The following is a 144179-nucleotide window of genomic DNA, read 5'->3' as shown; positions in this document are numbered from 1 at the left end:
ATCTTGAAACCCGCCTGAAATAGTGCTCAGGATTCACAAGAATGAACATACTATGGTGTAGTAACCACTGTGTCCACTAGGGGGCGCTGTGTGGATGTCCAAAGAGAGAGGATGAGTGGCAGAATCCTGAAGGACGGCTATGTATCTCAAGGTGGGTGGCCTTGAGATGGAGACTTATGTGTTGTTCAGCAATGATATTGCTGAGGTGTTTCAATGTGTAAGGGAGAAGTCTCCAGGTAATTAGAGAGATGGGCGGTCCTGGTTACCTACAAACCCACCCAGGGGGTATGTTTAAAGCACTGTTGGAAAGAGTGTGTAAATGCTTGAAGGACCTGTGATGAGGTCAGAGTCATGTGACCCGGTGGGCGTGGTCACCTCATGGTTATATGATGTGGCCAGGGTAGGTCACAGGGGGTGAATGCTTGGATCCAGTTGGTCCAGTGTGGAAGGTCCCGCTGAGATGGGGCTTCCTGCCTGACAGCACGTGTGGACACTGTGAGTAATGGCTGCAGGTGCCTGAGAGTTCCCTGGAGGGAATGAATGTCTGCAGTATGGAGAAGCAGCCATGAGAGAACCCTGACGGGGTGAGATATAACTGTGAGGCTGAAAAGCCTGCGTATTGGACATTGCTAACAGAGTGAAGCTCTCTCATGGACGCTATGCCGTTTATATGAAGTTTTGTTGCTGCTGTGGGTTTATGATGTTTAATAAACCGCATGGACAATACTGGTTTATGGAAAACCTGTGCCGGATCTGATTTTGTGGCTGCCAAGCGAGTGATCCCCTACTCAAATGACAGCGCTACCTCACAATACGCATTTCTCTGTATTAAAGGGAATCTGTCACCCCATTTTAGCCCTATCAGCTGCGGCCACCGCCATCAGGGGCTTATCTACAGCATTCTGTAATGCTGTAGATAAGCCCCCGATGTAATGTGAAAGATAAGAAAAACAAGTTAGATTATACTCACACCGGCGTCCGGTCCGATGCGTGTCGCGGTCCGGTGCCTACCATCTTCTAGCGATGCCGTCCTCCTTATTTCTGCCGTGGCTCCGGCACAGGCGTACTTTATCAGCCCTGTTGAGGGCAGAGAAAAGTACTGCAGCGCGCAGGCGCCGGACCTCTCTGACCTTTCCCGGCGCCTGCACACTGCAGTACTCTGCTCTGCCCTCAACAGGGCAGAGAAAGTACACCTGCGCAGGAGCCGTGGCAGAAGTAAGAAGGACGTCACCTCTAGAAGATGGGAGGCGCCGGATCGGAGCGCGACACCGACCGCACTAGCCCCCGCGCCCCGGTGAGTATAATCTAACTTGTTTTTCTTATCTTTCAGGTTACATCGGGGGCTTATCTACAGCATTACAGAATGCTGTAGATAAGCCCCTGATGGCGGTATCGGCAGCTGATAGGCCGAAAATGGGGTGACAGATTCCCTTTAACTACTTGCTATTCATACGTTTAGTCTTTTGAGCATCTTTTTACTTTTAGGTTTCCAAAGAAGCCAATCAGTTAATAGAAGTGACCTCACCGTTCTTCAAGAGTTTTCCATTCTGAAGACACTCTGAACTTTACAATTCAAATCTAAAGGATGGCTTGGAAGATGCCAGGGGCATCTTCTTGAGCGTTTTTCTAGCGTTTAGAAACCACTAACAATTTCTTTATTGTTAAATGGAGAAGAAAAATAATAACCAGAAATTGCCAGTAAAAAAGACAAATTGAAAAACGATGAAAAAATTAGGTCAAAAACGACAAAGGAGGAGCTTAAGAAATGACCAAAAAGAATAAAAAAAGACACATCAGGGTAAAAAAATGGCTGATGTGTTCTGAATCGTCTATCATCTATAAAAATAAAGATAATTATTATTCTTATTACTATCTCTCCAAAACCTTAACGGCTTCACGGGTTCAGAGTTTAAAATATGTTGTGTGCGCATAAGTTCATGGTGGAATTTGACCATAATGCTACTGTGGCGCCCCCAGGAGTATGGTCGCCACAGTGGCATTACCTTCCTCCTAGGGAGTGTGATGTCATGCTTGGAAGCAATGAAGGATCTCTCTGTCAGGTAAATTCAACACACAGCACGGTTCCCACTCCTGGCCAGCAGAGGGAGCTCTGAACCAAAGCTGGGGGAGGAGCTTCTCTCTGGGGGCCGGGGAGGGGAAGTTAGGCAGTTCGTGTGAGGAGGGCGAAGTGTGTGGACGAGAGGAGAAGAGCTGGAGGATTGAACAGAGTTCAGGCTCACTTCTAGCATAGCGCATGGTCTGGAGTCAAGTCTCCGAGGTTGTATGGATACTGATGTTCCGGCAGCAGAAACCGGAGGAATAGGAAGATATAAATGCTCTGTTCCCATATAAGACTCGAGGCACAACAGCAACGTATGAGCCAGAAGAAGGAGGCTACAGCTGTCTGCTATACGAGGGGGTTCTAAAAGAGAACAAGCAAGAGGAACTTCAGTGTAACTCTGTACTGCATGTACCTCAGATAAGCACAAGAAAGGAGACTACACAGCCCATCTGCATAGAGAGATTCCTGAGTTGCTTCCAGGCTGGCCAATTCCTGTTCCATCTATAATTTGGATCATGGACTGCACTTGCAAAGCAAAGTAAAGGTAAAGGAAACTGCACCCTGTTGTGTCATTGCCTTCTTCCTGCAACCCATTCAGCATTGCTACATCTCTGTGCCTAACACTGCACCCTCTTCCTCAACACCTATTACTACTACCCTGGGACTACAGCTCTACCTGTGGGGAGCTATTACATCTTGCTGCCTGATACCATCTGTCCCAGAGGATCTGCCTGCAGTGTCGGCTTAACCCCTTTATTGCCGAGCACCACAGGTGGCGTCACGTATCATCCACTTATAAACTTTAATCAGCCACGCTTAACCCCTTTTACATGGATGCCCAGGGCCACGGACTAGGTCACCGCTACTGTGACACTTCCCTCTGAGATACCGGCCCGGTACCGAGTACCCCACTGCCCTGGCTGGTGACCCATTTTGGCGTCACGAACAGGATTTAAGAAGCCCAGTGTCCCCGGGTCCTGTGTGCCAGAGACTGTGTGTGTGTGCGCCATAGGCCTATTGCGCCATTGCCGCCATTACCTCGCCACTTGGCGCGTGCGGGAAGCCAAAGGGGCGGGCCGTCGTGGGTGGAGCCAGCCGGAGAGCGTGAAAAGTGAAGTGCTTCGCGGGAACAGACCAGCGCGCGGGAAGTGAGAAGCAGAGGCCTGCAGTCCCGGCGTCCCCGATCATCCAGCCTGCGGAGCGGCAACCGGTAAGCCAGCGCCACCCAGGGCCTGGCCAATGTTAACTAGGGGGAGGAGAATGTCTGAGGCAAGAGGAGATGCAGCGGTGAATGCTACCGCACCCCCCACAACGCCGTAAGATGCAGGGGCCAGCGCAGCTGCGGCCCCAATGGCACTGCAGAATCCAGCGGCCAGCGCTGCTTCCAGAGCTCAGCAGGAACAAGCGCCCATCACAGCAGTCCCCATAATGCCGCTGTCCATTCCCTATATACCGGGAGCAGCCTGGTTACCGCCGTGCTCAGGGGAGCCACATACTCTGAGTGAATTTAAAGAGAGACTGTGCAGTTTGTTTGAGGTGTATCCTATGTCTGAAAACCAAAAAGTGAACATTCTTATTGGGCAGCTAACTGGTGCAGCACAAAGGGAAGTAAAAGCCTGGCAGGACACTGATAAAGAGACTGTTAAAAAGATTCTGGCTAAGCTAAGAAGCACCTTTGACACACGCACTGCAGCTGAAATAAAAATGAGATTCTTTGGGTGTAAGCAGAGAGTGCAGGACAGTATACGGGACTATGCTCTTAACCTGCAGGAGGCACTGCGAGCCATAAAGCAGATTGACCCAGACAGTGTGAAAGATGGAGACAGACTGTTAAAGGAGCAATTTGAGGGACTCCTATCCAGTACCCACAGAGCACAGCTGCGCATCATAGCCCTACAAAACCCTGACCTAGACTTTGCAGACTTCAAAGACTGGGCTATCCGGGTGCTGCATGAACCAAATGTCAGCCGTCCAGCGCACCCCTAGGTGCCCAGCGGTCACATACCACCAGGAAGCAGCATCTTTCCCTCCCAGCTCTGTGGGGGCTGATGCACAGACTCTGGATGATGATCCATCTACAGAACTGCGCCTTCTGGTCCAAGAGCTGACCAAAGGTATGGCTGCACTTGCAAAAACTGTGCAGTCCATTCAGGTGTCCTCAAAGGAGAAGATCCAGCTGGCCTCCAGTCCAGAGGATGTCCCGTGGCTACGGAAGAAGAGCATCCCGCCACTCTGAGGGAGAAACAATGATCGCTATGACCAGGACGGACGTCCCATCTGTCGTCACTGCCACAAGTCAGGCCACATCACAAGATTCTGTTATTTAAACGAGCAACCCCTGGGGCAGAGGGCCAACCCCCAGGAGTAGGACCACAAGGCCCAAAGAACTGGCGAGCCAATTATGTTGGAGGGCGACCGGTCCTCCCAGTGGTGATTGACGACATCCCCATTAACCCTTTGCTGGACACTGGCTCTCTGGTGACAACTATGCCATATATCCTTTACAAGCGGTATTGGGCTGACTCTGAACTTACCCGTGGCCCAAGTGATGAACTGACAGTAGTTGCCAGCATTGGTCAGTCTTTGCCGCAAGTAGGATGCAAAGAGATTACCATTAAAGTGGGGCGAGTAGAGTTAAAATCTCAAGGTCTGATAGTTGTATACATTGATCGATGAGAATGTAACCCAATGATGACCCTAGGTACTAATGTGATTGAAAATTGTCTTGCCGAGGTTATTGTTTTGTTGCAACAGGTAGCCGAGACTGCTGGTTCCAGTGAACAACGAGTCCTGCAGAAGGAGAAGAAGGCCCTGATGCAAAGACAGCAGGTAGAACTGTCTGGCGGAGAAATTGGCAGCGTCAGAGTGAGTGATTCTTTCCCCATTGCGATACCCCCCAGATGTGAAATGTTAATTTGGTGTCGGGCAGCCATCTGCCTCAGAGGAAAAGATTACCAAGCATTGGTAGAGCCAGTGTACTCTGATAGCTGGCCCACTGTCTTGACAGCCAGAGGGGTGTCATGGTTTGAACAGGGTTCTTGCCCTGCACTCACAGGGTTAAGTGTTCGTGGCCTCTTTCTGGATCTGGCAGGGGTATTTATACTCACTCTTTACCAGGGTTCTCTGTCAGCTATACTGTTGTTCTGGTGTGTCTGACACCTGGTGTGTGAGTAGAGTTAAAATCTCAAGGTCTGATAGTTGTAGACATTGATCGACCCCTGGTCACTGTCATCCGGCACTGGCAGAAGCCCAGCAACCTACATGAGGTACGTCAATTCCTCGGGTTGGTAGGCTACTACCAAAGGTTCATCAAAGGCTTCACTGAGATAGCAACGCCTATGCAAAATCTTCTGGTGGGCCAGCCCAAGAAAGCCAGGAAGAAGACTCCTACATTTGAATGGAATGAGGAACTGGAGAAGTCCTTCACTCGAGTGAAGATGGCTCTCAGAGGGGATGAAGTTCTAGCCTACCCAGATTATGACCAACCATTTGTGTTGTATACTGATGCCAGCAACGTGGGACTGGGAGCAGTACTGTCACAGGTACAGAATGGCAAAGAAAGAGTGATCTCCTATGCCAGCAGGAAGCTTCATCCCACTGAAAGGAACTCTGACAACTACAGTTCCTTCAAACTGGAGTTCCTCGCCATAGTCTGGGCTGTGACTGAACGATTCAAGCATTACCTAGCTTCAGCCAAGTTTACCATCTTCACGGACAACAACCCATTGACTCACTTGGAAACTGCCAAACTAGGTGCACTGGAGCAGCGATGGATGGACCGGCTGTCTAACTATGAATTCACCATCAAGTACCGAGCGGGGCACAAGAATGCCAATGCTGATGCGCTGTCCAGAATGCCCAATCTGCCAGATGCAGGAGAAGACCCTGAGGCACTCGAAGAAATAGAGTTACCTGCCTTCCACAGGCCAATTGCGGCCTAACGTGCCCAAGGAGTGAGAATCAGACGGTCTATCGTGAAAGAGGCAACACTAAATCCATTGCCTCATCATGACTGGGCAGAAACGCAGGATAGCGACCCGGCAGTCCGCCTGGTAAAGGAGCTACTGTCACAAGCTGACTCACGCCCAGGTCCAGATGCTCCTGAAGAAACCCAGCAGTTGTGGAAGGAAAGAGGCAGGCTGTTCCTCTGAGGGAAAGCTGTGCCGGAGAAGTATCAATGCCCGCACTCATGAGTTGGTCTGGCAAGTGGTAGTCCCAAAGAGGGAGGCATCAATGGTCTTGGAAGCATATCACAATGCACACTTCGGATAGAAGAAGTTGGAGGCCTTGCTCCGGGAGAGATTCTATTGGGCTGGTATGAGGAAGGCCATTGAAAATTGGTGCCGGGAGTGTGGACAATGCAACCTGTGCAGGAAGGACCGTAACAGCCAGCGAGCTCATTTGCAGCCAATTTTAACCAAACAACCACTTGAGTTGGTCACCTGGACCATGTGAAGCTGGTCCCAAGCCATTCAGGCTACGTTTATGCTCTTACCATCGTTGACCACTGCTCAAGATTCCTGGTAGTCGTGCCTGTCAAGGATCAAACAGCCAGGACAGCAGCCAGAGCATTCCAACAGCACTTTTGTCGACCACACGGATATTCCGAGCAAGTGCTTACAGATCAAGGTCCAGCCTTTGAGGCAGAAGTGTTCCAGAAATTCTGTAACTTGTAAAGGTAAAGGAAACTGCACCCTGTTGTGTCATTGCCTTCTTCCTGCAACCCCTTCAGCACTGCTACATCTCTGTGCCTAACACTGCACCCTCTTCCTCAACACCTATTACTACTGCCCTAGGACTACAGCTCTACCTGTGGGGAGCTATTACATCTTGCTACCTTATACCATCTGTCCCAGAGGATCTGCCTGCAGCGTCGGCTTAACCCCTTCATTGCCGAGCACCACAGGTGGCGTCACGTATCATCCACTTATAAACTTTAATCAGCCATGCTTAACCCCTTTTACATGGGCGCCCAGGGTCACGGACCGGGTCACAGCTACTGTGACACTTCCCTCTGAGATATCGGCCCGATACCGAGTACCCCACTGCCCTGGCGGGTGGGTGACCCACTACCATATGGAAACTCAGCATAGAGCCCACATGTTGGGGTAGCCCTAAAAGGGACATGTGGTGGAAAGGCCCATTTATGTTCTCAAAGGATAGAAAGTTTGGGCCTCCACCTTTAGGTAGATCATTAGTTTTCTGCTGTTGTGATACAATTATGGAGAGCTATATCTTTTCTGACGATCAAACATGAACCGTAAGCAAAACGCTAAGTGCATTACCATAAATGTAACACGCTCTACAAACGAGTACATTGATCGGAAGTCCATCTTTGTAGCTAATTGGATCTCGTTAGTGCTTGTAATACTTCATGGATGGTAGTGAGTCTTGGATGAGAAGCATATGTTCCATTCTCTACCTCGTCAGATAACATCTGATGTGTCACCTCACAAGCGCTTTGTCATATTGTCATTAAAATCCAATAGCAACCTCTGGGGGGACTTTTTTTTTGTAACCGCTGCTGTATAAATCTAACATTAACACAGTAGCAGATGTAGATGGAGTATTGGAAGCGATGGAGATGCAGAGATGACTTTGTTAGCCCCCTCTTTCCTCCATTTTCTGTGAATGACTAATGAATTAGATTAATTTATGCATTACTCTGTTAACTGCACCATTCATAATAGATGAATTTTCGTGAAAGCCAAATGTTATAAATTTTAAGGTAGCTGCTTGCACAATGGTAAGAACAGAAACCCATAAAGAATCTCAGATTAAAATGTAAATGGCTTCCATTCCAAAGGAAAACATGAGATGCGTTGGGTTTGTGACTGATTCAGCAAAGTTTTTTCGTAACTGAGGGTGAGATGGAGTGTGTTGGAAGATGGAGGAGGATATTTGACCTCTAGACAATGACAAAGAAAGTTGTGTCCTGGTTGTTTTTTTAAGGTATAGGAATGGACTGGACAAGAATCAGAGAATGCTTGAGTTGAAAGGGACCTCAAGGGTCATCATGTCCAACCACAAGCTCAATGCAGGATTCACTAAACCATCTCAGACAGATGTCTGTCCAGCCTCTGTTTAAAGATTTCCATTAAAGGAGAACTCACCACCTCTCGTGGCAGCCTGTTCCACTCATTGATCACCCCCTCACTGTCAAAAAGTTTTTCTAATATCTGGTCCGTATTTTCTCCCTTTCACTTGCATTTCATTGCTTCTCGTTTTTCCATGAGCAAATGAGAATAAGGATGATCCCTCTACACTGTGACATCCCTTCAGATATTTGCTGGTAGCTATTAAGTCTCCTCTTAGCCTATTTTGCAAGCTAAACATTCCCAGATCCTTTAACTATTCCTTGTAGGACATACTTTGCAGTCTGCTCGCTCTCCTGGTAGCTCTTCTCTGAATTTGCTCCAGTTCTCAATGTCTTTTTTAAAATGTGGTGCCAAGAACTTGACACAGTATTCCAGATGAGACCTGACCACAGAGGAGTAGAGGGGGATACTTACTTCACATGATCTAGACTCCATGCTTATCTTAATACATCCTAGAACTGTTTGCCTTTTTGCTGCTGTATCACACTGTTGACTCATGAGCAGTGTGTGATCTATTACTATACACAAGTCTTTTTCACACGTGCTGTTGCTTAGTTCTATTCCTCCCATTCTGTAGATGTCATTTTCATTTTTCTTGCCAAAAGATGTAGAATCTTGCATTTCTCCATGTTAAATACCATTCTATTATTTGCTGCCCATTGTTCAAGCTTATCTAGCTCCTTCTGAATCCTTTCTCTGTCTTCTCTAGTGTTAGCTATCCCTCTTAGCTTTGCATTGTCTGCAAATTTGATTAGTTTACCTTCAGTTCCCTGAAGACATCTCTTGGTGACTTCCAATACACAGGACGAACCAATTGATTTCAGCAAAACTGCCAACTATCTAATATCTATGGAAGAGTCATCAGAAGAAAGCTCTCCTGCATCCTCATCATAATTTTCATCTTCAAAAGTATGCAAAAGAACATCTAAACAAGCCTGATACATTTTGGAAGTCTTGTGGATCGATGCAATTAAAATAGATCTCTTAGCCACAATGATCACAGGTATATGTGGAGAAAAAAGGGCACAGAATTTCAGGAGAAGAACATTTCGCTAACCATTAAGCATGGGGGTGGATCAATCATGCTTTGGGGCTGTGTTGCAGCCAATGGCACAGGGAACATTTCAAGGGGAGAGGGAAGAATGGATTCAATGAAATTTCAGCAAATTCTTGATGCAAACATAACACCAACTGAAAAAAGCTGAAGATGAAAAGAGGATGGCTTCTAGAAATGGATAATAATCATAAACACACATCAAAATCCACAATATACTGCCTCAAAAGGCGCAAACTGAAAATATTACAATGGCCCTCACAGCCCCTTGGTCTGAACATCATTAAAAATCTGTGGCTAGACATCAAAATAGTAGTGCATGCAAAACGAACCAGGAATCTCACAGAACCGGAAGAATTTTCCAAGGAAGAATCCCACAAACAAGAACTGAAAGACTCTTGTCTGGCTACAAAAAGCGTTTACAAGTTGTGATAGTTTCAAAAGGGGATGCTACTAGGTACTAACCATGCAGGGTGCATAAACCTTTACATCAGCCAATTTTCGTTTATGTTATTTTTAAAATGTGAAAGAAGAATATATATATATATATATATATTTGCCTAAAATACAAAGGAAATGTATCATCTTTAACTTTATCCCTTTTAGAGATCTTTTCATGTTAATCTTACTTAACTGTTCACAACAACAGTAGTTCTGGCCAGGGGTGCCCAAAATCGGCATGCATGGTCATCACTGTGGTTTCCATAGTTTTCATCATCATTTTCCTAAGGCATGGAGCTATGCAGCATAGAATTAAGGAAAATATGATCAAAGGACATAAAATAACTTTTGCAAACTTAATAGGTCAATAATTGTCTTTATGACATCCCCAGTATATTTTATAAACCGTTGCTGATTATTGTATAAATAGTTTATCCGCTTTGCATTCTTATTTACAGGGATGGTGGGTTTAAACACAACTATTGTCTCGTTCTCGACTTTGAATTTGTCAGGTACTCCCTGTGTGCCCCCACTGGTATCTATGCTTCTTAACCAAAATTCACCTTTTTTGTCACCATTTTCCCTCACAAGTTTAGTACTTGAGCCTAGTACATATAACCCTTGCTCATACTCTGAAGGGTTGTCAATAGTAAGGTACAGAACTATGCATCCCTCCTTGGGGCAGTGAGTGGCAGTGACAGGGAGTATTGAATCTGGAAGGCCACTCTGACCCTTAAAATGGGCTTTGGACAGGGTCATGCGGCTTAGTAGGCTTATTACCCATTTGTCCCTTCGCTGCAGGGCCTGGACATTCTTATTGTGAGACAGTAGTCAAATTGATATGTTACTCTTGGGGTGGAGACATTATACCAGAAAGTCAGTATGCCCTTCTCATGAGTGACTACCCCTTGGTGACTGACTACCCCTTGAGCTAGGAAAAGGATAAGTGCCAGATGGATGAAGGGTGGCAGCCGCTACTGGACTCTGGATCCGGCATCTCCTTGCAGTGGGAAGCGAGGACCCATGGACTGCTGCGATAGTTGACAGGACTTGGAACAGGCTGTCATCTATAGGTTCAAGGGTACGTCTGTTGAACCTCTTGGTGATGAGGACTCAGTCACCGGGCAGGATCTGGTGGGCTCCTATGTCCCCAGGATCTGGGATGGATGAAAAGACTCGAAAATGCATTTTAGTCACATGTTTTTAAACTTAGTCTACATATAGGCAATTATAAAGAACAAAATATAATCCTAAACTGTGAATATTTACAAGTAGGATCTTATAGGGCTGAGTTTTGTTGGACCTGCTATTATGTGTGTACTTGTGCATGTATGTGACCCAAGGGAAAGACTAAACTCTTATGCTATGACTTCCCTGTTTCCTGTATAGCATCAAGTATGTAGAGTTTTGTTCGAGGCCTTAAATTTTCCTTGTTCATCCTTAGGCGTATTTCATCCTGTATAACTTCATCTTAGGTCCATTTCTTCTTTTCTTCCTTGGATACTTGTTTCTGGAGTGTTATTCCTTTTCCTCTGTTTCCGTGTCAACCGGTATTACTGCTGCTTCTTTTGCTGTTACTTCAGCTAGCCTGTTGCCCACTGCTTCCCTTGAAGTGTCTCCAGTGTGTGTGCTTTTACTTTTACCACCGCAACTCTTCCTGGCATCAACAAGGACTCCATTAATTCTTGTATGGCTTTGTGGTGTCTGACCGGCGTTCTGTTAGCCGTGATGAAGTCTCTTTCCCTCCAGATTGATCTTGATAGCTTCATGTTGAGTGGACCTCTCGTATGCTTCTGTCAAGGCCCGCAGTCCTGCCTTTGGATGTAGGCAGTGGTTTTGCTGGCAGCAAGTTACTTCTGTGGCTACTGCTATACCAGTGTGCGAACGGCCTTCTTGGTCTGCATACCTTGGTCTATCCACAAAGAGCATCAGGTCAGGATCTTCCAGGTGTTCTCTTGCCTCATGACAGCAACACAATCGCGTTCAGCCATTTCAGAGTCGACTACCTCTTCCACTAATGTGTCAGAGATGTGGATTTCATCCTCCATCTTCCTCCCCCATTTGGCAGATGTAGAAGAGTAGCTGGATTATGGACAGCACATCTGGAGATGGTGACGTTGTCCGGGAGCAGAGTAGGGCATTGCAGACAGGTGCTTTGGGCCAGGATCTTCAACTGGTGACCCATAAAAATATCAGAAGCTTTGTCCAGCTATATCAGAAGCTTTGTCCAGCACAGATGGGTTGCAAACACGGTTCTCATGCAGGTTTGGACTTCACGAGTCACTTGGTCAAGTCCTGGAGAGGAGAAGCCAGGAGGGCATTGTCTTCCTCCGTGAAGCTGTGTTAGGACTCCATTTACATGGTCAGGCTTCTTCATGACAAACAGACAAAACAGTTCGGTATAGCCTGGCAGTCCTAGAGCTGTGAAAATGTGATTGCAATTTAGCATATAAAACGCATTGATGCCTTCTTTGGTTAACCTTAAAATAGTTATAAAAAGGTTGAATGTGTAGAAGAGCAGTATTGGCTTGGCTGTCTTCAGTCAGGGTCAGAGGTCATCCATATATATTGTAAAAAAAAAGTGGCTGTGGGATGTATCCTCTTCCAGGGCTCCAGGACCGTGGTCATGGCTCGGGTCAACATAGAAAGGCTATACTGTGCCCCTTGAGGCATCATAGTCCAAATATATTGCTGGCATCATACGTAAAAACAAACAGGTACTGGCTTGCAGCATGTAGAAATAAACTGAAGAAAGCATTGGCCAGGTCAATCACCATAAACCATAGAAAAATAAATAGAATTGTTTGGGTTTGGCACCATAGATGTGTTCAGTACTATAACTTCATTGACAGCACACAAATCATGTATCATCCATAACTTCATAGAAATAATTACAAATTATGATATGGAGGGTGAATATTGCAATTTCCTTGGCAGCAAAGCTACTAGCTTCAGCCACACCTTTACAAACTGGATTTTCAGCCTGCCAATATTGAGTCTGGGATCAGTGCCATTAGTTCAATGTCCACATGATCTACAGATGTGTCCTGTAAAAAAGAAAAGACTACATACTTCTTCAGCAAGTAGATCAATATCCCTGATTACTCTTCTGATTGCATCGGGACCCACCAGGAATTTGAGAGGAGTATCCTCAACCTCTGTCTGGGTGAGAGATGTTGTTTCTCTATTGTATTTTTGTGGGGGGGGTCTGCAAGAGTATACATACTTTCATGGGTTGTGGAATCAGTATGCCAATACCCTATTAAAATCTGGAGCTCGGTATTGGTGGGTGTCAAGCTTCTTCCAAATGGGGACTAATTTGCATTTCAAATCTGAGATCCAGAAACTTTTTGTTACATCAGTGGAAGAAACTATCCACAGTTTCTCCTTTTCCCTGCATGACATCCTGGATAATGGGGGGTCTGGCAAGCTGCTTACTAGGGTATCTGTCTCCTGGTATTTCCAGGAGTCCTTGCGTGGAGTAGATTGTGTACAAAAGTATGAGCTTTAAGGCTTAACAGATGATGATGATTATTATGTCCCCCCACCATATAATGATAAATAATATAGATTAGCAGTCTGAGCTATTTATTTCCTGTCTTCTCCTGTTCTGTTTAATTATATACCTCCATGTCATATTCATCTTTTTCTTCATTATTATTTTCATAAACTACATTAATTAATAAAACTATAATGGATGCTGGACAGGATGTAGCATAAGACGTGCCGTCTATATAAATAGTTGGAAAGAAGGTACGGCTCTTTGGGTTGGTCATCTGACAGTCAGAACAAGTCTCACGATATTCTGCATTCTGCGTTTGACAGCTGGCACTTGTCCAGTCATCGGGAATGTATATAAGAAGTATAAATGAATGTAATGCAGATATTGTAACTGACACATCTTCCTGTGTAAATATTTGTTTTGCATAAAATTCAGCAATCTTGTTATATTCCTCTCCTCATGCCTTTTTTTCTAACTTCCTCTGCCATCTTATAAAATACTTCAGGGTCCTGTAACACCTCATAATACCTGAGGCTGGGACGCTGCTCTCCACTCATTAACACATTCTTCCATCCCTTCTTATCTAATGCTCCTCCCCTCGTGATCAGAGGGTTTCTTAACGTACATTTTCTTCCTCACTCCACTATGGGTCATATCTGTCTTATAGATATCGACTGACTGCTCCCACCCATTCTATCATCTGAATTCTGAGTATATCTGAAAAACATATGTATGTGTGCGTCTTGAAACAAATTCTCACGGGGTTATGAACAGTTGGATATGTGACTGTAAAAGCTGTATGTACTCCTTATGTCCTAGTAAAGGGGTCTTCAGTGAACATAGTGATGTCTAGCTATCTTGAACACAGTAATATAGGGAATTAACCAACAACTAACACCAGAGTATTTTACAAATCTTGTGTATCCAGAAACTGCGTAGTATAAAAATACCTGATAAATTGTTAAAATTTCTGTTTCCTCAAAACTTTCGCTCTAAAACATTGCAACGAAAACATCTCACAGAGAAATGTAGTGACATTAGTAAAACAATAACTAAAGAGTAACAATAGACCTCGGATCTCACAGAGCTATCTGTACAAATCAAAGCAATTACCATTCAAGTAATTCTCTTTCTACCTGAACAAATTTTAACAACTAACCTTATAATTATAGTATGCAGAACAAAACTAGTTTAACCAATTCTCTAATTTCACAACATATATATATATATATATATATATATATATATATATATACACACATAGAATGCATTCAAAAATTTTAACCACATGCTAGTACGCCTCCTGCCTGGAAATCATACACACTACAAAAGACAATAAATTTAAAACTGGTACTGACATCAAATACTGCGAATCCTTGACACCAAAACAATTCACAATTTACCTATCCATATGCCAGCCTGATTTGTAGAGGTGAAAAATCTACACCTGGGCAAACCATACTTTTCAGGGAGAGAGCAATCACTCAGTCACATCAACATGGTAATTGAAATTAGTATAATTACCCTTCCACCCGTATAACTTTTGAACCTATGCTGCAGCTAAAACACCATCATCTTAGCCAGATGATGTCCGGTGGGAAACCCGCAAGAAGTCACCAACCACTTAGAGGTTGGAAAATCACTTAGAGTAATCAAGCCCCTACTCCCACTTGCCCACTGGGAGAGACACAGTTCAGACTTCTGCGATCATCGGTCAAGCCGAGAGCATGACCGGAACCAGAGTGACAGTGAATTTGCTCAGTACGTCTCCCTATCTATATTTTTTCCTTTTCAGGCTGGCTGAGGTCACAATCACGTATGCAAACAACCAAAACAGCAAAGCAGAGAGGCAAAGCAGATAAGGCAGACAATTAAGGAAATCGTGACCAGGGTGGGTTTTTGGTGCTAGGACTTGTAGTAAATAGTGGTAATCACCTCTAGATAGGTGGTTGATATTTCAGCAGAGGGGGAAGAATAGTAATCACCTCTTTCCTTAAAAATATATATATATGCCGTGTCATTCACGTCACCGGGCCCAGTTTATACCGTGGGCGTATGGCCGGACGTGAGCACCTATATGTGTATATATATATAATATATATATAACTTCTTCGACCATCTAAGGTCGGAACCAGGGTGATAACCCAGTGGAAACATCCCCTTTGTACTCTGCTCTGTATGCTTCTAGTAGCCCTAGTGCAGTATGAAATAGTTTTTAACAGATACTTGACAGATTCTAGATACACCCTCTGAATTGGTTAGACCGGACAATACACACAGACAATTAAGGAATTATATACCTGACCGGGTCCGTAGGCTCAGGACTTTCAAACATTGTCAGTTTAATGGTTCAGGGAAAACAGCCAACTATCTCCTCCCAGCCGGACGTGAATACAGAAGGGTAGGTAAGATGATATATTTTCTCACCAGGTCTCGAGCTGCAGCCTCGTCCTGCTTGAAAGACGTCCGTCCTGGGGGAGATTTTGTTGCGGCTGTGATCATCTGGTATCGTCCTGAGCCCCACGTTGGGCACCAACTGTTGATTTTGCCGCACTAGGGTGTGGCCCGTCTTAATTGTCTGTGGCCAAATTGGATCTTTGGTAGAGATTTTACGTGCACGGAGAAAAGAATACACAAGACAAGGTGTATCATGTCAATATGATTCTTCTCTGTCTTTAATCCAAAGTGAGCAGCTTTTATACAGATATTGTGCTATCTCATCGTGTTACATCATGGGTACATTTCTAAGTTACTATTTACTGTTCCCATGTCGCTACATATCACTATGTACGTTTCCAAGTTACTGTTTACTGTTCCCATATGCTACACAATCACCGTGTACATAAGTATTGTTCTTTAGCCCGATCCACCCTAGTCCACCCAGTATTGCGGTATTACATGAAGCCTTGGTGGGTCATACACAGAAACAATTCAGCAGAAAATCAGAAGTATCTTAAAGCAACATTATCCTAATATTCAGCAAAGCGTCTATATAGTGGTACAGTTTTGATTCTTGTATATATTCATGTGCCATATATTCTCCCCTTAACAACTGCACCATTCATAATAGATGAATTTTCGTGAAAGCCAAATGTTATAAATTTTAAGGCAGCTGCTTGCACAATGGTAAGAACAGAAACCCATAAAGAATCTCAGATTAAAATGTAAATGGCTTCCATTCCAAAGGAAAACATGAGATGCGTTGGGTTTGTGACTGATTCAGCAAAGTTTTTTCGTAACTGAGGGTGAGACGGAGTGTGTTGGAAGATGGAGGAGGATATTTGACCTCTAGACAATGACAAAGAAAGTTGTGTCGTGGTTGTTTTTTTAAGGTACAGGAATGGACTGGACAAGAATCAGAGAATGCTTGAGTTGAAAGGGACCTCAAGGGTCATCATGTCCAACCACAAGCTCAATGCAGGATTTACTAAACCATCTCAGACAGATGTCTGTCCAGCCTCTGTTTAAAGATTTCCATTAAAGGAGAACTCACCACCTCTCGTGGCAGCCTGTTCCACTCATTGATCACCCCCTCACTGTCAAAAAGTTTTTCTAATATCTGGTCCGTATTTTCTCCCTTTCACTTGCATTTCATTGCTTCTCGTTTTTCCATGAGCAAATGAGAATAAGGATGATCCCTCTACACTGTGACATCCCTTCAGATATTTGCTGGTAGCTATTAAGTCTCCTCTTAGCCTATTTTGCAAGCTAAACATTCCCAGATCCTTTAACTATTCCTTGTAGGACATACTTTGCAGTCTGCTCGCTCTCCTGGTAGCTCTTCTCTGAATTTGCTCCAGTTCTCAATGTCTTTTTTAAAATGTGGTGCCAAGAACTTGACACAGTATTCCAGATGAGACCTGACCACAGAGGAGTAGAGGGGGATACTTACTTCACATGATCTAGACTCCATGCTTATCTTAATACATCCTAGAACTGTTTGCCTTTTTGCTGCTGTATCACACTGTTGACTCATGAGCAGTGTGTGATCTATTACTATACACAAGTCTTTTTCACACGTGCTGTTGCTTAGTTCTATTCCTCCCATTCTGTAGATGTCATTTTCATTTTTCTTGCCAAAAGATGTAGAATCTTGCATTTCTCCATGTTAAATACCATTCTATTATTTGCTGCCCATTGTTCAAGCTTATCTAGCTCCTTCTGAATCCTTTCTCTGTCTTCTCTAGTGTTAGCTATCCCTCTTAGCTTTGCATTGTCTGCAAATTTGATTAGTTTACCTTCAGTTCCCTGAAGACATCTCTTGGTGACTTCCAATACACAGGACGAACCAATTGATTTCAGCAAAACTGCCAACTATCTAATATCTATGGAAGAGTCATCAGAAGAAAGCTCTCCTGCATCCTCATCATAATTTTCATCTTCAAAAGTATGCAAAAGAACATCTAAACAAGCCTGATACATTTTGGAAGTCTTGTGGATCGATGCAATTAAAATAGATCTCTTAGCCACAATGATCACAGGTATATGTGGAGAAAAAAGGGCACAGAATTTCAGGAGAAGAACATTTCGCTAACCATTAAGCATGGGGGTGGATCAATCATGCTTTGGGGCTGTGTTGCAGCCAATGGCACAGGGAACATTTCAAGGGGAGAGGGAAGAATGGATTCAATGAAATTTCAGCAAATTCTTGATGCAAACATAACACCAACTGAAAAAAGCTGAAGATGAAAAGAGGATGGCTTCTAGAAATGGATAATAATCATAAACACACATCAAAATCCACAATATACTGCCTCAAAAGGCGCAAACTGAAAATATTACAATGGCCCTCACAGCCCCTTGGTCTGAACATCATTAAAAATATGTGGCTAGACCTCAAAATAGTAGTGCATGCAAAACGAACCAGGAATCTCACAGAACCGGAAGAATTTTCCAAGGAAGAATCCCACAAAAACAAGAATTGAAAGACTCTTGTCTGGCTACAAAAAGCGTTTACAAGTTGTGATAGTTTCAAAAGGGGATGCTACTAGGTACTAACCATGCAGGGTGCATAAACCTTTACATCAGCCAATTTTCATTTATGTTATTTTTAAAATGTAAAAGAAGAATATATATATATATATATATATATATATATATATATATTTGCCTAAAATACAAAGGAAATGTATCATCTTTAACTTTAGCCCTTTTAGAGATCTTTTCATGTTAATCTTACTTAACTGTTCACAACAACAGTAGTTCTGGCCAGGGGTGCCCAAACTTTTACATGCCACTGTATATATATCTATATAGATTAGGAAATAGTGTTCAGCTATCTCTCTGATGAGCCTTTGTGATTTTGATGTACACATACCCCAGTGTTCATAAAACATTAAATCAAAGCATATAACATTAATAATCAAAAAGTGCAAGAAAACACTAGCAATGTTTGGAATTTTCTCAACTCATGGGACTCACTTACTAAACTCATGAATCAACAACTCCCCCCAACTCTAGATATCGACCCATAATAATATAAGTTCATAATATTATTGCATCTATCTAGCTGATGGCTAAAGTAAGAAGAATAAAAGAAACTCATTTCACATCGCCTGGACGGAAACTGTAAAACTCAGCCTTCTAGTTATGTAGCGTGGACCTCCAAGCCCCCTCCTCCTGTGAAAACTCCTGAAGAAATTTAATCTTGTTTCTTCTGCCCGCAGTCGGATTGATGAAGAATTTTAAGGCCTTTTCAGTAATTAAAAATGTTGGAGAAAAATCACTTAACCTATGCAGGAGAGGGGGGTATGGAACATCCTCTGTAACCTAAATCCACAGTTTTCCTTAAAGGGACAGCACACATTTAACTATTGGTCCTTAGCTTAGCAAAAATCAGCCCTCATCTATTGAGATCTAGGATATTTTGCTTCTTAGAGGGCAACCCTGACTTTTTGCTTATGAAAGGTGCAATATTCCAATGGTGAAAGTGTTAGAAACGGCGGAACGCACTAAATAAAAATAAATAATAAAGTGCGTTCGCCGCTCGGGGTCTACTGTGCAGTAGGTGTTACACCGCTTCTAGGTAATGACAGTGGAGCAAAATGGTGGTATGATGCGCACGGGTTCAACTTTACCCGGAGTGCGCAGAGCGGGCTCTGTTCACACACAGAGGCGCCGCAACAAAAACATACAAAACACTGAACCTGTTAGTGACACAGGCCTCAGGTAAATGCACAAACGGTATCTGGTCACAGGAGCAGGACCCAAGACAGAGGAGCTGCGTACCTACCGTGTGTGCGGCGTTGCTTCTGTGAGCGCCAAGAAGGGCTGCAACTGCAGCGCGGCGTAGGACACTGCCGCTCGTTGACAAAGCTAGAAAGCAAGCGCAATGTCGGACCCTAGCGCAGAGGTGCGGTGTGCACAGTGGCCTAAGGCTTGCCACTGACTGGCGCTGACTGCTGAACTAATTCCCTATCCACATGCGTAATATCAGAGGGAAGGGGTTTTATAATGAGTCAGTCACCAGAATCATACATCCATGCACCATTCACACATAGCAAGTATAGTCTATACTAGCGCATGGTAGAACGGCCATGCGCGCTTTTTGTAGCCGTGCGGGACCTTCCAGATCTCCGAGATGGACCAATGAGAAATGGAGCAGGACCTTGGCGCATGACTCCCGATCTCCAATGGGAGATCGTCTCGTGAGCATGCCCAGTAGGAGCACAGAGGAACTTAGTCTCTGGAGCGGTCTGCTGCAAAGTAATCTTCTCTGCAGTAGATAGACAGCAGGAGACCGCAGAACGTGAGGCTCTGGATTCCTGCAGAGCAGATGCAGAAACCTGACGCCTAACAGAAAGGATAATAATTCATATGATTCCTATTTTTGCACTTGGTACTTAAAGGGGACTCAACCCATTCACATTTTATGTTGGCTGTTTCTTTATCTTCTCCTTTCCATTATTCAGGGGTTTATTGGTCATTTAACCCCTTCACCACCAAGGGTGGTTTGCACGTTAACTACCGGGCCAATTTTTACAATTCTGACCACTGTACCTTTATGAGGTCATAACTCTGGAACGCTTTCATGGATCCCGGTGATTCTGACATTGTTTTCTCGTGACATATTGAACTTCATGTTAGTGGTAAAATTGCATTCAAATAACTTGCGTTTATTTGTGAAAAAAACGGAAATTTGGCGAAAATTTTGAAAATTTCACAATTTTCCAACTTTGAATTTTTATGCCCTTAAATCACAGCGATACGGCACACAAAAAACTTAATACATAACATTTCCCACATGTTTACTTTACATCAGCACAGTTTTGGAACCAAAATTTTTTTTTGTCAGGAAGTTATAAGGGTTAAAAATTGACCAGCGATTTCTCATTTTTGCAACACCATTTTATTTTTAGGGACCACTTCACATTTGAAGCCACTTTGAGGGGTCTATATGATAGAAAATACCCAAAAGTGACATCATTCTAAAAACTGCACCCCTTAAGGTGCTTAAAACCACATTCAAGAAGTTTATTAACCCTTTAGGTGCGTCACAGGAATTTTTTGAATATTAAAAAAAAATGAACATTTAACTTTTTTTCACAAAAAAAATACTTCAGGTTCAATTTTCTTTATTTTACCAAGGGTAACAGGAGAAATTGGACTGCAAGACTTATTGTGCAATTTGTCCTGAGTACGCTGATACCTGATATGTGGGGGGGAACCACTGTTTCGGCGCATGGCAGAGCTCAGAATGGAAGGAGCGCCGTTTGACTTTTTCAATGCAAAATTGGCTGGAATTCAGATCGGACGCCATGTCACGTTTGGCGAGCCCCTGATGTACCTAAACAGTGGAAACCCCCCCAAGTGACCCCATTTTGGAAACTAGACCCCCCAAGGAACTTATCTAGATATGTGGTGAGAACTTTGAACCCACAAAGGCTTCACAGAAGTTTATAACGTACAGCGGTACAATTAAAAAATCATATTTTTTCCACAAAAATGATCTTTTCACCCCCAATTTTTATTTTTCCAAGGGTAACAGGACCCTAAAAGTTATTGTGCAATTTGTCCTGAGTACGCTGATACCCCATATGTGGGTGTAAATGACTATTTGGGCGCATAGCAGAGCTCAGAAGGGAAGCAGCGCCATTTGACGTTTTTGGCTAGAATTGAGATCGGACACCATGTCGCGATTGGAAAACCCCTGATGTACCAAAACAGTGGAAACCCCCCACAAATGACACCATTTTGGAATCTAGACCCCCCAAGGAACTTATCTAGATGTGTGGTGAGAACTTTGAACCCCCAAGGGCTTCACAGAAGTTTATAACGTACAGCAGTACAATTAAAAAATCATATTTTTTCCACAAAAATGATCTTTTCACCCTCAATTCTTATTTTTCCAAAAGTAACAGGACCCTAAAAGATATTGTGCAATTTATCCTGAGTACGCTGATACCCCACATGTGGGGGTAAACCACTATTTGGGCGTATGGCAGAGCTCGGAAGGGAAGCAGCGCCATTTGACGTTTTTGGCTGGAATTGAGATCGGACACCATGTCGCGTTAGGAAAGCCCCTGATGTACCAAAACAGTAGAAACCCCCCACAAATGACACCATTTTGGAAACTAGACCCCCAAAGGAACTTATCTAGATGTGTGGTGAGCACTTTGAACCCCCCAGTGCTTCACTGAAGTTTATAACGTCCGGGCGTGAAAATAAAAAAATCGTATTTTTTCCACAAACATGATCTTTTAGTCCCCATTTTTTTATTTTCCCAAGGGTAACAGGAGAAATTGGACCCCAAAAGTTGTTGTCCAATTTGTCCTGAGTACGCTGATACCTCATATGTGGGAGAAAACTACTGTATGGGCACACGTCGGGGCTCGGAAGGGAAGTAGTGACGTTTTGGAATGCAGACTTTGATGGAATGGTCTGCGGGTGTCATGTTGCTTTTGGAGAGCCCCTGATGTACCTAAACAGTGGAAACCCCCCACAAGTGACCCCATTTTGGAAACTAGACCCCCTAATGAACTTATCTAGATGTGTGGTGAGCACTTTGAACCCCCCAGTGCTTCACAGAAGTTTATAACGTCCGGGCGTGAAAATAAAAAAATCATATTTTTTCCACAAACATGATCTTTTAGTCCCCATTTTTTTATTTTACCAAGGGTAACAGGAGAAATTGGACCCCAAAAGTTGTTGTCCAATTTGTCCTGAGTACGCTGATACCTCATATGTGGGAGAAAACTACTGTATGGGCACACGTCGGGGCTCGGAAGGGAAGTAGTGACGTTTTGGAATGCAGACTTTGATGGAATGGTCTGCGGGTGTCATGTTGCGTTTGGAGAGCCCCTGATGTACCTAAACAGTGGAAACCCCCCACAAGAGACCCCATTTTGGAAACTAGACCCCCTAATGAACTTATCTAGATGTGTGGTGAGCACTTTGAACCCCCCAGTGCTTCACAGAAGTTTATAACGACCGGGCGTGAAAATAAAAATATCGTATTTTTTCAACAAACATCATCTTTTAGTCCCCATTTTTTTATTTTCCCAAGGGTAACAGGAGAAATTGGACCCCAAAAGTTGTTGTCCAATTTGTCCTGAGTACGCTGATACCTCATATGTGGGAGAAAACTACTGTATGGGCACACGTCGGGGCTCGGAAGGGAAGTAGTGACGTTTTGGAATGCAGACTTTGATGGAATGGTCTGCGGGTGTCATGTTGTGTTTGGAGAGCCCCTGATGTACCTAAACAGTGGAAACCCCCCACAAGTGACCCCATTTTGGAAACTAGACCCCCTAATGAACTTATCTAGATGTGTGGTGAGCACTTTGAACCCCCCAGTGCTTCACAGAAGTTTATAACGACCGGGCGTGAAAATAAAAATATCGTATTTTTTCAACAAACATCATCTTTTAGTCCCCATTTTTTTTATTTTCCCAAGGGTAACAGGAGAAATTGGACCCCAAAAGTTGTTGTCCAATTTGTCCTGAGTACGCTGATACCTCATATGTGGGAGAAAACTACTGTATGGGCACACGTCGGGGCTCGGAAGGGAAGTAGTGACGTTTTGGAATGCAGACTTTGATGGATTGGTATGCGGGTGTCATATGCGTTTGGAGAGCCCCTGATGTACCTAAACTATTGAAACTCCCCACAAGTGACCCCATTTTGGAAACTAGACCCCCCACAGAGCTTATCTAGATGTGTGGAGAGCACTTTGAACCCCCAAGTGCTTCACAGAAGTTTATAACGCCTGGGCGTGAAAATAAAAAAAACATTTTTTTCCGCAAAATTATATTTTTGCCCCCAATTTTTTATTTTCCTAAGGGTAACAGGAGAAATTGGACCCCAAAAGTTGTTTTGTAATTTGTCCTGAGTAGGCTGATACCCTACATGTGGGGGTAAAACACTGTTTGGGCACATGGCAGAGCTTGGAAGGGAAGGAGCACCATTTGACTTTTTCAACGCAGAATTGGCTGGAATTGAGATCAGACGCCATGTTGCCTTTGGAGAGCACCTGATGTGCCCAAACAGTGGAAACCCCCAATTATAACTCCAACCCGAACCTCAACACACCCCTAACCCTAATCTGAGCCCTAGCCCTAACCCTAGCCCTAACCCTAGCCCTAACCCTAGCCCTAACCCTAACCCTAGCCCTAACCCTAGCCCTAACCCTAGCCCTAACCCTAACCCTAGCCCTAACCCTACCCTAACCCTAACCCTAGCGGGAAAATGGAAATAAATACATTTTCTTTTAGTTTTATTATTTTTCCCTAACTAAGGGGGTGATAACGGGGGGTTTGATTTACGATTTATGGCGGTTTTTATGTTTGGCGGCTGTCGCACGCTAAAAGACGCTTTTTATTGTAAAAATAGTTTTTGCATCACCACATATTGTGAGCTATAATTTTTCCGTATTTTGACCCACCGAGTCATGTGAGGTCTTATTTTTTGCGGGACGAGTTGACGTTTTTATTGGTACCATTTTCGGGCACGTGACTTTTTTGATCGCTTTTTATTCCGATTTTTGGGACGCAGAATGAACAAAAACCAGCGTTTCATGAATTTCTTTTGGGGGGTGCGTTTACACCGTTCCGCGTGCGGTAAAATTGATAACGCGTTTTTATTCTTCGGGTCAGTACGGTTACAGCGATACCTCATTTAGGTCGTTTTTTTATGTTTTGTCGGTTTTTTGCAATGAAAACTATTTTATATAAAAAATAATTATTTTTGTATCGCTTTATTCTGCGAGCTATAACTTTTTTATTTTTTTGCGGATGATGCTGTATGGTGGCTCGTTTTTTGCGGGACAAGATGATGTTTTCAGCGGTACCATGCATATTTATATGCGTCTTTTTGATCGCGCGTTATTGCACTTTTTGTTCGGTGGTATGATAATAAATCATTATTTTTTGCTTCGTTTTTTATTTTTATTTTTTAAGGGGTTCGCTAAAGGGGTTAACTAATGGGACAGTTTTATAGGGCAGGTCATTACGGACGCGGCGATACCAAATATGTGTACTTTTATTGTTTTTGTTTTTTTTTATTTTGAAAAAATGGATTTATTGGGGAATATTTTTTTTTTTTTTTACTGATTTATTTAGCGATTTTTTTTTAATTATTTTTACCACTTTTTTTTTTTTTTTTTTTACTTTATTACCTTGTCCCAGGTGGGACATCACTGTCCTGTGACAGATCGCTGATCTGTCACAGGCACTGCTGCAGACTTCCTCATGCCTGCGCTTTGCAGGCAGTGAGGAAGTCAGCTCCCTGCAGGCCCCCGTCGCCATCTTGGATCCGGGGGCCTGTAGGGAAAGAGCCCCCCGCAGCAGCGCTGCACATTGTGCTGCCGTGGGGGGCTCAGGGAAGCACGGAGGGAGCCCCCTCCCTGCCGATGCTTCCCTTTAACCCCCGGTACACCGCGATCGCGTTTGATCGCGGTGTGCAAGGGGTTAACGTGTCGGGGGCGGTCCGTGACCGCCCCTGACACATTGTGCCGGGTGTCAGCTATGATAATTAGCTGACACTCGGCCGCGATCAGCGGCGCTCACCACGTGGGCGCCGCTGATCGCGATGACGTAATATTCCGTCCATGGTAATTAGGTCCATGGTCACATGGACGGAATATTACGTCAATTGTAGGTAAGGGGTTAAGCTATTTTTGACCTTTTAAAGAAACACTGTGGGTTAAACGGTATTAAAATGATTGATACTGGACCCAAGAGGGTGGTGCATGACACAAAGTACCATGCAAAGCTCCGTCCCTGCAGTCCCTGCCCTAGTTATAATATAATGTATCAGGTTTACCCATGGACCATCCCTTTAAGGATGTTTTTTTTTATAAAGCCTTAGGTACAATCATGTGCCTGTAGAAAAAAAGCAAACAACCTTCTCCCTCAGTAATTGTCATTTTTAAAACAATATAAACCCATTTCATTATTGCATTTATATCTACCTTTTGGTGTGTTTTTTTTCCTTTTTCCTGATTTACCCTGAATTTTTTTTTTATTTTGCTCCTTTTTTTTCTTCTAGTTTTTGGTATTTTCTAGCCTGTTTTTGATTTAGCCCGAATTCTTGCTTTTTATTTTGCGCCTTTTTTTGTCTAGTTTTTGGTGTTTTTTTCCTATTTCTAATTTCTGGAGTTTTTAGCCTATTTTTTAATTTACCCTCAATTCTTATATTTTGTGCCTTTTTTGAAACCTATTTTATATATGTTCATCTGTTTTTTTTTTTTATGTTTGCCAATGTAGAGCAGTTTTTTCTTTCCAAGTCTTTGCAGACAATTTATCAACTGCAATTTTTTTTAAAAAATTGAGCAAATTTACACCAGACCGCTCTGAAGTTCTTTTAAGTACCGTATGAATGAACATTTTTCTCAAATTTTGTGACATTTAGCAAAATATGCAACTTTTTGCTCCAAAAAGGTGCAAAAAAGTAAAAAAAATATATAATTTTTTATTTTGCGCAATGCTTATGAACCACGTGCGCCATTGTGTTAATGGACACCTCAAGGCAAAACAAGAAAAGTGCCTTAAAATAGCCAATATTGAATTAGAACCTATATCTGTTGCAACGATGTAACAATTTGCTGTTAATTATGGTGCGTATTTCCATTGTATTAAATTCTGTTTCGTGATTTTTCCCTTGATGATTGATATTGGAGAGCCCAAGTGTTGGTCGGCTATGCCATAAATGAAAATGAGAATGGACTCTGGGTCAATAATAGAATCCTTGGAGCGAAAGTCGCACTCTTCAGGGTCTCCAGTGACTGTAAATTCTCCAGGACGACCGACCGTCCAGGCCGCCACTGAGTGGCAGTGTTAGTTCATATATAGGACCGTCCTTAAATAACCTCTATTGGCTTTCAAGCCTGAGCAGCAAAAGGGTTAAATAATCATCATTTTTATATCCTGAGCAGCTGTTAATGCCCAGTGCGAATTTTTTTTCAGGTAAAATAACACGCCGGCGCTAAATTATTGATAAGAGAGATTTTATGTCAGTTGTAAAGTAAGAATAAATGTTTCAGAAATGTGCAATTAATCAGAAGGAGCAAGCTTGACCAGAAAAAGAATAATGAAACCGTGCGTTAAAGAAACATTATCCTGAAAGCTGGATGTGTTACTCAGGACCAGTACAGGATAAGTAATGTGTGTACACAGTGACTGCACCAGCAGAATAGTGAGTGCAGCTCTGGAGTATAATACAGGATATAACACAATCAGTACAGGATAAGTAATGTATGTACACAGTGACTGCACCAGCAGAATAGTGAGTGCCGCTCTGGAGTATAATACAGGATATAACACAATCAGTACAGGATAAGTAATGTATGTACACAGTGACTGCACCAGCAGAATAGTGAGTGCAGCTCTGGAGTATAATACAGGATATAACACAATCAGTACAGGATAAGTAATGTATGTACACAGTGACTGCACCAGCAGAATAGTGAGTGCCGCTCTGGAGTATAATACAGGATGTAACTCAGGATCAGTACAGGATCAGTAATGTAATGTATGTACACAGTGACTGCACCAGCAGAATAGTGAGTGCAGCTCTGGAGTATAATACAGGATGTAAGTCAGGATCAGTGCAGGATAAGTAATGTAACGTATGTACACAGTGACTGCACCAGCAGAATAGTGAGTGCAGCTCTGGAGTATAATACAGGATGTAACTCAGGATCAGTACAGGATAAGTAATGTAATGTATGTACACAGTGACTGCACCAGCAGAATAGTGAGTGCAGTTCTGGAGTATAATACAGGATGTAACTCAGGATCAGTACAGGATAAGTAATGTAATGTATGTACACTGTGACTGCACCAGCAGAATAGTGAGTGCAGCTCTGGAGTATAATACAGGATGTAACTCAGGATCAGTACAGGATAAGTAATGTAACGTATGTACACAGTGACTGCACCAGCAGAATAGTGAGTGCAGCTCTGGGGTATAATACAGGATGTAACTCATGATCAGTACAGGATCAGTAATGTAATGTATGTACACAGTGACTGCAACAGCAGAATAGTGAGTGCAGCTCCGGAATATAATACAGGATATAACTCAGGATCAGTACAGGATAAGTAATGTAATGTACGTACACAGTGAGTGACTCCACCAGCAGACTACTGAGTGCAGCTCTGAATTGTAATAAAGGATAAGTAATGTAATGTATGTACACAGTGACTGCACCAGCAGAATAGTGAGTGCAGCTCTGGGGTATAATACAGGATGTAACTCATGATCAGTACAGGATCAGTAATGTAATGTACGTACACAGTGAGTGACTCCACCAGCAGACTACTGAGTGCAGCTCTGAATTGTAATAAAGGATAAGTAATGTAATGTATGTACACAGTGACTGCACCAGCAGAATAGTGAGTGCAGCTCTGGGGTATAATATAGGAGGTAACTCAGGATCAGTACAGGATAAGTAATGTAACGTATGTACACAGTGACTGCACCAGCAGAATAGTGAGTGCAGCTCTGGGGTATAATACAGGATGTAACTCATGATCAGTACAGGATCAGTAATGTAATGTATGTACACAGTGACTGCAACAGCAGAATAGTGAGTGCAGCTCCGGAATATAATACAGGATATAACTCAGGATCAGTACAGGATAAGTAATGTAATGTACGTACACAGTGAGTGACTCCACCAGCAGACTACTGAGTGCAGCTCTGAATTGTAATAAAGGATAAGTAATGTAATGTATGTACACAGTGACTGCACCAGCAGAATAGTGAGTGCAGCTCTGGGGTATAATACAGGATGTAACTCATGATCAGTACAGGATCAGTAATGTAATGTACGTACACAGTGAGTGACTCCACCAGCAGACTACTGAGTGCAGCTCTGAATTGTAATAAAGGATAAGTAATGTAATGTATGTACACAGTGACTGCACCAGCAGAATAGTGAGTGCAGCTCTGGGGTATAATACAGGAGGTAACTCAGGGTCAGTACAGGATAAGTAATGTAATGTATGTACACAGTGACTGCACCAGCAAAATAGTGAGTTCAGCTCTGGAGTATAATACAGGATGTAACTCAGGATCAGTACAGGATAAGTAATGTACTGTATGTACACAGTGACTCCACCAGCAGATTATCCATGATTACTTCAAATTGGAGTCCAATCCATTTTGATTATAATGATTATCGGGCTAGATGTTATTGAGGCAAATTATTGTCTTTGAGAAATATTTTATTAGAGTTTTATACTTCTAGAGGTGAAGATTTATTTCTACTTGTGGGTAGGAGAAAGTCACAATAATATGCTTAGGACTGATCCAAAAAATGCTACCCCAACCTTGCCCTCATTTGCTGCCCACTAATCGATCCATTCACTCAATAAATCAAAAGTTTACTAGTATTCTGATTCTTGTCTTTTAATTCCATGATTGTAGACTATTTTGGATAATAAATACCTTTCTTTGCATAATAACTATCCAAGACATGGAAAGGAAATTAAAGGGGAATTCTAACTAAAAGATATAATCTGAAATGTCAGGAAACAACATTGAACTGTAGGAATGTCGTGTAACCATTTAGTGAGAATCCCATATATTTGGCCACTTCTCTAAAGAAGCCAGGGACCAAAGCCTGCCCTTAGTAGTGACCGATAGCTGTCCCTTCAATATCTCACTTTCATGATGTGCTTAATCGCCATAGACAACTAAAAAGCAAAGTCAATTACCAACAAAAACGTAATCTAAAGCCGCAGATAAACACATATAAATATAATTTAGAGCAACTACAAAAGCTAATGAAAACCTACTTCTGCTCTAGTTGCAAATGTTCAATAATTATCATATTATCATAAATACAACCATCACTGTTCCAATGCTCCCTGATGAAGCAGCAGGTGAAACGTGTGTAGGGGTATTGGACATGGTGGTGCTTGGCAGACAAAGTTTATGGATGGTATGGGCTTTGACTTTTGAAGGTTAGTAGGCTAACGGGGTTTTTTTTATTCATCACCTTTCATATTATTTACTACCTCTAGTAACTTTGTGTAAGGCTCACTAGGTGAAGTGGATACTCTAAGCCTTAGGTCTGGGTGGGTACATGGACCCCGTGTGTAGGCAGCATGGCATGTGGACAGCGAGGACTTGGCACACTTGCAAAACCTGACATGGAGCACAAGAGAAGGCAGCAGCCCTGGGGAGGAAATGGCAACCAGGATAGCTGGGACAGCTGTGTAACTCATTATTGCAAAGATGGCATTAAGTCTATGTTCTCCAAACTGTTGACCACACTGTCCAATAATTTTTTTTGTGTAGTATTTTTATCCTTTTTCTAGTAATTTGTATTTTGTGTGTATTTCATGATCAATGAAATAATTAGATTTATACTTTTTTGACTGGTATTGTATGATTGAAACTGGAGAAGATGTAGGATTTGAAAATCAAAGTCAGCCCTGGCGATCAGCTGATTGTGAAGGTCTAAGAAACTATGCATTTTCCCAAGAGTGGCCTCTACAGGAGGAATGCAGTATTACATGCTGGCTATTCAAATGAAGGAATGACCATGTAAGGGATTGACCATGTAAGGGATGGACCAAGTCCAACCGGTAGGGAACAATGCTTACGCTTAAATATATGTGGTCATCTATGACCCTGTATGCGCTAAAGACATTTGGATAGGGATTGTCCTTATTGAAAAAACCTTTAAAACTGAGTCCGCCTATTAGTGGTTTTTATGAGGCATCTTTGAAGGGTTTGGTTGAGGTTGTAATCAGGTTTGGGAGTTGAGAATGAAATGGGATGTGAAAAGATGTCTTAGTTGAACCTGTCAATTTAGATAGCAAGGACACTTCCCTGCCTGGGGCTGATGTATGTGCTTGTGGATTATTGCTCTGGATGTCTGGAGAATTCTAGAACTTTATGTTACCATTTATCTTCCTTCTTCAAGATGGTTTCAGATAAATAACAACAAACATTGGGATGATTCTATGCGATCCATTTTCTTGCCCATAGGGGGCAGTATTATATTTCTGTTGGTTGGAAAGAGCTTTTCTATATCGAATGTCAGGTCAATGGCTGGATGAGCCTCAGAAGTGACAAACGCTCTGAGTACTTGTTTATCTACATGCTTAGGCTGCAATTCAGTATTGCTCAGCAGGGGGCAGCAACGAGCACCAAAATAGTTAATATGAAAGAAAAAAAATAATGTTAACTAGTATTGCTCTTTAGAGGGGTGGCCCAAAGTTAGAAAAACATGGTGGATTTGAAAAAAAAAAAAAATAAAATGTGACAATACAATCACTTATTAAAAGCGTTGTTCAGGATTCAAAAAAAATTATCACCAAAAAACTAATTTAACCCATAAGGTAAACATCATTAAAAAAAAGGTAACGTCATAAATATTTTTTTTTTTCTGCCACCCCCCAAAACAAAAGCAATCAAACATTTGATGTACATCAAAATGGTATCGATAAAAATTAGTTTGCTACACAAAGCAAAAAGCCCGTTCACAGCTGCAGCGACAGAAAAAAGACAAAAAGTTACGGGTCTCTGAATTTTTTAAACTATATATATATTATATATACATCTTATAATTTTAATATCGTATTAATCGTAGTGAGCTGGAGAATTCTGTCGCCAGACATTTATCCTGCATAATGAGAATCCTAAAAATGATATGGTAAGATGAATAATCTACCATATCATCCAAATCTACGACCTGTCCTGCAAAAAAAACAAACAAACCCTCATATGGCTTTGCCAATGAAAATATAAAAAAGCTAAGGCTACTGGAGCCAAAAATCGTGTAAAAGCGAAAACAAACTACTATATGAAAGAGATAAAGTAGGAGGAGATCTCGGAGGGAAGGCTCTAGTAGTTGAAGGGCTGCTCTCCTGATTGGTTAGGACTCGGTGTGGTGGTGTCAGAGAGCTGCTGAAAAGGCCCTTATTTTTGTCTTTGCAATGCTATGTATACCAGACGCATAGTCCTGCTGCACGCCGGTCCTCTACTTTGGTCTGGTCACTGGTGCCATCTTCAGGTTCTGACATCTTTGGTTCAGAGAAGACCACACTGGTGACCGGACTAAAGTGCACAACCAAACCAGAGCATGGCTGAGCGGCAAGACAGATGAGATCTCTTCGTGGCCCTTTTGATCCCAAAAACTGACAGGTTTTTTTGAGGGGGTGAAATTCAAGGCAAAATTGATTCTCCACAAAGAGATTTGTTCATCTCTAGATTTAATGGGTACTGCATCTCAGCTCCTATCACGGTGAATGTGAGCTGAGATGCAGTACCCGAGAATGGATATTACACTGGGGACGAAGCTCTGATGTCCCAGCTCCATACACCACTTACTTCTGTTGGTCGTGGCACCAGGTATCAGCTGATTGGTGGTGGTTCTCTTACGTGTTTTTAAAAGAGCATAGTGTGACTTCTTTGATGTGTTTTCCATGTAGAAATCATGGCAAAATGTGAGTTGCTTTTTTTTCAGAGGAAAAATGGCAAAAATCACACTATGTTGTTACACCGCATATTATAATTAAAAATGCATCAAAAGTCATGATAAAAAAAGTGTCAATGATAAAAAAAACGTGTTCATACAAAACCACGTCATAAATCATGTGTCTTTAAGAAATGGTTAAAATCCAAGGCAGAAACAAAATTATGAAATACGGTGCCTTGCCAAAGTATTCGGCCCTCTGGAAATTTTCAACCTTTTTCCACATATCATGCGTCAAACATAAAGATACCGAATGTAAATTTTTGGTGAAGAATCAACAAGTGGAACACAATTGTGAAGTTGAATGAAATTTATTGTTTTTTTATAAATTTTTGTGGAAATTCAAAAACTGAAAAGTGGGGCGTGCAATATTATTTGGCCCCTTTAACTTAATACTTTGTTGCTCCACCTTTTGTTGCGATTACAGCTGCAAGTCGCTTGGGGTATGTCTCTATCAGTTTTGTACATCGAGAGACTGAAATTCTTGCCCATTCTTCCTTGGCAAACAACTCGAGCTCAGTGAGGTTTGATGTAGATCATTTGTGAACAGCAGTTTTCAGCTCTTTCCACAGATTCTCGATTGGATTCAGGTTTGGACCATTCCATTGTAGATTTTGCTTTATGTTTGGGATCATTGTCTTGTTGGAAGACTGTGACATCCGTCTGTGAATCTGGGCTGCAGTAGGAACAGCGCCCCGAGTAACCCCGAGACCCTTAACCCCTATACAGGGATCTGGAATTGTAGCAAGGCCCAGGGAGTAGCTGTCTAGGGGAGCAGTGGACCAGAGCAGAGCAGTTGTCAAGGGGTTAAAACTAAAAACCCGTAATCGTGGTCTGGAGGCAGGAGTTGGAGGCCGGCGGGCAGCAGAGGTACAAAATCAACAGGCAGAAGACGGGTCTAAAGTCCGGGCCAAGGTCAGTAAAAAACCAGGAGGGCAGCAAAGGTACAAAATCAGCAGGCAGAAGAAGGGTCAGGAATCCAAGCTAAGGTCAGCGTCAAAAATCGGGAGAGAGGCAGAGGTACAAAAATGGCAGGCAATAGAATGCTCAGAAATCCAAGCTGAGGTCAGAGTTAACTATAGCAAATCACACAGTAGCATGCAGGGGAACCAAGAATATATCCGGCGGCTTGCAAGACCAGTCCCAAGGTATTTGAGGGATCAGATCATCCCTCACAGGTTCCCGGACTGATGATGTCATTAGGACCGCCCCCAGGACTAGGCCAGCTGGTGATGCAGTAACCCCCTGATGACTGACAGAGGGGCGGAGCCTGCACCCACCAGATGCCTGCGCAGGAGCCCCTTCTCTGTCACCACCATCACCCACGGGCGAACCACGGCGCCTCCCAGTGGCCGAGGCAGGAACAGCTGTCCCCGAGTCTGACGGCAAAGTGACGATCCGGCGCCTCCTAGTGGCCGAGGCCGGAACAGCAGGCCCCGAGTCTGACGGCGACGTGACAGACCGGCGCCTCCTGGAGGCCAAGGCCGGAACAGCAGGCCCCGAGTCTGGCAGCGACGTGCCAGTCTGGCGCCTCCTAGTGGCAGAAGCCAGAACAGCAGGCCCTGAGTCTGACAGCAATGTGACAGTACCCCCCCTCCAAGAGGGGCCTCCGGACCCTCAAAACCCGGTTTGTCAGGGTGAAGGAGGTGAAACCTTCTAATTAACCCGTTGGCATGGATGTCCCTAGCGGGGACCCAGGACCTCTCCTCTGGACCGTAGCCCTTCCAATGCACCAAATATTGCACGGACACTCTCACCAAATGGGAATCAAGGATACCCTGGACTTTGTACTCCAAGGCACCCTTGACCAAAACTGGAGGAGGAGGGGACTGGGCGGGTTGAATTGGGGAGCGGTACATCTTGAGGAGGGATTTGTGGAAAACATTGGGTACTTTAAAGGACTGAAGGAGCTTTAAACGAAAGGCTACCGGGTTAATTACCTCTAGTATCTCATAAGGACCAATAAACCTGGGACCCAGTTTGGCAGATGGCACCTTAAGCTTAATGTTCTTGGTAGACAGCCAAACTTTGTCCCCAACTTCTAGGTGCGGCCCCGTGGACCGCCGTCTATTTGCGGCCGAAGCCTGCCTGACCTGGGACCCTTTCAAGTTTGTGTTCACCTCCGACCAGATTGTCCTTAAGTGATGTATGGATTTCTCTACCCCCGGGAGCTCCGACATCTTGGCCGAAAATGAACCAAAACGTGGGTGCAAACCATGATTGCAGAAGAACGGGGTGGTTTTGATAGATTCCTGGTATTGATTATTTAGGGCGAATTCGGCTAACGGGAGATGTTCCACCCAACTGGACTGATGTTCTGAGACATAGCAGTGGAGATACTGCTCTAGAGCCTGGTTGGTGCGCTCAGTTTGACCATTGGTCTCAGGGTGGTAAGCGGAGAAGGATAATTCAACGCCATTGCGTTTGCAGAATGCCCTCCTGAATTTAGAAACAAACTGGGTACCTCGGTCGGACACGATATTCACCGGAGCGCCATGCAGTCATATTACATGAATAATGAGCAACTTACACAAAGTTTCTGAATTAGGTAGTCCAGACAGGGGAACAAAATGGCATTGCTTACTGAACCTGTCCACCACCACCCAGATACATGTCTTCCCTTCTGAGGGCGGCAGGTCAGTAATGAAGTGCATGGAGATGTGGGTCCATGGACTCTCTGGGGCGGGCAAGGACTGGAGCCAGCCGGCAGGCCGATTATGGGGGGACTTGGCTCGAGCACAGATTTCGCAAGTTAGTACGAAATCTTTACAGTCCTTAACTACCGTCAGCCACCAAAATTTCCTAGTCACTAGTCTGGCGGTATTATTGACACCAGGATGGCCTGCCAGGACAGAGTCATGCGACTTCTTCAGAACTTGTAGACGAAACGGGGCTGGAACGAACAATTTCTGGGGGGGCGTCGTGTCAGGGGCTGGTTCTGAGGGCCTATGGATCTCCTCCAGAAGGTCCAGAGACACTGCCGACACAACGATCCCATTGGCCAGTATTGGAACTGGTTCCGAGTCCTCGGCCTTTGAGGGGCAGAAACTTCGAGAGAGGGCATCAGCCCTTACATTTTTAGTCCCTGGATGAAACGTGATCACAAAGTTAAACCTTGAGAAGAATAAAGCCCACCTAGCCTGTCTAGGATTCAGTCGTTTAGCTGACTCCAAGTAGGTCAGGTTCTTGTGATCTGTGATCACTGTAATCTTGTGTTTAGCATCTTCGAGGAAGTGGCGCCATTCCTCGAAGGCAATTTTATTGCCAATGATTCCCGATTCCCTATATCATAATTTTTCTCAGTAGAAGAGAATTTTCGGGAAAAGAAGGCGCATGGACGGAGTTGAGTGAGGGACGCAGTGCCTTGGGAAAGCACTGCCCCTACTCCAATCTCAGAGGAATCGACCTCTACCACAAAGGGGCGGTCTAGATCAAGCTGTATTAATATCGGGTTGGCAGAAAAACAATCCTTTAAAACAGAAAATGCCTGAAGTGCCTCAGGCTTCCAATTAATCACGTCTGCCCCCCTTCCAGGTCAAATCCGTGAGTGGTTTGGCGATCTCCGAGAAGCCTTTGATAAATTTACAGTAGAAATTTGTAAACCCCAAGAATTGCTGCAGCGCTTTTAGAGTTTTTGGTTGCACCCATTCTCTAATGGGTCGGACCTTGGCAGGGTCCATGCGGAACCCCTTAGCAGAAATCATGTACCCCAAAAATTGCACCTCCTCAGCCATAAAAACACACTTTTCCAGCTTGGCAAATAGAGAATGTTCTCGAAGTCTCTGGAGCACAGAACAGACATGTTGCGTGTGTGTAAGAACATCAGCAGAGTAGATCAGGATGTCATCTAAATAAACCACTACATATACCCCACAGATATCCCTGAAGATATCATTCACGAAGTTTTGGAACACGGCAGGTGCGTTACTTAACCCAAACGGCATCACAAGATACTCAAAATGACCAAGGGGCGTGTTAAACGCAGTTTTCCACTCATCTCCCTCTCTTATGCGGATAAGATTGTAAGCTCCCCGGAGATCAAGCTTAGTAAACCAACGGGCTCCCAGTAGCTGATTAAAAAGATCAGGGATGAGTGGAAGCAGATACTGATTCTTTACAGTAATAGCGGTCAGCTCACGATAATCAATACAAGGTCTGAGTCCACCATCTTTTTTTGCTACAAAGAAAAACCCAGCCCCCGCAGGTGAGGTGGATGGTCTAATAAAGCCTTTTCGTAGGCTGTCTGCTATGTAGTCATTCATGACTACACACTCTGGACCAGAGAGATTAAATATTCTTCCCTTAGGGAGACGGGAACCTGGGACCAAGTCTATAGGACAGTCATACTCTCTGAGGAGGTAATTTCTCAGACTCCACTATGGAAAAGACATCCTCATAGTCCCTGAATGCATATGGTATAAAGGGTGTTTTAATTTTAATTTGGATCACTGACAGCGACATACAGTTATTCTGACACTGTGGACTCCAGCGCATGATATCACCTAGGTGCCAGTCAATAACAGGATTATGCTGGCGCAACCATGGCATACCTAAAACAACTGCATGTGATAAATTGTGAATAACAAAAAACGACATCTGTTCGGTGTGTAATGTCCACACTGACATAGCAATTTCTGTAGTGACAAATTCCACTACACCCTGGATAATAGATGTACCATTAATTGCAGTGGTTTTAACAGGGGCATTAAGCATTAGCAGAGGTACACCAAGATCCCTTGCAAGCAAAAAATCCATAAAGTTGCCTGCAGAATCACAATCCACATAAGCCTTTACACACAGAGATTTCTTAGAAAACGAGAGAGAGACGGGTAACAAAAGTTTAGCCGCATTTGCGGGCAATACCTGAGCCCCCGGGCAGGTTTGACCAGAGCTGCCCAGGGGCCAATGTCCCAGGAATGTGGATTTCTGATGCCCAGCATTTCCCTTAAAGTCTCCAGGCTGCAGCATGCTGGTATAGGAAGATGGGAGTGTTCCTTCAGGCTGTGCACTGAAGCAGGTGTTAGGCCAAGAAATCAGCTCAGGCAGGAGAAGAAGGAAAAAAAAAAGTTCAGGAGACTGCTTTTATATATGATGGACATACATACAAAAAGCAGTCTTTTTTCGGCCGGATATAATGTGACGTCCGTCTGCGAATCTGGACTGCAGTAGGAACAGCGCCCCGAGTAACCCCGAGACCCTTAACCCCTATACAGGGATCTGGAATTGTAACAAGGCCAAGGGGGTAGCTGTCCAGGGGACCAGTGGACCAGAGCAGAGCAGTTGTCAAGGGGTTAAAACTAAAACCTCGTAATCGTGGTCCGGAGGCAGGAGTCAGAGGCCGGCGGGCAGCAGAGGTACAAAATCAGCAGGCAGAAGAAGAGTCTAAAGTCCGGGCCAAGGTCAGTAAAAAACCAGGAGGGCAGCAAAGGTACAAAATCAGCAGGCAGAAGAAGGGACAGGAATCCAAGCTAAGGTCAGCATCAAAAATCGGGAGAGAGGCAGAGGTACAAAAACGGCAGGCAATAGAATGGTCAGAAATCCAGGCTGAGGTCAGACTTAACTATAGCAAATCACACAGTAGCACGCAGGGGAACCAAGAATATATCCGGCGGCTTGCAAGACCAGTCCCAAGGTATTTGAGGGATCAGGTCATCCCTCACAGGTTCCCGGACTGATGATGTCATTAGGACCGCCCCCAGGACTAGGCCAGCTGGTGATGCAGTAACCCCCTGATGACTGACAGAGGGGCGGAGCCTGCACCCACCAGAAGCCTGCGCAGGAGCCCCTTCTCTGTCACCACCATCACCCACAGGCGAACCACGACGCCTCCCAGTGGCTGAGGCAGGAACAGCCGTCCCCGAGTCTGACGGCGAATTGACAGTCCGGCGCCTCCTAGTGGCCGAGACCGGAACAGCAGGCCCCGAGTCTGACGGCGACCTGACAGACCGGCGCCTCCTGGTGGCCGAGGCCGGAATAGCAGGCCCCGAGTCTGGCGGCGACATGCCAGTCCGGTGCCTCCTAGTGGCAGAAGCCGGAACAGCAGGCCCTGAGTCTGACAGCGACGTGACAAAGACAAATCTCCGTCCCAGTCTCAGGTCTTTTGCAGACTCCAACAGGATTTCTTCAAGACTGATCCTGTATTTGGCTCCATCCATCTTCCCATCAATTTTAGCCATCTTCCCTGTCCCTACTGATGAAAAGCAGCCCCAAACCATGATGCTCCCACCACCATGTTTGACAGTGGGGATGGCGTGTTCAGGGTGATGAGCTGTGTTGCCTTTACGCCAAACATATCGTTTGGCATTGTTGCCAAAAAGATAGATTTTGGTTTCATCTGACCAGAGCACCTTCTTCCACATGTTTGGTGTGTCTCCCAGGTGGCTTGTTGCAAACTTTAAACAACACTTTTTATTGATATCTTTGAGAAATGGCTTTCTTCTTGCCACTCTTCCATAAAGGCCAGATTTGTGCAGTGTACGACTGATTGTTGTCCTATGGACAGACTGTCCCACCTCAGCTGTAGATCTCTGCAGTTCATCCAGAGTGATCATGGACCTCTTGGCTGCATCTCTGATCAGTCTTCTCCTTGTTTGAGATGAATGTTTAGAGGGACAGCCGGGTCTTGGTAGATTTGCAGTGGTATGATACTCCTTCCATTTCAATATGATCACTTGCACAGTGCTCCTTGGGATGTTTAAAGTTTTGGAAATCATTTTGTATCCAAAATTGGCTTTAAACTTCTCCACAATAGTATCACGGACCTGCCTGTTGTGTTCCTTGGCCTTCATGATACTATCTGTGCTTCAAACAGAACCCTGAGACTATCACAGAGCAGGTGCATTTATACGGAGACTTGATTACACACAGGTGGATTATATTTATCATTATTAGTCATTTAGGACAACATTGGATCATTCGGAGATCCACAATGAACTTCTGGAGTGAGTTTGCTGCACTGAAAGTAAAGGGGGCCGAATAATATTGCACGCCCCACTTTTCAGTTTTTGAATTTCCACAAAAATTTAAAATAACCAATAAATTTCGTTCAACTTCACAGTTGTGTTCCACTTGTTGTTGATTCTTCACCAAAAATGTACATTTGGTATCTTTATGTTTGAAGCATGATATGTGGGAAAAGGTTGAAAAGTTCCAGGGGGCTGAATACTTTTGCAAGGCACTGTACCCTGCTGTAAGCAAATAAGTAGCAGCAATAAGTGCACATAAATAAGTTGGGTACTTCGTAAACACCGTTTTTGATAAAAAAGAAGCTTAAAAGTCATCCCACCAGCGTCAAGGTGACCCAAATTCGGGATGGTCCCAGCCTCTAGTATTAAAACCTTACCATGCGTCGTTTTAGAAATGGTTTTAAGATAACAAATCTATGTGTGAACATACCCTAAGGGCTCATTTAGACATCAGTTTTTCACGCACAATATCTAGCCATGTTTTTCATTGAGAGCACTCGTACCTATGATAGTAAGAGTAGTTCATGTGTCCGATTTTTTTCCTTGCACCAAGCGGTGCGCAGAAAAGCACGGAGACTTGTCTGACATTGATCCGAGTGTTGGATCAAAATAGGCAATGCAATTCTATGGATCCGTGAAAAAAATGGACAGAACTTGGATGCCATCCATGTGCTTTCCTTTATTCATGGACTGTTTGATAGGATAAGGTGGAGAACATTTTTTTCCCATTTGAGAACAATTGATGAAACTCTGACCAAACTCTGATCAAAAACAATGTTGAAATTTGGACTTTTTTCTTCAAATGTTTGAGCCCTTAGGGCGTGTTCATACTGAGGGGTTTTTTTACTGTGTTTTTGGAGTTAAACAACAAGGAGTTAAACAAACTTGACTTTTGATTGCATAATAGGTGCAGCAAAAGTTCCCTATAAAAAAAGCATAATGCACAGCAATGTCAAAGTGACATTGCTGTGCACGTGCTCTATCTTACGTTAGGGTCTTTTACCCACTTCAGTATTCAGAAAACCCTGAAGCGGTTAGACATGCTTCTTCTTCAGCGGCTTATGCTTAACAGTACATAGTGAAAGTCAGCGAAACGACGGCAAAACCTCCTCCGGAAAACAGCTGTCGGCGTTTTCCTGAAGCTGCTTTCCTTGGGAAAACTCAACGGTGTGGACATAGCCTAAAGGAGTGTTCACACAGTCGTTTTGCTAAATTTTTGGAGCAGAAAATGGCTATATGCGCACGATGTCCAAAACCACATGAAAAGGAGACACAAACCACAGCAAAGAAGGAACATAATACACAGCAATGTCAAAACAATGATGTGCACATGTACAGTATTTTGTGACTTCTTTTAGTGGCTACAGGTTTGGGAAACCATGGAATGGTTAAAAGAACTAATGCCCATTCTGCAGGCGACTTCCGCTCGGAAACTGCCTCTCTCTTGATGAAAATAGATGGGAAAAGACGCCAGTGAAAATGCTGGGAAGACTGCCGGTGGAGCCGCCTCAGGAAAAGAGACGTTGGCATTGTCGGAGAAAGATGTGAGCAGGTAACGGGATGCAGTAACGGACAAGGGGCAGACCAAGGGTCAACAAAGGGTTTAATTCACAGGAGGATACTCCTCGCAGGGAGATATTTAAATGTGGGGAGAGTACTTCCCTAATACAAAGAACACTTCTAAGGGGTTTTAACAAATAGGGGAAGAAAATGGACACTATGGACTTATCACTTTGTGCTCCAGTCACAGATGTGCCCCCTCACTTTGACTGGGGCCACTTGTCATGAGCCACAACGGGGATCTGTTACAGTCTTGTGGAAAATGGGGGAAGCTTTTCTGGAGATGAGAATGTCCTCTTGTGGTCCTGATGGTGGTGTCTTTTCAATCCTATAGCTGGCGGTGATTGCCTGGGGTTCTAGCATAGGCACAGGCCCCATCGGATGCAGGGCAGAAGGAGGGGCAGATTCTTCCCTCAGCAGTGAGAATTCTTGTTCTATTGGGGCCTGGGAGACGGTCCTGAAACAGTTTACATTGGTCTGTTTGGTCTGCTGAGTTGTACCGTTGAGCATCGGTATCCCTCACACAGACCTTGCCTTACCCAGTCAGTACCGTCGTCTGGGGCAGTTGTGGCAGCGTCGTTGGCCGAGTTCACAGTCTTGTCAAGGACCTTGATGTAGGCGGGGACAGCGATGTTAGCGGGGACAGCAGGACATGCGGCCTGTCAGCGGGACCCCGTCTGTCAGCTCCTGTCAGCGTGTCCTCTCGTCTCCAGCACCCCTTAGCTCCGCCCCCTCGCCTCACATCAGAAATTACCTCACACCACTCACGTGTGCTCAGCGTTCCCGCCTCCACGATTTGAATTTCTGCGCACGCATTTTCTGTCTCCTTAGCCACTCCCCCTTTTTCTCGAGCACAGGGAACATTCGGTTACTCTAAGCACTCCCCCTGTAAGTGAGGTGACAGACCCCATGGTTCTGAGCCCGTTATGGATGAGACAAGCCTGGCTTGCTTCTTCTTACAAAGACACCATGTGCACATAACAGATGAGAGGAGCATCCTTCTTAAAAATTGAAAACTCCTAAAAAACTTGGGGTTTTTGTTCCGTTACTCTTCCAAAAACTCAGCAAAAAGACTTAGGACTTGATGCATTAAGAAAAATTCCAGTCTTGATGAAGGGGCATGTTGGAGTATGCCTCTTCATGAATATGGAGCTTCAGACGAGCGGCTTTCAGTTCTGTGTGTACCTCACCACAAATCCAACTCCAGGTCCGGAATTTGACGAGCGGCGGTTGCCATGCCCCATCTCATCTCAGCTTCGCCCATTTTGTCAGAGCTCGGAGAAACTGGAGTGAAAACGCCAAAAGTTGCAAAATTTTGCCACTTTTCAAAGCTTTTACTGCAGAATTCTGGTGTCAGGACCCTAAGGGTATGTTCACACGTTGCGGATTTACTGCGGAACCGCTGCGGATCCGCTGCAGATTTCCTAGTGATTTACAGTACAATGTTAATCTATGGGAAGTAAAAACCGCTGTGCACATGCTGCGGAAAAATCCACGCGGAAACGCGGATTCCGCAGCGTTTTTACACCCATTACATTATAAGAATCTGCAGGTGTAAAAATGCAGGCGAAATCCGCACTAAATCCGCAATAAATTCACAGGAAATCCGCAGGAAAAACGCGCTGATTTTGACCCGTGGATTCTGCCAAAATATGCAGATTCTGAGTGGAAAAATCCGCACATCAATCCGCAACGTGTGCACATACCCTAAGTGAGAACACACTTTTTGGCTATGTGCACACAAGATGTCTTATGCAGATGGGTTCCACTTTTTTTAAGTGTTTTTTTTTTAATGCGTTTTTCATTTTAATATAGGGTGTAACAGTATGGTGTATGTTTTTTGCTGAAAAAAAAGTCCCAAATCCCTTCTCAAAAGCAGCATGATAAAATTAAAAAAACTGACATTTTGCTTTTTTTTACGAGTTAAAAAGTGTGTAAGTTTTGTTATGCTGCACCAAAATCCACTTAAAAAAAAACTCCTTGTAACATACACTTAAGCCAGCCACACTGATTTTTCATTGCCCAATCAGGTACATTTGCCGATCAGATTAGTGCAAGTAGTTTTTTCACTCAGCTTTCCTAGAAGCAAATAAAAACGACTCGTCAGAAGAGACGTTTCTAGAGACCAGGGAGGGCAAAATTTTTTTCCAACGTAAAAAGTGAAATTAATTTTCCAGAATGTGATTTCTGTTTTGTGACTTGCTGCCGCGTACATCTGTCTAATGGTAATGTGCCTCTGACAGATATTTGTATAATGCAATCACACAGCCGTATTGTGTTCACAGCATCATTTGTCTTCTACCACTCAATCTGTTCCTACTCCGCACGTCCAGGTGAGACGTTCGGTGCCAATTACATCCTCATCACTTTGTACAAAAGGAACATCAGATAATAGCCCCACAAATTGCTCCATACAGCATTATAGGCCCCATTTAGTGTTCCATACAGTTAAATGGGCTGAATATAGTGCTCCATACTAGTATAATGGCCTCACATAGTACCTCATACAATATAAAGGGTCCCACATAATGCTCCATACAGTATAATGACCCGACATAGTGTTCTGTGGCACCCCAGGAGTTCGGTTGCCACACTGGCCTTGCCTCCCTTCAGGGGGGAGTGATGTCATGCCTGGAAGCAAAGAAGGAATTCCCTTATCAGGTTGTTCCAGCATACAACACAGTTCCTGCTCTAGGCCAGCAAGAGGGAGCTCTAAACTCGACTTCAGGTGAGCTGCTCTTTCTGGTCAGGAGGAGGAAGTTAGTGTGAGTTAGTGCCTGAACAGGGTAGAGACAGGATGTGTGGATGTGGTAATAGCAGGGAAGCAGGATGCAGTGACGAGACGCGAGACGGATTGAACTTTAGGTAGTAACTTTTATAGATTGATGCCGGTAGGGCTATCCTAAGCAACCAAACAAAATAACAGAAATCGTCCTCGCAGGGACCCAATACAAGCGAACACTGGTAATGAGAACACGACTACTCCGGCAACGGCCGGTCACTATAGGGCCACGGTATGGCCGACCACGGGTCCTTAGTTATATTATGTCACTTACCCATCCTGACGCCCCTCGGCGTCCTGGACATTGGTGCTTTGGCATCGCAGCCACTGGGCCTAGCAGCTGAGGATCTGGCGTAGTCTTCGGGCATTCCAGCGCCCAGGCGAAGCAGGGGCACAACAGGCCCTAGAAGAGATCTTTGGCGGAGTGTCCCCCCTGCAGAGGCAGCGGAGTACCGCCCGGGAGTGGGAGAGTCGAGGCCGCAGCCCCCGAACCGGGGTGGGCAATGGCGGTGCTGAGTGGCGGTTGGTAGGCCACCGGTGCAGCCAGCGGCTGCACTAGGGAGCCCACGGTGGACGACAGCCCAGCCCTTGCCATGGACTGGAGCGGGGCGGTGGCGGCTGCGGGCGGCAATGGACAAGCCGCAGCCGCGGTTGGGAGTGGAGTGGTAATGGCTGCAGGCAGCAGCGGGCAGGCCGCAGCCGCAAGCTGGAGTAAGGCGACAACGGCCGTGGATGGCCGCGAGCAGGCCGCAGTTGCGGGCTGGAGTGAGGCAGCAACGGCCACGAGTGGCTGCGGGCAGGCCGCAGCTGCGAGCTGGAGTGAGGCGGAGACGGCCGTGGGCTGGAGTGAGGTGGTGGTATTCTGTCAGTCGGCTCGGCGACGTCTCCCTGCAGTCCACTGTGAGTCTCCCTCCTGTCGCTGTCCTCTCCTCTGGTTACTGCTCGTGGTTCTGGCTCCCTGGCGCTCCCACTGTCTCCTGCTCCTTCTCTCCCGTTCTGCTGACTCACTCTGACTCGTGTCCTCTGCCCCTTTTATATAGGCTCCTCCCCCAACCGTCCTGTCAGTCTCAGCGGTCTATCTCCTAACTTTGCTCCCTGGAAACAAACCCCCTGGGAACCTAGTTGACGGTCCCCTTGGTTCTGGCCCAGACACTCGGCGGGGGCCCCTCCTCCTACACTCCCCCATCCTGTATGCTTGCCAGTCCTCGGGTGAGGGCCTTAGTAGGCTTGGGTTAGCCTTTGGAGATGGTATGCGGGACCAATGGTCAAATAGTCCACTGTCAAAAGCTCGAGGGGTGCTGATATCACTATTGTTTGCATCGGGGCCCGTTGTGCGGGCGGTTTAGCTAGATCGCATAGGCGGCAGGCCCGGCAAGTTTCATCCACAGCAGCGTGCAAGCGCGGATGGTAAACTATCTGCTGCAACCATTGCAAGGTCTTTTGAGTTCCAAAGTGAGCCCCCTTTTCATGGGCTTCCCGAGTCAATTCACTAAGTTGGGTTCCGAGCACGACTACCTGCCAAGTTGTTGCAGACGTCGCCCGCGATACTGTCTTACGATACAATAGTCCTTTTTTGATTACTAGTTTCTCCCACTGGCGTAACATCAGCAACATATCCTGAGTCAAGGTCTGTCTCTGAGAGTCGGTGGGTAGTCTGCCGGTGGTGACCCATCGGCGTAGGAGCCCAATTTCTTCATCTTCTTTCTGTTGTTGGATCCATTGGTCCCGGGATTGTTCCAGCATACCCCTTGGGGGTCCTAGATGGGATTCTTCCTGTGTGGCAGCCGTGAGCACGGCGGCGGTGAGTGCGAACGGCGTCTCTTCCCCTTCCAATTTGTTGTCTCGACTTTTCCCTGGGGTTGTATGCCGACCCCTGGAGAGGGGGTCTGCGTATACATTTTCTGCTCCTCTTTTATAGATGATCTTATAGTTGAACTTGGATATCCAGGCCACCCATTGCTGCTCCAGGGCCCCTAGTTTGGCATTTTCCAAATGGGCCAGTGGGTTGTTGTCGGTCCGCACCACCACTTCGGAGCCCGCCAGGCACTCTGCGAACCGCTCCGTCACGGCCCACACTACCGCGAGGAGCTCGAGCTTAAAGGAGCTGTAATTGTCAGGGTTACGCTCGAAGTCATGAAGTGATCGACTACCATAAGCGATCACTCTCTCCCGGCCATCTTGAACTTGTGACAATACAGCCCCTAGCCCGTGGAGGCTCCCATCGGTGTGCAGTATGAACGATTGCGAGAAATCCGCATAAGCTAACACCGGGGCACCCGAGAGTGCAGCCTTAAGGTCTTGGAAAGCTTCCTCTTGTGGTTGTTGCCACTGGATCTTCCGCCCATTCGCCCAGGCAGGAGCCCCCTTTAGCAGGTCCTGCAGGGCTCGTGCTCGGCGTGCAAAATACTTTACGAAACGACGGTAGTATCCGGCCAACCCCAGGAAGGCCCGCACATCTTTTACCGTCTCGGGGGTAGGCCATCCCTGGATGGCGGCAACCTGTTCCAGGGACGGTCTAACGCCCTCGGCCGAGACGATATGGCCCAGATATTCGATCTGAGTGCGAAACAGGTGGCATTTCTGGGGTTTTACCTTCAACCCGTACTTCTGCAGCTGGTCGAGCACCTGCCCCAACCGCCGCAGGTGGTCCTCAAATGTGCAGCATAGATGATGATATCGTCCAGGTATATCAGCGTTGCTTCGAAGCTGAGGTCTCCCAGACACCGCTCCATCAGCCGTTGAAAGGTCCTCGGGGCGTTGGCCAGCCCAAACGGCATCCGATTGAACTCAAACAGTCCCATGGGGAGAATGAACGCTGTCTTGGCCCTGTCTTCCTCTGACATGGGCACCTGCCAGTACCCACTGGCCAGATCTAAAGTTGAAAAGTACGTCGCCTTCCCCAAGGCGGACAGGGACTCTTCTATGTGGGGCAGTGGGTACGAGTCTTTGATGGTACAGGCGTTCAGCTTCCGATAGTACACACAGAACCGCAGGGTGCCATCTTTTTTACAGACCAACACGATAGGGGCCGCCCAGGGGCTCTGTCTTTCTCGTATGACCCCCTTCCGTAGCATTTGGCCCAGTAAAGTTTTCACCTCCTGGTTCCCGGATGGGGGCCGTTCCTGCCGTGGGAATTCCATGCGTGATGGCTGTGGTGCATCCAAAATCATCCTCGTGGTTGGCGAATACCTAGTGGTATTGTCCGAGTAGTGTCTCCACCTGGAGAAGATGGGCTGGAGTCAGGCCGGAGAGTTCGGCCCGCATTCTTTCCAGGATGTTTCAGGCCTTTTCCTGGGTCGAGGACTCAGCAATCTGCAGTTCGAATAGTCACTGCCCAAGGGTCCTCGGGTTGCACCTTTAATTGGACCATAGGGGCTGGCAGCACCGCTTCCCAAGTCCTTACCAGCTCAGTCATTTCGGCCCGGGGCTTTAAGACGATGTTTTGGTCTTCTAAGTTGACGCAGCGCACCAGGACAGTCCCTCTCCGCACCATGGTCAGGGAGCGGGCCACCAGTATGCCAGGATGTAGGCGTTCCGAGTAGCATGGCTCCACCTGCATCTCCACGCCCTCCAAAGGTACCGGGGCCCAGATAGGCAGGGCCACCACGGTCTGCCTGGGGGGCAGCATGAGCGGTGGAGCAGCTGGCGCGATGAATTTGCCCAGTGCCTCGCCCTCCTGGCAATCCTGGAGAACTTGCGCCTCCTGCACCAACTGCTGGAAGACCTGCCCTTGGGCCGTGCGGGAACCCCACTGCTTCAGGGTCTCATTGAGGAGTAAATTGCCAAACTCCTGCAGTATGTTCATACCCAGGATGACTGGATGTTTGTTATTGGTTTCCCCTTGGGTGAGGATCACTCCCTGAGGGATTTGCCACACAGCGTCATCTGCATCCAAACCACTCCGGCAACAGGGACCGGTAGCTGATTGGCGGCTACCAGTCTGATCATGGACCCCCACAGGGGTCTCGCTGCCTCGGGAAAATGCTCCCAAAAATAAGTTGCAGGCATGGTCGTTACTTGCGACCCCATGTCCACTAGGCACTGCACGGCCCTCGACCTCTGCCCATACCACTGGACACTTCGCGACCAGATCTTCGGGACTTCCACCACCCCATGTCGTGGCTTCTGGCTCCGAGCGGCATCCCCCCCAGCCTGGAGCCCTCTAGTTTAATGGCCGCCGGGGGTGGGCATCTTCCACACCGCAGACACTCTTGTGCGAAGTGGCCCAGCTCCCCACACTCATTGCACCGGGGCTGTGAGGGTCAGCCTCTCCGGGCATTACCAGGCCCTCAGGGTCCAGGATTGAAACTAGGCCGACCAGTCGTGAACTCGGTCCTTCTTTTCACTTCGGCCAACTCACCCCTGATGTTCTTCAGCTCTTGTTTCATCTCTTCTATCCATTGTGGCTCCCCAACAGCGTTTACGGAGGCCTCCACATTCCGGACCTTTTCCATGGGGACCGCCATTCCCTGCTCCTGCTCTTGAGCGCGCACCTGACTCCCCACCTCAGAGAAGGCCATAAGTGGGTTCACTAGGACCTGCTCCCGTAATGCTTGCTTTATTAACGGGTCTCAGAGTCCAGTCACTAACAGGTCACATAGGGTAATGTCGATGGGTCCTACCCCTATGCCGCCCTTCCGCTCGATGGCCGTGTATAACTCCTGGAGGACATTCATATAATGGGTGATGGTCTCCCCCTCTCCCTGCATTCGACTGAACAACCGGGTCCTCAACTCTCCCACATTTGTTGGATCCCCATGGGTCTCTTCCAGAATCCACAAGACCCTAGGAAAGGTGTTGCGGTGTCCCGGGGGCCTCAACATTAATGAATCCCGGGCCTCCCCGTCTAACGCCATGAGAGCTACCTCGGCTTCCAGGTCAGGGGTCATCGGATGCATTCTGAAGAGCCCTCGCATTCGCTCTGTCCAGCTCCACAGCATGGTGTTGGAGCCGGAAAACCTTGGCAGGTTGCTTAGCATAGCCCCCAAAGAAGTGCTGGACCGGGGGCCCCCATTATTTGCGGAATCTACGGCCCCGCTCTGGTCTGGGGCGCTGATGTCCGTGCTTGGAGACTGCATCCTGCCGACTATGCCAAATGTGATATTACCAGGTACGCGGGATGCAGTGAGGAGATGCGAGACGGATTGAACTTTAGGTAATAACTTTTATAGATTGATGTCAGTAGGGCTATCCTAAGCAGCCAAACAAAATAACAGAAATCGTCCTTGCAGGGACCCAATACAAGTGAACACTGGTAATGAGAACACGACTACTCCGGCAGCAGCCGGTCACTATAGGGCCACGGTATGGCTGACTACGGGTCCATAGTTATATTATGCTGCTGAGGATATGGCGTAGTCTTCGGGCGTTCCGGCGCCCAGCCGAAGCAGGGGCACAACAGGCCCTAGAAGAGTTCTTTGGCGAAGTGTCCCCCTGCAGAGGCAGCGGAGTACCGCCCGGGAGTGGGAGAGTCGAGGCCGCAGCCCCTGAACCGGGGCGGGCAGCGGCGGTGCTGAGTGGCAGTTGGTAGGCCACCAGTGCAGCCAGCGGCTGCAATAGGGAGCCTGCGGTGGGCGACGGCCCGGCCCTTGCCACTGACTGGAGCGGGGCGGTGGCAGCTGCGGGTGGCAATGGACAAGCTGCAGCTGCGGTCGGGAGTGGAGCGGTAATGGCTGCGGGCAGCAGCAGGCAGGCCACGAGCTGGAGTGAGGCGGCAACGGCCGCAGATGGCCGCGAGCAGGCCGCAGTCGCGGGCAGGCCGCAGCCACGAGTTGGCGTGAGGCGGCGACAGCCGCGGGCTGGAGTGAAGCGATGGTCTTCTGTCGGTTGGCTCGGCAACGTCTCCCTGCAGTCCACCGTGAGCTGCGGGCTGGAGTGAGGCGGCAACGGGCGCAGGTGGCTTTGGGCAGGCCGCAGCCGCGAGCTGGAGTGAGGCGGTAACAGCCACGGATGGCCGCCAGCAGGCCGCAGTCACGGGCTGGAGTGAGGCGGCAACTACCGCAGGTGGCTGCGGGCAGGCCGCGGCTGCGAGCTGGAGTGAGGCAGCGATGGCCGCGGGCTGGAGTGAAGCGGTGGTCTTCTGTCGGTTGGCTAGGCAGCGTCTCCCTGCAGTCCACCGTGAGTCTCCCTCCTGTCGCTGTCTTCTCTGGTTACTGCTCATGGTTCTGGCTCCCTGGCGCTCCCACGGTCTCCTGCTCCTTCTCTCCCGTTCTACTGACTCACTCTGACTCGTGTCCTCCGCCCCTTTTATATAGGCTCCTTCCCCAACCGTCCTGTCAGTCTCAGCGGTCCATCTCCTAACTCTGCTCCCTGGAAACAAACCCCCTAGGAACCTAGATGACGGTCCCCTTGTTTCCTGCTCGGACACTTGGCGGGGGCCCCTCCTCCTACATGGATAGGAGCTAGGGACAGGAGCTATATCTGAGCTCACCCCCAGGCTTGAGCGCCAGAGACTGGACTCTGGAGTCCGAGGCTGTGTGGGTAATAAAGCCTCAGCAGCACAATCTGGAAGACAGAAGACTGCTGATCCTCTGTCCCAATTGATACTCGATGACACAGCAGCACGTGTGAGCCCAGACGCCAGATAGGAGCGAACCCTGAAACAGACTACAGCTGCCTGTACTGCAAGTGGAGGTCTACCTAATTAGCAGACAGAGATAGAGAAACTAGAATAGAGTATACAGCAGCAAGTACCTCAGAGAATAGCGCTAGAGAGAAAGCCTCACAACCCATCTGAATAAGGAGAGTCCCAAATTGCTTTCAGGCTGACCGACTCCAGAAGCATCTGTAACCTAAGCCCTGGACTGTACCTGCACAGCTCAGTAAAAGGTAAAGGAAACTGCACTCTGTTGTGTCCTCTAATTATTCCTGTGTCACCTATCCAACTCTGCTACATCTATCATCATCAATTATCCCAAGAAAAAGTGGAAGAATGAGGCGCATCACAAGGAGAATAAATACAAATGATTTTTATTAATGCCCATATGGCATAAGATTAAAACAGCAGACAAGGGGGGTAACGTGGTGGTGTGGCCCACCACGTTATATGAGAAAGAGGCAATGAGACAACTTAAGGATGGCATATGCTATCAGAGACTTTCCTTCAACCCCACATCTGTCTTTCAGGCGGAGTTGTGTGAAATTTTGGAGGATGCTTTCCAACTTGGTCTGATATCGAAAGAGGTGAAAGAAGGTCTGGTTCCAGCGTCCCCACGAACTCCATGCCTCTATCTACTCCCGAAGGTCCACAAGGATTCGATATCTCCTCCCGGTCGTCCGATAGTGTCGGGAAATGGTGGTCTCAATGAAATGACAGGTAATTTTCTGGATTTCCATTTGAGACCAAGTGTTGAGAACCTGCCATCATATTTAAAAGATACTGGAGATGTACTTAGAAAATTAGAACAAGTAAATTTGGAGGAGGATATGTGGCTTGTGACCTGGATATAGAAGCATTGTATACTTCCATTAGGCATCATGACGGGTTACAAGCAGTTAACACCTTCCTCTGTATGACAACTATGGATCATGGGTTCATCTCTTTCTTATTGACCCTGTTGGAATTTTCACTGACCCATAATTTTTTTATTTTTAAAGATACCCTCTACCTACAGCTCCAGGGCACTGCTATGGGGGCGGCCTTTGCCCCCTCATATGCTAATTTGTTCCTGGGGCTGTGGGAGAGGGATATCTTTTGTACCAACCCTACCTCTTTGAGCACTCAAATTATTTTTTGGGCCAGGTATATAGATGACGTTCTTGCCATTTGGCAGGGCAGTGAAGAAGATCTGATATCCTTTGTGCAAGAATTGAATAACAACGATATCAATCTTAAACTCAGGTACCACTGTAGTCGTACAACGGTCGACTTTTTAGATGTACGCATTTCCAAGGATGGGAAAGGAATGCTACACACCAAAGTATATAGGAAGGACACAGCGGTAAATTCTCTCTTGCATGCTTCCTCAGCACATCCCAGAGCTTTGAAGAATAGTATCCCGGTGGGACAATTTTTACGTACCAGAAGGGTGTGTTCAGATGAAGCATCTTTTACAACACAAGCACAAGATTTGGCGTTGCGCTTTGAGGAACGTGGTTATTCGGGACGTGTGATCCAACATGGTTGGCGGAAGGCATCACGCATGGCACGCAAAGATCTTCTATACTCTAAGAAGGAAAGACCCGGCTCTACACAGGTGAGATTTATTTCTACCTTTAATGAGCAACATACGCAGATAAGAAAGTCTTTGGAGAAATTTTGGCCCATACTCACCCATGATTCCACCTTGACAAAGTATACGAAAGATTATCCATCTATTACTTATAGACGGGCCAAAAACCTCAAAGACCTACTTGTACATAGTTGTTATAGAAAACCAATTCCTAACAGTTTTGGTACAAGGGGTCCGAAGTGTGGGTTCTTTCCTTGCAGAGATTGCGCAGCATGTGCCAACCTGGAGCGCTGTTCATCCTTCCTTTCTGGTGATGGTTCAAGAGAATACCAAATCACACAACATATTACCTGTGGCACCGAGGGTGTGATTTATCATGCATCCTGTCCCTGTGGCCTTGTCTACATTGGACTTACTTCACGCCAGTTGCGTGTTCGAGTACGTGAGCATGTCCGTGACATCATTAAGGTGGGGGATGTTGCGGACATGTCCACCTTGAAACCCATACCTCGGCACTTTAGGGGCATGCATGCATGTGATGCGAAACTTCTGAGAATTAAGGGTATCGATCGTGTTTTCATAGATGGACGGGGGGGGCAATTGGAAGAAAAATCTCTCCCAGCTGGAAGCCAAGTGGATAATGAGGGTGGATTGTGTGCGACCCAAAGGCCTCAATGAGGTCTTAAGTTTTGCTCCGTTTTTATAGTTATGTTTTTGGTCTGATTTTAATTCTTCTATTTCTTTTTCCTACTTAGATTTTTTTGGTCTAGTCCTGTTTGCCTTTCTGGCCCCTGGATATCTGGACAAAGTGATCTATTAGGCCTCTTTCACACATCAGGTTTTCGCCGTCAGGCGCGATCCGGCGCTTTTGACAGAAACCGGATCAGTCGAAATGCAATGCCGGATCCGGTTTCCCCCCCATTGACTTGCATTTGCGCCGTATCGCGCCGGATGGCCATGCGTTTCATCCAGTTTTCGCCGGATCCGGCAATGTGTCGTAATGTGTCGCGATCCGGCGTCTGGAAAAAACGTCTACTGTAACGTTTTTTGTCTCCGGCGAAAAAGCCGTACCCGCCGGATCCGGCGCGTCCGGCTTTTTCACACAATGAAAGCCTATGAGCGCCGCAATGCGCCGGATCCGGTTCTTTGGTCTGAGCATGCTCAGTAGCTCTGCCCACAAGACATATATAAAAGCAAGACAGTGGGACCCACAGCCACACCCAACATGCCACCCAAGAAAGCAACCAAGCGAAGCAGGAGAAGGCAGGAGACCACTGCAGCACCATCAGCACCACCACCACCCCAAATGGAGCAGCAAATAGAACATGCTGAGGAGGGGAGGCCAGCAGCAGATGAGAGACGGTAATTATCAAATCCCCCATTCCTCCAAACTAGGGCCATGGAATATCAAGATATTCATTGGCCCTTTGTTTCTCTTTATTCAACAGCCGCCAAAGAGATGCAGCAGCAGCAGCAGCAGAAATGGCATCACTGGCAGCAGCAATACCCACAGCCATGGAGTCTGGCCATCAACAGGACAGCACATCTTCTTCTGGGAGCCCTCCCTCGCATCATCAGCATTTGACGGTAAGTTTTTATTTCCAAAATCCATCATCTCTGTAATATATGTCTATTCATTGCCTTTTATTTCAAAACAGGAATCACAAGATCAAGAGGAGCTCCCAGAAGAAGAAGGAAGGGGTGGACAGACACCTGGAGTGGGCTCACAATTGGTAAGTTTTTTGCATCAAACGCAGAAACACAACATCACACTACACACAACACATAGAAAACAATGTTCTGCAGACCACACACAGCAAACAAATGCCTACATCCAAAGACATAACATTTTTTGTTTTCTTCTCTAGTCTTCCCAATCTGGTGCTCGGCCAAGAGGTCCTCGCAGTGCCTCCCAGGGTCGTCGGCGACAGCAACGCGGCGGTCACCAGCGTGTAAGTATAAATATTTTTGCTTTTTTTTTTGCACTTTTTATTTCATTTCTTTTGTGGAGGCTAATTATGTTATTTTTGTCTTTTTCTTTAACAGCCTTCACAGCGTGCTCCCGACTCTGACGGTGAGGATGGAGGACTCGATGTGGACCACCTCATCGATCTCGTCAGAGAAAGGGAGCCGCTCTGGAATATGGCTGACCGCCGCCACGCTGACCTTATCGTTACCCGACGACTCTGGGAGGAAATCTGTTCTCTCCTTGTGGGCCGCTGGGAGGACCTCGAAGCTCGGGCCCAGATTAAAGAGCGTAAGTATATACAGTACCGGTTGCTTGATGTAAACCAGTGTTTCCCGAACTCCAGTCCTCGTGGTCCCCACGGATCATGTGTTCAGGATTTCTATTTACTATGGAAATCCTGAAAACATGACCCCTGGGGACCATGAGGACTGGAGTTTGTGAAACACTGATGTTGTATACTAACCACTCCTTTCTCGTTTCAGGGAACAGAATTGTGAATCGGTGGCGGTCTGTGAGGGATCGTTTCAAGAAGGAGTTCAATAAAGAGATGCGGGCCCCGAGTGGATCTGGAGGACGCAGGAGCAAGTACAAGTACGCAGAAGCCCTGTCGTTTAGTATTTCACCTAAAAAGTTGTGTTTATTGTTGGTGTTAAAAGGTGAAATACTTTGCATAAAACACAACCAGGTACACACCTGTGGCCTAAAGGTAAAAATAGTAAGACCATGACAAGATAGCCAACTTTGGTTGGCAAAGGTATATACTGTTGGTCCAGAAGGTACACAAGTTTAGGGCACAAATCTTTCACACTCTGTCATCCCAGTGTACTCTGCCTTGAGGTGACATAAAGTATAGTGGAAAATTGTCCCTGAAACCGTCACAGAACTTCTAGTGGTAATATTTCCAATGACAACATCCATCTTCGCCAGTAACTTGCTCTTCTCTCCAACCTGCACTTTCTTCTCTACAACCTGTCAAAGAAGGGCTGTAGGAACATGCTATATCTAGTTTTCCAGTAGCCAATCCCGTTCGGAAGGCCACAAGGGTCAATTTTAAAAACCGGATCCGGCGTAATCCGTCGAAAAACGGATAGAAAAACGGATAGAAAAACGGATGAACCGGATAAGACGGATCCGGTTTTGTCTGTCAAGAACAAGACGGATCCGGCAGAAAACCGGATCCGGCACTTCAGGTTTTACAAAACATTTGCCGGATCCGGCATTCCGGCACGACGCCGGATCGCGCCTGACGCCGAAAACCTGATGTGTGAAAGTAGCCTTATGTCTCACATGCAACACTACATTGAAGCAAATTGATTTACGACGAATAGATTGAACAACGTTTGTTTAATTATGCATTGTATTTTTTACATATATGCCTTGTTTTTCGTCTTCTACTGCTCTATGAGTATTGCTGCTAGTGGGTCACATTTAGCTTGAGTTGTGAAAAATGGCAACTAACCTTTTTATCATTTTTTTGGGAAATAGATATAGATATTTTGTCTGCTTTATGTACATTCTATATGGATATGTTTTTTATAAAAAGCTCCTTTAAGGTGTCATGATATCTCTATTATGCTGTGGATTATGTTGATATATCCTCTGTTTATCTCCATATATATTAAATAAGTTACATTTTGTGCTAATTGTGAGGGGATATAATGGGGATGGTATCGATCTGGAAACCAGGTTCAATATACATTTCTCGATCCTTTTGATCCATGCATAAAATAATATATATGCTCATATTTCAAATTTTCCCTGACATAGCGCTACAATGTGGCGTATTAGATGTATGTATTTTTTTGGGTATTATTATGGTCCTCTATTTGGACACATGTCAGGTGTACTTTTATACTTTTCAATCGATCAAACAAGTATAATATACAGTGGGGAAAAAAAGTATTTAGTCAGTCAGCAATAGTGCAAGTTCCAGGCGTCTGTAATTTACATCATAGGTAGACCTCAACTATGGGAAACAAACTGAGAAAAAAAAATCCAGAAAATCACATTGTCTGTTTTTTTTTCATTTTATTTGCATATTATGGTGGAAAATAAGTATTTGGTCAGAAACAAGCAATCAAGATTTCTGGCTCTCACAGACCTGTAACTTCTTCTTTAAGAGTCTCCTCTTTCCTCCACTCATTACCTGTAGTAATGGCACCTGTTTAAACTTGTTATCAGTATAAAAAGACACCTGTGCACACCCTCAAACAGTCTGACTCCAAACTCCACTATGGTGAAGACCAAAGAGCTGTCAAAGGACACCATAAACAAAATTGTAGCCCTGCACCAGGCTGGGAAGACTGAATCTGCAATAGCCAACCAGCTTGGAGTGAAGAAATCAACTGTGGGAGCAATAATTAGAAAATGGAAGACATACAAGACCACTGATAATCTCCCTCGATCTGGTGCTCCACGCAAAATCCCACCCCGTGGGGTCAGAATGATCACAAGAACGGTGAGCAAAAATCCCAGAACCAAGCGGGGGGACCTAGTGAATGAAATGCAGAGAGCTGGGACCCATATAACAAGGCCTACCATAAGTAACACACTACGCCACCATGGACTCAGATCCTGCAGTGCCAGACGTGTCCCACTGCTTAAGCCTGTACATGTCCGGGCCCGTCTGAAGTTTGCTAGAGAGCATTTGGATGATCCAGAGGAGTTTTGGGAGAATGTCCTATGGTCTGATGAAACCAAACTGGAACTGTTTGGTAGAAACACAACTTGTCGTGTTTGGAGGAAAAAGAATACTGAGTTGCATCCATCAAACACCATACCTACTGTAAAGCATGGTGGTGGAAACATCATGCTTTGGGGCTGTTTCTCTGCAAAGGGGCCAGGACGACTGATCCGGGTACATGAAAGAATGAATGGGGCCATGTATCGTGAGATTTTGAGTGCAAACCTCCTTCCATCAGCAAGGGCATTGAAGATGAAACGTGGCTGGGTCTTTCAACATGACAATGATCCAAAGCACACCGCCAGGGCAACGAAGGAGTGGCTACGTAAGAAGCATTTCAAGGTCCTGGAGTGGCCTAGCCAGTCTCCAGATCTCAACCCTATAGAAAACCTTTGGAGGGAGTTGAAAGTCCGTGTTGCCAAGCGAAAAGCCAAAAACATCACTGCTCTAGAGGAGATCTGCATGGAGTAATGGGCCAACATACCAACAACAGTGTGTGGCAACCTTGTGAAGACTTACAGAAAACGTTTGACCTCTGTCATTGCCAACAAAGGATATATCACAAAGTATTGAGATGAAATTTTGTTTCTGACCAAATACTTATTTTCCACCATAATATGCAAATAAAATGAAAAAAAACCAGACAATGTGATTTTCTGGATTTTTTTTTCTCAGTTTGTCTCCCATAGTTGAGGTCTACCTATGATGTAAATTACAGACGCCTCTCATCTTTTTAAGTGGTGGAACTTGCACTATTGCTGACTGACTAAATACTTTTTTTCCCCACTGTATATGGAATGTCAATTTACAATACTCAAGCTGTTACTCTTTGTATGATCACTTCCTGCGGGGTGCGACTCCGGATGCTCGGCCGTTTGACTGTTGTCATGGACACGCGTCTCCCAGGCACCGCGGGTCCCGCCCCTCAGCTGATGCATCGCTGTCTGGCGGGTTCCTGTGACGTGAGACGCCGACTCCATGACTTCCGGTCTACGGTACTAACGCCGGAGCCGCCGCTACACCTGCATTATGATGGGGCCATGCATGGACTATTTAATGGCCATCTATCTTCCACTCTCTCAACCCCCCGAGGAAGCTGACGCGAAACGCGCGTCGGGGTTGTTCTCTCACCCCCAGGTATGCATCCAGCACTTTGCTGACATTTGTTTATATGAATTAGGGTCTGTATGTTCAGTGGGCATTGTGCAATTATTCTAGGCTGCTATTTTTCATGCGCCAGTATTTGGGCCATATATTAATACTTGGAATTTTTGTATACATCTTTGATCGGTATATGGTTTGTCTGATTTATGGGCATTAATATAATAGGCGGCACTCCAAGTATGTGCCTATACGTATATTTCCACATGGCTTATTTACATATTATGTCTGCCTATTTTTATCATCATGCTCATAATTATTCTGATATTTAACCTAGTAGAGGTCATTTTGATCCTTTGATAATTTATGGTTATTCATATCATATATAATCAGTCATCATTACCTTTTGGCCATTATCCTTTGTCAAGATTGGATGTACTGTGTACATTATACTTATACATGCACATAGCACTTTATCCTCTTCTGTTTCCTTTGTAGCACTTCTGTCTAGCGCACATGCGCCTATGTGTCATTACTGTTTATGTGCTACATTGTGTACATGTACAATTTCTTGTCATGCGACCCTTTTAATATGGATTTATGCATCACTGGTGTGGTGTTCACACCTGTATGTTTCTTCTCTTGTTCTTATGCCATATGGGCATTAATAAAATTCATTTGTATTTATTCTCCTTGTGATGCGCCTCATTCTTCCACTTTTTCTTGGGATACCTATTGTATTAGGAAGGGCGATATGTATTGAGACCTCTTTAGGACTCATCTATCATCATCAAATGCAACATCTTCTCTATCACAACTGCCCTGGGACAAAGCCCTGCCTCTGGAGAGCTGTACCAACTTGGCTGCATTACCACCAGTCCCAGAGGATTTGCCCTGCAGCGCTGGACACCACTGACCAGAAACCACAGGTGGCGTCAAAAACACTTTATAACAAACTTCATTATAAACTTTATCATCCCTTGTAAATATCCCCTTTTATTGGACGCCCAGGGCCACGGACCGGGTCACCGCTGCCGTGACACTGCCCCTTTAAGACGTGGCCCGGAACCGGAGTATTCCCACTGCCCTGGCGGGAGCTCCAGTTCCATAGAGTATAATGGGCTCCACATAGTGCCCCATACAGTATATTAGACCCTACATTAAAAAAAATACCTCTGCTCATTGCACCGCTGCTCCAGTCTTTTCATGGTGTGTTCAGATCCTCTGCATATCAGTGGGGGAATAATGGGAGAGGGAGCGCCAGCTGACACTCCGTCCTCCATCATTGCTTTCAACTGTACTGGTATCTTGGATGCCGACATAATTGAAAGTGTGATGCTGAGTGAAAATGCGGTGTTGGGAACTTCGCATGCCAGATGTACTCGGGGACCCGTCTGGCATCACAGGCCAAATATACTCACCTTGTGCACCATATTTGGCCTGTGAACCAGAGTTTGACATGTGTGATCTAGAGGATATGATCTGGGGTCTCAATTATCTAAGGGGGTCTGCATTCATTTAGGGTACTGGTCTGGGGTCTTGGACTGGTGTCTGTATAACCTTATGAGGGCGTGAATCTGTATTTATTTTTTTACAAAGTTTGTTACGTTGAAGATTTAGGGGTCAGATTTAATATGTATTTTACTAAAGGGGTCAAGTCTGGGGTCTGTTTATATTCAAAGGGATTCATTTCTGTATTATTTAAAGAAGACTGGTCTGGAGTCTATATTTATTCAGAGTTATGATTGGAGTCCTATTCTATAGGGGTCTAATCTGAGGTCTGTAGTAGTTTAGAGGGTTTGTTCTCTATTTGTTTATGGGGTCTGGCCTGAGGATTGTATCTATTTAGGCGTTGTGATCTAATGTCCGAATTTAGGGGTTCTGGTTTGTGGTCTAAGTTCTATATTAGTTTAGGGGATCTTGTCTTTTTTTTATATCTATTTAGAGGGCCTGTGTTTATTTTGGAGGGTCTGATCAGGAGTCATTATTTAGGGATCTAATCTAAGGTCTATACTAGTCTAGTCTAGCGGTCTGGAGTCTGCATTTCTTTTGGGGTCTGGTCTTAGGTCTGTATTTATTTAGAGAGTCTGGTGTGGGGTCTGCATTTATTTAGGGGGTCTGGTCTGCAATCTGTATTTGTTTTGGATGCCTGGTCAGGGGACCTGTTTTTAGGAGTTCTGGTTTATAGCCTGTATTTGTTTAGGGCATATTGGGTCTGTAGTCATTTTGGAGTAAAGGGGCCACATGTACTATTTGTTATTCACACGTGGTATTTTAGGGGTGTGTCTCATGTACAGTATATAGGAAGGGCATAATACAATATTTTCTACAATCTCCTGGATATTTGATGGACACAGATATGAACGTGCCCTCAGGACACCAGATGATGCTAAAGATCTGTTACAATAGTTACCCAGACTTGTCCTAACTAACTGCAGGCAATGATGGCTTTTTCACAATGTGATCATGCCTGCTACACTTGTATGGAGAGCTTTAAACTAGAACAACATGGGAAGGGAAGCAAAAGACCAGAAAAAGCCATACACCTGACAAATGCTATTGAGAACTCTGCTATTAGAAGTGGAAAGAAAGAACAAAGACAAAAGAATCTAATTAATAAAAATATTTGAGAAAGAGAAACCAATCACAAACTGAAATGTTTGTATACTAATGCACAAAGCATGGGAAACAAACAAGGAGAATTGGAACTACTAACACAGGAAAAGAAATATGATGTCATTGGAATCACTGAAACTTGGTGGGACAATACACATGATTGGAATACAAGACTAGAAGGATACAATTTATTTGCAAGAAACAGACTTGATAAACGAGGAGGAGGTGTCGCATTGTATGTTAGAAACGCGTATATCTGCACAGAGATTGAAGCTTCAGAGACTGGGAGTTCTGTGGAAACTGTTTGGGTAAGAATACAAGGACAGAACAATGGAAAGGACACCATTGTAGGCATTTACTACAGGCCGCCTGTGTAAGCTGAAGATATGGATGAACTCTTTATGCATCAAATGGCCAAGTTCTCCAAAAAATATGACATAGTTGTCATGGGAGATTTCAACTATCCAGACATTTGTTGGGAATCTCTCTCAGGCAAAACTAACAGGTCAAGGAAATTCTTATGCTCTCTTGCTGACAACTTTATCTTCCAAAAGGTAGGGGAGAAAACAAGGGGATCTGCTACCTTGGATCTAATCCTTGTAAACAGGGAGGAAATGGTTGAGGAGGTAAAAGTGGCTGGGACCCTAGGAGGTAGCGACCATGCTATTTTAGAATTTTGGATAACTAGAGGCGGAAGACCTGTGAAGACTCAGACGTCAAGGATAGATTTCAGAAAGGCAGATTTTAAGGGATTCAGAAAGAGAATTGGAGGGATCCAATGGCTGGATATCCTTAAAGACAAAAATGTCCAGGAAGGATGGGAAATATTGAAAAATGAAATTCTCAAAGCACAGTTGTTAACAATTCCGAAAAGAGGGAAGAATAGGAAGCATTTAAGGAGACCAGGATGGATGAACACAGAACTTAAGCACATGCTAAAAAGGAAGAAAAAAATGTTTATAAAATGGAAAGAGGGAGGGATATCTAAAGAAGAATATAATGCTGTCTGCAGAACCTGCAGGGCACAAATCAGATTAGCTAAAGCTGAAAATGAATTGAGGCTTGCAAGAGATGTCAAAAGCAATAATAAAGGATTTTGGGGATATGTCAAAAGTAAAAGAAAAGTCAAAGATGCTATAGGATTTTTACAGGATGAAAATGATGAAATGGTAAGACAGATTGTTGAGAAGACTGAACTTTTAAATTCCTATTTTGCATCTGTTTTCTATCAGAAAGGAAATGTAACATCAACTGTTCTTCACTGTCCTATTAAGGGAATAGAAGAACCCAGGATATCTCTCAACAGAAAGATAGTGAGGAAACACTTAGCTAACCTAAATGAATTCAAGTCTCCAGGTCCAGATGAATTACACCCCAGAGTACTGAAGGAGATAGCAGAAGAAATTTTTGAACCCCTCTCCATAATCTTTGAAAATTCTTGGAGAACAGGAGAAGTCCCAGAAGACTGGAGAAGAGCAAATGTTGTTCCTATCTTCAAAAAGGGGAGGAAGGTGGACCCAGGCAACTATAGGCCGGTGAGTCTGACTTCTATACCAGGAAAGATCTTTGAACAAATTATTAAACAACATGTATGTCAGTACCTGGATAAGAATGAAGTGATTAAACAGAGTCAGCATGGGTTTGTAACTAATAAGTCATGTCAGACTAACTTAATTTCCTTCTATGATGGAATCACTGATTGGGTGGATCAAGGAAATGCTGTAGATATAGTATATCTTGACTTCAGCAAAGCATTTGACAAAGTCTCTCATACAATCCTTATAGAAAAAATGACTAAGTATGGAATGGACAAGGCAACTGTTAGGTGGATTCATAACTGGCTTAGTGATCGGACCCAAAGAGTGGTCGTAAATGGCTGCACATCCAGTTGGAAGAATGTCTCAAGTGGGGTACCACAGGGCTCTGTCCTGGGCCCTGTATTGTTCAACATCTTTATCAACGATTTAGATGAAGGAATTGAGGGTAAACTGATTAAATTTGCTGATGACACAAAGCTAGGAGGGATAGCTCATACTAGAGAAGAGAGAGAGAGGATTCAAAAAGATATAAATAAACTGGAGAAGTGGGCAGCAACTAACAGAATGGTTTTTAGCAGGGAAAAATGCAAAGTACTACATCTGGGCAATAAAAATGAAAAAAGCATATACAGAATGGGAGGAATAGGGCTAAGCAACAGCACATGTGAAAAAGACTTGGGTATACTAATAGATCACAGACTGAATATGAGTCAACAGTGTGATGCAGCAGCAAAAAAGGCAAATGCAATTCTAGGCTGTATTAATAGAAGCATACAGACTAGATCACGTGAAGTCATTATTTCCCTCTTCTCCTCTTTGGTCAGACCTCATCTGGAATATTGTGTCCAGTTTTGGGCACCACATTTTAAAAAAGACATCAACAAACTGGAGCAAGTTCAGAAAAGAGCGACCAGAATGGTGACCGGTCTGCAAACCCTGTCTTATGAGGAAAGGTTACAGGATTTGGGAATGTTTAGTTTGCAAAAGAGAAGGCTGAGAGGAGACTTAATAGCTGTCTACAAATATCTAAAGGGCTGTCACATTGTAGAAGGATCAACATTATTCTCATTTGCACAAGGAAAGACTAGAAGCAATGGGATGAAACTGAATGGGAGGAGACACAGATTAGATATTAGAAAAACTTTTTGACAGAGTGATCAATGAGTGCAACAGGCTGCCACGAGAAGTAGTTCTCCTTCAATGGAAGTCTTCAAACAGAGGCTGGACAGACATCTGACTGGGATGATTTAGCGAATCCTGCTTTGAGCAGGGGGTTGGACCAGATGGCCCAGGAGGTCCCTTCCAACTCTACGATTCTATGATTCTATGACTTGACATATAATTACCAATATAACTAAGTACAAAAATTGGATTTTGGCAGAGGGCTCTGTTAGGCGTCAGGTTCCTGCCTCTGCACAGCAGGAATCCCGGAGCCTTGCCATCTGCAGTCTCCCATTCCTCTCCAGCTGCAGAGGAGCCTGCTCAGCAAAGACATTGTTCTCAGCGTCTTGCTCAGTCTACTACTGTTGGCTTGGTTACTGCTGATAATCAGGGTTCAGCTATAGTAAACTGCAATAGCCAGCAGCGAGCAGCTCCTGGGACTAAGTCCTTCTTTCGGTCCACTGAGCATGCCCTTGGGAAGTCCTCTCATTGGAGGTCTGAGGTCACATACTCAAGTCCTATTGCTGCTCCCATTAGACCACTAGGAAGGTCCTGGAAGGACGCTGCTATAAAAGAGTTGCATGGCCGTACTGCCATACGCTAGTATAGACTCTTATGTTTATTTGTGTGTCTGATGATGGATGCATGCATCTGGTGACTGACTCATTATAACTCCCCTCCCTTGGAAACACATGTTGGTTAGAGATTCAGAGTTAGAGTCAGCCCCAATGGGTGGCTATGCTCACACCACTGTGCTCCTAATACTCTGCACACACTAGCGTCCGATGGTGTCGCCCACTGCAGGGCACTATCATACCATGGCAAGTGCCAGCTACCGCCTGTACAGTGCCTTGCGCAACCTGTGCCCTTATCTGGCCCAACCCTGGGCAATTAGAGGCGTCTGCCTGAGCGGCTCTGTGCACCCCTGCACTCTTATCTGGGATTATTATCCCTTGCTGGCACCGCTGCAGCGGCGCCAAGCGCTAGTGGACTAGAAGGACTCTAATCCTGTGTCCTTGGGACAGAGTCCTGTGTCTGTATTCTAGCGCTCATCTGGCCGAGCCCTGTGAGCTTAACAGGCTTCGGCATTTACTTTGTGTGGCCCCGCGGTTCTGTGAAGTAACAGAACTCACTTCTGTATACACCGGGTGACGCTAACCCGCGTGTGTTCATTTATTGTCTACCAAATAACCTCCGCCATTACCGAGCAGCAGTTCTACATCTCTGCACGGAGGACCTCAGGCTGCGAACGCACCTCATTGTCATTTTAATTATTTGGTGCGTTCTGCCAGCCTAACAGGGCTATGTGAGTCACACTCATTGCCCATGGTAATACTGCAGTCTGCAACATAATTTTCTACTCAGACCTTATATTGTCCTGTCCAGTAGCGTAGCTACCAGGGGGGCAGTTGCTCCAGGCCCCACGCTCTAAAGGGGGCTGTTCTGCCCTCTGAATAGGGCAAATATGTTTGTATTATGTGCTGGTTTAGTTATAGCACCATCTAGTCGTGGATGAATTTATAGCTGTGTCTTAATAATAAATAATCTTTATATAGCACTATAGCACTAACATATTCCGCAGCGCTTTACAGTTTGCAAACATTATCATCTCTGTCCCTGATGGGGTTCACAATCTAAATTCCCTGTCAGTATGTTTTTGGAATGTGGGAGGAAACCCACACAAACACGGAGAGAACATACAAACTCTTTGCAGATGTTGTCCTTGGTGGGATTTGAACCTAGGACCCCAGCGCTGCAATGCTATCCACTGAGCCACCGTGCACCATGTCTTAAATAGCTTTACAGCCTGTGTCTTTAACAGAGTGTTGCATTGTGGGTTAAAGCAATGTATTCTGGGATGAGGCTGATGCCATTTTCTTCTGTGTATTTCATAAGGACACACGTGTTTATCTGTCCTACTGTAACTCCCCTACTTGAGTTTGTTATCTGGGTAAAGCATATCTGGTAAGATTAATATCTTTCTTGCAATGCAGTTTGTTCACAGATGTTATTAACTGTATGGCAGCCAGTGCACAGCAGATGTAATTAGACACATGTGTATTTCTATGTAAAGTTTGCATCACACTGTATACTTCCTGTAATTGTGTTAGCTGTGTGATCATCTGCCCAATACTTCCCCATGCCATTTGTATTCTTTATAGTTTTACCGCATGTTCTATGCTCTTCGCCAATAAACAAGTTAGACTACAGAGAACAGTCAACTTATTTTGGAAGATAGAAGGTGGTTTATGCTGTATGCTAGAGTGCACACCGTATCAACGTGTGTTATGAGTTCATTTTCCCCTTCACCATTGAGGTCTGATGAACTCCCTCTTCTGGTGAAGGAAGGTAGTGAGGCTGATTACCAAGCACCTGAGCTGGGAGAGGATGACTGGGCGACGGGGATCTCTGACTGGATATAAGGCAGCCAACGCCCTTCCTCCTCGCTGGTGATTTCTCTGTGGAATTCTAGGAGACCAGTCTGATTCCTGCTCCTCAAAAGCTAAGTTTTCTGCTTTGCCTTTTTGTATTTGTGTTTTGGTTTTAGTTTGCCTTGCTTTTCTGGATTCTGCCATTCCCTGCTGGGGTGAGCTGAATTTCTTTTTTGTCGGTTGCTCTGTCTTCAGAAAATACCTGAGTACTGACATAGTCTTTTTGAAGCCTAGCGTCTTCAGGGCCTTTTTTCCTGTCAGTCTGTTGGTTCTTATTTTCATAGGGTTTTTCGTGGATTGCAGACAGCAGCTTTCCTATCCTGTCCTATCTAGTTAGCTTGGGCCCCATCATTTGCTCAGTCTATCTTTCTATCTGTGTTAGTGTTTTTTCTTCTTGCTTCACCGTCATTATATGTTGGGGGCTGCCTATTGCTTTGGGGTCTGCTCTGGGGCAGTTTAGATTTCCCTTTCTGTCTTTAGGCTAGGCAGTTTTCCGGCTGTGATCGAGGGGTCTAGGGCATCGTAGGAACCCACCACGGCTACTGCTAGTTGTTGTTGATAGGTTCAGGGGTCTGCAATCCGATAGCTGCCAACTTCTCTGGTTTTCTGGACTTAGCTAGCATTTCTGTTTTTGCCTCCTACGGTGACTCATTCATAACAAACGTGTATGAAGGCAGAACAGTAAAACAGATGCTAAACGCCTGCGATAGTGAATACGACTTAAGGAGCCATTTGTACCCACACCACACTGCCTGCAGATACTGCAGCGGCCACCATACAGTCACAAGTACCGAGAGTGCAGCCCGCCATCAAGCGCTTCATCACGCCCACCACTTGGAAGCCCGCCGCACATAGACAGTTTCCCGCCAGTATACGCAGCAGTATGCAGCTAAACTCACAATGTCTCAAAACAGCACATCCTCACTCAAAACGAGGTCACGAGCAAGTTCTGGCAGGTCATCAATAGCAGAGCTCGCTGCTGTCGCTCATGCAGAGGCCAAAGCATCCAAAGCAAGATCCTCCTTCGCCGAGCGAGAGATGCATCTAATGCTGAGACAAGCAGATCAAGACACGGAAACTGTAAGTCTGCAAGCTGAAACCGCACGTTTGCAGGCAGAGAAAGAGGCAGAAACTGCACACCTGCAAGCGGAAACTGCACATTTACAGGCAGAGTGAGAGGCGGAAACTGCACGCCTGCAAGCCGAAACTGCATGTTTGCAAGCAGAGAGAGAAGCCGAAACTGCACTCCAGTAGGCAGAGCTAGAAAGACGTGTGGCAGATAAAGAAACAGCAGCTGCAATAGCTAAGGCAGAGTATTTAGAAGCTATGAAGCATCCTGATTCTAAGAGACGCAGCAACATTCTCGGACCAGATTAAGAGCAGTAAGATCCAGCGCAGCGTGTCGCAAGGTACGTCCGTCAACATTCCGGCGTGGATGATAGCCCTGACGCATCATATCGCTCAGCCCATGCCGATTACCAGCGATCCAACCTCGAGCTTCACTACCATAGGCGAGGAGATGTCCAGCACAGAGATGCCGACCACAGCTACCGTTCCACTGAGAAGGTACAGCTCCCATCCCGCCTTAAAGGGCCACCTTCTTCACCGAGAAGGTACTGCATAGACTATCCGAAGTCAGAAGCGTCTTACAGGTATGGTGATACACCACACACTAGACATGACTATAACACACCGGCTCGTACCAGCACTGACGGAGCCACCATGGACTTTGCAAAGTTCTTTGCCCACCGAGAACTGGTTACAAAAGGACTTGTAAAGTTCACTGACAAACCAGAGAACTATAGGTCATGGCGTGCCTCGTTCCAGAACGTCATTCGTGGTCTGGACCTTTCTTGTAGTGAGGAGTTAGATCTCCTAGTAAAGTGGCTCGGAAGTGAGTCGGTCCAACATGCCAAAAGACTGAGAGACATTAATGTAAAGCATCCCCGCACAGGTCTATGTAAAGTGTTGGAAAGACTTGATGAATGCTATGGGACAGTAGAAGTCATAGAGAATGCTTTATATAAAAAAATTGATGATTTTCCTAAGATAGGGCCTAAAGGTTATCAAAACCTTAGAGAACTGAGTGATTTATTGATTGAGTTACAGGTTGCCCAGGAGGAAGGAGACTTGCCCGGATTGGCATTCTTAGACACTGCTAACGGTGTCAATCCGATAGTACAGAAACTTCCTTACAACCTACAAGAAAAGTGGATTACATGTGGTTCAGAGTATAAACAAAATCATATTGTATCATTCCATTCTTTCACTGTATTTGTTGATTTTGTCACCAAGCAATCTAGGATTAGAAATGACCCTAGTTTTGACTTTACTCTGTCGTGTTCCACTGCCCCCGGTGTCAAACCTAGTAGGACTCCCGTGGCAGTCCACAAAACTAACATTGTTTCCACAGGCCCTCCTCACAACGTGAATAAACCTCCTCCGGATGAGAGCAAGCCTCAGGATGTCAGTAAACATTGTCCTCTACACAAGAAACCACATCCTCTACTAAAATGCAGAGCCTTCAGGGAGAAGTCTTCAGAGGATCGTAAAAGGTTTCCTCTAGAAGAACAACATCTGCTTCAAATGTTGTGCCACCACAACCTCTCACTTCACCAGGAACTGTGAAGCTAGCGTGAAATGTGCATAATGCAGCAGCACGGATCACAATACAGCCATACACCCTGGATCAACTCCACGAGTGTTGTCACAAGCAGGGGAGCACGATGAGAAGCAGAAAGACACCGACGAAGACACCCGTGAGGTCAGCTCTAAATGTATGAAGTTCTGCAAGGGACTCACAGGATGAAGGTCCTGTTCAAAAATCTGCCTTGTCCGAGTCTATCCTGCAGGCTGCAAGGACAAAGCCCTCAAGATATACACAATCCTGGACGACCAAAATAACAGGTCCCTAACCAGATCCATCTTCTTTGACAACTTCAGCATTGTAGGCCCTGGTTCTCCCTACACCCTGAGGATGTGTTCAGGTACCTTTGAGACGGCGGGGAGAAAAGCAACCGGATACAAGGTGGAATCCATAGATGGCCAAACCTGCCTATCGCTACCGACCATCCTGGAATGCAACCAGATTCCTGACAACAGGTCAGAAATACCTTCACAGGAGGTGGTGACACATCACCCCCATCTAAAGTGTATAGCCCACCTGATACCTGAGATGGATTCAGGAACCCCAATAGCTCTACTTCGGGGAAGAGATATACTACAAGTCCACAAGGCTAGAGAATGTATAAACGGCTCCAGGAACGCTTCGTACGCACAGAGGCACGACCTTGAATGGGTCATCATAGGAGACGTCTGCCTAGGAGGAGCACACAAGCCGGCCTTAGTTGACAGCATGCTTACCAATACTCTTGAAAATGGACGTCTGTCTCTCTTCCAGCCATGTAAGAGTAGCTTCCTGGTAAACGAGTTGCCACACAATGCTCCTCTACCTTGTCCGTTAGCTGATCCTTCCTGTGAAGACCACACATGTAACGGCAACCAAGATCACATAGAGTGCACAGTTTTCCACAGAACAAGAGAAGACAACAAGGTAGCAATGTCCATAGAAGACAGACTGTTTTTGGACATCATGGATCGAGAGATGGTAAGAGATGAGTCAAAGAGTTGGATGGCCCCTCTACCGTTTAAAGCCCATAGGCAACGCTTACCCAACAACAGAGAACCTGTCTGCGGTCAATTTGTCTCTGTTAAGCGTAAATGTCAGAAGGCACCGGAAATGAGAGAGCACTTCTTTGCCTTTATGGAGAAAATACTTCAGAATGACCATGCAGAAATTGCATCTGTACTCTTAAGATTCCGAGGAATGTTGGTATCTACCCATTTTTGGCATGTATCATCCTAAAAAACCTGGTCAGAGAAGAGTAGTATTTGAATCAAGCGCGAGATATGAAGGTGTCTCGCTAAACGATGTCTTTTTGTCCTGCCAAGACCTCAACAACAGACTTCTAGGAGTACTTCTTTGCTTCCGCAAAGATGCAGTGGCATTCATGGCTGACATACAACAGATGTTTCATTGCTTCCTTGTCAAAAAAGAACATAGAAACTATTTGAGGTTTTTCTGGTACCGTGATAATGACCCCTACAAAGACATCATGGAGTATCAGATGAAAGTACACATCTTCAGGAACGGCACTTCCCCTGCTGTCGCCATCTATGGTCTTAGACATTCAGCCAGAGAGGGCGAAGCAAAGTACGGGTCGGATGTTAGATCGTTTGTGGAGAAGGATTTCTACGTGGACGACTGCTTGAAATCCACACTCACAGATGAATCGCAAGTCAGTCACCTAAAGAGGACACAAGAAATGCTCGCTTTGTCCAATTTGAGGTTGCACAAAATTGCTTCCAACAGCCAAAAAATGATGGCAGCTTTTCCCTCTCAAGATTACTCAACTGATCTAAAAGACTTGGATTTAGACACAGACTCCCTTCCCATGCAGCGGAGCCTTGGTTTGCTCTGGGATTTGAAGAGAGATGCATTTACCTTTCGGACCAACGAAGAAGAAAAACCTTTCACATATATAGGCGTCCTGTCCGTGATAAACAGCCTGTACGATCCTCTAGCATTTGTAACCCCGTAACTCTCCAAGGTAAAATGATGTTGAGAGACTTCACCCAAGAGATGTCTGAATGGGATGATCTGCTTCCCATGGAAAAGAGAGATCTGTGGGTAAGATGGAAGAAATCTTTAGAAGCCTTGTCAGATCTTTACGTGGCATGACCATATGCTTCCGTGCCATCAACAGGAGTCAAGATGCAAAGGCTCTGTATCTTCTGCAATGCCTCAACTAAAGCAATTGCAGCAGTAGTATATCTGAAAACTACTGACATCAAGGAACAATGCCATGTAAGGCTTGTTATGAGCCAGGTAAAACTAGCTCCAGTCCAGTAGCACACAATACCCAGACTGGAACTCTGTGCGGCTCTGCTAGCAGTAGAGTTAGCTAAACTTATCTCAAAAGAAATTGACCTGGAAATCAAGGACATTGAGTTCTACTCAGACAGCAAGGTAGTGCTTGGGTTCATTTGCAATGAAACTCGATGCTTTTATGTTTACGACAGCAATCAAGTGCTAAGGATCAGGAGATCAGTGGCACTATGTGTCCACACACCACAATCCTGCAGACCACTCAACTAGTTCTGCTGAATCTAGACACCTTAAGGACGCGACCTGGTTTATGGGCCCTGCATTCTTATACCATTCAATGCCTTACAGTGACGAATCAGACACCTTTGAACTGGTAGATCCAGATGCAGATGAAGAAATCTGCCCATCTGCCCTCAGGTATCCACTCTACAGTAAGTACGGTGACTTCAGACAATCACCTGAAATCCCACCATTTCAGCAGGTTTTCAACCTGGAACTCGCTTGTTCGTGCCATTGCTTATTTAATTCATGTGGCTCAGTCTTACAAGTCAACATCAACCACCAGTCAGAAGTCTTCTAAAGATGGCACCACTGCAAGCACGCCTTTACTGCTCCAAACCTGGAAAATGAAGTGGCATCAGTTGATAACAAGCGGGGAGTGTTCTGCCCTCTGAATAAGGCAAATATGTTTGTATTATGTGCTGCTTTAGTCTTAAATAGCTTTACAGCTTGTGTCTTTAACAGAGTGTTGCATTGTGGGTTAAAGCAATGTATTCTGGGATGAGGAAGATGCCATTTTCTTCTGTGTATTTCATAAGGACTCACGTGTTTATCTGTCCTACTGTAACTCCCCTACTTGAGTTTGTTATCCGGGTAAAGCATATTTGGTAAGATTAATATCTTTCTTGCAATGCAGTTTGTTCAGAGATGTTATTAACTGTATGGCAGTCAGTGCACAGCAGATGTAATTAGACACCTGTGTATTTCTATGTAAAGTTTGCATCACACTGTATACTTCCTGTAATTGTGTTAGCTGTGTGATCATTTGCCCAATACTTACCCATGTCGTTTGTATTCTTTATAGTTTTACCACATGTCCTATACTCTTCACCAATAAACAAGATAGACTACAGAAAACAGAAGCTAGAAGGTGGTTTATGCTGTATGTAAGAGTGCACACCGTGTCAACATGTATGAAGACAGAACGGGGGCCCTCCCGGAGCTATGCTACTCTAGCTATATTGGCATGCGCAGCGCACCCATACAGTTATGCTCAAAGGCAGAGCAGGGAGACTCGATCTCCCTGCTCTGCCACCTGGCTGCTTTGGGGCCACTGAGCAGGAGGATGGCCCGGTGCCAGCAATGGCCCGCTGCCCACCATTGCAAGTTCAACTGTATCAGCTGGATCCCGATACAGTTAACTGCATTGATGAGAGTAGGAGCGTTACACTCCCTCTCCCATCATTCCCCTCTCAGCGTCTGACATCCCTGAAGCTGAGACTGACAGAGGATCTCGATGACGTCACTACTCAGCGCCCACTGTCCAGAGATGTGCGGGCTCTTACAGTGGAAGAAATAGGAGGAGAGGTGAGTATTATACTGTGGGGAGTGCATTATACTATAGAGTCTGCCTGTGGGGGGTTCATTATATTAGATACAGTCTGCCTATGGGGAGTGCATTATACACAGTCTGCCTATGGGGAGTGCATTATAAAATATAGAGTCTCCCTATGGGGGGTGCATTATACTATAGAGTCTGCGTATGAGGAGTACATTATACTATGGAGTCTACCTATGGAGAGTGCATACTATACTATATAGAGTATTCCTATGGGGGTGCTTTATACTATATAGAGTCTCCAAATAGGGGGTGCATAATACTCTATAGGGTCTGCCTTTGGGAGTGGATTATACTATATAGAGGCTGTCTGTGGGGGGTGCATTATACTATATAGAGCCTGCCTATGGGTAGTGCATTATGCAATATAGAGCCTGTATATTGGGGTGCATTATATTATATAGAGTCTGCCTGTGGGGGTGCTGTTATGAATGGGTCACCGAGGAGAAAAAGGCAAAACAAGCTAAGTCACAGAAAATCAGAGAGGTTGGTAACTATGCAGATTGCAGATCCCTGATCCTACCACACAACTAGCAGCAGCCATGGAGCGTACCTACGATGTTTCTAGACGCTTCTTCACAGCCGGAGGACTAAATAAGCCTGAAACATGAAAAGGGGAAAACTAACTGCCCCAGAGCAGACCCCAAAGGAATAGATAGCCCCCACACATGTATTGACGGTGAAACAAGATGAAGGCACAAACACAGGCAGGAAAATAGGCTGAGCAAATGATGGGGCCCAAACTAACTAGAGAGGAAAGGAAAAGAAAGACGCTGTCTGCAACCTGCAAAAAACCCTACAAAAATAATGTCCAACACTTCTGATAGCAAAATTAACCCTGAAGTCACTAGACTTCTCCCACTATATCAGCACTCTGAAATATTCTGAGACAGAACAAAAAGAGACCAAACTAGTAAGGGACAAAAAGCAAATTGGCAAAATACTGATAAATAAGAGTGGAAATTCAGCACAGCCCCAAGCCGGGGCTGGCTGACCACACAAAATCAAGTGTGAACATTAGCAGAAAAGCTTAGCTTTAGATGACTGGAACAGAGCTGAAAACTAAGAGCTGACAAGCCAGAAGGAATCACCAGCAACTGAATAGGGCGCCGGCTGTCTTAAATCCAATCTGAGCCTCCTGAGGTCCAATTGTCATCCTCATTCTCAGGTGGCAGATCTCCACCGATCAAATCAGCCTCACTACCTCCTGTTACCACCAGAGGGAGTCTGGATGGAGAACTCACAACTGCTGAACCAGAGAATGAACTCACAACAGGGTGCATTATACTATATAGAGTCCGCCTATGGAGAGTACATTGTACTAGATAGACTCTGCCTATGGGAGGTACATTATACTATAGAGTCTGCCTATGGGGATGCATAATACCATATAGAGTCTACCTATGGGTGTGCATTATATAATATACAGTATGCCTATGGGGAGTGCATTATACCTTAGAGTCGGCCTATGGGGGTACATTATACAGTATTATATAGAGTTTGCCTATAGGCAGTGCATTATACCATATAGAGTGTGCCTATGGGGAGTGCATTATACTATATAGAGTCTCCATATGGGGGGTGCAATATATTATATAAAATTTGCCTATGAGAAGTGCATTATACTATATAGAGTCTAAATATGGAGAAAGCATTATACTATATAGTGTCTTTATGCTATATTAAGGCTTATAGCAAGTACATTATACTATATAGGGGCCTATGGGGAGTGCATTATACTATATAGAGTCTGCATATGAGGGTACATTATAATATATAGAATGGCTATGAGGAGTGCATTATACTATAGAGTCTGCCTATGTGGATGCATTATACTATATACAGTCTGCCTATGGGAAGTGCATTATACTATATAGCATCTGCCTAGGGGGGTGCTTTATACTATATAAAGTCTGCCTATGGGGAGTGCATTATACTATGTAGAGTCTGCCTATGGAGAAAGCATGATACTATATAGAGTCTGTCTATGAGGAGTGCATTACACTACAGAGTCTGCCTATGGGGGTACATTATACTATATAGAGTCTGCCTCTGGGGGTGCATAATACTATATAAAATATTCCTATGGGGAGTGCATTATGCAATATAGAGTATGCCTATGGAGAAAGCATAATACTATATAGAGTCTGACTATGAGGAGTGCATTATATTATATGGAGGCTTATGGCAAATACATTATACTATATGGAGGCCTATGGGGGAGTGCATTATACTATATTGAGGACTATCTGACTTGTCCAGCTTTACTCTTCACTCCACTCTCCTTCACTAACTAGACTCCACATTGATCTTGAACTTGTAATTGTCCTAGACTCTCACAAAACTGCCTAACCCAGAAAAAACGTTTCTATAAAACCTGGTCTAACCCCTTCCAAACTGAGGGCTAATCCTAACTCTGTTAACTAACTAATCCCTAGTGTAGCAAAATATATTCCTGTACTAGTGTGGTTCTCCTAGTGGACAGACCTCACGCATTCCCAGCGACAACCTTAGGCAAAGCATATAGGAGAATCAAACACATGGGCAATAGGAATATATTAAAACCCTTTTTTATCACACATATAAATATTCACACATCAACATCAGTGCATCAAGCTACAAACAACATCATAACAACCCCCTGTTCCCACAGCGTCTTCATCAACCCTTCCTCCCCCTACATCCCAACACAGTATTAAGACCCTTCACAGTATGATGCCCCCCATACAGTACAATGCACATATAGTCAGCTCCACAAAGTATAATGCCAGCACCATAACCATCATAGTTTGGTCTCCACACACAGTATGATGCTCCCACAGCTTTCCGCACACAGCATGATTCCCCCATAGAGTATGATGCACCCAAAATCCCAACAATACAATATGATGGCCACAGTATCAGTATGATGTCCCTGAAGTCCCCTCCATACAACATGATGCCTCCACAATGCCTCCCCCCACATTGTATGAAGCCCCTAGAGTGCCTCCCCACAAACAGTGTGATTCCCTCCACACAGGATAATGCATGCACAGTCACCCCCACACAGTATGATGTCCCCACAGTCCTTTCTTCCACAAATGATGTCCCTGTGAACAGCTTACTGAGATGCAATGTACAGATAATGATGGGGGGGTAACCAACTAAATTTACTTATTCTTCTAACCCAGAAATGAAAGTGTTAATTATGAGGCAGTTGGTTACTCAGATACAGGGCAGCGAATCATATAATATTAACAGTAACGGAGCCAACAACAATATCTTCAATATCCTATTCCCAGTTCTATCCTTCAGTGGGAGCGCCACTTTAATTTTTTAAGGGTGCCACTCACGATAGACCCAGCACCTCCGATAATATTACTATCAAGGTCATCAGTATTTCCCGCTGGGCCACAAGTCCTTAGTAGTGAGTCACTTAATATCCTACGTTTGTTCCTCGCAATGGCCTGGCCACTTCTGCAGCAAAGTCACACACCCTGTACCATGCCGCCACGTTAGAAATAACGACCCGGTTCCATAGTGTCTTCTATTAACCACAGCAGATGTCCAGTCCCGTACAATGGTCCACGGTGCTTGTCCAGTGGTGTTCGGCTATCGGTTGTGACGGACGAAGCCTTAACATCAAGTCTTGACCAAAGGAGTCTGGGTCCCCAGTTTGGACCAGCATGGTCTTGACTTCAGAGCCTGACCAATGGTGTCCCGCCTTTCCCGGTCTCCAACCTCACTTCGGTTGCTCGGCCTCTGCGTCCCACTGCTCACACTTCCTCCTTGTTTCTCTAGTTAACACCAACTGATTTTCTGCCTTATTACGCCAGCTTTTTATATTTGATAACTGCGCCACAGCTACCGCCTAACCCGGTGCTTCCTTCAAACTCATCCCTCCAGAAATGATCCTTCATCTTCTGATTTCGCTTTACACAGTTCGCTCAGCAGATGGTGACATTTGGTCACAAGTGTCGTAGAGCATTGAAACACTTCTTCGGCTCCCCACCCCTTTACGTCCCAACAGTCCCCTTACACACAGCAATGGATCTTGATGATTTTCATACCCAAATACATTCAGCATGGCAGAACCTTCCTCAGGCACTATCAATAACCTCAATGTCAGCAGCCAATTCTGTCAGGCTAAGTGCACACGTACCGGAACTCTCGCGGAAATTACCGTGAGAATTCCGGAATTCCAGTCCGCGGGAAAACCGCATTTTAAATTCCCGCGGAAAAACTAGCATTTTGCAAGCGTATTTAGCTTGCAAAATGCTAGCGTTTTCCAAGCGATCTGTAGCATTGCTGGGAGAACTGATTGACAGATTGGTCACACTCGTCAAACATAGTGTTTGACAAGTGTGACCAACTTTTTACTACTGAGGCTGCCTATGCAGCATCAGTAGTAAAAGATAAAATGTAAAAAAAAATAAAAAATGGTGTTATTCTCACCCTCCGATGTCCCGCGCATCCGTTCCCAGTAATCCTTTGCGAAAATGCCCGCGATGACGTCCGTTCTCGCAGGATCGCGATGTCTCGCGGTAATTCGGATGACGTCGCACGAATGACCGCGAGACTTCGCGATCCCGCGAGAACGGACGCCATCGCGGGCATTTTCGCAAAGGACTACTGGGACCGGAGCGTGAAGAGAAGCGGAAAGACTGCGCGGGACGTCGGAGGGTGAGAATAACAATATTTTTTATTTTTAAATTCTATTTTTTACAGGGATATGGTACCCAAAGCCCGGAGGACAGTCTCCTCTCCTCCGGACCGTGGGTACCATCCGCCATTGTTCTGCTTACTTTCCGCATGGTGGGCACAGCCACATGTGGGAAGTAAGCGGAGCAATGCATTCCTATGGGTGCGGGATCGCCGCGATTCCGCAAATTAATGAGCATGCTGCGGTTTTTACCGCGAAGCGATTCCGCCGCGGTAAAAACCGCAGCATTAGCACAGCATTGCGGAATCCCATAGGAATGCATGGGATGCTTATTTTGGGATGGGATGCAAAATCGCGCGGTTAAAACAGCCGCGGAAACGCGAAAAAAACGCCACGTGTGAACGCAGCCTCAGTGTGGGGATTTCTGCCCATGGCACTCATGCTCCATACTAATTAAATCAATATGTTTAGAAAATTTTGTTTTTATCTCTTCATCATTTGTGGGTCAGGAACATGTCTCCAACCTGTGATTTCCATCATTCCACTACTTTTCCTTCTTGTTTTTTAAATTTCAATCTTGAGGAGTGCATCCGAAGATCAATACTATAAATCCTACGAGATAGTTGGGGAACTCTGTTTTTGCATTGGGGCCCAGGATAAAAGATGGAGCCTAAGATTCCCCCTAGTCCAGTCAAAATACGAAAAAAAAATCCTTTACCCTGAACAAATTCCAAGAAAGCGTTTTATTGTTTTTTTTTGGTAGTATTGCATGTAGGGAAAAACATACTAAAAGTTTACCAAGATAGGGTTACCACAAAGGGTCCAAATGTGACGTCAAAGAATATGGAGGCCAAAGCTGTAAAATGTTAAATGCGACTCGCCTTTCAGTGTCTATCATATTTCTTTTACAATTACTACTATTATTATATTTATTATTTAATGATTTATTTATCTTCTTTTACAGAGCTGAGAATGATGGAAAGTCAAGAAACTTGCCCCTTATGCAGCCATGAAGTAGAAGATGACGGAGAAAGAGTGGTGATTGGTGCGAAAGGAGCTGAAGGGGTCAATAAAGCCAGTATTGAGAGGGGCGTTAGCACTGTGGTAGCTGCTGGAGCAATGGTGCACAAGAGATGTCATATGAACTACATAAACAAGAAGCAAATAGACTTGCATAAGAAAGCTACTTCCGTTCATCATTCACCTGCCAAGAGAGGTACACGGGTGTCTACTGGATCCTATGATAGCACGACGCAGTGTTTGTTCTGTGGACATGAAGTGGTGAAGACAAGATCTAGTAGTGATTTCAATGACTATAGCTTTGTTAAAACGGATGGATTTGTAAGGTCCATCTTGTCCCATTGCAAACAGCGTAATGATGACTGGGCAATCACCATTCAAGGGAGAATCATGTACTTTGGGAAGGACTTACATGCTGCAGACTGTCGGTATCATCGTTCATGTGACATTAACTTTCGGACAAATTACGGAATTCCTATGCGTCATAGTGGTGGATCTACTACAAAGAAACCGCGGAAGGTAGGGAGGCCGATGAACATGGACCATGAGCAAGCGTTCTTGAGTATGTGTACATTTCTCGAGGACAACGATGAAGAGCAACTGACTGTCCCAGATCTTGCAAAGAAAATGACAGAGTATCTTGTAGAAGGAGACAGTGCTGCCTATAGTAATAAATGGCTGAGGTATAGGCTGGAGGAGAGGTATGGCGATTCGCTATTCATAGCAGGGTGAGAAGGGTTGCCTAACATTGTAACGTTCCGTGAAAAGACCAGAATATTCCTGAGGGACTATTTCCATAGTCAGGTAACGGATGAAGAAGCCCAGAAGAGAGCCATCATAGAGACTGCGGCCAAACTAATCAAGAGCGATATCAAGTCTAAGATCCCATCTTCAACCGATGAATATCCGAAGACTTCTTCGCTTGAATGTCAGTCTGCCTTAGATTATCTCCCCCTGAGTTTGCTTTGCTTGCTTGAAACCCTCTTCGTTGGAAAGGACATTCACAGGAAGGTCGCAAGCATTGGACAATCAGTTGTTCAGGCTGTATGTCCCAGGGCTGTAGTAGCTCCATTGCAGCTTGGGTTAGCAGACCAGCTCCATCATCATTTCAGGTCTCGATTTCTTGTAGACAGTCTCTCAGCAATGGGATATTGTTCATCATATTCGGAAGTTCAGCGATTCGAGGAAAATGCGGCTGCTTCTGTTGGCCAGGATGTACTCGGTGGTAACATAGACAGACTGGATACGGCACTGCTGTTCGCTGCGGACAACGTCGATCATAATATCATCACGTTAGATGGGAAGGGGACTTTCCACAGCATGGGGATGGTAGCTACTGTGACTCCAGGAAGGAAGGTCAGTCGCACTGTTCTCATATGGAAGACTGTGGACTTGGAGATAGTTGAACAAAGCAGAGTTGATGTAAGGGAATACCGTTTCGCAAAACACATTTGTCGAAACATAAAATTCAAGCCCTTGCCATTTCTCGACGCCATTGACCATCGTGTTGATGTATTGTGGGAGATGTCTTTACGCTTCAAACAGCCTGCACTGAGCTGGAATTGAATGATGCACATGCTACACAAAGACTGTGATCATCCGGGGTCGTCTTCGGTAATCTTCCTGCCCATCATTGACATGTGTTCTGGAGACAAGTCATGCATCTTCTCTACTCTTGAGTATCTGTGCAACCTTGCTGATAAACACCGATCTGCTGCAGTTGTTACATTCGATCAGCCACTCTGCTGGAAAGTGTCAGAAATCAAACATGAGGTGCCAAGTAATACAATCAGAGGGGGATGCAGATGTGGAGATTGCTAAGGCAGCAGTGTCAATGTCATCCAACAAAAGTACTAGTCTCATTGGCGAAGATACAGATCTTTTGGTGTTGTTACTTCATCACGCGTCAACCAGCGATGACAACAAGCTTTATTTTTACTCGGATAAAGGGAGTCCTGCAACAGTATACAACATTAAGGTTATGAAGAAGTTCCTGGGAAACCATGTCTGCAGCAGTCTTCTGTTCCTTCATGCATTCACGGGTTGCGATACCACTTCCGCGGTTTTTGGAATCTGGAAAAAAACTCGGTCTACACAAGGATTTGAAGGGACACTCGGTCTTAAATAGCTGTGCTAAAATCTTTTCCACACCTAACAAAAACAAAGCTGAGATTGAAGACGCTGGGTGTAAAGCGATGGTGGCATTGTTCAGGGGCAAACCTGGAGACAATCTGTCTGCAATGAGGTATTCTACTCTCTGCAAAAAAGTTGGTTCAGCCAAAATTTTTGTTACACCTGAACGACTGCCACCGACCTCCTCTGCAACGAAGTATCATGCCCTTCGGAGTTACTTCAAAGTGATGCTTTGGATGGACAATGGTGAGGCCATGGACACTACTGAATGGGGATGGGAATTGCAGAACAACAGTCTAGTTCCAGAGATGATAGATACTTTACCCGTGCCAGAAACACTTCTGAAAATAATTCACTGCAATTGTTCTCGTGGTTGTAGTACACTTCGGTACACTTGCAAAAGACACAGACTTACCTGTTCACGGGTATACGGACCATGTCAAGAAGGGCATTGTGACAATATGAGTGAGGAAGCAGTGTCTGATGATGAAAATAGTGACTATTGACCTGACACGCTTATTCAGTGATGAAGTAGGTCTTAAAATGCACTGTGTATTAATTCTATAATTTCTAGAAATGTACATATATGTCATGACGTCATTGATGACATCATGACCTCGCCTGTCCATGTAGTTAGTATAAAACTTTGTATAAAAATTGTTATATGAAAATATATAGTATACAAAATGCAAACTCTTCTGTAACCTAAAGCTACAGCTTTGAAATAGGGAAATATTCGTTATTTTTAGTGCGATGGCTGTCATCGCCTTATGACGTCATAGTTAGGACCTTTGTGGTGATCAATTTTTGGAAAACTTTTAATATGTTGTTCCCCACATATAATAGTAATAAAAAAAATCATAAAACAATTTCTTGGAATTTGTTCCGGGTCAAACCGTATTTTGACTGGACTTCCCTTCAGAAATTGCAGCATAAAGTTGAAGGCTAAAGTAACTATTTTCATGTTGAGGTAACAGAAAGCTTTGTAAATGCGGACAGAAGGGTTGGGAGTGCGGTTATGAGAAAATAATTAGTGCCGCCCTCCCTTTTCTCCCTTTCCTTGTGGAGATGATTTTATTTGGAATTCACAAATGAGAGGTTTAGTGCACAGGGTAGAGGTGCAATCCATCAGTCTGTCAGGCAGGAGATGGAATCTATGAGGGGAGGAGGTCTACATGCTCCCCATAGATTGCAGATACGTGTAAATGGGGGCTATACGGCACAATTTTATTATGTTAACATACTGTATGTGGAATCATGGGCGGCATTATTACCTTGGTGAAGTGGTACAATAATTAAGCGACAAGAAGCCTAAAAGAGTGAAATGCGTTTCTCTCTTGCGCGCAGTAAATATTGTTAGAGGGAGATGTATGACTGCTCATTGCAAAAAGATATATGACTGGAATTGCAGTATATGAGAAAAGCTATTACATAAAGGTTACCCTATAGGCAGGGGAGAGTTACGTCGTAATCCTGGGACTAGGTGCAGCAATCCAAAGCTTCTGTATGGTCCCCGCCTGAAACATCACAAAGCCTGAGAATGTCAGTAGGATCATGAAACATGTGGTTAAAATTCAGGCTGATCCCATCAACGCCCCCATAACAATAAGCACTTGGCAAAATTGGCAATATGTCAAGAACCAGTGGGTTTTGGGGAGTATAGTAATGTGATCCATGCTTGCTAAGCTGAGGATAGATTTTACAGAAAATTTCCCCCCATCCAATAGGTAAATTTGAACAGCTATACCAAAATAATCCTGACGTATAGTGGCAAAAGATACTGACATATATGAATAACATTAAAAATACTTCCTTAAAGAGCCCACATAATACCAAAATATTGTGTCAATATAATACTGTCATATGCGACACCTACAGAAAATGTTTTGCAATGTCTCTTAGAATGAATGAGCACTTATAGATCCCTTATAATGCCACTATATAGTGCCAAAACAATCGTACCATATAGAGCTCTGGCAAAAATTAAGAGACCACTTTCAAATTTTCAGTTTGTCTGATTTTTCTCTTTATAGGTATATTTTTGAGTAAAATGCAAATTGTTCTTTTAGTCTATAAACTTCTGACAACATGTCTCTGAATTTACAAGCAATAATTTTTTTTTTTTTCTGACAAAGAAAAATGGTCAAAATTAAAAAAAAACAAAAACCCAGTGCTTTCAGACCTCAACTAATGCAAATAAAACAAGTTCATAATCATTTTTTATTATTATTATACATTTATATAGCGCCATTTATTCCATGGCGCTTTACAGAGACAAGGGGAAATATAGACAAGTACAATAAACATGTGCAAGACAAGGGACACACAAGTACAGAAGGAGAGAGGACCCTGACCGTGAGGGCTCACAGTCTACAGGGATGGGTGAGGATACACTAGGAGAGGGTAGAACTGGTTGTGCAGTGGTTCAGTAGACCGAGGATCATTGCAGGCTGTAGGCTTGTCAGAACAGGTGGGTCTTCAGGTTCTTCTTGAAGGTTTCCATTGTTGGTGAGAGTCTGATGTGTTGCGGCAGAGAGTTCCAGAGTATGGGGGAAGCACGGGAGAAGTCTTGTATGCAGTTGTGGGAAGAAGAGATGAGGGGGGAGTAGAGAAGGAGATCTCGAGAGGATCGAAGGTTGCGTGAGGGTAGGTACCGGGAGACCATGTCACAGATGTATGGGGGAGACAGGTTGTGGATGGCTTTGTATGTCATGGTTAGGGTTTTGAACTGGAGCCTCTGGACAATAGGAAGCCAGTGAAGGGCCTCGCATAGGGGGGAGGCTGGGGAATAGCGGGGAGACAGGTGGATTAGTCGGGTAGCAGAGTGTAGGATAGACTGGAGTGGTGCCAGAGTGCTGGAGGGGAGGCCAGAGAGTAGGAGGTTGCAGTAGTCGAGGCGGGAGATGATAAGGGCGTGCACTAGTGTTTTTGTGGTTTCATGGTTGAGGAATGCGCGGATCTGGGAAATATTTTTGAATTTGAGGCAGCAGGAGGAGGCAAGGGCTTGGATATGGGGTTTGAAAGAGAGGGCAGAGTCGAGAATCACCCCAAGGCACCGAGCGTGCGGGACTGGGGAAATTGATGGATAGGTCTGTTGGAGGGGTAGAGTGAGATGGGGGAAAGATGATGAATTCTGTTTTGTCCATGTTCAGTTTGAGAAAGCGAGCAGAAAAGAAGGCTGAAATAGCAGATAGACATTGTGGGATTTTGGTCAGTAAGGAGGTGAGGTCAGGTCTAGCTAGGTAGATCTGCGTGTCATCGGCGTAGAGGTGGTACCGCAAGCCATGGGATTCTATGAGCTGTCCCAGGCTGAAGGTGTAGATGGAGAAGAGTAGGGGTCCGAGGACTGAGCCTTGAGGAACACCGACAGACAGGGGGCGAGGTGAGGAGGTGGTGTGTGAGAGGGAGACACTAAATGTACAGTCTGTTAGGTATGATGAGATCCAGGATAGGGCCAAGTCTGTGATGCCAAGAGATGAGAGAATCTGCAGCAGGAGGGAATGGTCCATGGTGTCGAAGGCAGAAGACAGGTCCAGGAGAAGGACGACAGAGTAGTGTTGCTTGCTCTTGGTGGTTAGTAGGTCGTTAGTAACTTTAGTTAGGGCAGTTTCAGTTGAGTGATGTGGTCGGAAGCCAGATTGTAACCGGTCAAAAAGGGAACAGGAGGAGAGAGATTTAGAAACAACAATACTAATGTTTTAACTCAGGAAGAGTTCTGAAATCAATATTTTGTGGAATAAACATGATTGTTAATCAGAGCTTTCATGCGTCTTGGCATGCTTTCCACCAGTCTTTCCCACTGCTTTTAGGTGGCCTTATGCCACTCCTGGTACAAAAATTTAAACAGTTCTTTGTTTGATGGCTTGTGACTATCCATCATCCTCTTGATTTCATTCCAGAGGTTTTCAATGGAGTTCAGGTCTGGAAAATGGGCTGCCCATGACAGGGTTTTGATGTGGCGGTCTCTTAATTTTTGCCAGAGCTGTATAAGGTCCACATAATTATGTCATATTTTGCCTAAATAATATGCAAATAATACTAATTTTTAGGAACCCTTGTATTACTGCCATATCATACCAAGACACTAATACATATACTAACACCCATATCTTGCAAATATAAATTGCCTGATTAATGTTCTTCATGGAAATATTACTCAGTTATTTAGCCTACATAATAATGCCATATAGTGATAAACTGCTACATGCACACACAGTACACCAAGATTTTACTGCCACGTAGTACAATGACAATACTGCCATATGCAAAGCCCATAAATATCAAAATATTTCTTGAATATTGTACATCATTGAAGTATTTAAAATGTAAAAGGCACACATAATACTGTGATAGAGTGCTAAGACAATACTGCTATATGCAGCACCCAAGTAATAGTCTTATACATTGTCCTAATAATATGACTCATTAAAAACCTCACTTCAAGAGTCCACACGATACTGCCATATACAGTGCCTACATTATACTATCATATACTGTATTGCCGAATACTACTCATTGAAATAGCAATCACTTAAAAAACCCACATAGTGCTGCCATATAATACAAATACAATACTGACATTTGAAGATCTTACAATATACTGCTATTAGAGTTGAGCGACTTTTGGTTTTTTAGGGTCGAGTTTCGTTTCGTGAAACCAGACTTTTCCAAAAGTCGGGTCAAGCAAGATCGGCCGATTATAGGGAAAAGTCGGGGTCGTCCCGAAACACGAAACCCAATGTAAGTCAATGGGGAATACAAGTCGGCAGTGAGAGGAGGACAGGAAACACACCTACAGTGCCCATTTGAATGCCAAAAGCATCAATTCTTCTTACTTAAGCTTGTCAACCTTAATTAACTTCATAATACAAGTTACGCACTGAAAAATGGGGGTTATTTGGCTAAAGTTGTGGGGGGGTAGGGCTGGCTCCAGGTTTTCATGTGCCCTGGGCGAAAGAGCGCCCCTTTAACACATAATACCACAACTCATCATGCTCCGATACGGCAGAGAAATAGCGGTATAGTACAATGAAAAATACTTCACTTTTTACATCTCATGACGAGGCCCATCTATTTCTCCATACAGAATCATTGGTCCCATATAATGTTTGAAACAGTATATGATGAGCTCCACATAATGCTACGGTATATGTTGGTCCCCATGGATGAAGCTCCACTGTGTTATGGGCCCAAATAATGCTCCAAACATAATGGTCCCCATTTCTAATGCTGTAGTGTATAATGGGCCCTGTAAATGCTGCTCCAGTGTCTGATGTCCACCTTTGGAATGTTCCAGTGTATGGTGGGCCCCATCTATCATTCTCCAGAGTATAGTGCTCCCCAAAAATTGCTGTGCCAACATTGAAAACAATCAAATAAGTCTCCTCGCTAGGGAATCCCTGTACTAGTCTGGACTCCTTGTCGTCCCCATCTTCCATCTCACTGCACAGTATTTCAACCTTGCAAGTTCTGTGATCCTGAGCAAGCAGGGGGGGCCCACTCGTTGGCGACGGCACTGGCACAGGGCCACTGATAGTACGGTGGTGTGTCTGATGGCGGGTGGGCCGAACCTGCACTTTCATCTGCAGCTTCCTCTTTGTCACCGTGTAAGATGGAACTGTATATGGGAAGGGTAACCTGAGTTTCATCAGGGTCAGATTCAGGCCGTGTAGCGTGCGAGGGGAATGTAGTGGTCTGGGTCAATGTACCAGCAGATTCATTGAGCAGTGGCTGGGCATCAGTGCACTTGTGTCGCCCCCCAGGAGTACGGTCGCCACAGTGTCATTACCTTCCTCCTAGGGAGTGTGATGTCATGCTTGGGAGCAACGAAGGATCTCTCTAGCAGGTTAACTGATTGGGCGGCGTTATTCCCACGAGTCATGACCCTCCAAACAGCGTTCATGAAGGCAAAGTGTTTGTTTTACGTGGGCAGTATGGTTGCAAAGCTGAACCTTAAAGGAATGTCCAGAAGGGCACCACCAGGAGTGGAGCCTACGGTTAAATTCGACTCCACCTGGGAAACCTCAACCATGCCAGCTACAGAAAAGATGCACACATTGCAAGCTTAATTCCGTTAACGAACAAGACTCCGTCATGCCCCGCGGTCCGAATCCGGCTTACTAGAGGGACACGTGAGGCTCTGGCACATGAGATTGGCCAATAACTGGTGTGTCATGCCCTTACATGTCCGTGGCTGCATGTGCGCTACACTGAAAAGGCCAGCGTTTGTCGCTTACAGGTGCAGATAACCCGCTGAACAACGTTAGTGATGGGGATCACTGATTACAATTATTACCCGCGAGCGATGATTTCCCAGTAAGTGCAGGTCAACCGCAGTTCCGGAATTAGGCCTAACCGTCATTCCTGAAAAAATGAAAAACTTACGTGTGCAAACCACAGGTGCTGTAGCTTGCTTAACAGCTCGCCAGCCGTTCTCACGCCCAGTATGGATTACACGTGATTGCACAAAGGTGAGAAAGGGTACCGTATCCCCGGATAACATGTATGGACAGCGTACACATTCAAAATATATGTCTATACATCAGGAGGCAGGCTCAGACGGTGTTAGGCCCAGTATGGCTTGCACGTGATTGCACAAAGGTGAGAAAGGGTACCGTATCCCCGGATAACATGTATGGATAGCGTACACATTCAAAATATATGTCTATACATCAGGAGGCAGGCTCAGACGGTGTTAGGCCCAGTATGGCTTGCACGTGATTGCACAAAGGTGAGAAAGGGTACCGTATCCCCGGATAACATGTATGGATAGCGTACACATTCAAAATATATGTCTATACATCAGGAGGCAGGCTCAGACGGTGTTAGGCCCAGTATGGATTGCACGTGATTGCACAAAGGTGAGAAAGGGTACCGTATCCCTGGATAACATGTATGGATAGCGTACACATTCAAAATATATGTCTATACATCAGGAGGCAGGCTCAGACGGTGTTAGGCCCAGTATGGATTGCACGTGATTGCACAAAGGTGAGAAAGGGTACCGTATCCCCGGATAACATGTATGGATAGCGTACACATTCAAAATATATGTCTATACATCAGGAGGCAGGCTCAGACGGTGTCAGGCACAGTATGGATTTGACGGCCCAGACTACACAGCGGAGGAGCAGGGAGAGGTAAAGATTGCAAATGCTGGGGCCCTGCCCAAGCAAGGCGGGCCCACTCGTGGGCGTCGGTACTGGCACTGGGCCCCTCATAGTACGGCGGTGTGTCTGACGGCGGGTGTGCACCACCACCGTCAGAGACACTTGATTGCACTATGAGGGACGCTGTGCCAGTGCCCGCGCCCAAGAGTCGGCCTACCCACCTGTCCAGGGCAACGGCACTCGCACGGTGTCGTGCGCTAGGTGGTGACCCCGGCTATGGGGGGGAGGCAGCACAGTTAGGGAGTTTTAGAAAGTGGCATATGTTGATGTAGGACATTCAGCTGATGCAAAAGGCGAAATAGGTCAAGTCCCAGGAAGAGGTGGACCAAAGCAAGCCATTTTTCTGTCACCCTATGTGTCATCAGGGGAAGGTGGGACAAAATCCTTGGAAACCCATGCATGGTTCATTTTAATGAAGGTTAGATCATCCACATTTTGGGTTGACAGACGGGTCCTTTTTTCTGTCAGGATTGATCCAGCTGCACAGAAGACTCTTTCCGATAGCACACTTGCAGCTGGGCAAGCGAGCTCCTGTAAGGCATATTGTGCCAATTCAGGCCAGGTGTCCAGTTTAGTGGCCCAATAGTCAAAGGGGAATGACCTGTGTGGGAGAACATCGATATGGGAAGAAAAGTAGTTTGTAACCATAGTTGACAACTGCTGTCTCCTGTCACTTTCCATCGATGCAGTATTACCAGTTGTGTGAGCGGTATTTGAAAAATCAGTCCACAACATTGTCATGAAACCCCTGTCTCCAACGCCACTTCTGCTGTGTGCACCATGAACACCTCTGCCAAGCTGCCCCCGGCCCGTATGGCTCGTGTGAGAACCATCACCGCTGCTGTGTGCTGGGAATGCCTCAAGCAACCGATTTACCAGAGTTGCTTGTTTATTAGCCAATATTAGGTCAAGGTTCTCCTGTGGCATGATGTTTTGTAATTTGCCTTTATAGCGTGGATCCAGGATGCTGGCCAACCAGTAGTCGTCATCGTTCATCATTTTGGCAATGCGGGGGTCCCTTTTTAGGATCTGCAAGGCATAATCTGACATGTGGGCCAATGTTCCCAGGTCAATGATGCACTGCGAGTGCTGGTTGGAGGAGCACTTTCTGGCAAATCCACATCCCTCCAGTCACGCACAAACCCTGTACCAGACCTTGCCACGCCAACATTTTCACTTGCCCCACGAGATGCATCCTCCTCCCCTAAGTAATCATCCCCATCATCATCCTCCTCCTCCTCTTCTTCCTCCACCTCGTCCAGGAGAGGTCCCTGAGCAGACAATGGCTGAATGTCATCAAGGATTATCTCCTCCTCTTCCTCCTCATCAACATTGGCTGCAGACGCCTGCTCCTTAAGGTGCGTCAAAGTTTGCATGAGCAGACGCATAAGTGGGATGCTCATGCTTAGGATGGCGTCGTCTGTGCTTACCAGCCGTGTGCATTCCTCAAAACACTGAAGGACTTTACAGAGGTCTTTCAGCTTCGACCACTGCACACCTGTCAACTCCATGTCTGCTCTCAAAGTGCCTGGCCGTGTATCCTCCCACAAATGCATTATGGCCTGCCTCTGCTCGCACAGCCGCTCCACCATGTGCAGGGTGGAGTTCCACCTTGTTGCAATGTCGATAATGAGGCGGTGGTTGGGAAGGTGGAGCAATCGCTGCAGCTTCTGCATACGAACGGAGTGTACAGGCGACCGGCGGATGTGCGCGAACAGTCTTCGCACCTTCTGGAGCAGGGCTGTTAACTCCGGATAATTTTTGAGGAAGCACTGCACCACCAGGTTCAAGGTGTGAGCCAAGCAAGGTATGTGGCTGAGTTTTGAAAGGGCTATGGCTGCCACAAAATTACGGCCGTTATCACTAACTACCTTGCCTGCCTCAAGATGTACACTGCCCAGCCATGACTCAGTTTGTCGCTTCAAGTACTCGGCCAGCACCTCGGCGGTGTGTCTGTCGCCCAAACACATCATCTGCAACACAGCCTGCTGACGCTTTCCACTAGCTGCTCGATAGGGGGACACCTCGTGTGCAACAGTGGCAGCTGCAGATGGAGTGCTCGTACGACTGCGCTCTGTGGACGAGCTTTCGCTTCTGGAGGAGGAGGAGGGTCGAACGCCTACAGCCAACTGTTTCCTATACCGTGGGCTAGGCAGCACTGTCCCACCACCGCTGTCCCCTGTGGACCCTGCATCCACCACATTAATCCAGTGCGCAGTGATGGACACGTAACGGCCCTGGCCATGCCGACTGGACCATGCATCAGTTGTGAGGTGCACCTTTCCACTCACTGACTGCTTGAGTGCATGGACAATGCGGTCTTTTACATGATGGTGGAGGGCTGGGATGGCTTTGCGAGAGAAGAAGTGGCGACTGGGTAGGTCATAGCGTGGTACTGCATAGGCCATGAGTTCGCGGAAAGCTGCGCTTTCCACCAACCGATAGGGCATCATCTCAAATGAGATTAGTTTGGCAATGTGGGCGTTCAAACCCAGTGTACGCGGATGAGAGACTGAGTACTTTCATGACCTACTCATAGTGTCTGGGAGGGTGAGCTGGACTTGAGAGCTGCATATGGTGGAAGTAGCGGTGGACAGGGTGGACTGAGAGAGGGTTGATGATGGTGATGGAGTTGGTGTTCTTTCTGATGGCCTAGATTCAGTATTTCGTTGATATAACAGTGGGATTCCCTGACTGCTGTGGCCTTGCAGCGACACCTCAACATTTGCTGCTGTGCTAACCGGTGGGCTTACAGTGGGGGAAACAATGTAGTGTTGCTGACTACCTTCTTTGTGATCAGTTGCACATGTGGCACTTGAGGTTTGGTGTTGTGTCCACGCTTGCAAGTGCATGGTGGTTAAATGTCTAAGCATGCAACTGGTATTCAAATTTTTCAGATTTTTCCCTCGGCTAAAGGTCTTGCGCACTTCTTACAGATAACCTTGGCCTGATCATGAGGATTTTGTTCAAAAAAGTGCCACACTGCACTCTTCCTACTTTGGCAGACATTTTGCGGCCTAGCACGCTGTGATCTTTTGACCCTCTGGACAAGCTGTCCAGCAACTCTTTTGATTTTTGGAACCTGTCTTTGGAGTGCTCCGGGCCTGCCAGATAACAGCTGTTGCGATGTCAATGTCTGCTGTGGATGCTCCTCATCTGAGCTATTGGAAGCAGCACCCTCTTCCCCCAATGGATGCCAATCTGGGTCAACAACTGGGTCATCCATCACCTCCTCTTCAATGTCATGTGCACCTTCCTCTGTGTCACCGTGTATGGTGGTATAGTGTGCGGGAAGGGGCACCTGAGTCTCATCAGGGTCAGAATCTGGCTCTGTACACTGCGAGGACAATGTAGTGCTCTGAGTGAATGTACCAGCAGAATCATCTATCAGAGGCTGTGCATCAGTGCACTCCATGTCAGATTCATCTTGGCCTGGGTAATTCACCATTTCACTTGATAATCCAGGCATGGTATGTGAAAACAGCTCCATGGAGTAATCAGTAGTATGGCCTGCGTCATCCTTCAATCTTGGTTGGGGTGAAGGACACAAGGAAAGGTGTGGTTCATGAACATGAGCCTCCAATGACGACTCAGTGCTTTTACTTTTTACAACTTCAGAAGAGGAGGCGATAGAGCTGGAGGCTGAGTCAGCAATGTAAGACAAAACTTTTTCCTGATGCTCTGGCTTTAAAAGCGGTTTGCCAACTCCTAGAAAACTAAGCCTTCGAAGCCTTATGGAGCCAGACGATGACGCAGGCTCAACACCTCCTGCATTCGGTCCTATTTTGCTCTTGCCACTACCATCAGATCCACCACCAACACCATCATTACCAGCTGCCAACCCCCGCCCAATTCCACGGCCTCTTCCACCAGCCTTCCTCATTTTTTGTAGAAATGTAGACAAAATCCAACAAACTATATAGTAATGTAAAACAAGGTACAAGGTGTCTATAGGACAGGGGAGATTTTGAATTTCTGCACACACTTGTGGACACTGGACACTTATGGATTGTGTGAGGCCCACTGAATATCACAGCGCTATGTCACAGGCTCGATGGCACAGGTGTGAAAAAAGTGACTACAGGATAAGGGAGATTTTGAATTTCTGCACACACTAGTGGACACTGGACACTTTTGGATTGTGTGAGGCCCACTGAATATCAGAGCGCTATGTCACAGGCAGAAATTGGCTAGTGTATCACAAACTACAAGGTGTATGTAGAATTGGGCAGAATAGGAATCTCCCTAGAGTGTAGGTCTGTAAGAACGGAACAAGTCCTACACTTATCCTTCCACAGTGACACACAGATAGCTTCACTGTGGCCGTGATAACAGCCGTTACACGGTACTGAGAGGAGCGTGCACGTACACGGCTGTCCGGTGTACGTAAAATTGTCAAGCTCCGTGTTTTTTAAGTATACGGACTGACACACGCTGTCTCTCTATAGTTTTGAATGTGATCAAACAGCAAATATATTTAACTGTTTGAAAGCTAGACAAAACTAGTAGGTGCAGGTCTGTAAGAACGGAACATGTCCTCGACTTATTCTCACAGAGTGACACACAGATAGCTTCACTGTGGCTGTGATAACAGCCGTTACACGATACTGTGTGAGGAGCGTACACCGCTGTATGGTGTGAAAAAATGCACGCTCAGTACCTCAGCAGGACAAAAAAAAAAATTGGGATTGCTTTTAAAAAAGCAGTTTGCAGAGCAGTTGGTAAACAGCAATGCAGCTGTCAGGAAGCCTTAGAAGGCAGCCTAACAACCAACACCGCTGATCCACCACAATATAGCCTCCCCTTGCACTGCACACACAGTGACTGGTGTGTTGTACAGGCAAAATCGCTAGCAGCAGAAGCAGTTTTTTTTTCTTCTTCCCTGCCTAACGCTCTCCCTACAGAATCAGCAGCAACCTCTCCCTATGCTAAGATCGGCAGAAGTAAGATGGCGGTTGGCGTGCACGCCCTTTTATAACCCCTGTGACGCCCACCAAAGCAAGCCAATCACTTGCATGCCCTTCTGAAAGATGGTGGTGACCCCTGCCTATCTCATCACGTTGCCCACAGTGTCCGTGGATCCTGATTGGCTGAAAAAGAGCACAAAACAAACTTTTGAAACCCGACTTTGGCGCGTAAGTCGCCGACCTCGTGGCCAACCTTTTCCTAGGGTCGGGTTTTGTTTCATGAAACCCGACTTTGCCAAAAGTCGGCGACCTTTGAAATTTTTCGACCCGTTTCGCTCAACTCTAACTGCTATATAATGGCCAATTAATATCCTGCAGCAAAGTAATGCCATATTTGGTATAATACATTGCCTAATTAGTATTTAATTGTAATTATACTCAAAAAGCCAACATAATGCCATATACTGTTAATACTGTTACATATTTCCCAGTTATTTATTTATTATAATATCTTGCCTCCAAATAATGCCATATTTAGTATCATCCCAAAATATAGTGACCAAATAATGTCTTATTGAAATAATACAGGGTGAGCAATTTATATGGATACACCTAAATAAAATGGGAACGGTTGGTGATATCAACTTCCTGTTTGTGGCACATTAGTATATGGGGAGGGGGAAACGTTTCAAGATGGGTGGTGACCATGGCGGACATTTTGAAGTCGGCCATTTTGGATCCAACTTTATTTCTCTCCAGGAATTGGTATGTGGAGAGTGGCTGTTGATCTGGTATTTTGCACCTGTGTTGCTAACATCTTGCTTTATGGGCTGGCTGCACCCTGTAGTGCATTTGTTCCAAGATCTGGGCAGGTAAGTGTTGCTGCTTTTTTATCTGCTGTTTAAATTCACTTTAAAACAAAGACTAAGTTCAGACCCTCTAAACCAATACAAACCCCAAACCAGACCCCCCATATCTTATATAGATCAGAACAAATCCAGATATCAGACCAGACAACCTAAATGAATACAGACCCCCAGGCCAACCCCCCTAAACTAACATAAACTTAGATTATATCACTAAACTGATACAGATCCAGTTTTTGTAACGAAATTAGAAATTCTCTATTCTTCCGACAGGTATGTTCATCCACCCAGCTCTCCTGCTGTCTGTCTATGAAGTGCACATAGTACATCACCCAGCTTTGCACATAGACTTGCCTCTGCACCTAGCATTCACATGGTATGTTCATCCACTCAGCTCTCCTGCTGTCTGTCTATGAAGTGCACATAGTACATCACCAAGCTTTGCACATAGACTTGCCTCTGCACCTAGCATTCACATGGTATGCCTTTCAGCTAACCCCAGCTTACCCCAGTGTTATTTATGACCTTGTTTACTCTGGCTTGATCATATGCATCTGGTCGACTCTTAATTGTCTGACCAAGATGAGCAGAGAGCACTTCTCTCTGCTTCACACTTGAATGCACTTAGTTGTACATATATTGCATAGCTCAAGACTGCAGAGTCTTCAGTCTGCAGTGTAATTCCTATAAGTGTGTCCTAGAAGTGTGAAGATAAATTTTAGAATTAAAACCAGAAGTGAACCAGAAGGGAACTGAAGGTAACTGTACACAATACAAAAAGGGTGGGGGAACAAGAGGCGCAATAGTGCCCTATCACTAGTGACACTACGATGTGAGTGGTGTAATGCAGTTCCACTCACCTATTCCAGTTGTGTGACCCACAACTGGCTTGAAGACATAACACAGTATCAGCTGCTGCAGGACCTCCACCGACCACTCCAACGTGGAAAAACTGCCAGAGAATATGGGAAGCAAGGTGTGCCACAGTCCGCGCTGCTGAGTCCACAAAATCACCTGGGATGCAAGATGTTGTAACAAAGTACTTCTTTACTCCTTCCTACGCGTTTCGGCGCCCTTCCTGGCACCTTCCTCAGGGATATTCCTGAGGAAGGTGCCAGTAAGGGTGCCGAAATGTGTAGGAAGGAATAAAGAAGTACTTTGTTACAACATCTTGCATCCCAGGTGATTTTGTGGACTCAGCAGCGCGGACTGTGGCACACCTTGCTTCCCATATTCTCTGGTAACTGTACACAGTCACTGTAAACAATGTTTCTGTTTGTTTTCACTTTCACCCCTATAATCCACTTTCTGCTAATTCCCCTAATCCCTACTCCTAGTAAGGAACTGTTCATCTCTTCTTCAATCCTCCCCATCCACCTCACCTCCTCTTCAAAACTGTTCCTTAACATACAATCCTCTGTCTCCAAACACAGACAGCCCCCTCATGCCCTCTCCTGCTCCCACCTGCTAACACTTTCTCTGCTCCTTCTCACTGCTGGTGATATCTCTCCTTGACCTACACACATTCTCTGAATCCCTCCTCCCTCTCACAGATATAAGTTCCTTACACAATGCGGATGACGCTGCTGCTCTATATAACACCACAATAGCTGTAGCTTTGGAATCTGCTGCCCCACTTACACATACCAAAGCTCGCAAAATCAACAGACAGCACTGGCACACCAGTCTGACCAAAGAACTGAGGCGAGCTTCCAGGGCTGCTGAGCGCAGATGGAAAAGATCCCACTCCAACGAGCACTTCATCGCATTCAAACAGTCCCTCACTACTTTCAAGACCACACTCGCCACAGCTAAACAAACCTACTTCTCATCTCATATCCTCCCTGTCTCACAACCCTAAACAGTTATTCAACACCTTCAATTCTCTCCTCCGTCCCCCAGCACCTCCTCCCTCCCCACTCATCTCAGCTGGAGACTTTGCCTCATTTTTCAAGCAGAAGATTGATAACATCAGAGACAGTTTTAGTCAACAACCCCCAGAGCCCTTCCTCCCGACTTCCCAGCCCTCCACCTCCAAAACCATCTTCTCCACCATTACAGAAGATCGACTCTCCACTCTAATCTCAAGATCACATCTCACCACCTGTGCACTTGACCCTATCCCATCCCACTTCATCCCAAACCTCACCACAGTCTTCATCCCAACCCTAACCCATCTCTTCAACCTATCACTAACAACTGGTGTTTTCCCCTCAAGCTTTAAACATGCCTCCATCACACCTATCCTCAAAAAGCCCTCTCTTGACCCATCCTCTGTATCTAGCTATCGCCCTATATCACTTCTCCCCTATGCCTCCAAGCTACTGGAACAACACATCTACCTTGAACTGTCCTCCCATCTCTCTTCTTGCTCCCTCTTCGACCGCTTACAATCTGGCTTCCGGTCACACTACTCCACTGAAACTGCCCTTACTAAGGTCACCAATGACCTCTTAACCGCCAAAAGCAAGCGTCAATACTCTGTCCTCCTCCTCCTGGACCTGTTGGCTGCCTTTGACACAGTGGACCATTCCCTATTATTACAGACCCTCTCATCCCTTGGCATCACAGACTTGGCCCTCTCCTGGATCTCATCATACCTAACAGACATTCAGTGTCTCCCACTCACAGACTACCTCCTCACCTCGCTCCCTATCTGTCGGAGTCCCACAAGGTTCAGTCCTAGGACCCCTGCTCTTCTCCATTTACACCTTTGGCCTGGGACAGCTCATAGAATCTCATGGCTTTCAGTATCATCTCTATGCTGATGACACACAGATCTACATCTCTGGACCAGATATCACCTCCCTACTAACCAGAATCCCTCAATGTCTGTCCACTATTTCATCCTTCTTCTCCGCTAGATTTCTGAAACTTAACATGGACAAAACAGAATTCATCATCTTTCCCCCATCTCACGTGACCCCCCCAATGAACCTATACATTACAGTAAATGGCTGCCCACTCTCCCCAGTCCCACAAGCTCGCTGCCTCGGGGTAATACTTGACGCTGGTCTCTCCTTCAAACCACATATCCAAGCCCTTTCCACTTCCTGTCGACTTCAACTCAAAAATATTTCACAAATCCGTTCATTCCTCAACCAAAAATCTGCAAAAACCCTAGTCCATGCCCTCATCATCTCTCGCCTTGACTACTGCAACCTCCTGCTCTGTGGCCTCCCCTCGAACACTCTCGCACCCCCCCAATCTTCTAAACTCTGCTGCCCGACTAATCCATATGTCCCCCCGCTATTCCCCAGCTTCTCCCCTCTGTCAATCCCTTCACTGGCTCCCCATTGCCCAGAGACTCCAGTACAAAACCCTAACCATGACATACAAAGCCATCCACAACCTGTTTCCTCCATATATCTGTGACCTCGTCTCCCGGTACTTTCCTGCACGCAACCTCCGATCCTCACAAGATCTCCTTCTCTACTCCCCTCTTATCTCCTCTTCCCACAATCGCATACAAGATTTCTCTCGCGCATCACCCCTACTCTGGAACTCTCTACCACAACATATCAGACTCTCACCTACCATCGAAACCTTCAAAAAGAGGCTGAAGACCCACCTCTTCCGACAAGCCTATAACCTGCAGTAACCACCGATCGACCAAACCGCTGCATGACCAGCTCTACCCTCACCTACTGTATTCTCACCCATTCCTTGTAGATTGTGAGCCTTCGCGGGCAGGGTCCTCTCTCCTCCTGTACCAGTTATGACTTGTATTGTTTAACATTATTGTACTTGTTTTTATTATGAATACCCCTCCTTACATGTAAAGCACCATGGAATAAATGGCGCTATAACAATAAATAATAATAATAATAATAATAATAATAATAATAATAATAATACAAATTCCCTCCATAGATCAGGGAATTGCAATGTCTGCATGGGTTGACTTTTTACGTTGTTCTCATGGTAAATAAGCGGTGTCCGGCAGCCACTTATCGACCTGTGCTGGGTCCATATACCTACAGTCGCTGCCTTCTTAGTTGCAGATTTTTGGCTGTGAAGTATATAAGGACCTTGTACCATTGATTATTATCTCTCCCCTGAACGTTATTTAATGCATGGGTGAAGGTTTCATTTTTTTTCTTAGTCTCACAGGACAAAATATATACAGTAGGAAAATGCAAGAACCAAATTTGTTTTGGGATCTTTAATTCTTCCTTCTACAGGTGTAGCACAAATTACCGGGTGAAATGATGTGTGTAATCACATTGGACGCCAGTAATTTTTTGATGAACATAAATATCCACTGGGAAGATGGGCTGAACACATGGCTGATCATTGGATGCATTACGTGCTGAAGAAAGCTAAAGTAGAGGCATACAAGTAAACCAGGGAATCAGAACCGCATGTCCCGAAATTAAGACATCTGAACTCTTCCTCAATCATCTTTAGATATGTAAATTACCCTCCCTTTCTGACAAATACAAAAAAGGGCTGCTTTCTACCAAAATAACGCCACATTTATCCACTGGTTGTGCCAGGTATTGCAGCTCAGGCTCATTCACTTCAGTGAAGCAGAACTGTGATACCAGATACAACCCATGGACACTGTGTCTGGGGAAAAAACATGCAAGACAACCACTGAGCCCAGAGATGGGACTTTCTCATAGATACAAGATGGAGCTACCTTACAACATATGTGACACCACCCTAATCCTTATCCTTAGTGAAGATGAATTCCTTACCAGGGTTGTTGAGTTAACTCATTTTCAAATACCCTGTAAAGAAATTTTGAGCAAAAAAGAGGAGGTACTCTGTTTAGGATTGTTGTCTTTTGGCTGAAGAGGTTGCATTTCGTTCTGGAGTACCTGTCTAGTTCAGAATTACACAGACCATTAACTGTTTTGTGTAATACCTAATTTCCCCATGGAGTGTGCTGCAGAGAAACTGAACACTTGACTGAACACTAACCAAGATTTCCTTCAGATCACAAATGGTTGCTGGAGGTCTTGGAAGTAGGATAAAAGTGTTAGGTTGGATTTGACTCGGCCAACATCTTACCAACCCAAGGTCCTGTCATGAGTTCTCTTGGCTCCCTGATTCTAAACATTTAGGAACATACAAAAGGAAATACATACCCAGGGTAGGGCACAGAGGTAGCAGTTGTACTTAGGCCTCTGTGCATAAGTTAGCCCAAAATCCCCTCCGTCACAAACAAACCATATGTTTCAGGCCCTGGATATGGCCCCAAACCTTCAGGTTGAGCCTCTGTATGTAAAAATAGCTCATGTGACTGTTTTGTGGCTTCTGGGTCTTTAACAGGAGCATATAGATCATGGTCGCAGAGGCTGGGACTACGACCAGGCCCAGGCGGGAAGGGGGCCTGCCGATACCAGAACCTATTTCAACTGGATGTTCGACCGATGATGCGGGACATTAGTACAAGAAGGGGCCAGGACGAGGGATATTATTACAGGAAGAGGCCAGAACGAGGGACAATATTATAGAAAGGGGCAAGGACAGGGGATATTCTTACAGCAAGATGCCAGGACGGGGACACCATTAAATGGGGGCGAACACATGTCTTTATAGGATCTAGAACATTACAAGAGTTCATACATCTCACCAATATGCAGGTGGGGGTTCAGGTCCAAATTTTGCACTGAGGTCCATCAGACTCTAGCTACGCCACTGGTCTTTAAACTTTTGCCGACGTGTATAAGTGTAAGGAGGTGGCAGGGACCTTCACATACCTCCTCTCCCTTGGACACTATGCACATACAGCTCTGGCAAAAGTTAAGAGACTACTTTCAAATGTTCAGTTTGTCTGATTTTTCTCTTTATAGGTATATTCTTTAGTAAAATGTAAATTGTTCTTTTAGTCTATAAACTTCTGACAACATGTCTCCAAATTTCCAAGCAATAAATTTTGAATTTTTTTTCTGACAAAGAAAAATGGTCAAAATTAAAAAGCAAAACAGTGCTTTCAGACCTCAAATACTGCAAAGAAAACAAGTTCATAATCTTTTAGAAACAACAATACTGATGTTTTAACTCAGAAATCATAGAATCATAGAATCGTAGAGTTGGAAGGGACCTCCTGGGCCATCTGGTCCAACCCCCTGCTCAAAGCAGGATTCTCTAAATCATCCCAGTCAGATGTCTGTCCAGCCTCTGTTTGAAGACTTCCATTGAAGGAGAACTCACCACTTCTCGTGGCAGCCTGTTCCACTCATTGATCACTCTGTCAAAAAGTTTTTTCTAATATCTAATCTGTGTCTCTTCCCATTCAGTTTCATCCCATTGCTTCTAGTCTTTCCTTGTGCAAATGAGAATAAAGTTGATCCTTCTACAATGTGACAGCCCTTTAGATATTTGTAGACAGCTATTAAGTCTCCTCTCAGTCTTCTCTTTTGCAAACTAAACATTCCCAAATCCTGCAACCTTTCCTCATAAGACAGGGTTTGCAGACCGGTCACCATTCTGGTCGCTCTTTTCTGAACTTGCTCCAGTTTGTTGATGTCTTTTTTAAAATGTGGTGCCCAAAACTGGACACAATATTCCAGATGAGGTCTGACCAAAGAGGAGTAGAGGGAAATAATGACTTCACGTGATCTAGACTGTATGCTTCTGTTAATACATCCTAGAATTGCATTTGCCTTTTTTGCTGCTGCATCACACTGTTGACTCATATTCAGTCTGTGATCTATTAGTATACCCAAGTCTTTTTCACATGTGCTGTCACTTAGCCCTATTCCTCCCATTCTATATATGCTTTTTTCATTTTTATTGCCCAGATGTAGTACTTTGCATTTCTCCCTGTTAAAAACCATTCTGTTAGTTGCTGCCCACTTCTCCAGTTTATTTAAATCTTTTTGAATCCTCTCTCTCTCTTCTCTAGTATTAGCTATCCCTCCTAGCTTTGTGTCATCAGCAAATTTAATCAGTTTACCCTCAATTCCTTCATCTAAATCGTTGATAAAGATGTTGAACAATACAGGGCCCAGGACAGAGCCCTGTGGTACCCCACTTGAGACATTCTTCCAACTGGATGTGCAGCCATTTACGACCACTCTTTGGGTCCGATCACTAAGCCAGTTATGAATCCACCTAACAGTTGCCTTGTCCATTCCATACTTAGTCATTTTTTCAATAAGGATTGTATGAGAGACTTTGTCAAATGCTTTGCTGAAGTCAAGATATACTATATCTACAGCATTTCCTTGATCCACCCAATCAGTGATACCGTCATAGAAGGAAATTAAGTTAGTCTGACATGACTTATTAGTTAGAAACCCATGCTGACTCTATTTAATCACTTCATTCTTATCCAGGTATTGACATACATGTTGTTTAATAATTTGTTCAAAGATCTTTCCTGGTATAGAAGTCAGACTCACCGGCCTATAGTTGCCTGGGTCCACCTTCTTCCCCTTTTTGAAGATAGGAACAACATTTGCTCTTCTCCAGTCTTCTGGCACTTCTCCTGTTCTCCAAGAATTTTCAAAGATTATGGAGAGGGGTTCAAAAATTTCTTCTGCTATCTCCTTCAGTACTCTGGGGTGTAATTCATCTGGACCTGGAGACTTGAATTCATTTAGGTTAGCTAAGTGTTTCCTCACTATCTTTCTGTTTATAGATATCCTGGATTCTTCTATTCCCTTAATAGGACAGTGAATAACAGTTGATGTTGCATTTCCTTTCTGAGAGAAAACAGATGCAAAATAGGAATTTAAAAGTTCAGCCTTCTCAACATCCTGTCTTACCATTTCATCATTTTCATCCTGTAAAAATCCTATAGCATCTTTGACTTTTCTTTTACTTTTGACATATCCCCAAAATCCTTTATTATTGCTTTTGACATCTCTTGCAAGCCTCAGTTCATTTTCAGCTTTATTAGAATAGTGGGGGCATCATAGAGATGGGGAATAGGATAGATTAGGAGTGTTAGTCAGGTACAGTTAGCATAGGAGTTTGTCAGTAGGGGGGAGTTAGAATAGAGCAGGGCATAGCATAGGTAGTCAGGACACTTCCTGATTAGTGAGCAGAGCCCGGGCAGCCTTGCCCAGGGCAAGGTGTAAGGAGCAGTAAAGGAGACAGTCTGCTGGCTGTGGGGATAGAGCTGCTACAGCAGGAAGGGGCCCCAGGCTGAGGACTGTGCAGTCGGGCACCAGCTAAGAAGGACCATCCCCAAGAAGAATTCGGGGTCTACGACCAGGGCAGGAGAAGCTGGGATGGCGTTCCTGGCACCTTTCCCTATTGATGTTAGCAGATTCGGAAATGGAGTAACGCAGGGATTACAGAAAAATGCTGTATAACAATATTATTTAATTTTTAACAAAAGGATGAAAATGATCTCATCGCAGAGAGTTAAAAAATAGTAAACAGGAGTCAAGGGAAGTAAATATTTAACGCAACAGTCTGATAGTTAAACGGCACTTATCAAAGTCTTCTCTGATACTCATCCACAAACAGTCTGATGGGAGTTGGAGTACTGGCAACGGCCAGCGTGGTATCCTCAGATGGATCCCTAACAATCATGGTCCAGCTTCTGGCAGCAACAGGCAGTCACCGGTTTTGCCCGCTAAGCCCCTAGTCCATAAATCTGTGCATCCAAAGTGGGAAGTGCTGCAGTAGTTTCTGTCTCACCTGTGCACTGCGGTTGCTGCTGAGCATTTAACAGCAATGGCGTACGCACCTCAGGGTCCTGCCACAGGTGCAGGGAGCTGGTGGCGCTGAAGGCACAGATGAGACAGAGATTGTCAAGGGATAAGGCAGGGATTGCCAGAACAAGAGAGACATAAATGACGGGAAGGATAGAGGCTGCCCGGAAGGCAGGGAAAGATCAAAAGATGTCGTTTTGTGTAACCTGTGCTGCAAGTGTGATGAATAGTGTTGAGCATTCCGATACCGCAAGTATCGGGTATCGGCCGATACTTGCTGTATCGGAATTCCGATACCGACTTCCGATATTTTTTCAATATCGGAATTCGGCATCGGAATCGGAAGTTCAGTTGATTGACAGCCTGACGTCATCATGATGCGCGGTGTGTGCGCATCATGATGCGCCGTCATTTCGGGCCTTCCGGGGGTCTCTGCCGGCCTGCCGGGGGGCTGTGCCGGCCTGCCGGGGGGCTGTGTGGACTGCCCGGGGTCTGTACCGGCCTGCCGGGGGGCTGTGCCGGCCTGCCGGTGGTCTGTGCACCCTGTGAGGGTCTGTACCGGCCTGCCGGGGGGCTGTGCCGGCCTGCCGGTGGTCTGTGCACCCTGTGGGGGTCTGTACCGGCCTGCCGGGGGGCTGTGCCGGCCTGCCGGTGGTCTGTGCACCCTGTGGGGGTCTGTACCGGCCTGCCGGGGGGCTGTGCCGGCCTGCCGGGGGGCTGTGCTGATGTCCGGGGGTCTGTGCAAGCATCGTCCGATGGGACTACAAGTCCCATCTGGCGATGCCTGCTACCATGACAGTGATTGACACATTAGCCAATGATGGGAAAGTAGTAGTCCCATCATCCGGCTAATGTGTTAAATGTTAAAAAAAAAAATACTACATACATACTACATGCTACATACATACTACATGCTACATACATACTACATATATACTACATACATACTACATACATGCTACATACATACTACATACATGCTGCATGCTACATACATACTACATACATGCTACATACATACTACATGCATGCTACATGCATGCTACATACATACTACATGCATGCTACATACATACTACATGCATGCTACATACATACCACATGCTACATACATACCACATATATACTACATGCATACTACATGCATACTACATACATACTACATGCATGCTACATACATACTACATGCATGCTACATACATACTACATGCTACATACATACCACATACATACTACATACATACTACATACTACATATATACTACATGCATGCTACATACATACTACATGCTACATACATACTACATACATGCTACATACATACTACATATATACTACATGCATGCTACATACATACTACATATATACTACATGCATGCTACATACATACTGCATGCTACATGCATGCTACATACATACTACATACATACTACATGCTACATACATACCACATATATACTACATACATACAATACATTCATACAATACATACATAGACATACAGTACATATAACATAGAGTAACATACTTACCAATACTTGTCACATTGTTCCCCGAAGCCATTGTCTTTTCCGGAATAAATATTAACATAACAAACCACAAAAATACTCACCCACGATCCGAAGCAGTCCACGAGTGTGTCCCACGACGATCTTGGGTAGAGAACGGCAGCATCAGATGATGCTGCCGTTCTCTACGGGCTGCAGGAATCCAATGACGGAAGGTAGGTATCCTTCCGCACTGTATTCCTCCGCCACTTAAAAAAAAAAAAGTCCCTAGTCTCACTTTATGCCATTGCTGTGTGGGAATTTCCCACACAGCAATGGCATAAAGTGAGACTAGGGACTTTTTTTTTTTTTTAAGTGGCGGAGGAATACAGTGCGGAAGGATACCTACCTTCCGTCATTGGATTCCTGCAGCCCGTAGAGAACGGCAGCATCAGCTGATGCTGCAGTTCTCTACCCAAGATCGTCGTGGGACACACTCGTGGACTGCTTCGGATCGTGGGTGAGTATTTTTGTGGTTTGTTATGTTAATATTTATTCCGGAAAAGACAATGGCTTCGGGGAACAATGTGACAAGTATTGGTAAGTATGTTACTCTATGTTATATGTACTGTATGTCTATGTATGTATTGTATGAATGTATTGTATGTATGTAGTATATATGTGGTATGTATGTAGCATGTAGTATGTATGTAGTATGTATGTAGCATGCATGTAGCATGCAGTATGTATGTAGCATGCATGTAGAATATATGTAGTATGTATGTAGCATGCATGTAGTATATATGTATGAATGTATGTAGCATGTAGTATGTATGTAGTATGTATGTGGTATGTATGTAGCATGTAGTATGTATGTAGTATGTATGTAGCATGCATGTAGTATGTATGTAGTATGTATGTAGTATGTATGTAGCATGTAGTATGTATGTAGCATGCATGTAGTATATACGTAGTATGTATGTAGCATGTAGTATGTATGTAGCATGCATGTAGTATATATGTAGTATGTATGTAGCATGTAGTATGTATGTAGCATGCATGTAGTATATATGTAGTATGTATGTAGCATGTAGTATGTATGTAGCATGCATGTAGTATATAGCATGTAGTATGTATGTAGCATGCATGTAGTATATATGTAGTATGTATGTAGCATGTAGTATGTATGTAGCATGTAGTATGTATGTAGCATGTAGTATATATGTAGTATGTATGTAGTATATATGTAGTGTGTATGTAGTATATATGTAGTATGTATGTTGCATGTAGTATTTATGTAGTATGAATGTAGCATGTATGTAGCATGTATGTAGTATGTAGTATGAATGTAGCATGTATGTAGTATGCATGTTGTATGTATGTAGCATGTAATTTTTTTTTTTTTTTTTGCATTCAACACATTAGCCGGATGATAGGACTATTACTGTCCCATCATTGGCTAATGTGTCAATCACTGTCATGGTAGCAGGCATCGCCCGATGGGACTTGTAGTCCCATCGGACGATGCCTGCACAGACCCCCGAAGCCTGCACAGACCACCGGCAGGCCGGCACAGCCCCCCGGCAGGCCGGCACAGCCCCCCGGAGCCTGCACAGACCACCGGCAGGCCGGCACAGCCCCCCGGCAGGCCGGCACAGCCCCCCGGAGCCTGCACAGCCCCCCGGCAGGCCGGCACAGCCCACCGGAGCCTGCACAGACCACCGGCAGGCCGGCACAGCCCCCCGGCAGGCCGGCACAGACCACCGGAGCCTGCACAGACCCCCTGGCAGGCCGGCACAGCCCCCCGAAAGGCCCGTACAGACCCCAGAGAGGCTGTACAAGGGCAGGAAAGGGTTTTTCTTATTCCGATACCGGAAGTCCCATAGACTTGAATGGGACTTCCGGTATCGGAATCGGCGATACCGATACTTTTTTTAAAGATCGGCCGATACCATCCGATACGATACTTTGAAGTATCGGACGGTATCGCTCAACTCTAGTGATGAATGGTCTACTGAATAGTAAAGTTCAACTGTTGGAAAAGAACTGTGTCTCTGAGATGTTTTGTGGAGCTCGGAAACACGGAGCTGGGATGACAGGACTTGAAATGGCTCTGACAGTGAACGTAAGTGAATTGCTGTGCACGCTGTACATGCAGCAGAAGGGACACTGTATTCTATTTGTGGGGCGCCAGGGTGCGGGAAAAGTACAGCCTGTTGCCACGACTACCACCCTGGCCGCCTTACACATGTACGGCACTTGACGGAAGAGGATGAGTCCGCACCATTCCTGTCAGAAGATGGCTGTGTTATTGAGCAATCATCTGCCTCTAACAGACAGTGATGGGGCTGAGCTCTTTCTGCTGCTGTTAATATGTTAAACAAAGACGAATAGCAACATTTACAGCGTGAGGCCTGGGTGTTTTGCCATTCCATGCGCCCATCAGCCCCCAAGTAGATTTCCATGACAGCTGCAGTCTGCTGCAGAACCTTGTTCCCATGAAGACCATCCTGTTACTGGTGTTCCTGGGAGACAGTGACTTTACTGTATACTGCAACACTCTTGTATTGTTAAAATAGCTACAAGGGTTGTCCACTAGTGATGAGCGAACGTGCTCGGATAAGGTGTTATCTTAGCATGCGGGTGCGGATAACTGAGTATCTTGGGCGAGAACCCACGACTGCATGTCCTGTGGCTGTTTGACTGTCACAATACATGCAGGGATTGCGTGTTTGTTAGGCACAGTACATTTCCATCATTTTCTTACGTTCAGCTCAGATTATCCCTACTTTAACAGGTCCTGTTAGACCTAGGGATTACCCATCCGGCACCACTGTGCTCCCGAGATTCACTACGTTTCCCTCAAGCTAGAGCTAGGAGAAACTGAGATGAAAGTGGCAAAAGTTGACAAATTTTTGCACCTGGACCTCTTCTGGTGGACATGTGTCAACGGTGCCAAATTTGTTGGGGCTATCCTGATTTTTTTGGGAAACATTCCCTACAAACCAGTAGCGTCACAAGCCAAAAGCTTCATCCACAAACAGGAGGTTCCTGCCACGATTGAGTCGGCACTAAAATATCCCTAAATTATCAACTTGAATTTTAGTATCTTTGCATTTCTAAGGGGTAAGGAGTGTGCAGGTGTCAACTAGCTCCAGTAAAGGGCCCTTATTTTTATTGTTGCTGCATAATCCTACCCTCTTGTAGGCTCCTCAATGATTAGTGGACGGGACTGGCTATACTGTAGAAAGCTAGTCTGGAGGGAGATGGAATAAAAAGTACTGCACTCATGTGCTAAGTGTTAATGACTATCCTAAATGCAATGCCCCTTCTAAAATTTAATTATATCTCATTGCAGAGTACTCAAGTGCTCCTCGCCCTAACAAAAGTGAAGTCCTACACCTCACTAACAATCATCCTGATTTTCTACCTCTTCTAATCAGAAGACGTAATGTTGTGATCACATAGCCCAGAACTGGAAACAATGGAGCAAAGACGAGAGCGACACGAACGACAACATTAAGCCCGGCATCCGATGATTTAGAAGAGGAACCTCTGTCAGAAAATGACAGCGTAAGGAACAGGCAAAATGGATCCAAAAATACATTCAGCTCCAACACAAAAAGTAAGGATTGTGTGGTAATGTGGATGAGGGAGGATTGCATTTAAAGGGGCGATTCAGGACAAAAACAGCATGCCTGCGTCTACATACAGTGCCACTCCCCCCATAGGTCATGACTGGAATTACAGCTCAGCTTCAATCTTGAATCGCAGTATTATCATAGGTAGCGGTGTCTGAGCTGTAATGTTTTAAGAAGCTATTGCTTTTAGCACATGCAATTTTGCTTTGTGATTTTTGGCTTTGAGGCTTGCACATGTAAGACAGATGGTTTTAATGTTAAGTACCAATCATTATCAGTCATTGAATATAGGAAGAGAAGGTGAGCTATGTCATGAGCTATTGTGAATGGTGGATCTTATAATATCTACTGTATATAGAGGTGTTATCAGTCATTGTACAGGAGGAGGAGGTGAGCTGTGACATCACCTATTGTGAATGGTGGATCCTTTGTTATCCACTGTATATAGGTTTATTGTACAGGAGGAGGAAGATGTGAGCTGTGACTATCACCTATTGTAAATGATAGATCCTGTGTTATCTACTGCACAGTATATAGAGGTGTTATCAGTCATTGTACAGGAGGAAGTGAGCTGTGACATCACCTATTGTGAATGGTGGATCCTGTGTTATCCATCTAATATATAAAGCTCAATGTGTGGGTACTTGTATGTATGTGTGTATGTCCGGGATTGGCATCCGCATCGTCGCAGCTACAGCCACAATTGGCACAGTCACACGTCTGGACCCCGAGAGCGTCATAGACTATGTTTTAAGGCGATATTTTAACCCCACGTGTTCCAATTCACCAAATAATTTCGCCCCTACCTACATAATGGGGAAAAAGTCTGATAGTATCACACAGGATAGGATTAGATACACGGCTCAGCAGTCAGTATCACACAGGATAGGATTAGACACATGGCTCAGCAGTCAGTATCACACAGGATAGGATTAGATACGCAGCTCAGCACACAGTATCACAAAGAATAGTATTAGATACATGGCTCAGCAGACAGTATCACACAGAATAGGATTAGATACACGGCTCAGCAGTCAGTATCACACAGGAGAGGATTAGATGCACGGTTTTTATGTGCAATATAATCATTATAATTTGTTATAACTAACCACAGTTGGTTACTATGCCCAGGCAACGCCGGGCTCTTCAGCTAGATGTATATATAGGTGCTAACAGTCATTGTACAGGAGGGGGATGAGGTGAGCTGTGATGTCACCTATTATGAATGGTGCATCATGGATTTTCTACTGTATATAGAGGTGTTATCAGTTACTGTACAGGAGGAGGTGAGCAATGTCATGACTTATTGTGAATGGTAGATTCTATAATATCTATTGTATATAGAGGTGTTATCAGTCATTGTACAGGAGGAGGTGAGCTGTGACATCAACTATTGTGAATGGGAGATCCTACGTTATCTATTGTATATACAGGTGTTACCAGTCATCGTACAGGAGGGTGATGAGGTGAGCAGTGATGTCACCTATTGTGAATGGTGCATCCTGGATTATTTACTGTTATCAGTCATTGTACAGGAGGAGGAGGTGAGCTATGTCATGACTTATTGTGAATGGTGGATTCTATAGTATCTATTGTATATAGAGGTGTTATTAGTCACAGTATAGGAGGAAGTGAGATGTGATGTCACCTATTGTGAATGGTGGACCTTGTGTTATTTATCCACTATATATATAGAATTATTACCTTTCGTTGTAATGTTATCTATGATGATAATAAGACAGCCAAAAGTAATCTGTGCAGAAAAGGAACTATGAGTCTAGTATAAGGCCTGGTTGCCAGTGTGAAAGATTTTTGTTTTCTTTCTGCAGATTAATTAGAAAAAACATTATCCAAAATAAAAAAAATATTGCATATGGGTCTCCCTCCCAGGGCTGCGGGAGTACTTGGTACCGGGCCGGTATCAGTGGGATGTGTCACAGTGGCGGTGACCCGGACCGTGACCCTGGGCGCCCAAGTAATAGAAAGATGTGAATGGTTTGAATGTTGTTAAATGAATAGTTCATGACGCCACCTGTGGTGTTCGGCAAGGGAGGTTTTAAGCCGACGCTGCAGACAGATCCTCTGGGACAGATGGTGTGGTGCAGCGAGGATGGTATAGCCCTCCGCAGGCGGGGCTGTTGTCCCAGGGCAGTGTAGATGTGGAGACACTTAGATGGTGTAGTGTCCGGCGCAGGGGATGTAGCAGTACCAGGTGGACGGACGCAGGAAGGAATGGAGGACACCAGGGCATGTAGTTCCAAAGCTTTACTCACAGTCTGTAGTGCCCGCTTCTGTGCCGTGTCCTCCAGGTCAGGGACTCAGTCAACCTCCAGGCAAGATGGAATGCTCCCTTCCACACTCCGCCAACTTATGTGCCTTTCCTGAACGTCTCCTCTATAGCGCCTTTAAGTGTGAAGATCTCCTATAACTGTGATACACTGGAGTTCCTCCTGACAGATGTTCCCAAGAACTCTACTTGCACAGCAGACAGCTGTAGCCTGCTTCGGGGACTCTCTACTCCTAAGACCCGGCTCTCTATCCGTGTTGCTCTTGTGCCCTCAAGTCTTAGATGGAGTAGTGCATTTACAGCCCACTACTCCACCGGTGTCTGCTGCAGAACCATTAGTGTCCATACAACCTCGGGGACCGGGCCCTGGCCTTGCGCTTAGAACTTCTAGGCAGGGTTCTTCCTCTAACCCACGTCCTCTGTGTTCCCTTTTACTCCTACGTTCCGTACTTGTCTTTTCCCTTCAATGGAAGCAAAGGCTTCAGTTCAATGTCTTTCTCCTTCTTTCCTTTCCCATGCCAACCTGCTCAGATCACTGAGGCAGCTGCAGCACTCCTTCCTCCATCCCTCTTCCAGGGATCCCCACTCCTCCCGAGTGGCTTCCTCTCTCACTGACCTCCTGTCAGACTGACCTGTAATCCTAAACCATCCCGCTCATATATATATTCTGAACTCCACCCACCTCCCAGCACGTCTAGTGTTCCAAGCAGGGAACCACCAAAGGTGCTCTGCCCCTCTCTAAGCAAGGAGCCACAAAGTTGTTTTGCTGAATTACTCTATTGTGTGGGGTGCGAGTGTTGGAGCGTGGTCAGGAGCCCCCAACTTACCTGGATGGTGGGGCACCACACCTTAGGAGAAGGTGCAGTACCTCTGTGGCGACTGAGCCTCAGGGGCGCCACACATATAAAAACAGATTTAAACATTAGGTCATTTTCTGATTATACTGTAATTTCCCTTTAAAGCACCTGTCACACTGTGGCCTGCAGGGTGAGTATATTTGGCCCACAACACCTGCCCCTGCCCAGCATCGCACTTTTAACTACGATATATCAGCATCGATTTTACCCTTACTGCTTACTATGTAGCAGGGACCCGACGGGGTCTATCGGGCTCTGTTTATGCCCATCATCTCCTAGATCCATCCACTGTGTTACTTTTATTTAGTTTCTGCACCGATGTGAACATAGCCCTCGATATAATGTGTGAATGCTTGCGAACACCCCATTGTTTCCGATCTACCATTCAGCAATGCCAGTGATAATACCGCTATACATATCATACAAGACTTCGCTGATACATCTATCATCGGATTGGAGATTAACTTGCCTAAAATAAGAAATGAATTGAATATTGATTGACAGACGGCTGTCTCTTCCTTCGGCAGTTCGGAGGAGCACCGAGGAATTAGTGTGACTGAGAGCGCAGCACGCAGTCTATAGAACGGCTTCATACACTTCACTAGATAACATCATTAGCTACCGGGGCCAGGTGAGACATATGTTTTTCCGCTTGTACTCCTCCGTAAGCCTATTTATTCCAGTGTGGAGAGTTTACATTTCTTCATTGCTTTATGCATTAAATGCAGATTTATGTATCTATAATATACAGAGTAAGGCAGAGCCAGGGCAACCGTCGCTCAATCACAGGCGCTTTCAGGGACATCAACCATGATTGTCATACACAGAGTGGAGTCATGAGCCGAGCTGGATTGCTTTGGCGGACGGAACGGAATTAAAAGACTTATCTACATACAAAAATCTGCAAAATCTGTATCAAGACCCCTAATATACTATAGTCCATAATGCTTATGTTCAGTGACAACCTGTATAGTTACTTATATATGCATATCATGATTATGACTCCACACTTACTAGTTGGTATAAACCTTACCACCGATTACCATTATGGTCTTGTAACTGTGTTCACTGTTTTTTTACTATTGGTTTTATGCATTTAAGGTGCCTGCAATCCTAACTGCTGCCACTAGATGTCTCTCTTGTACAATGAGCTATAAAAGGAGCTGAGAAGGAGGAAGTGAGTAAGTGTGTGGCTGAGACCACATGAGAGGCAGAGGGGGACAGTAAGGCTATGTGCACACGTTGCGTATTCTGCTGCGTTTCCGCAGCGGTTTTGGCCCTGCGGAAACGCAGCAGTTCCGCTGACCATGTACACTACAATGAAACCCTATGGGGTTTCAAAAACGCTGTGCTTACCGTGCGGATTTTTCCGCGTGGTTTTGCTGTGGTTTACAAACCGCAGCATGTCAATTGTTTGTGCAGATTCCGCAGCGGTTTCATACCTTTACCATAGTAGAGGTGTGAAACCGCAGGGCAAAATCGCAGACCAAACCACAGGAAAACCGCAGGTCACTTTACCTGCGGTTTTACCTGCGTTTCCGCACGGAAAAACCCGCAGCGGAATCCGCAACGTGTGCACATAGCCTAAGGCTGGTTTCACACTAGCGTTTGATCATGCAGCGCATCGTGCACTATGGGATGCACGCGCAATGGTCCCCTATCTTTAAAATGGTGGGCGCAGTGTCTAGCGATTGCACGCGCTCATCAGCGTTTTCATGCGCTGCGCATTTTCCAGGTGTGCGCCCAGACGCGCCAGACGCTACATGTTGCAGAGTGTGAGGTGAGGATCTTGCTGCCTTTGGGTAAGTATAGCTGCCTCTACAAATGTGTAATAATATTTTTCCGGCAAGTCAGGCAGAACAGCGGGAGCAGCCTAGCCAAGTCCCGGCAAGGAGACGGATTGTAAGTATATATGGATCGGTCGCCCTCACCCGGGGCAGCGGGGTACGCGGAGCCGGGCCCGTTGATTTCAATGGGAAGTGTCACGGTAGCGGTGACCCGGTCCGTGGCCCTGGGCGTCCATTGTAAAAGGGGAATAATGTGCATGTGGATGATGATTAAAGTTTATAAGTGAATGATTCGTGACGCCACCTGTGGTGTTCGGCAATGAAGGTGTTAAGCCGACGCTGCAGACAGATCCTCTGGGACAGATGGTGTGGTGCAGCAATGATGGTGTAGCCCTCCACAGGCAGGGCTGTAGTCCCAGGGCAGTGTAGATGGAGAGCTAGTGAGGAGAGCGTAATGGTGCAGTGTTCAGCACAGAGATGTAGCAGTGCTGAGTGGGCTGGCACAGGAATAAGCGGAGGACACCAGGGCATGTAGTTCCAAAGCTTTACTCACAGTCTGTTGTGCATACAGGTGCCTGCCTCGGTGCCGTGTCCTCCAGGTCAGGGGCTCAGCCAACCTCCAGGCAAGATGAAGTACTTCGTTCCAACACTCTACCAACATATGTGCCTTTTCTGAACGTCTCCCTTCTCGCGCCTATTTGAAGTACTCACAGTACTGAGTTACACTGGAGTTCCTCCTTTCAGATGTTCTTAGAACTCTACTTGTACGGCAGACAGCTGTAGCCTGCTTCGGGGACTCCTTGCTACTAAGTCCTGGCTCTCTCACGTTGCTGTTGTGCCCCCAAGTCTTGTGTGGGAATAAAGTGGTGACAACTTCTATTCCTCCGGTGTCTGCTGCAGGACCATTAGTATCCATACAACCTCAGGGACCGGACCTTGGCCATGCGCTTAGAACTTGAGCAAGGGCTCTGCTCTAACCCTAGTCCTTAGTTCTCTTCTCCTCACGTTCCGTACAAATCAATCTTTCTTATGGAGAATTAGGCTTTCTGAATATCTCTTTCCTGTGCCAGCAGACCCAGGTCACTGAGGTCTGCTGCAGCACTTCCTTCATCCATCCCACTCAGGGGATCCTCTCTCTGACTCTTAGTCAGACTGACTGACCTCGTCCTAATAATCTCCCGCTCTCTTGTGCAGACTAAGCTCCACCCACCTCCCAGCACTCTTCGTGTTCCAAGCAGGGAGCCACCAAAGGTGCTTTGCTACACTACTATGTGGTGTGGGATGCAGGTGTTGGAGTGTGCTCAGGTGTCTCCACCTTACCTGAATGGTGGGGTACCACACCTCAGGAGGAGGTGCAGTACCTCTGCGGCGACTGCACCCTCAGGGGCACCACATATAGTCTTTGAATGTCCCTTTTTTTTCTCTTCCTTTTTTTCTGTCCTGTTTTTCATCTTCTATCCTGCTTCGTTTATATCTATTTTTCTATCTTTTTCATTCTTCAAAATTTCCAAGAATATAATGTTTTTTTTTTCTAGGTTCCACAACGGGATGAAGACATTTACTTGGACAATGACGCCCTGATCCGGTGTCTGAATCTCCTATTGCGCCACCAATGATTCTTTGGTGTACCCCCAGAACTTCTGCTCTTCAGGAATCAGGACCACTGGCCACATTGGATAATCCACATCTTTTTGAAATATTGCCTAGCAGTGATTATAATTGGGTGGTGACTACAGAAACTCTACTTTAAAAAGGCGACTACGTGATAAAGGCCGTTGTTAGGCCAAATCTTCAGCTGTCGCTTCATCACCGCCAATAAATAAAAAGTTCACTTTGAGCATATTCTACGTGTGCAGTGATTCTATACTGAGCTTAAGCCGCTAATGAGACTGTAAGTACATTTCAGACCACGACAGACTCCAAATAACAATGTAACTAAACTGGAGTCATTAAAAGGGTGGTCCAAAATACAAATAATTTTCATCCTAAGTCCCAATCTATTTGATGCCTTAATCTAAACTATTTTCTAAAATATTTGAATTAAAAATTCCCTGTCCTTCCTTAACTGCACTAACTGGTTTTCTTTTTTTTCTACTTCCTTTTTAATGACACTTCATTTGAAAATCCCACTGCTGACTGGGATACTCAAATGAAACGTCATCAGGGGGCAGAGACCCTGAGATAAAATGTCGTTAGTGACTTTCGGGCTGGGCTAGGCCCTGCGTTATGCGCACTTTGCGATGTGCACAATGACAGTGTACACTCTCATCTGCTCAAGTCAGTAGTAACGAGTAGGCAACAGAGCGCACTGTCAGTTTGTATTGTCAGAGATCAGTACCATCCCGTAAGTGACGGGTATTCTGATATAATGCACTGTCGCTCTGTTGCTGACTCGTTACTGCCAAATTGAGCTGCTGAAAAAAAGCCCACTGTCATTGTGCACATTGTGCAGGGACTATCCCAGCCCCTGAAACGAAGATCACTGATGATGCTTTGTTTTACGGAGGGGGTAGAGGCTGTAGCAGTCACCATAGTCTTTGCCCCTTGATGACGCTTCGTTTCAGTATCCCAGTATGCACTGGGATCCTGAAACGAAGCATAATCAAAAAGGAAATAGAAAATACGAAGATAGATTGTACAATGAGCTATAAAAGGAGCTGAGAAGGAGGAAGTGAGTAAGTGTGTGGCTGAGACCACATGAGAGGCAGAGGGGGACAGTAAGGCTATGTGCACACGTTGCGTATTCTGCTGCGTTTCCGCAGCGGTTTTGGCCCTGCGGAAACGCAGCAGTTCCGCTGACCATGTACACTACAATGAAACCCTATGGGGTTTCAAAAACGCTGTGCTTACCGTGCGGATTTTTCCGCGTGGTTTTGCTGTGGTTTACAAACCGCAGCATGTCAATTGTTTGTGCAGATTCCGCAGCGGTTTCATACCTTTACCATAGTAGAGGTGTGAAACCGCAGGGCAAAATCGCAGACCAAACCACAGGAAAACCGCAGGTCACTTTACCTGCGGTTTTACCTGCGTTTCCGCACGGAAAAACCCGCAGCGGAATCCGCAACGTGTGCACATAGCCTAAGGCTGGTTTCACACTAGCGTTTGATCATGCAGCGCATCGTGCACTATGGGATGCACGCGCAATGGTCCCCTATCTTTAAAATGGTGGGCGCAGTGTCTAGCGATTGCACGCGCTCATCAGCGTTTTCATGCGCTGCGCATTTTCCAGGTGTGCGCCCAGACGCGCCAGACGCTACATGTTGCAGAGTGTGAGGTGAGGATCTTGCTGCCTTTGGGTAAGTATAGCTGCCTCTACAAATGTGTAATAATATTTTTCCGGCAAGTCAGGCAGAACAGCGGGAGCAGCCTAGCCAAGTCCCGGCAAGGAGACGGATTGTAAGTATATATGGATCGGTCGCCCTCACCCGGGGCAGCGGGGTACGCGGAGCCGGGCCCGTTGATTTCAATGGGAAGTGTCACGGTAGCGGTGACCCGGTCCGTGGCCCTGGGCGTCCATTGTAAAAGGGGAATAATGTGCATGTGGATGATGATTAAAGTTTATAAGTGAATGATTCGTGACGCCACCTGTGGTGTTCGGCAATGAAGGTGTTAAGCCGACGCTGCAGACAGATCCTCTGGGACAGATGGTGTGGTGCAGCAATGATGGTGTAGCCCTCCACAGGCAGGGCTGTAGTCCCAGGGCAGTGTAGATGGAGAGCTAGTGAGGAGAGCGTAATGGTGCAGTGTTCAGCACAGAGATGTAGCAGTGCTGAGTGGGCTGGCACAGGAATAAGCGGAGGACACCAGGGCATGTAGTTCCAAAGCTTTACTCACAGTCTGTTGTGCATACAGGTGCCTGCCTCGGTGCCGTGTCCTCCAGGTCAGGGGCTCAGCCAACCTCCAGGCAAGATGAAGTACTTCGTTCCAACACTCTACCAACATATGTGCCTTTTCTGAACGTCTCCCTTCTCGCGCCTATTTGAAGTACTCACAGTACTGAGTTACACTGGAGTTCCTCCTTTCAGATGTTCTTAGAACTCTACTTGTACGGCAGACAGCTGTAGCCTGCTTCGGGGACTCCTTGCTACTAAGTCCTGGCTCTCTCACGTTGCTGTTGTGCCCCCAAGTCTTGTGTGGGAATAAAGTGGTGACAACTTCTATTCCTCCGGTGTCTGCTGCAGGACCATTAGTATCCATACAACCTCAGGGACCGGACCTTGGCCATGCGCTTAGAACTTGAGCAAGGGCTCTGCTCTAACCCTAGTCCTTAGTTCTCTTCTCCTCACGTTCCGTACAAATCAATCTTTCTTATGGAGAATTAGGCTTTCTGAATATCTCTTTCCTGTGCCAGCAGACCCAGGTCACTGAGGTCTGCTGCAGCACTTCCTTCATCCATCCCACTCAGGGGATCCTCTCTCTGACTCTTAGTCAGACTGACTGACCTCGTCCTAATAATCTCCCGCTCTCTTGTGCAGACTAAGCTCCACCCACCTCCCAGCACTCTTCGTGTTCCAAGCAGGGAGCCACCAAAGGTGCTTTGCTACACTACTATGTGGTGTGGGATGCAGGTGTTGGAGTGTGCTCAGGTGTCTCCACCTTACCTGAATGGTGGGGTACCACACCTCAGGAGGAGGTGCAGTACCTCTGCGGCGACTGCACCCTCAGGGGCACCACATATAGTCTTTGAATGTCCCTTTTTTTTCTCTTCCTTTTTTTCTGTCCTGTTTTTCATCTTCTATCCTGCTTCGTTTATATCTATTTTTCTATCTTTTTCATTCTTCAAAATTTCCAAGAATATAATGTTTTTTTTTTCTAGGTTCCACAACGGGATGAAGACATTTACTTGGACAATGACGCCCTGATCCGGTGTCTGAATCTCCTATTGCGCCACCAATGATTCTTTGGTGTACCCCCAGAACTTCTGCTCTTCAGGAATCAGGACCACTGGCCACATTGGATAATCCACATCTTTTTGAAATATTGCCTAGCAGTGATTATAATTGGGTGGTGACTACAGAAACTCTACTTTAAAAAGGCGACTACGTGATAAAGGCCGTTGTTAGGCCAAATCTTCAGCTGTCGCTTCATCACCGCCAATAAATAAAAAGTTCACTTTGAGCATATTCTACGTGTGCAGTGATTCTATACTGAGCTTAAGCCGCTAATGAGACTGTAAGTACATTTCAGACCACGACAGACTCCAAATAACAATGTAACTAAACTGGAGTCATTAAAAGGGTGGTCCAAAATACAAATAATTTTCATCCTAAGTCCCAATCTATTTGATGCCTTAATCTAAACTATTTTCTAAAATATTTGAATTAAAAATTCCCTGTCCTTCCTTAACTGCACTAACTGGTTTTCTTTTTTTTCTACTTCCTTTTTAATGACACTTCATTTGAAAATCCCACTGCTGACTGGGATACTCAAATGAAACGTCATCAGGGGGCAGAGACCCTGAGATAAAATGTCGTTAGTGACTTTCGGGCTGGGCTAGGCCCTGCGTTATGCGCACTTTGCGATGTGCACAATGACAGTGTACACTCTCATCTGCTCAAGTCAGTAGTAACGAGTAGGCAACAGAGCGCACTGTCAGTTTGTATTGTCAGAGATCAGTACCATCCCGTAAGTGACGGGTATTCTGATATAATGCACTGTCGCTCTGTTGCTGACTCGTTACTGCCAAATTGAGCTGCTGAAAAAAAGCCCACTGTCATTGTGCACATTGTGCAGGGACTATCCCAGCCCCTGAAACGAAGATCACTGATGATGCTTTGTTTTACGGAGGGGGTAGAGGCTGTAGCAGTCACCATAGTCTTTGCCCCTTGATGACGCTTCGTTTCAGTATCCCAGTATGCACTGGGATCCTGAAACGAAGCATAATCAAAAAGGAAATAGAAAATACGAAGATAGCGTAGCTAGTGTTGGATAGGGAATTTTTTATTAAAGTATATTATAAAACAGTTTAGAATACGGCATTAAATAAATAGAGATTTAGGAGGAAAATTATTTGCATTTCGGACCACCCCTTTTAGTGCAGAAACATCTAAATGTTGCAAAACTTGAGAGCAACCCTTTTTTTTTGTGTATAAATTGTAATATCTACAAATAATTTCCTCAAATGTGATTTCATGTACACTTGTTTATTTTATTTGCAGCCTATTTATAAATTTACACTATTACAAAAGTTCAGATTTTAATGATCGTCTGCCATGCAATGGTTTTCACGTGAAGATACAGGGGTCATCCTGTCCCCAGCCCTTTCTTCGTAGGGCCCATTTTTGAATACATAAACGCACATTTGATATCTCACTCGGCAGTATTCCTCTCTCGTAACACCCCGTGCCCCCCTTGGAAGTGGCGCCCCTTTGAAATCTCTCTGCTGTTTTATTTTTCTTTCAGGATTTTAATTGCTTAATTTGCTCAGATCCTCTGTCATACTTCAGTGCCTTTTAACTGCACAGGGAGATGAGCAGTTTTTCATGTTTAAGGGGAGTTGGATTGTATAATTAAAGCTCCAAAGGAATAAATCAATAAGGCAGAAAGGCAGATGCCTACTATGTTAACCTTTGAAGAGCCAGCCGGCATCCTGGCTGAGGATTAGTGGTTACGGCTGGCATTCAAGCCTTGCTGGCTCTTCATGGGTTAAAGCGCTGGCCTTTCAGAACAAATCGTAGGCCATGTATCAACTTTGATTTTGCAGTAACACCGTTAATAAAGACTATAGAATATATGTCTGGAAGTGATAATGTATCAAACCATATTCCCATATCGGAGAGGTAACAGGCTGAAGTTATGTAGAGCAATGGGAGCCATTAGTCTCAATCACTAGTACTTAGCTGTAGGCAGAGCTGGATTATGGTTCCCGGAGGCTCCACGGCAAAAACTTCTGGGACTTGGAACCAAGTGACTCCTCTTTTGTTACAATATATGAGTGAGGTAGCCCTCTCCGATGATACCAAACTGGCCAAACAACTAATATATGTAGTGGGGTCCCAACCTCAATAGCTGATGTTAGAGGAAAGAAGAATGAGACTTATTGGATTCTTAATTTTCCTTTCATTGAAAAGATGGGCCTAGATCATGGCGAAGTCTGGCAGACTAATGAGCATTTGGCCAAGATTTACCTTAGATATTTGCCCACCTTTAAACTTTGACACTTTGCGCCACATGTCAAAGAGCCATCAGGGGACCAAAATTTTCCTGACTTTTGGAGTACCATAATTAGATGTTATATAAGGAGTGAATGGTCACTTGTAATGTAAATATAAAGGCAACGGTGGACCCATGGGGCTAAAAGGTGGCCCAATAAGAGGGTAATCCAGCAAATATTAGTTCAGTTGTTTAAACTTACGCTTTTAAATGGAGGCCTTCTCCATGGACTTCCGAGTAGGTTAGCTCAATCAGGAAAGTCCACTGAGGATGGTGGAACCATAACAATTCGGGTTAACATATTCATAGCTTGGATAGTTAGACAATGGGCCAACTTTAACTGTTGACCAAGGACCCACATATGGCTATAACAATCCCTTAGACATCTTTTTTAAGTATTTTCTGCAGACGAACCCGTCTACAAATTATTGATATAGTACTGAGAGGTTGGCGAAAAATAAAGCATTGTGCCATCTTGACAAAGGTTTGGATTTTGTACTTTTTTGGTAGCTTTCATGGGTGCACTGTGACTGTAGAAGCAATATTTTGCCATGGTGCATGTACTGTGGTCACACTTTCGTTACTGCTGAAATGTCAGTGATTGGGACATTTGACCATCATAGAGGCAATTGATAGAATTTTGGCCACTATGGGATTGGCAATGTTCTTATAATGTGGCAATGTGTGGGGAATTGGGGAAAGTATAGAAATAATTGCAAATCTTTGACAGTGATGAGGGCAATATGGCAATGATTGGAACACTATAACCATGATGGGGACAAGATGAAAGTGATTTTGACTCCGTGACTATGAAGGGGACTCTCTGGCAATGATTAGGTATGTATGTACATAATGGGGGCAATATGACAATGATTGAGACACTCTATGCATGATGGATACAATATGGCTGTGACTTTCTGACCTTGATGAAAGCTTTATGGTGGTGATTAAGAATCTGTGACCTTGGTGTAGGCAATATGGCAACGATTGGGACACTCTGATGAGGGCTATGACTGGGACATTCTGATGGGGGCAAGGACAATATGTCAGTGATTAGGACAATCTAACCTTTGTACAGTCAATATGGCAAAAATTGGGACACCCCGAAAATGATAAACAGAACATGACAGTGTTTGGGACCCTCTGACCATCACGGAGGCAATATGGCAGTCATTGCGACGATCTGACCGTTTTGGGGGCGATGTGATGCTGATTGGGACATTTTGACTATGATGGGGACAATAAGGCAGTAATTTAGAAACTCTGACCAATATGGCATTGACTGGACATGCTTTGTCCCTGATATTTTAGCTTCCAGTCTAAATTTTAACATAATGGGGCATCAGTATATAAACCCATGGAAATAATGGTCATATATATAAAAAGTGATAACCACACCTACATTGCGATGGCAGAAGTGGATGGGCTGAATAAATATGGCGTCCATGCTCCAAAATAGTCCAGAAGCCCAATGTATCATAGTATATGTGAGTCTGCACAGTCTACACAGTATGAATAAACCCAGAGATTATGCTAAAGTAGTCTCTATGCTTCACTTATATGACAGTGATAGCTGCAAAATATACAGTGATGGCCGAAAGCATAGAGCAATTTGCATCAGTTCTGCATGATAATCGCTGTCAAAGCAGGCAATAAAACCTTATCATGTGGATGGATTCCAGTGACTGCCTGCTTGTACACAGTGGTGGGTGACAGAGGGAAATGCATTGCATGGTTTATAAAGGCAATTTATTGTATAATGGGAATATACATTTAATCCAGCATTCAAATTATCATAAGTATAAAATCTTATGAATTATCTGATGTTCATAGTTATGGAAAAGCAGCTAAATAAAATGCTAAAACTATGCAGCCAGGAAGCTCCCAAATGTTGCATTATCAGGCAGAGGCTGATAGTCAGGGGCCAGATTCATATATGTAAGTATCATTACAAACGCAGTCTCCTGTCTTATTAAGGGGTTTTTTTCATCATCAAAAATAAAATCAAAGAAATGAGCTGGAGCATACGTTGGTATATATTCAAAGTATAGGAGCATGTTCACACCGTGGACACTTGACAGACAAAAAAAAGATAGAAAAGATAGAAACAAAATGAGCATATACCCTGCTGTAAGTAATGAATTATTAACATTTGGCACTTAGTAAACACTGGTTTTGATTAAAAAAAAAGCGTAAAAAAAAGCATAAAAACCATCCCACTGCGACAAGGTGTACCCCAATCGGGACAGTCCTATCCTATCTCTAGTATTAAAACATTGCCTTGTGTCAGAGGAACTCAATGTAGATGGGGCAGAGCAGGACTGAGGCCTGAATGTTCAATCACCCAGCTATGGGAAGCTAAATAAACGGGGAAGCTAAATAAACGAAATGCCTAGCTCAAAAAGTGGGAGCCACAGCCCTGTTTGTACAAACTACAAGAAGCTGTAGCAAGAGCAAAGAAAAAGCTTCCCATGGCTGGGTGTCTGAACAGTCGGGATTCGGTCTTGCTCTAAATCCATTTACATTGAGGTCATCTGACACTCGATGAGATTTTAATACTAGAGGATAGGACCTGGGGCGTAATGAACGCGGTCGCAGAGGTCATGACTGCAATCGGCCTCCTGCGGATGGGGGCGCATGCGGATGAGCGGCAGAAACTACCACTGGATGTGCGTCCAACGTGTTGTGGTTCACAGACCGATTGGGGCCAAGCATAGCAATGCATGCTGCCGACCAATCAGAGGCCAGCAGCTGATGTCATCATGCACATGACTGGGGGCACATGGCAGTGACCTCATGCACTTCAGTTGCTTGTTTGCTGAAGTCAGCCGCTGGCTTCAGAAGAGGGCAGGGGAGTGGAGAGAAGGTGAGTATAATGCTTGCTAGCTACATCAGATCTCATACTTTGCACTGATGAGAGCCAATAGCTCAAAACACCGTGTCTGCAAATTGAGATTCTGATTTGGCCTTTAACCTAAGTCATATTACAAGACTCGTTAAAGGGTTGATTGTGACTTGTAGGATCGCTACTACCAATAGGTGGCGCTGTAGATTAAAAGTCCTCTTTCTTTCTGAAGAGGCAATTTTCATGTTTTATTGTATGCATTAATGTACAGCGGCAGAACGGGGGACATATACCAGCATAGATTCCATGATAAGGTGCATATTATTAGGATGGGGCCCAGGATATCTTGCACTGGGGCCCATTGGCCTTTAATTACTCCACTGGATAGGACAGTTAAGAATGGGATACAAACAAGCAACCTTGCAATTTACCTCTTATTACAAATTATCCGTTCTCCAGGGTGGAAGAATTTTTAATTCTGTTGTGCACTGCTCCTTGCCTTGGTTAAGGCCACAAACTCCTTCACTTGACTAGTAAAGTTTTTAAAACCTTGCTGCACTGCACCAGCAGTGATGCTAAGCCACCTCTAGATGACCACCAAAGATTATAAGTCACCATACTTGAGCAATAACGATTATAATGCCCTTATACTGAAAGCACCCTACTGAACCATCAGGGAGCATAAACCAGCTTCTTGACTGCTACAGGCTATAATTACCCCATGAGGTTCACTAGGGGCTGCAAACCACCCTACTAGTCATAGAATAGAATGTTAGAGTTGGAAGGGACCTCAAGGGTCATCATGTGGAACCCCTGCTTAATGCAGGATTCACTAAATTATCTCAGACAGTTGTCTGTCCAGCATCTCTTTGAAGATTTCCATCTCGTGGCAGCCTGTTCCACTCATTGATCACCCTCACTGTCAAAAAGTTTTTTCTAATATCTAATCTGTAAATTCTCACTTTCAGTATCATTCCCTTGCTTCTCGTGTTTCCGTGTGCAAATGAAAATAAGGATTATCCCTCTATACTGTGAAATCCCTTCAGATATTTGTAAGCAGATATTAAGTCTCCTCTTAGCCTTCGTTTTTGCAAGCTGAACATTCCCAGATCCTTTAATTGTTCCTCGCAGGACATACTTTGCAGTCTGCTCACCATCCTGGTAGCTTATCTCTGAACTTGCTCCAGTTTTTCAATGTCCTTTTTAAAATGTAGTGCCCAAAACTGGACACAGTATTCCAGATGAGGCCTGACCAAGGAGAAGTAGAAGGCGATGATTACTTCATGTGACCTAGACTCTCTGCTTCTCTTAATCCATTCTAAACTGTGTTTGCCTTTTTTGCTGCTGTATCACACTGTTGACTCATGCGCAGTCTGTGATCTATTAGTGTACCCAAGTCTTTTTTACACGTGCTGTTGCCTAGTTCTATTCCTCCCATTCTGTAGATATAATTTTCGGTTTTCTTGCCCAGATGTAGAATATTACATTTCTCCCTGTTAAATACCATTCTGTTGTGAATTCTCTCTCTGGCTTCCCTCTGGTGATTACTGAAGATAGTGGAGCTGGTCAGATTGAGAGTTCTCTTTCTGGGCTCCCTCGTAGTTACTGGAGGTTGTGGAGCTGATCTGATTGATAGAGGCTTGCCACCTGATAATGAGGAAGACGATTGGAGATCTGGGGTTTCTGATTGGGATTTAAGACAGCTGACTCCCTCTATCCCTGTTGGTGATTTTCTTCCTTTGCCTCCTGAGGTCTGATGTCTCCTGCTCTTTCCCTGCATGTTCAGCTAAGTTCATTTGCTATTCTGTTTGCCTTTGATCTGGTTTTGTTTATCTCTGCTTTGTGCTGGTCAGCTAGCTCCGGCTTGGGCTGTGCTGAATCACCGCCCGTATGTTACTGCATATGCCAGTTTGTTTTGTCCCCTTATATTGGTTTCTTTTTGCTTTGCTTTCAGAATATACCAGAGTGCTGATATAGTGGGGGGCAAAATCGTGCGACTTCAGTGTTTTTCTGCATCAGACGTGTTGAACTTTTTGCATGGTTTTTTGTGTGATTGCAGACAGTGTCTTTCCTTTCCAGTCCTGTCTAGTTAGTGTGGGCCCCATCGTTTGCTCAGTCTATTTTTCTGCCTGCGGTTGTGTTTTCATCTTGTCTCACCGCCAATATATGTTTGGGGGCTATCTATTCCTTTGGGGTCTGCTCCGGGGCAGTTTAGATTTCCCCTTTCTTGCTTTAGGCTTAGTTAGCTCTCCAACTGTGCCAAGACATCTAGGATCATCGTATGTACGCTCCACGGCTACTGCTAGTTGTGTGGACAGGATCAAGAGTCTGCATCCGCTTAGTTACCAACCTCTCTGGTTTTCTGTGGCTTAGCCTGGGCCTGCTATCCTCCTCGGCGACCCATTCATAACAGAATCACCAGCCTAACTCTAGAGTCTAGGGTACTCTAAAGAAGGAAAGAATTAAAAAAAGAAAAAGTGTCAGAAATTTTTTTCATATATTTTTTCCCCTTTTTTTTTCTGGGGCTGTAGGAGGATATTTTTTGTCTAAATGGAGATTAAGCAATTGTCTGATCATGTTGAGCAGCTCGCTGCTGAAGTGCAGGGAATTTCTGCCTATCTCGCTCAATCATCTGCTGTTGAACCAAAAATCCCTACTCCTGATGTGTTTTCTGGGGATCGGTCTAAATTTTTGAATTTTAAGAATAATTGTAAATTATTTTTTGCTTTGAAACCTAACTCATCGGGGAGCTCTGTGCAGCAGGTTAAAATTGTCATCTCCCTGCTACGCGGCGATCCCCAGGATTGGGCCTTTTCTTTGACACCCGGAGATCCTATTCTGGCTAATGTGGACACGTTTTTTCAAACCTTGAGGTTGTTGTACGATGAACCTAATGCTATTGATCAAGCTGAGAAAACGTTATTGCATAGAACCAGGGTCAGGATTTTGCAGAGTTATATTGTCAAAAATTCCAAAAGTGGGCGGTCCTTACTAAATGGAATGACAATGCCCTAGTAGCTCTCTTTCGGAAGGGTTTGGCAGAAATCGTAAAAGATGTTATGATGGGATTTCCTGTTCCCTCTGGTCTTGACGACTCTGTCATTGGCCATTCAAATTGATCAGCATTTACGTGAACGTAAAACTACACGAGAGGCGTTGCCGCCTTTCAAACGAACTTCTGAACTCATGCAATGTGATAGGGTTTTGTCTAGGGCGCAACGTCAGGAGTTTAGAAGGCGTAATAAGTTGTGTTTTTTCTGCGGAGAGGCCGCTCATACTACTGCTGTCTGCCCTAAATGAGAAAAGAGTTTTGCTCACACATTTACGGTGGGCAGTGTACAGCCTAAGTTCCTTTTGGCGATTACCCTCATCTGCTCCTTGTCTACATTTTCCGCTAAGGCTTTTGTTGATTCAGGAGCAGCTTTGAATCTGATGGATTTGGACTTTGCTAAACGTTGTGGTTTTCCCATGATACCCCTGCGGACTCCTATTACTTTGAGAGGTATTGATGCTACTCCCTTGGCGGAGAATAAACCCCAGTTTTGGTCCCAGGTGATAATGCGGGTCGCCCCGGACCACCAAGAAAATTGTAAATTTTTGGTGTTACAAAATTTGCATGATACTATTGTTCTGGGTTTCCTTTGGTTGCAAACTCATAATCCTGTTTTAGATTGGAAATCTGTGCCTGTGATGAGTTGGGGTTGTCAATGTGTTCTTAGTGACACTCCTGTTTTCTCCACCTCTCCCCAGTCTCATGATATTCCTGACTATTTGGCTGATTTTTCTGATGTATTCAGTGAGAGTAAGTCTGCGTCTTTGCCTCCTCATAGGAGTTATGACTGTGCAATTGAGTTAATGCCCGGGTGTAAATTTCCAAAGGGTCGGCTTTTCAACTTATCGGTACCCGAACATGATGCTATGCGATCTTTTATCAAGGAGTCGTTGGAGAAGGGTCATATTAGACCATCCTTTTCACCTTTAGGTGCTGGGTTTTTTTTCTAGCCAAGAAAGATGGTTCATTAAGGCCATGTATTGACTATCGTTCCCTTAACAAAATCACTGCTAAATATCAGTACCCGTTACCCCTGAATTCTGATTTATTTTCCAGAGTTAAAAGTGCCTGTTGGTTTACCAAGCTTGACTTCAGGGGGGCGTATAATCTTATTCGCATCAAGCACGGGGATGAATGTAAGACGGCGTTTAATACTCCGGAGGGACATTTTGAGTACCTGGTGATGCCTTTTGGGCTCACTAATGCCCCTTCTGTCTTCCAGTCTTTTATGAACGATATTTTCCGGGACTTTGTGGATAAGTTTTTGATCATTTATCTGGATGATATTTTGATCTTTTCCAGTGATTGGGATTCTCATGTGGAACATGTCCGGACTGCGTTCCGGATTTTGAGGGAAAATTCTCTGTATGTTAAGGGATCGAAGTTCCTCTTTGGTGTACAGAGGATTTCATTTTTGGGATTCATTTTGTCCCTGTCGGCTATTGAAATGGACCTAGCCATGGTACAGGCCATTTATGATTGGGTTCAGCCCACTTCTTTGAAGGCTCTCCAGAAGTTTTTGGGTTTTGCTAATTTCTACCGTAAATTTATAATTAATTTTTCTGGTATTGTTAAACCACTGACTGATTTGACCAAAAAGGGCGCTGATGTGGTGAATTGGTCTCAAGAGGCAGTTTCGGCATTTCAGGAGCTTAAGCGAAGATTCACTTCTTCTTCGGTTCTACGGCAACCTAATGCCTCACTCCCATTTCAGGTGGAGGTAGATGCTTCTGAGATTGGTGCAGGAGCCGTTTTGTCCCAAAGAGATCCGGTGACTTCTAAGATGAATCCCTGTGCCTTCTTTTCTCGAAAATTCTCTCCATCTGAACGTAACTATGACGTGGGGAATCGGGAATTGCTGGCCATGAAATGGGCATTTCAAGAGTGGAGACATTGGTTGGAAGGAGCTAGACATCAAGTTGTGGTCCTCACCGACCACAAGAATTTGATTTATCTTGAATCAGCCAAACGCTTGAATCCAAGACAGGCTAGGTGGGCTTTGTTTTTCACTCATTTTAATTTTGTGGTCTCTTTTCTTCCAGGCACTAAGAATGTTAAGGCGGATGCCCTTTCTAGGAGTTTCTTTGCGGATTCTCTTGATGTGACCGAGCCTACTACCATTCTAAATGAGGGTGTAGTTCTTTCCACCATCTCACCCGATTTGAGACGTGTCCTGGAGGAATTTCAGGAAGACAAACATGAATGTTGCTCTATGGGAAAATTGTATGTCCCTGACCAGTGGAGGAAAAGAGTAAATGTCTGAAATTCATTGCTCCGCGTTGGCTGGTCATCCAGGCATTTTTGGTACCAGAGATTTGGTGAGTCCATCTTTTTGGTGGCCTGCCTTATCTCGTGATGTCAGGAATTTTGTGCAGTCCTGTGGAACTTGTTCTCGGTCCAAGCCCTGTTCTCGTTCTAGTGGGTGGTTGATGCCCCTGCCGGTGCCCAGGAGGCCATGGACTCATATCACAATGGATTTTATTTCTGATCTTCCTGTCTCTCAGAGAATGACTGTTATCTGGGTGATGGTCCATCTTGTACCACTCCCAAAGTTGCCATCTTCTTAAAAAGTTGGTGCCCTTGTTTATACAACAGGTGGTTCGGTTGCACGGGATTCCTGAGAACATTGTGTCGGACAGAGGAGTCCAGTTTGTTTCCAGATTTTGGAGAGCTTTTTGTTCCAAACTGGGAATTCAGTTATCTTTCTCCTCAGAATTTCATCCTCAGACCAATGGGCAGACTGAGAGAACAAACCAGACTTTGGAATCCTATTTGAGATGTTTGTGCAGTCCTGTGGGACTTGTTCTCGGTCCAAGCGCTGTTCTCGTTCTAGTGGGTTGTTGATGCCCCTGCCGGTGCCCAGGAGGCCATGGACTCATATCTCAATGGATTTTATTTCTGATCTTCCTGTCTCTCAGAGAATGACTGTTATCTGGGTGATCTGTGATAGATTTTCTAAGATGGTCCATCTTGTAAAACTCCCAAAGTTGCCATCATCAGAGTTGGTGCCCTTGTTTTTACAACAGGTGGTTCGGTTGCACGGTATTCCTGAGAACATTGTGTCGGACATAGGAGTCCAGTTTGTTTCCAGATTTTGGAGAGCTTTTTATTCCAAACTGGGAATTCAGTTATCTTTCTCCTCTGCATTTCATCCTCAGACCAATGGGCAGACTGAGAGAACAAACCAGACTTTGGATTCCTATTTGAGATGTTTCATATCTGCTGATCAGGATGACTGTGTCTCATTTTTGCCCTTGGTCGAATTTGCGCTAAACAATAGGGCTAGTTCTGCTACTTTGATGTCGCCCTTTTTCTGTAACTTTGGGTTTCATCCTCGATTTTCTTCAGGGCAGGTGGAATCTTCGGCCTGCCCAAGTGTGGATTCTGTGGTAGAGAGAATGCGGCAGATTTGGGACCAAGTGGTGGATAAATTGTCCCACTCTCAGGAAAAAGCCCAACGGTTTTCCAACCGGCATAGGACCATTGGTCCTCGGTTTAAAGTGGGTGATATGGTTTGGTTGTCTTCAAAGAATATTCCTATGAAGGTTGCGTCTCCAAAATTCAAGCCAAGACCTTATAAGGTTTTGGAAATCCTTAATCCCGTTTCTTTCCATTTGGCTCTTCCAGTTATGTTTAAGATTCATAATAAGTTCCATAAATCCTTGTTGAAAAGGTTTGTAGAGCCAGTAGTTCCCATGGCGGCGCCTCCTGACCCTGTATTGGTTAAAGGTAATTTGGAGTATGAGGTAGAGAAAATATTGGATTCTCGCTTGGCTAGACGGAGACTCCAGTACCTGGTCAAATGGAAGGGTTATGGCCAGGAGGATAATTCTTGGGTCTCTGCTTCTGACATTCATGCCGAAAGATTGGTTCGTGCTTTTCACTGGGCCAATCCTGACCGGCCTGGTGGCGTGGATGAGGGTTCCGTGACCCCTCCTCAAGGGGGGGTACTGTTGTGAATTCTCTCTCTGGCTTCCCTCTGGTGATTACTGAAGATAGTGGAGCTGGTCAGATTGAGAGTTCTCTTTCTGGGTTCCCTCTGGTGGTTACTGGAAGTAGTGGAGCTGATCTGATTGACAGAGGCTTGCCACCTGATAATGAGGAAGATGATTGGAGATCTGGGGTTTCTGATTGGGATTTAAGACAGCTGACTCCCTCTATCCCTGCTGGTGATTTTCTTCCTGTGCCTCCTGAGGTCTGATGTATCCTGCTCTTTCCCTGCATGTTCAGCTAAGTAGTTCATTTGCTATTCTGTTTGGATTTGATCTGCTTTGTGCTGGTCAGCTAGCTCTGGCTGGGGCTGTGCTGAATCACCGCCCATATGTTACTGCATGTGCCAGTTTGTTTTGTCCCCTTTTATATTGGTCTCTTTTTGCTTTGCTTTCAGAATATACCAGAGTGCTGATATAGTGGGGGGTGTAATGTATGATAATTAGATCTGTCTCTTTAAGTAAGCCAGATTTATGGGACTTGGGGGGTGGAGACAGGAGGGATGAGAAGGGAAGTTTCACTTTCACTTCTGTGTAGCATGGGAATGCAACTGTTATGCTGTGTGCTGGAGGACGAAGAATAAAACATATCTAAAGTTTAATACCTTGAATTCGTCATAACGTGTGGATATTACAACTGGCGACGAGGATGGGATATAATCACCTACTGCTGTGAGTACGGACTATATTTTACCGCTTCACACGCCAGCACCACTGAGAGACTCTATCATGGCTGACTACTTGCACACATTCCCACAATTTGATATGACTGATGTCATTAATCTCTCCCATAACTGGAGAAAATGGCTAAACAGATTTGAGAATTTCCTAGAAGCCATGGACATAAAGGAGGAGAAAAGAAAGAGAGCTTTGCTCCTGCATTGTGCAGGCACAGGAGTCTATGACATATACAGTACGTTACCTGCAGCAGAAACAGACACATACAGCAACTGCACTAAAGCTCTCACTGGCTACTTCAACCCCAAACAGAACATCAGATATAAAAGATATAAATTCAGGATTGCCAAGCAGCTTCCAGAAGAGTCCATAGACACTTATGTCACACGGCTGAAAGAGTTAGCACATGGATGTGCCTTTACAGATGTAGATGATGAAATCCTAACTCAAATAATTGTCACCTGCTCGTCTAATAACCTAAGGCGTAAGGCTCTGCAGCAGGATATCTCTCTACATGATTTGCTCAAAATGGCCCGTGCTATAGAAATAGCAGATCATCAGGCTACCGTAATGGAGAATGGGGATAAATTACATGTGCATAATCTCAAACAGAAAAATTTACCAGACAAACAAGCCCAGAAACAGAAGAAATGTTATAGATGTGGACAGGATTTCCCTCACCACCAGAACAAATGTCCAGCTATGGGACAAACCTGCAGTAAATGTGGAAAAGGGAATCATTTTGCAGCTGTTTGCAAATCAGCGCACTACAAGCCTCCGCTGCCTATGACAAAATCTGCAGAGGTAAAAGTGATAAATCAGGACACAGAAGAAATGTCTGTGACTGAGAACTATGTGTTCACTACCTCTGTCACTGGTTCAGTACAGTCTCCCTGTGTTACACTCTCAATCTGCAACACTGACATTACCTTTACAATAGATACAGGAGCTTCAGTGGATATCATAGATGGCACTACATATGAACAATTGAAAACAAGGCCAGTATTACAACAAGTGCAGACTAAAATCTTTCCTTATGGATCTAAAACACCTCTAGCTATAATGGGACAATTTGATGCTGAAATTAGATATAAAGAAAACAGGCAGAAAACCACTTTCCACACATTACAAGGATCGGGAGGCTGTCTTCTCAGCTATCACACTGCCTTGGAGCTAGGGCTCATCCAGGTTATTCATACCATAACTGACCCTGCGGATATGGATGTACAAACTATGGTGAACAGCTTTCCCTCCCTATTTAGTGGTTTGGGAAAACTAGAGGACTCTCAAGTACACCTTCATGTGGATGACAATGTTCGTCCAGTAGCCCAGCCTCACAGGCGTATTCCATTTCACCTGAGACAGAAGGTAGAAAAAGAACTCCAATTGCTCATGGATGAGGATGTTATTGAAACTGTTACTGGTCCCACTCCGTGGGTCTCTCCACTTGTGGTAGTTCCAAAACCAAAGACTCCTGATCAAGTGAGACTGTGTGTTGACATGCGCCTGCCCAACACCGCTATACAGAGGGAAAGACATATCTCACCTACGATTGATGACATTATTCATTTATTAAATGGAGCCACCGTCTTCTCAAAGCTCGACCTCAATAAGGGATATCATCAATTAGAACTGAGTCCAGAGTCCCGATACTTTTCATATTTTCCACCCATGTGGGCCTCAGAAGATACAAAAGATTGACTTTTGGAGTCTGCTCAGCAGCAGAAATTTTTCAGGATGCAATAAGGAGTGTCATTCAACACATCCCAAATGCCTTTAATTACAGTGATGACATATTGGTTTTTGGTAAAACTCAAGCTGAGCATAATCGTGCTCTATATGCTATCTTCGAATGTCTGCTTTCTGCTGGACTCACTTTAAACAAAGAGAAGTGCGAGTTTGACAAGGGTTCATTAGAATTCTATGGTCACATCTTCTCGGCAAAAGGAGTACAACCAGACCCCAAGAAAGTGGAAGCTATCAGAACAGCCTCAATTCCACAGGATGCCAGTGAAGTGCGTTCTTTCCTTGGAATGGCAAGATACTGTGCTAGATATATTCCGAATTTTTCAACAATCAGCAATCCACTACGGGAACTTACAAAACAAAGTTGTATTTTTCAATGGTCTCAAGACTGTCAGGCCTCTTTTGAAACAATTAAAAATGAACTCTGCTCGACAACCACTATGGCTTATTTTGATCCAGCTCTTCGAACTGAACTGATTGTGGACGCCAGTCCCGTGGGACTGGGTGCTATTCTAGCGCAGTACAAGGATAACAATCAAAATCCTCACATCATTTCTTATGCAAGTAAGAGCTTAACAAACACTGAAAGAAAATATTCTCAACCTGAAAAAGAAAGCTTGGCAGTTGTCTGGGGATGTGAACACTTTCACTTATTTCTCTATGGAGCTCCCTTCACCATTGTCACAGATCATCAAGCACTTCTTACAATTTTTGGAAATCCCAGAGCTAAAATGCCTGCACGAATTGAACGATGGGGCCTACGTCTACAGGACTACAACTATAAAATTGTTCACAAACCTGGAAAATACAGCAATCCGGCTGATTATCTTTCTAGACATCCTACTAATGATGATATACCTGTGCATTCCTCCATTGAAGAATACCTACGTTTTGTTACAGATCATGCCGTGCCAAAAGCACTTTCTCTTGATCAATTTATAAATGAAACAACAAAAGACAAGACACTCTGTGCCCTAATACAAATCATCCAAAATCGAAGGTGGCATGAAATTCAAAAGGAAAAATTTCCTGATTCTGAGATTGATCTGAAAGAGTTAAAACTATTCTCAAACGTACGTGAGGAATTATCAGTCACTGAAGAACACCTCATTCTTCGAGGTACCAAACTAGTTGTACCTAAGACTTTGCGTAACTTAGTCATACAGATAGCACATGAAGGTCATTTAGGAATTGTTGGCACAAAGAAGTTACTCAGAGAAAAAGTGTGGTTCCCAAATATGGATCACTTGGTGGAAGAAAAGATTAGACGCTGTTCTACTTGTCAATTAATCACTCCATCATCAAACTTAGAGCCATTTCAAATGTCTCCGTTACCCACTGCTGTCTGGGAGGAAGTGGCAGTCGATATATATGGACCATTGCCAAATGGCCAATACATTCTCGTAACAATTGATGAATATTCTCGATACCCTGTCATTTCATTTATCTCTTCAACATCTGCTAATAATGTCATACCAGAGCTGGACGACATTTTCTCGGCATATGGTATTCCAAGAGTGGTCAAAACAGACAATGGACCTCCATTCAATGGACATGTGTTTACACAATTTTCTGAATACTTGGGATTTAATCACAGGAAAATCACACCTTGCTGGCCGCAAGCCAATGGAATTGTGGAACGTTTTATGCGTACTCTGGGGAAACGTATCAAGGCAGCGTGTCTGGAGCACATCCCACTGAAACAGTCATTATACAAATTCATGCGTAATTACCGCAATACGCCACACTCCACTACTAATGCTGCTCCAGCTCATTTAATGTTCAGCAGAACCCTGCGTATACGTCTCCCTGATGTGACCAGCCATCCCCGACCGAGTGACTCCTCAGTGAGATCCACAGATTTCTCCAACAAAAAAGCCATGAAACGTTATGCAGACAGAAGGCGAAGGACACAGTCAAGTGCCATCGAAAGAGGGGATGTCGTGGTGGTACGTCAAAGACCAACCAACAAGACCTCACCTGTATATAGTCCTGCAAAATATTATGTTACTAAAAGGAAAGGCAGCATGATCACAGCTGAACGAGATGGACACTCCATAACGCGAAATTCTTCATATTTTAAAGTCATACTGCAGAATGATGACAATGAACTCTCTTTGGTGGAAGATTTGGTATCCGATGGTGGAGAGGACCAACAAGAGGTAGCTGGTCCATCAATAATGAACCCTCTCAATGAGCCCAGACGTTATCCTACACGAGAGAGAAGAGCTCCATCGAGGCTCATTGAAGAAGTGTAACTACAGTTTTGTTTTGTTTTTTTTTTGTTTGTTTCTCTGGTTTGTGAATTGAACAAATAAGACAAAACGGACATATGATTTCTTTGGACGTTTTCATGTTGTTGCATTTATCAGTAATATGGGTTATTTATAGTAAAAAAAAAAAAAAGGGGATGATGTAATGTATAATAATTAGATCTGTCTCTTTAAGCAAGCCAGACTTATGGGACTTGGGGGGTGGAGACAGGAGGGATGAGAAGGGAAGTTTCACTTTCACTTCTGTGTAGCATGGGAATGCAACTGTTATGCTGTGTGCTGGAGGACGAAGAATAAAACATATCTAAAGTTTAATACCTTGAATTCGCCATAACGTGTGGATATTACAGGGGGCAAAGTCGTGCGACTTCAGTGTTTTTGTGCATCAGACGTGTTGGACTTTTTGCAGGTTTTTTGCGTGATTGCAGGTCAATGTCTTTCCTTTCCTGTCCTGTGTAGCCAGTGTGGGCCCCATCATTTGCTAAGTCTATTTTTCTGCCTGCGTTTGTGTTTTCATCTTGTCTCACCGACAATATATGTTTGGGGGCTATCTATTCTTTTGGGGTCTGCTCCGGGGCAGTTTAGATTTCCCATTTCTTGCTTTAGACTTAGTTAGCTCTCTGGCTGTGCCGAGACGTCTAGGATCATCGTATGTGCGCTCCACGGCTACTGCTAGTTGTGTAGACAGGATCAGGGATCTGCGTCCGCTTAGTTACCAACCTTTCTGGTTTTCTGTGGCTTAGCCTGGGCCTGCTATCCTCCTCGGTGACCCATTCATAGCACCATTCTATTACTTGCTGCCCATTGTTCAAGCTTATCTAGATCCTTCTGAATCCTTTCTCTGTCTTCTCTAGTGTTAAGGGGGTTTTACACATAGCGATATCGCTAGCAATATCGCTATAACGTCACTGATTTTGTGACGTTATAGCGATATTGCTATGTGTGATACTTACCTCCGACCATCTCCCCCGCTGTCCATCGCTGATCGTGCGAGATCGCGCAGCTCCATTTCTCGTCAGGCGCTTCCTGCTGGGCTTCCTGCTGGCGCTGACGAGCGACGCGTGGAGGCGGGTGGGAGGACGTCTTCATCGCCGCATCTGAATAGTAAGTATCGTCCGCTGTATCGCTGCTGCATCGCTGGTGAGTCTGCCTGTGTGGCAGCTCACTAGCGATCATTTAGCGATGCACCAGTGATCCTGACCGGGTCATATCGTGGTTGGGATCGCTGGTGCATCGCTAAATGTAAAAGGGCCTTTAGCAATCCCTCCTAGTTATGCATTGTCTGCAAATTTGATTAGTTTACCTTCAGTTCCCTTATGCAGATCATTTATAAAAATGTTGAACAACACTGAGACCAGGACATAGCCTTTTGGTACCCAACTTGAAGCACTCTTCCAATTGGATGTGCAACCATTCATTACCACTCTTTGAGCACGATCACTGAGCCAGTTATGAATCCACCTAATCATAGCCTTGTCAATCCTATACTTGGTCATTTTTTCAATAAAGATAGTATGAGATACTTTAACAAATCCTTTGCTGAAGTCGAAATATACTACATCTACCACATTTCCCTGATCCATCCAGTCAGTGATTCCATCATAGAAGGAAATTAGATTAGTCTGGCATGACTTGTTTGCTACAAACCTATAATGACACTGGTTAATTACCGTATACTTATCCAAGTATTACATACATGCCATTTAATAATTTGCTGAAATATTTTTCCTGGTATTGGAGTAAGGCTCACTGGCCTGTAATTTCCTGGCTCCATCTTTTTTCCTTTTTTGAAGATAGGGACAACATTTGCCCTTCTCCAATCTTCTGGGACTTTTCCTGTTTTCCAGGATTTTTCAGAGATTCTGTCTAGTGGTTCTGCAATTACCACTGCTAACTCTTTCACCCTGCAAGGTAATTCATCTGGACCAGGAAATTTAAATGTATTTAAATTAGCCAAATATTCCCTCATCAACTCTCTGTTTATAGATAGTGTGGATTCTTTTATTCCTTCGATGCCACCGTGAAGATCACTTGATGTTACAATTGCTTTCTTAGAGAACACAGATGCAAAATAAGAATTGAAAAGTTTGGCCTTCTCAATATCATTTTTGACCACTTCACCCTTTTCACCCTGAAGTAATCCAATATCATCTTCGACTTTTCTTTTGCTTTTGACATACCCCCAAAATCCCTTTTTACTGCTTTTCGTCTCCCTTGCAAGCCTTACTTCATTACTAGCTTTAGTTCTTCTAATCCTTGCCCTGCATTCCCTGCAAACAGCATTATATTCTTCTTAATGTATGCACCCCTCTTTCCATTTAATATACATTTCTTTTTTCCTTTTTAACGAGTGATTATGATCTGTGTTCATCCATTCTGGTCTCTTTAAATGTTTCCAATTCTTCTTTCTTTTTGGGATTGTTGCCGATTGCGCAGTGAGAATTTCATTTAGCAAAATATTCCATCCTTCTTGGACATTTCTGTCATTTCGAACATCCAGTCAACCTTTCCTACCCTCTTTCTGAGTGCATTAAAATCTGTCTTTCTGAAGTTCAACTTTAACCCCTTAACCCCCAAGAGTGGTTTGCATGTTCATGACCGGGCCAACTTTTACAATTCTGACCACTGTCCCTTTATGAGGTAATAACTCTGAAACGCTTCCATGAATCCCACTGATTCTGACATTGTTTTCTCGTGACATATTGTACTTCATGTTAGTGGTAAAATTTCATTCAAATAACTTGCTTTTATTTGTGAAAAAAATGGAAATTTGGTGAAAATGTTGAAAATTTTGCAATTATCCAACTTTGAATTTTTATGCCCTTAAATCACAGAGCTATGGCACAAAAAAACTTAATAAATAACATTTCACTTATGTTTACTTTACATCAGCACAATTTTGTAACCAAATTTTTTTTTTGTTAGGAAGTTATAAGGGTTAAAAGTTGACCAGCAATTTCTCATTTTTGCAAACACCATTTTATATGATAGAAAATACCCAAAAGTGACACCATTCTAAAAACTGCACCCCTCAAGGTGCTCAAAACCATATTCAAGAAGTTTATTAACCCTTCAGGTGCTTCCCAGGAATTTTTTGAATGTTTAAAAAAAAATGAACATTTAACTTTTTTTCACAAAAAAATTACTTCAGGTCCAATTTTTTTGTTTTACCAAGTTTAACAGGAGAAATCGGATGGCAAAAGTTATTGTGCAATTTGTCCTGAGTACGCTGATACCTGATATGTGGGGGGGAACCACTGTTTCTGCGCATGGCTGAGCTCAGAAGGGAAGGAGCGCCGTTTGACTTTTTCATTGCAAAATTGGCTGGAATTCAGATCGGACACCATGTCACGTTTGGAGAGCCCCTGATGTACCTAAACAGTGGAAACCCCCCACAAGTAACCCCATTTTGGAAACTAAACCCCCCACAGAACTTATCTAGATGGGGGTTCAAAGTGCTCACCACGCAAGTGCTTCACAGAAGTTTATAACGCCCGGGCATGAAATTAAAAAATTCATATTTTTTTCCACAAAAATGATATTTTTGTCCCCAATTTATTAATTCCTAAGGGTAACAGGAGAAACTGGACCCAAAAAGTTGTTTTGCAATTTGCCCTGAGTAGGCTGATACCCCATTTGTGGGGATAAAACACTGTTTGGGCACATGGCAGAGCTTGGAAGGCAAGGAGCACCATTTGACTTTTTCAATGCAAAATTAGCTGGAATTGAGATCAGATGCCATGTTGCGTTTGCAGAGCACCTAATGTGCCCAAACAGTGGAAACCCCCAAATTCTAACTCCAACCCTAACCTCAACACACCCCTAACCCTAATCTCAGCCCTAACCCTAACCCTAATGGGAAAATGGAAATAAATACATTTTTTTAATTTTATTATTTTTCCCTAACTAAGGGGGTGATAAAGGGGGGTTTGATGTACTATTTATAGCGGGTTTTTATATTTGGCAGCTGTCACATGCTAAAAGACGCTTTTTATTGTAAAAATAGTTTTTGCCATCACCACATTTAGAGAGCTATAATTTTTCCATATTTTGACCCACCGAGTCATGAGAGGTCTTATTTTTTGTGGGACGAGTTGACGTTTTTATTGGTACCATTTTCGGGCACGTGACATTTTTTGATCACTTTTTATTCTGATTTTTGGGACGCAGAATGAACAAAAACCAGCATTTCAAGAATTTCTTTTGAGGGGTGCGTTTACACCGTTCCGTGTGCGGGAAAATTGATAAGGCGGTTTTATTCTTCGGGTCAGTATGGTTACAGCAATACCTATTTATGTCGTTTTTTATGTTTTGGCGCATTTATGCAATGAAAACAATTTTATATAAAAAATAATTATTTTTACATCGCTTTATTCTGCGAACTATAACTTTTTTATTTTTTCACTGATGATGCTGTATGGTGGCTCATTTTTTGTGGGACAAGATGACGTTTTCAGCGGTACCATGGTTCTTTATATCCGTCATTTTGATCGCGCGTTATTGCACTTTTTGTTCGGCAGTATGATGATAAAGCTTTATTTTTTGGTTTGTTTTTTATTTTTTAAGGGGTTCGCTAAGGGGGTTAACTAATGGGACAGTTTTATAGGGTGGGTCATTACGGAAGCAGCAAATATGTGTACTTTTATTGTTTCTTTTTATTTCCAAAAAATGTATTTATTAGGGAATATATATATATTTTTTTAATTTATTTAGCGATTTTTTTATAAATTATTTTTACACTTTTTTTTACTTTATTACAATGTCTCAGGGGGGACATAACTGTCATGTGACAGATCGCTGATCTGTCACATCACAGATCGCTGTGACAGATCAGCGATCTGTCATAGGCAGTGCTGCAGGCTTCCTCGTGCCTGCGCTTTGCAGGCACTAAGGAAGCCGGCTCCCTGCAGGCCCCCGAAGGTCCCCGCTGCCATTTTGGATTCGGGGACCTGCAGGGAAGGAGGCCCCCGCAGCAGCGCTGCACATTGCGCTGCTGTGGGGGTCTCAGGGAAGCATGCCTGACACATAGTGCCGGGTGTCAGCTGTGATAATCAGCTGACACCCGGCCGCGATCAGCGGCGCTCACCACGTGGGCGCTGCTGATCGCTATGACGTACTATCCCGTCCCTGGGAATTAAGTCCCAGGGCACATGGATGGGATATTACGTCATATGGCAGAAAGGGGTTAAAGCATCATGACACAGCTGTCAGGTGACCAGGGACCAGGGGCTTCTTCCCTGTCCACAACACTAGTGAGTGCCCAGCTCTATCTACTACCCGGGATATTTCTGAAGGTGAAAATGCCTGGGCCTCCACCCTTGCCTTATCTCCTGAGTTAGCACTCCATCTGTTCTCTTCCCCCAAACAGGGAAGAGGGGCGTTACTGTGCACTGTTGTACACCAACACGACAAACAAGACAACACAAACAAGGGTTAACAGAAAACTCCAGGCATACAAAATATTCACTCACATATAACAGAGGAATGCACCGGGGTGTGGAGGTAGGGGAATAAACCAAAATAGAGAAGGATAAGGAATTACCTCACATACAGTCACTGATAACTTCTCCAACTCTCCTCATAAGAATAGCTTCTTCTTTGGAGTAGGAGCAATCAGGCGCTGTGGTCTTCTGGCTCCACACTGTTGCAGTAACCCCGTGACAGTACCCCCTCTTCTACGAGGGACCTTTGAAACCTCAGAGCCATGCCTATCAAGGTGTGCCACGTGAAAAGCCCGGACCAGTCTGGTCACATGAACATCAGATGCTGGTACCCACATCCTCTCCTCAGGAGCGTACCCCCTCCAATGTATCAGATACTGAAGTGACCGACGAACAACATGAGAATCCAAGACCTGAGCAATGTGAAACTCTAAGTTTCCATCGATAATTACAGGAGATGGTGGTAGAGGTGATGGTATTGAAGATGCAATGTATTTTTTTGAGCTGAGATCGATGGAATATATTATGGTCTGGATCCTAAAGGAAGGTGGTAAAGCAAGGTGAAATGCTATGGTATTGATGATGGCTACAAGCTTATAAGGACTGATAAACCTGGGACCCAGTTTCCAAGACGGAACCTTCAGCTTAATGTTCCTAGAGGACAGTCACACCAAGGCACTAACACACAGGTCCAGACTCACCAAACATTTCCAATCAGCCACACTCTTATATTTGGATCCCTTCTTCCTCAAATTATTCGTAACCCTCTGCCATATGCTAGTAATAGAAGATGAAAACCGTTCTTCCGGTAATCCAGAAGGGCGATTACTATTAAATGAACTAAACTGAGGATGGAACCCATATTCCTGACAACGATTATTTACAGGGAATTCGGCTAACGGTAAATAGGTAACCCAGTCCTCCTTACTTTCAGATACAAAACACCTAGATTTTGGTTAACCCATTCAGTCTGCCTATTAGACTGTGGGTGAAAAGCGAAAGAAAATGACACGTGGGTCTCCAGACGGGTGCAAAATGCCCTCCAAAACTTGGAGACAAACTGCACCCCCCGATCAGAAACAATATCAGTCGGGATCCCATGCAATCTAATTATTTCCCTGACGAAAACTTGCGCCAAGGATTTGGCATTCGGTAAAGCTGGTAAAGTGATAAAATGAGACATTTTACTGAATCTATCTACCATCACCAGTATTACTGTATTCCCTTCTGACACACGAAGAGCCGTGATAAAATCGACCGACAATTGAGTCCAAGGTCTACAGGGAATCTCCAATGGTTGGAGAGCCCCCGACGTGCTAATATGAGAGGTCTTAGAATATGCATAGACATTGCAGGTGGCTACATACTCCCGGACATCTTGATGTGCACCTGGTCACCAAAAATGCCAATTAAGCAGATTAGCGGTGGCTTTATTACCAGGATGTGCGGCCAACACTGAATCGTGATGTTCGCTAAGGACTCTAAGATGGAGATTAACAAGAACAAACAGTTTACCAAGTGGACAGACAGGAGGGGCGTCCCCCTGAGCGTCAACAACATCTCTTTGCAGATCGGGGCATATAAATGCCATAACAACCCCTTTTTGAAGAATACAGTGGGTACAGAAAGTATTCAGACCACTTTAAATTTTTCACTCTTTGTTTCAGTGCAGACATTTGGTAAATTCAAAAAAGTTCATTTTTTCTCATAAATGTACATTCTGCACCCCATCTTGACGGAAAAGGACCAGAAATGTAGAAATTTTTGCAAATTTATTAAAGAAAAACTGAAATATCACATGATCATAATTATTCAGACCTTTTACTCAGACACTCATATTTAAGTCATATGCTGTCGTGTTGTGAGTTCATTCTCTGGTTCACCAGTTGTGAGTTCTCCTTCCAGACTCCCTCTGGTGGTAACAGGAGGTAGTGAGGTGAGGCTGATTTGATCAGTGGAGATCTGCCACCTGAGAATGAGGATGACGATTGGTCCTCAGGAGTCTCAGATTGGATTTAAGACAGCCGACGCCCTATTCAGTTGCTGGTGATTCCTTCTGGCTTGTCAGCTCTTGGTTTTCAGCTCTGTTCCAGTCATCTAAAGCTAAGTTTTTCTGCTAATGTTCACTGTTATGATTGAGTCACCGTAGGAGGCAAAAACAGAAATGCTAGCTAAGTCCAGAAAACCAGAGAAGTTGGCAGCTATCGGATTGCAGACCCCTGAACCTATCAACACAACTAGCAGTAGCCGTGGGGGGTTCCTACGATGCCCTAGACCCCTCGATCACAGCCGGAGAAATAGCTAGGCCTAAAGAAAGAAAGGGGAAAACTAAACTGCCCCAGAGCAGACCCCAAAGCAATAGGCAGCCCCCAACATATAATGACGGTGAAGCAAGATGAAAACACTAACACAGGCAGAAAGATAGACTGAGCAAAGACGGGGCCCAATTTAGCTAGATAGAAAAGGACAGGAAGGCTGCTGTCTGCAATCCGTGAAAAACCCTATGAAAATAAGAGCCAACAGACTGACAGTGAAAAAAGCCCTGAAGACACTAGGCTTCAAAAAGCTATGTCAGTACTCCGGAATATTCTGAAGACAGAGCTACAGGCAAAAGGAGATTCAGCTCACCCCAGCAGGGAATGGCAGAATCCAGAAAAGCAAGGAAAACAAAAACAAAACACTAATGCAAACAGGCAAAGCAGAAAAACTTAGCTTAGAGGAGCAGGAATCAGACTGGTGTCCTAGAAGTCCACAGAGAAATCACCTGCAGGGCAGAAGGGCGTAGGCAGCCTTATATCCAGTCCGTGACTCCACTCAGCCAGTGATCCTCATCAGGTTCAGGTGCCTGATAATCAGGCTCATTACCTTCCTTCACCAGAATAGGGAGTTCACCAGACCTCAGTGACGAAGGGGAAAACGAACTCACAACAGTTCACACTTGATTTTGTTGGTCTATTCAGTTTTTTGTGTGGTCAGCCAGCCCCGGCTGGGGGCTGTGCTGAATTTCCACTCTTATTTATCAGTATTTTGCCAATTTGCTTTTTGCCTCTTACTAGTTTGGTCTCTTTTTGCTCTGTCTCAGAATATTTCAGAGTGCTGATATAGTGGGAGAAGTCTAGTGACTTCAGGGTAAATTTTGCTATCAGAAGTGTTGGACATTATTTTTGTAGGGTTTTTTGCAGGTTGCAGACAGTGTCTTTCTTTTCCTTTCCTTTCTAGTTAGTGTGGGCCCCATCGTTTGCTCAGCCTATTTTCCTGCCTGTGTTTGTGCTTTCATCTTGTTTCACCGTCAATACATGTGTGAGGGCTATCTATTCCTTTGGGGTCTGCTCTGGGGCAGTTAGTTTTCCCCTTTTCATGCTTCAGGCTTATTTAGTCCTCCGGCTGTGACGAAGCATCTAGGAACATCGTAGGTACGCTCCACGGCTGCTGCTAGTTGTGTGGTAGGATCAGGGATCTGCAGTCTGCATAGTTACCAACCTCTCTGGTTTTCTGTGACTTAGCTTGTTTTGCTTTTTTCTCCTCGGTGACCCATTCATAACAGAATCACCAGCCATACCGCAGATTCTAGGGTACTCAAAAGCAGGAAAAAGTTGTTAAAAAAAAAAGGGAAAAAAAAAAAGTGTCAGATTTTTTTTTTTTTTATATATTTTTTCCTCTTTTTCTCTGGGGCCGTAGGAGGATTTTTTTTTCTTTTTCCTAATGGAGATTAAGCAATTGTCTGATTGTGTGGAGCAGCTGGCTGCTGAAGTGCAGGGAATTTCCACCTACCTCATTCAGTCACATGCTGCTGAACCTAAGATTCCTACTCCTGATGTGTTTTCTGGAGATCGGTCTAAATTTCTGAATTTTAAGAATAATTGTAAATTATTTCTGGCCTTGAAGCCTAACTCATCAGGGAGCTCTGTGCAGCAGGTTAAAATTGTCATCTTCTTGCTGCGCGGCGATCCCCAGGATTGGGCTTTTTCTCTGACACCTGAAAATCCTATTCTGACTAATGTGGATGCATTTTTTCAAGCCTTGGGGTTGTTGTATGATGAACCTAATGCTGTTGATCAAGCTGAGAGAACCCTGTTGGCATTAAACCAGGGTCAGGATTCTGCAGTTATACTGTCAAAAATTCCGAAAGTGGGCGGTCCTTACTACATGGAATGATAGTGCATTGGCAGCTCTCTTTCGGCAGGGTTTATCAGAGACCGTAAAAGATGTTATGGTGGGATTTGCTGTTCCCTCTGGTCTGGATGATTCTATGTCATTAGCCATTCTAGTTGATCGGCGTTTACGTGAACGTAAAACTACACGGGAGGCGCTGCCACCTTTTGAACAAACATCTGAACCTATGCAATGTGATGGGGTTTTGTCTAGGGCGCAACGTCAGGAGTTTAGAAGGCGTAATAAGCTGTGTTTTTTCTGTGGAGACGTCTCTCATACTATTTCTGTCTGCCCAAAACAAGAGAAACATTTTGCACACACATTTGCTGTGGGCAGTATACAACCTAAGTTTCTTTTGGCAATTACTCTGATCTGCTCCTTATCCACATTTTCCACGAAGGCTTTTGTGGATTCAGGAGCAGCGTTGAATCTGATGGATTTGGACTTTGCTAAACGTTGTGGTTTTTCCATGACGCCTCTGCGGACGCCTATTCCTTTGAGGGGTATTGATGCTACTCCTTTGGCGGAGAATAAACCTCAATTTTTGACCCAGGTGACAATGCGAGTTGCCCCAGAATACCAAGAAAATTGTAAATTTTTGGTGCTGCATAATTTGCATGATACTATTGTTCTGGGTTTTCCCTGGTTGCAAACTCATAATCCAGTTTTGGATTGGAAATCTGGGTCTGTGGTGAGTTGGGGTTGTCAGTGTGTTCTTAGGGACACTCCTGTTTTCTCCACCTCTCCTCAGTCTCATGATATTCCTGATTATCTAGCCGATTTTTCTGATGTATTTAGTGAGAGCAAGTCTGCGTCTTTGCCTCCTCATAGGAGTTATGACTGTGCAATTGAGTTGATGCCTGGGTGTAAATTTCCCAAGGGTCGGCTTTTCAACTTATCAGTACCCGAACATGATGCTATGCGATCCTATATTAAGGAGTCATTGGAGAAGGGTCATATTAGACCATCCTCGTCACCTTTAGGTGCTGGGTTTTTTTTGTGGCCAAGAAAGATGGTTCATTAAGACCGTGTATTGATTATCGTTCCCTTAAAAAGATGACGGTTAAATATCAGTACCCGTTACCTCTGATGTCTGATTTATTCTCCAGAGTTAAAAGTGCCTGCTGGTTTACTAAGCTTGACCTCAGGGGGGTGTATAATCTTATTCGCATCATGCACGGGGATGAATGGAAGACAGCGTTTAATACTCCGGAGGGACATTTTGAGTACCTGGTGATGCCTTTTGGGTTCACTAATGCCCCTTCTGTCTTCCAGTCCTTTATGAATGATATTTTCCGTGACTTTGTGGATAAGTTTTTGATCATCTATCTGGATGATATTTTGATCTTTTCTAGTGATTGGGATTCTCATTTGGAACACGTCCGGACTGTGTTCCGGATTTTGAGGGAGAATTCCTTGTTTGTTAAGGGATCGAAATGCCTCTTTGGTGTACAGAGGATTTCATTTTTGGGATTTATCTTATCTCCATCGACTATTGAAATGGACCCGGCCAAGGTACAGGCCATTTATGATTGGGTTCAGCCTACTTCTTTGAAGGCCCTCCAGAAGTTTTTGTGTTTTGCTAATTTCTATCATAAATTTATAGGTAATTTTTCTGGTATTGTCAAACCACTGACTGATCTGACCAAGAAGGGCGCTGATGTGCTGAATTGGTCTCTTGAGGCTATCTCAGCATTTCAGGAGCTTAAGCAGAGATTTACTTAAGCTCCAGTTTTACGGCAACCTGATGTCTCACTTCCATTTCAGGTGGAGGTAGATGCTTCTGAGATTGGTGCAGGAGCTGTTTTGTCCCAAAAAGACCCTGTGACTTCTAAGATGAATCCCTGTGCCTTCGTTTCTCG

At 44.8% G+C, this 144179-nt stretch overlaps 1 protein-coding gene and 1 long non-coding RNA gene across 3 annotated transcripts; both read left to right on the top strand.

Annotated features, from left to right (window-relative positions):
• Positions 1-49907: 49907 nt before the first annotated feature.
• Positions 49908-79526, top strand: LOC141073034 (uncharacterized). 2 transcript variants are annotated; one of them, XM_073560347.1, is made up of 3 exons: positions 49908-50710; positions 51364-51590; positions 77179-79526. In XM_073560347.1, exons 1-3 carry the CDS (start codon positions 50371-50373, stop codon positions 77182-77184), a joined length of 573 nt encoding a protein of 190 aa, XP_073416448.1. In that variant the 5' UTR covers positions 49908-50370; the 3' UTR covers positions 77185-79526. The 2 variants fall into 2 exon arrangements, with proteins under 2 accessions (XP_073416448.1, XP_073416438.1); XM_073560337.1 differs by lacking the exon at positions 77179-79526 and having other exon boundaries at positions 51364-53011.
• A 25963-nt stretch (positions 79527-105489) lies between these two features.
• On the top strand, positions 105490-116112 carry LOC141073031 (uncharacterized). The gene is made up of 2 exons (XR_012226936.1): positions 105490-106042; positions 109730-116112. It is a non-coding gene; the product is annotated as an uncharacterized lncRNA (long non-coding RNA).
• Positions 116113-144179: the final 28067 nt, after the last annotated feature.

Source organism: Dendrobates tinctorius, unplaced genomic scaffold, assembly GCF_039654945.1.
Source record: "Dendrobates tinctorius isolate UK_male_01 unplaced genomic scaffold, ASM3965494v1 ptg000014l, whole genome shotgun sequence".
NCBI classification, from domain to species: domain Eukaryota; kingdom Metazoa; phylum Chordata; class Amphibia; order Anura; family Dendrobatidae; genus Dendrobates; species Dendrobates tinctorius.
This window is presented reverse-complemented; position numbering and strand designations above follow the sequence as displayed.

Excerpts from the sequence above, each read along its gene's own strand:
- LOC141073034 (XM_073560337.1), top strand. The coding sequence starts at position 50,371 with ATGCCCATATGGCATAAGATTAAAACAGCAGACAAGGGGGGTAACGTG. Across the intron at positions 50,711-51,363 it reads TGGTCTCAATGAAATGACAG|CACATCCCAGAGCTTTGAAG; the intron begins GTAATTTTCTGG and ends ATGCTTCCTCAG.